Below are 144,179 nucleotides of genomic sequence, written 5' to 3' on the forward strand. Positions count from 1 at the left end.
TACTTGCCCGAGATTCGATCGTCAGTATCCGCATACCTATTTCAATCTCGTTTACCGGCAAGTCTCTTTACTCGTTCCGTAATACAAGATCCCGCAACTTACACTAAGTTACATTGCTTGCAAGGCTTGTGTGTGATGTTGTATTACCGAGTGGGCCCCGAGATACCTCTCCATCACATGGAGTGACAAATCCCAGTCTTGATCCATACTAACTCAACGAACACCTTCGGAGATACCTGTAGAGCATCTTTATAGTCACCCATTTATGTTGCGACGTCTGATACACACAAAGTATTCCTCCGGTGTTAGTAAGTTATATGATCTCATGGTCATCTGGACAAATACTTGACACACAGAAAAAGTAGCAACAAAATGACACGATCAACATGCTACGTCTATTAGTTTGGGTCTAGTCCATCACGTGCTTCTACTAATGACATGATCCAGTTATCAAGCAACAACACCTTGTTCATAATCAGAAGACACTGACTATCTTTGATCAACTGGCTAGCCAACTAGAGGCTTGCTAGGGACAGTGTTTTGTCTATGTATCCACACATGTAAATGAGTCTTCATTCAATACAATTATAGCATGGATAATAAACGATTATCTTGATACAGGAATTATAATAATAACTATATTTATTATTGCCTCTAGGGCATAATTCCAACAGTCTCCCACTAGAGTCAATAATCTAGCCCTCACATCATCATGCGAATTACATTGTAATAAATCTAACACCCATACAGTTCTGGTGTTGATCATGCTTTGGCCGTGGAAGAGGTTTAGTCAGCGGGTCTGCTACATTCAGATCCGTGTGCACTTTGCATATATTTACGTCCTCTCCTTCGACGTAGTCGTGGATGAGGTTGAAGCGTCGTTTGATGTGTCTGGACTTCTTGTGAAACCGTGGTTCCTTTGCTAAGGCAATGGCACCCGTGTTGTCACAGAACAAGGTTATTGGATTCAGTGCGCTTGGCACCACTCCAAGATCCGTCATGAACTGCTTCATCCAGACACCCTCCTTAGCCACCTCCGAGGCAGCCATGTACTCCGCTTCACATGTAGAATCTGCTACGACGCTTTGCTTGGAACAGCACCAGCTTACCGCACCCCCATTAAGAATAAATACGTATCCGGTTTGCGACTTAGAGTCGTCCGGATCTGTGTCAAAGCTTGCATCGACGTAACCTTTTACGGCAAGCTCTTCGTCACCTCCATACACGAGAAACATCTCCTTAGTCCTTTTCAGGTACTTCAGGATATTCTTGACCGCTCTCCAGTGATCCACTCCTGGATTACTCTGGAACCTACCTGCCATACTTATGGCCAGGCTAACGTCCGGTCTAGTGCACAACATTGCATACATGATAGAACCTATGGCTGAAGCATAGGGGACGGAGCGCATATGCTCTCTATCTTCATCAGTTGCTGGGCACTGAGTCTTACTCAATCTCGTACCTTGTAAAACTGGCAAGAACCCCTTCTTGGACTGTTCCATTTTGAACCTCTTCAAAACTTTATCAAGGTATGTGCTTTGTGAATGTCCTATCAGGCGTTTTGATCTATCCCTATAGATCTTAATGCCTAGAATGTAAGCAGCTTCTCCTAGGTCCTTCATAGAGAAACTTTTATTCAAGTAATCCTTTATGCTCTCCAAAAACTCTACGTTGTTTCCAATCAGCAATATGTCATCCACATATAATATTAGAAACGCCACAGAGCTCCCACTCACTTTCTTGTAAATACAAGATTCTCCAACCACTTGTATAAACCCAAATGCTTTGATCACCTCATCAAAGCGTTTGTTCCAACTCCGAGATGCTTGCACCAGTCCATAAATGGATCGCTGGAGCTTGCACACCTTGTTAGCATTCTTAGGACCGACAAAACCTTCGGGTTGCATCATATACAATTCTTCCTTAAGGAAACCGTTAAGGAACGCCGTTTTGACATCCATCTGCCAGATTTCATAATCGAAAAATGCAGCTATTGCTAACATGATTCTGACGGACTTAATCATCGCTACGGGTGAGAATGTCTCATTGTAGTCAACTCCTTGAACTTGTGAAAAACCCTTTGCCACAAGTCGAGCTTTATAAACGGTCACATTGCCGTCAGCGTCCGTCTTCCTCTTAAAGATCCATTTGTTCTGAATAGCCTTGCGGCCCTCAGGCAGTACCTCCAAAGTCCACACTTTGTTCTCATACATGGATCCTATCTCGGACTTCATAGCTTCTAGCCATTTGTTGGAATCTGGGCCCACCATTGCTTCTTCATAATTTGCAGGTTCATTGTTGTCCAACAACATGATTGATAAGACGGGATTACCGTACCACTCTAGAGCAGCACGTGGTCTCGTCGACCTGCGTGGTTCGACAGAAACTTGAACCGGAGTTTCATGATCATCATCATTAACTTCCTCCTCAACCGGCGTCGCAATGACAGAGGTTTCCCCTTGCCCTACGCCACCATCCAGAGGGATGAGAGGTTCGACAACCTCGTCAAGTTCTATCTTCCTCCCACTCAATTCTCTCGAGAGAAACTCCTTCTCGAGAAAAGCTCCGTTTTTAGCAACAAACACTTTGCCCTCGGATTTGAGATAGAAGGTGTACCCAACTGTCTCTTTTGGGTAACCTATGAAGATGCACCTTTCCGCTTTGGGTTCCAGCTTTTCAGGCTGAAGCTTTTTGACATAAGCATCACATCCCCAAACTTTAAGAAACGACAACTTTGGCCTTTTGCCATACCACAGTTCGTATGGTGTCGTCTCAACGGATTTTGATGGTGCCCTATTTAAAGTGAATGCAGCTGTTTCTAATGCATAATCCCAAAACGATAACGGCAAATCGGTAAGAGACATCATAGATCGCACCATCTCTAATAAAGTACGATTACGATGTTCGGATACACCATTACGCTGTGGTGTTCCAGGCGGTGTCAACTGTGAAACAATTCCACATTGTCTTAAGTGAGCACCAAACTCGAAACTCAGATATTCACCCCCACGATCAGACCGTAGGAACTTGATCTTCTTGTTACGATGATTTTTAACTTCACTCTGAAATTGCTTGAACTTTTCAAATGTTTCAGACTTGTGCTTCATTAAGTAGACCTAACCATATCTACTCAAATCGTCAGTGAAGGTGAGAAAATAACGATATCCGCCGCGTGCCTCTACGCTCATCGGACCACACACATCGGTATGTATGATTTCCAACAAGTCACTTGCATGCTCCATTGTTCCGGAGAACAGAGTTTTAGTCATCTTACCCATGAGGCATGGTTCACACGTGTCAAGTGAATCAAAGTCAAGTGACTCCAAAAGTCCATGGGCATGGAGTTTCTTCATGCGCTTTACACCAATATGACCTAAGCGGCAGTGCCACATAAATATGGCGCTATCATTGTTAACTCTAACTCTTTTGGTCTCAATGTTATGTATGTGTGTATCGCTATCAAGATTCAATATGAACAATCCTCTCACATTGGGTGCATGACCATAAAAGATGTTACTCATAGAAATAGAACAACCATTATTCTCTGACTTAAAAGAGTAACCGTCTCGCAATAAACAAGATCCAGATATAATGTTCATGCTCAACGCATGCACTAAATAACAATGATTCAAGTTCATAACTAATCCTGATGGTAACCGAAGTGAAACTGTGCCGACGGCGATTGCATCAACCTTGGAACCATTTCCTACGCGCATCATCACTTCATCTTTCGCAGGCCTTCGTCTATTCCGCAGTTCCTGTTTCGAGTTGCAAATATGAGCAACAGAACCGATATCGAATACCCAGGCACTACTACGAGAGCCGGTTAAGTACACATCAATAACATGTATATCAAATATACCTGATTTTTCTTTGGCCGCCTTCTTATCTGCCAGATACTTGGGGCAATTGCGCTTCCAATGACCCATACCCTTGCAATAGTAACACTCTGTTTCAGGCTTAGGTCCAGCTTTCGATTTCTTCGTCAGATTGGCAACAGGCTTGCCGCTCTTCATTGAATTACCCTTCTTGCCTTTGCCGTTTCTCTTGAAACTAGTGGTCTTATTCACCATCAACACTTGATGCTCTTTATGGAGTTCAGACTCTGCGACTTTCAGCATCGCAAACAACTCGCCGGGTGACTTGTTCATCCCTTGCATGTTATAGTTCAACACAAAGCCTTTATAGCTTCGCGGCAGTGATTGAAGGATTCTGTTAGTGATAGCCTCTTGCGGGAGTTCACTCCCCAGCTCAGCTAGACGGTTTGAGTACCCAGACATTTTGAGCACATGTTCACTGACAGACGAGTTCTCCTCCATCTTGCAAGCATAGAATTTATCGGAGGTATCATACCTCTCGATCTGGGCGTTCTTCTGAAAGATAAACTTCAACTCCTGGAACATATCATATGCTCCATGACGCTCATAGCGATGTTGAAGTCCCGGTTCTAAGCCATACAAGACTGCACATTGAACTACCGAGTAGTCCTCCTTACGTGCTAACCAAGCGTTCTTAACATCCTTACCAGCCGTAGCGGGTGGTTCATCTCCTAGCGCAGAATTAAGGACATAATCCTTCTTCCCAGCTTGTAAGATTAGCTTAAGATTACGAGCCCAGTCTACAAAGTTGCTTCCATCCTCTTTCAACCTAGCTTTCTCTAGGAACGTATTAAAATTCAGGGTGACTGTCGCGTGAGCCATGATCTACAACACAAATATATTCAAAGTGGACTTAGACTATGTTCAAGATAATTAGAGTTTAACTTAATCAAATTATTCGCTAAACTCCCACTCAAAAAGTACATCTCTCTAGTCATTTGAGTGGTTCATGATCCACTTACACTAGCTCAAGTCCGATCATCACGTGAGTTGAGTATAGTTTCAGTGGTAAGCATCCCTATGCTAATCATATCATCTATATGATTCATGATCGACCTTTCGGTCTCATGTGTTCCGAGGCCATGTCTGCACATGCTAGGCTCGTCAAGCTTAACCCGAGTGTTCCGAGTGCGCAACTGTTTTGCACCCGTTGTATGTGAACGTTGAGTCTATCACACCCGATCATCACGTGGTGTCTCGAAACGACGAACTGTAGCAATGATGCACAGTCGGGGAGAACACAATTTCGTCTTGAAATTTTAGTGAGAGATCACCTCATAATGCTACCGTCGTTCTAAGAAAATAAGGTGCATGAAAGGATTAACATCACATGCAATTCATAAGTGACATGATATGGCCATCATCACGTGCTTCTTGATCTCCATCACCAAAGCACCGGCACGATCTTCTTGTCACCGGCGCCACACTATGATCTCCATCAACGTGTCGCCATCGGGGTTGTCGTGCTACTCATGCTATTACTACTAAAGCTACATCCTAGCAAAATAGTAAACGCATCTGCAAGCACAGACATTAGTATAAAGACAACCCTATGGCTCCTGCCGGTTGCCGTACCATCGACGTGCAAGTCGATATTATCTATTACAACATGATCATCTCATACATCCAATATATCACATCACATCGTTGGCCATATCACATCACAAGCATACCCTGCAAAAACAAGTTAGACGTCCTCTAATTTTGTTGTTGCATGTTTTACGTGGTGACCAAGGGTATCTAGTAGGATCGCATCTTACTTACGCAAACACCACAATGGAGATATATGAGTTGCTATTTAACCTCATCCAAGGACCTCCTCGGTCAAATCCGATTCAACTAAAGTTGGAGAAACCGACACTTGCCAGTCATCTTTGAGCAACGGGGTTACTCGTAGCGATGAAACCAGTCTCTCGTAAGCGTACGAGTAATGTCGGTCCAAGACGCTTCAATCCAACAATACCGCGGAATCAAGAAAAGACTAAGGAGGGCAGCAAAACGCACATCACCGCCCACAAAAACTTTTGTCTTCTACTCGAGAAGACATCTACGCGTGAACCTAGCTCTGATACCACCGTTGGGGAACGTCGCATGGGAAACAAAAAATTTCTTACGCGCACGAAGACCTATCATGGTGATGTCCATCTACGAGAGGGGATGAGTGATCTACGTACCCTTGTAGACCGTACAGCAGAAGCGTTAGTTAACGCGGTTGATGTAGTGGAACGTCCTCACGTCCCTCGATCCGCCCCGCGAACTATCCCGCGAACAGTCCCACTATCTAGTGCCCAACGGACGGCACCTCCGCGTTCAGCACACCTACAGCTCGACGATGATTTCGGCCTTCTTGATCCAGCAAGAGAGACGGAGAGGTAGAACAGTTCTCTGGCAGCGTGACGGAGCTCCGAAGGTTGGTGATGATCTTGTCTCAGCAGGGCTCCGCCCGAGCTCCGCAGAAACGCGATCTAGAGGAAAAACCGTGGAGGTATGTGGTCGGGCTGCCGTTGAAAAGTCGTCTCGAATCAGCCCTAAAACCTCCATATATATAGGTGGGAGAGGGGGGACCTTGCCCTGGGGCTCAAGGAGCCCCAAGGGGGTCGACCGAGCCAAAGGGGGGAAGGACTCCCCCCCAAACCGAGTCCTACTTGGTTTGGTGGGTGGAGTCCTTCTTTCCTTTCCCACCTCCTCCTTTTTTTTCTTTTCTCTTTGAGTTTTCTTCCAATGCGCATAGGGCCCTTTTGGGTTGTCCCACCAGCCCACTAAGGGCTGATGCACCACCCTCAAGGCCTATGGGCTTCCCCAGGGTGGGTTGCCCCCCCACCCGGTGAACTCCCGGAACCCATTCGTCATTCCTGGTACATTCCCGGTAACTCCGAAAACCTACCGGTAATCAAATGAGGTCATCCTATATATCAATCTTCGTTTCCGGACCATTCCGGAAACCCTCGTGACGTCCGTGATCTCATCCGGGACTCCGAACAACATTCGGTATCCAACCATATAACTCAAATACTCATAAAACAACGTTGAACCTTAAGTGTGCAGACCCTGCGGGTTTGAGAACTATGTAGACATGACCCGAGAGACTCCTCGGTCAATATCCAATAGCGGTACCTGGATGCCCATATTGGATCCTACATATTCTACGAAGATCTTATCGTTTGAACCTCAGTGCCAAGGATTCATATAATCTCGTATGTCATTCCCTTTGTCCTTCGGTATGTTACTTGCCCGAGATTCGATCGTTAGTATCCGCATACCTATTTCATTCTCGTTTACCAGCAAGTCTCTTTACTCGTTCCGTAATACAAGATCCCGCAACTTACACTAAGTTACATTGCTTGCAAGGCTTGTGTGTGATGTTGTATTACCGAGTGGGCCCCGAGATACCTCTCCGTCACACGGAGTGACAAATCCTAGTCTTGATCCATACTAACTCAACGAACACCTTCGGAGATACCTGTAGAGCATCTTTATCGTCACCCAGTTACGTTGCGACGTCTGATACACACAAAGTATTCCTCCGGTGTTAGTAAGTTATATGATCTCATGGTCATAGGAACAAATACTTGACACACAGAAAACAGTAGCAACAAAATGACACGATCAACGTGCTACGTCTATTAGTTTGGGTCTAGTCCATCACGTGATTCTACTAATGATGTGATCCAGTTATCAAGCAACAACACCTTGTTCATAATCAGAAGACACTGACTATCTTTGATCAACTGTCTAGCCAACTAGAGGCTTGCTAGGCACAGTGTTTTGTCTATGTATCCACACATGTAAATGAGTCTTCATTCAATACAATTATAGCATGGATAATAACGATTATCTTGATACAGGAATTATAATAATAACTATATTTATTATTGCCTCTAGGGCATAATTCCAACAATGATATGACCATCATCTTGTGCTTCTTGATCTCCATCACCAAAGCACCGGCATGGTCTTCTTGTCACCAGCGCCACACCTTGATCTCCATCATCGTGCCGCCATCGAGGTTGTCGTGCTATCTATGCTATTACTACTAAAGCGACGACCAAGCAATATAGTAAACGCATCTGCAAACACAAACGTTACTTTAATGACAACCCTATGGCTCCTACCGGTTGCCGTAGCACCGACGTGCAAGTCGATATTAACTATTACAACATGATCATCTCATACATCCAATATATCACATCATGTCATTGGCCATATCATATCACAAGCATACCCTGCAAAAACAAGTTAGACGTCCTCTAATTTGTTGTTGCATGTTTTCCATGGCTGCTATGGGTATCTAGTATGATCGCATCTTACTTACGCAAAAACCACAAGGAGATGTGCAAATTTCTATTTAACCTCTCTCCAAGGACCGCATCGGTCAAATCCCATTCAACTAAGTTGAAGAATCAGGCACCCGCCAGTCATCTTTATGCAACGAGTTGCATGTTAGTCCATGAAACCAGTCTCTCGTAAGCGTACAAGTAATGTCGGTCCAGGGCACTTCAATCCAACAATACCGCCAAGTCGAGAAAAGATTAAGGAGGCCTGCAAATCAAACATCAACGCCCACAAAACCTTTTATGTTCTACTCGAGATAACATCTATGCCTGCACCTAGCTCTGATACCACTATTGGGGAACGTTGCATGGGAAACAAAAAATTTCCTACGCACCCGAAGACCTATCATGGTGACGGTCATCTACGAGAGGGAGATTTGATCCACATACCCTTGTAGATCGCTCAGCGGGAAGCGTTAAGAAACGCGGTTGATGTAGTGGTACAGCTTCCTGATTCAAATCATCATCGTCCCATGATCCATCCCACGATCCGTTCCGATCTAGCGCCGAACGGACGGCACCTCCGCGTTAAGCACACGTACAGCTCGATGACGATATCGGCCTTCTTGATCTAGCAAGAGAGACGGAGAAGTAGATGAGTTCTCCAACAGCATGAACGCGCACCGGTGTTGGTGATGATCTATTCCTGCAGGGCTCCGCCCGAGCTCCGCAGAAATCTAATCTAGAGGAAGAACTCCGAGGTGTAGGTTTGAGTTGCATGTGGCAAAAGTTGTGTCTCAAAACAGCCCTAAACCTCTAGTATATATAGGAGGAGCCAAGGGGTGGGGAAAAACCCTAGGGCGCCGGCCAAGGAGGCCTCCTTGGGTCGGCCGACTTGGGGAAGGGAGGAGTCCTTCTCCAATCCCACTTGGATTAGGACTCCTTCCTTATTTTCCCACCTCTTTTGGATTTTCCACTTTTTCCTCATGGGATTTCCTTGGATGACTTTGTCAGACCATTATACCTTATTGTACATCCAATAAACCCACGTGGATCCCTTGGGGCCTGGTGGGCCCACCCAGTGGGCCCTCGCAAACCATTCGTCACTCCCGGTACACTGCCGGCAATGCCCGAAAACCTTCCGGAATCCAAACACCAACTTCCTATATATCAATATTCGTTTCTGGACCATTCCAGAAACCCTCGTGAAGTCCGTGATCTCATCCAGGACTCCGAATAACCTTCGGTCAACAACACATATAACTCAACTATACTAAAACATCATCGAACATTAAGTGTGCAGACCGTGCGGGTTCGAGAACTATGCAGACATGACCCAAGACACTTCTCGATCAATATCCAATAGAGGGACCTGGATGCCCATATTAGATCCTACATATTCTACGAAGATCTTATCGGTTGAACCTCTTTGCCAAGGATTCATATAATCCCGTATAACATTCCCTTTGTCCTTCGGTATGTTACTTGCCCGAGATTTGATCATCGGTATCCCTATACCTATTTCAATCTCATTACTGGCAAGTCTCTTTACTCGTTCTGTAATACAAGACCCTATGACTCACACTTGAGTCACATTGCTTGCAAGGCTTGTGTGTGATGTTGTATTACCGAGTGGGCCCCGAGATACCTTTCCGTCACACGGAGTGACAAATCCCAGTCTTGATCCATGCTAACTCAACGGACACCTTTGAAGATACCTGTAGAGATCCTTTATAGTCACCCAGTTATGTTTCGACGTTGGATACACACAAGGTATTCCTCCGGTGTCAGTAAGTTACATGATCTCATGGTCATAGGAATGAATTCTTGAGACGCAGAAAACAATAGCAACAAAATGACACGATCACATGCTACGTTTATAATTTGGGTCTTGTCCATCACATGATTCTCCTAATGATGTGATCCCGTTATCAAGTGACAACACTTGTCTATGGTCAGGAAGCCTTGACCATCTTTGATCAACGAGCTAGTCAACTAGAGGCTTACTAGGGACAGTGTTTTGCCTATGTATCAACACATGTATTTGTGTTTCCAGTCAATACAATTATAGCATGGATAATAAACGATTATCATGAACAAAGAAATATAATAATAACTAATTATTATTGCCTCTAGGGCATATTTCCAATAGTTACATCTTGTAGTTGATGTTTTATAGTTTATTTTGCGGAATATCATATGTTTAGATTCATTATGATATCTAATACCTCTCATCATGAACATGTTTATCACTTGTGAGTCGTCACTTTTGTTCTTGAGGCCACGGGAGAAATCGTGTTGCAAGTAGTCATGTGAAGTTGATATTCGTTTGATGATATGAATGTTGCGATTCCCTTAGTTTTGTTATGTGAATGTCGACTACACAACACTTCACCATATTTTAGACTAAGGGAATGCATTGTGGAGTAGTAAATAGAGGGTGGGTTGCGAGAGTGACAGAAACTTAATCCCCAGTCTATGCACTACTTCGTAAAGGGCTAATTTGGATCCATATGTTTAATGCTATGGTTAGAATTTATTCTTAATAAATTTCTCATAGTTGCTGATTCTTGCGGAGGATTGATGATAAGTGGGAGGTTTATTCAAGTAATAACAGCATCCAAGCACTGGTCCACCCACATATCCAATTATCAAAATACCAAACGTGAATTAACCCAACATGACGAAAGTGACTAGATGAAATTCTCGTGTGCCCTCAAGAATGCTTTGCATATTATAGGAAATTGTTCTGGCCCGTCCTTTTCTACTTGTGATTGTTAGAATTATCTTGCTATCAAACAACTTGTTACCGCTATTTCATTGCTTGTAGAAATTACCTTGCTGAAAACCGCTCGTCATTTTCTTCCGCTCCTTGCTGAAAGGACTAGGATTGACCCCCTATACTTGTGGGTCCTCAAGACTCTTTTCTGGTGCCGTTTCTTATATGGGAAGCGCCTTTGGTAAGCGGAATTTGGTAAGGGAAAATTTATATTACGTGCTAAAATTTACTCTTACTTGTCACTATGGAAAGTAATCCTTTGAGGGGTTCGTTCAGGGTATCTTCACTTGACCGAGAACACCAAGAGTTGTCCCTCAACCTGCTGGACCTACTGAAAATGTTTACTATGAAATTCCTTTGGGTATGATACAGAAACTGCTAGCTAATCCACGATATGGAACAAAACATACCGATATGCACCTAATCTATGTGGATGAAGATTGTGGATTATTTAAGCTTGCAGGTTTATCCGGAGATGAAGTCAAGAAGAAGGTTTTCCCTTTATCATTGTTGGGAAACCATTGACATGGTATAGGCTATGTGATGATACATGATCTTGGAATTGGAATCGATTGCAATTGGAGTTTTACCAAAAACATTATCCTATGCATCTTGTTCATCGTGATCGGAATTTTATTTATAATTTTAGGCCTCGGGAAGGAGAAAGTATCACTCTAACTTTAGGGAGGCTGAAATCAATGTTGTATTCATGCCCCAATCATGAGCTCTCGAGATAAATTATTGTTCGAAATTCTTATGCTCGGCTTCTCGTAAAGATCAAACCATATTCGATACTTCTTGCTATGGTTCTTTTATGAAGAAGACTATTGAATTCAGGTGGGATCTTTTAGAAAGAATTAAATGCAACTTTGAAGATTGGGAGCTCTACAAAGGTAAAGAGTCAGGTATAAAACCTAAGTTTGATTGTGTTAAATCTTTAATTAATACATATGCTTTCAATGATTTTAGCACTAAGTTTGGACTTGACTCTGATATCGTAGCCTCATTTTGTGAAACCTTTGTTGCTCATGTTGATCTCCCTAAAAAGAAATGGTTTAAATTTCACCCACTGCTACTGCAACAAAAGGCCTTCCAACGGCACCAGAAATAGGAGTGTTGCTTGATACTCCTCAGCAACGGCACCATGAATCCTTTAGCTGCGGCTACGCCTTAAGGGACTTCCTAGGAAAGTATGCAAAGGATTTCCCCCGTGGCCTTGGAGCCTTGCGTTGGTGTTCCCTCGAAGCAGAAAGGGTGATGTAACGTAGCTGTGGTAAGTACTTCCCTCAGTTTGAGAACCAAGGTATTAATCCAGTGGAGGAGTATCTCAAGATCCTGCACAAACACAAAAACTTGCTCCCAACGCTATGAAGGGGTTGTCAATACCTATAGATTGTTTGCCAAGTGAGAACTGAAAGCAACAAAATAACAAAGAAAAGTAAAAGCGGAGGTGTAAACGATGGATGTGAATAGACCCGGGGGCCGTAGTGTTAACTAGTGGCTTCTCTCATGAAAGGAAGTAGACGGTGGGTGAACAAATTACTGTCAAGCAATTGATAGAATCACGGAAAGTCGTGAGGATATCTATGCAATGATTGTTTCTATAGGCATCACGTCCGAAACAAGTAGACCGATACTTTCTGCATCTACTACTATTACTCCACACGTCGACCGCTATCCAGCTTGCATCTAGTTTATTAAATCCATAAGAACAGAGTAACGCCTTAAGCAAGATGACATGATGTAGAGGGATAATCTCAAACCAATGATTAAAACCCCATATTTTTACCCTTTATGGCAACTACTTGATGTGTGCCTTGATGCCCCTACAGTCACTAGGAAAGGTCACCACATGGTAGAACCCAAAACCAAGCACTTCTCCCATTGCAAGAATCATAGATCTAGTTGGCCAAACAAAACCAAAGACTCGGAGAGACTTACAAGGATATCAAATCATGCATATAAGAAATCAGCAAAGACGCAAATATATATCATAGATAATCTGATCACAAATCCACAATTCATCGGATCTAGACAAACACACCGCCAAAGAAGATTACATCGGATAGATCTCCATGAAAATCATGGAGAACTTTGTATTGAAGATCCAAGAGAGAGAAGAAGCCATCTAGCTACTAACTATGGACCCGTAGGTCTGAAGTGAACTACTCACGAGTCATTGGAGGGGCGATGATGATGAAGAAGAAGCCCTCCAACTCCAAAGTCCCCTCCGGCAGGGTGCCGGGAAGGGTCTCCAGATGAGATCTCGCGGAAACGGAAGCTTGCGGTGGCGGAAAAGTATTTTCGAGGCTCCCCTGATTTTTTGCGGAATATGTGGGAATTTATAGGCCAAAGACCTAGGTCAGGGGGCGGCCAGGGAGGCCACAAGCCTGCCCACCGCCGCCTCCCCCTGGTGGCAGAGTGGTGGCTTGTGGGCTCCCTGGAGCCCACCTGGCTTGGCCCAAAAGCCCCATGGTCTTCTTCCGTTCGGGAAAAAAATCATTTTGGGGTTTTTCTTCCATTTGGACTCTGTTCCAAAATCAGATCTGAAAATAGTCAAAAACACGGAAAAACAGTAACTGGCACTTGGCACTGAATTAATAAGTTAGTCCCAAAAAATATATAAAAGGTACATAAAACAACCAAAGAAGACAAGATAACAGCGTGAAACCAACAAAAATTATAGATACGTTTGAGACGTATCAAGCATCCCCACGCTTAACTCCTGCTCGTCCTCGAGTAGGGAAGTGATAAGAATGAATTTTTGATGCTTTCATGCTACCTAGCATAGGTCCCCATTGTAATTCCTCTTATGTGACGTGAATGTTCAGATCCATTAGATTCAAAACAATAGTTTGCTATTGGCGTGGAAACAATAATAATTCAAGCAAACTAGCAAGGTAATCATGAACTTTCAAAATAACAAGGCCAAAAGAAAGTTATCCCTACAAAAGCATATAGTCTGGCTATGCTCTATCATCATTGCACAACGAATTTAAATCATGCACAACCCGGGTATTGGCCAAGTAATTGTTTCACACCTTTACTTTCTCAAACATTTTCAACTCTCACGCAATACATGAGCGAGAGCCATGGTTATAGCACTATAGATGGTGTGGAATGTAGTGGAGGTTGCAAGACAAAAAAGAGGAGAAGATAGTCACATTAACTAGGCATATCAATGAGCTGTGGAGATGCTCATCAATAGATATCAATGTGAATGAGTAGGGATTGCCATACAAATGATGCACTAGAGCTACGAGTATGCGAAAGCTCTTAAAGAAAACTAGTGGGTGTGCATCCAACTTGCTTGCTCACGAAGACCTAAGGCAATTTTGAGGAAGCCTATCATAGGAATATACAAGCCAAGTTATATAATGAAAATTTCCCACTAGCTATATGGTGGTGACAAAACGAGAGACTCTCAATCATGAAGATCATGGTGCTTAATATGCACAAGTGTGGAAAAAGTGGTAGCATTGTCCCTTCTCTCTTTTTCTCTTATTTTTTTTATTTTTATTTGGTGGGCTCTTTGGACTCTTTTTTTGGTGGGCTTCTTTGGCCTCTTTTATTTCCTCACATGGGATAATTCTCCATTAATGATGATCATCACACTTTCAACTCAAAACTTAGACTAATGATGACTCTATATGGAATGCCTTTGGTAGTGTACCGTGGCAATTATCTAGCATGGCATAGACATCAATGGAAACATCATGCTAGCTATCTTACGATCGTGCAAAGGCAAAGTAGACATGGTGGCACATGTCATGGTGGTAGTTGCATGGCAATATATCTCGGAATGACTTTGAAAAAGACATAATAGGTAGGTATGGTGGTTGTTTTGAGGGAGGCTAATGGTGGGTTTTGTGCACCGGCGAAAGTTGCACGACACTAAGAAGATAGTGATGGTGGAAGGTGAAAGTGCATCTAAACCATGGACTCAACATTAGTCATGAAGAACTCATATACTTGTTGCAAAAGTTTTATTAGTAATCTAAACAAAGCATTCAATGCATATCCCTAGGGGAAGGGTTGGTAGGTACAAACCATCGCGCGATCCCGACCGCCACGCAAAGGATGACAATCATTATACTAATCATGCTCAGATTTCATCACATAGCGGTTCACCATACGTGCATGCTACAGGAATCACTAACTTCAACACAAGTATTTCTAGATCCACAACACCTTACTAGCATGACTTCAATATTACCATAACCACAACTCAAAACTAATTGAGATGAATCAAACTTCTCTAACTATTCAATGCACATGAAGGTGGAAGTTTTCGTATCCCTTTGGATAACTACCCCTTTTGAGACTACTTTCAAAGAATAGATCAACTACCAAGCCATGCACCGCTGCGCTCTAAAAGATATAAGTGAAGCACATGTGAGCTGAATTGTCTACCAAAAGATATAAGTGAAGCTCGACAAAATCACGGTGTGTGCATGTCTCTCTCTCTAGGTGTGCAGAAAGGATGATTGTGAGACAACAAAAGATAAATAAAAGACTCCTACGATAAGCGACACTCCAAGCAAAAACACATAACCTGTGGTGAATAAAAATATAGCCCCAAGTAACGTTACCGATGGATTGAAGACGAGAGAGGGGATACCTTCCCGGGGCATCCCCAAGCTTAGGCTTTTACGGCATCCTTGAATCTCTTGGGGTGCCTTGGGAATCCCCAAGCTTGAGCTCTTGCCACTCTTTATCTCTTTGTCCATAAGAACTTCACCCAAAACTTGAAAACTTCACAACACGAAACTTAAACAGAAACTCGTGATAACATTAGTACAAGAAAGCAAACCACCACTTCCTTAGGTACTGTAGAAAACTTAAATTCTGCTTGTGCTGATGTTGGGTTACTTTACTTTCAATCTTCCATGGCTAATACCCCCCGATACTATCCATAGTTTCATCAAAATAAGCAACCAACACAACAAAAACAGAATCTGTTAACAGCAGACCAGTCTGTAGCAATCTGTATATTTCGTATACCTCTGGTACTTCAAAAATTCTGAAAAATTACGACAGTCTGAAGAATTTTTATAGAAATCAGCAGCAAAAAGAATCAACTCAAAAGCTCTTACAGAAAAAATGAAAATTCTTTTCGTGAGCAGAAAGTTTCTGTCTTTTCCAGCATGACCAAACGATCATCCCCAAGACTAATCATAACAGTTTTGCTTGGCACAAACGCAAAAAGAAACACAAAAAACACAATCATAATAGAATTATGAAAGTGTGGAAAACACAAAATAGAAAGAAAAAGGATAGATTCGTTGGGTAGCCTCCCAACAAGCGTTTTTGTTTAACGCCCTTAGCTAGGCGAAAGTGATGGAATCACGTATAGTCATCTTTGGTGCTCAAACCATAAGTAGCCCTCATCATAGATTCATAAGGCAATCTTATTTTCTTTCTAGGAAAGTGCTCCATGCCCTTCTTTAAAGGAAATTGAAATCTAATATTCCCTTCCTTCATATCGATGATAGCACCAATAGTCCTTAGGAAAGGTCTACCAAGAATAATGGGACATGAAGGATTGCAATCTATGTCAAGTACAATGAAATCCACGGGTACATAGTTCTTATTTGCACCAATAAGAACATCATCGATCCTCCCCATGGGTTTCTTGACAGTAGAATCCGCAATATGAAAATTAAGAGAACACTCTTCAATCTGATGAAAACCAAGAGTAACACGTAAAGGCTTTGGAATCGCGGAAACACTAGCACCCGAATCACACAAAGCATTGCACTCATAGTTTTTTATCTTGATTTTGATAGTCGGTTCCCACTCATTATGAAGTTTTATAGGTATAGAGACTTCTAGTTCAAGCTTCTCTTCAAGATATTTCATCATAGCATCTACGATATGCGCGGTAAAGGCTTTGCTTTGGCTATAAGCATGTGGAGAGTTTGCAATGGATTGCATCAAAGAAATGCCTTCAAACAAGGAGAAATTATCATGATTGAATTCCTTGAAATCCAAAGTGGGAGTTTCATTACTACCCAAAATTTGGACTTCTTCTACTCCACTCTCCACACCTTTATCATCAAGATAGGTGGACTCCGAATCATTGGGGCGTTTTTCAACCAAAGTGGATTCATATCCACCCCCCCCCCCATAAGTAGGTTTGACACGCGAAAACAAAGATTCAAGAGGAGACACACCAAGCACTTTAAGATCTTCGTGATTTGCATCACTAGAACGCACCCTTTTAAACCATTCATGTCTAGCGCGAATTTGGGCGGTTCTTTCTTTGCTCTCATTCATGGAGATACACATAGCTTTCAAAGTTTCATCCAAGTTGATCTTGGGAGGAGCGCATCTAACTTTCAAAGCATCAATATCACAAGACATCATATCAACGCTTTTAGCCAAATCGTCTATTTTGAGTAGTTTTTCCTGTATGGACGCAAAGAAAATCTTTTGAGAGTTGATGAACTCTTTAATATTACTCTCTAAATCAGAGGGTAATTTTTTGTGATTTCCATAAGTGTTGCCGTAGGAATTGCATAATTGTTAGAGGAGTTACTAAGAAAAGGCCTAGGAACATAGTTTCCTCTAAAAGCATTGTTGTTGCCAAAATTGTTCCTACCAACAAAATTCACGTCCAAACTAGCGTTGCTACTCTCAATCAAAGAAGATAGTGGCATGTCATTAGGATCAACGATATTATTCCTACTAGCAACCAAATTCATCAACTCGTCCATCTGAGCACTAAGCGAGTTAATCTCTTCTATAGCGTGCGCCTTTTTGCTAGCAGGCGACCTTTCAGTGTGCCAGTGAGAGTAGTTGGTCATGATATTGTCTAGGAGTTTTGTAGCGTCTCCTAACGTGATTTCCATGAACGTTCCACCTGAGGCGGAGTCCAAGATATTGTGAGAAGCGAAATTCAAGACAGCGTAAAAGATTTGTATAATCATCCACAAACTCAAGCCATGAGCGGGACAATTTCTAATCATAAGCTTCATCCTCTCCCAATATTGTGCAACGTGTTCATGATCAAGTTGCTTGAAATTCATGATATCGTTATGTAAGGAGATGATCTTAGCCGGCAGAAAATACTTGGATATGTAAGCATCTTTGCATCTATCCCAAGAATCGATACTATTTTTAGGCAAAGAAGAAAACCAAGTTTTTGCGCGATCTCACAATGAGAAAGGAAAAAGTTTCAACTTAATCACGTCATTATCCACATCTCTTTTCTTTTGCATATCACAAAGCTCAATGAAGGTATTGAGATGGGATGCGGCATCTTCACTAGGAAGGCTAGAGAATTGCTCTTTCATAACAAGATTCAGCAAAGCTGCGTTGATTTCATACGATTCCGCACTAGTGGCGGGAGCAACCGCAGTACTAATAAAATCATTATTATTAGTGCTCGAGAAGTTGCTAAGTTTGGTGTTTTCAGACATGATGTCTTCAACAAACAAGCAAGCACACAAGCAAGCAAGAAACCGTCAAAGGAAAACGGCAAGGGCAAAAGAAAACGGCGAAGGAGAAAGGCGAATGAAAACGGCAAATGTGAAGTGGGGGAGAGGAAAACGAGAGGCAACTGGCAACAAAAGTAAATGCAAGAGAAGAGTTTGTGAGACCTACTTGGATAGATCTTGATTTCTCCTCCCCGGCAACGGCACCAGAAATACTTCTGCTAGTGCAACAAAAGACCTTCCAACGGCACCAGAAATAGGAGTGTTGCTTGATACTCCTCAGCAACAGCACCAGGAATCCTTAAGCTGCGGCTACGCCTTAAGGGACTTCCTAGGAAAGTATGCAAAGGATTTCCCCCATGGCCTTGGAGCCTTGCGTTGGTGTTCCCTCGAAGCGGAAAAGGTGATGTTGCGTAGCGGTGGTAAGTACTTCCCTCAGTTTGAGAACCAAGGTATCAATCCAGTGGAGGAGTATCTCAAGATCCCGCACAAACACAAAAACTTGCTCCCAACGCTATGAAGGGGTTGTCAATCCCTTATAGATTGTTTGCCAAGTGAGAACTGAAAGCAACAAAGTAACAAAGCAAAGTAAAAGCGGAGGTGTAAACGATGGATGTGAATAGACCGGGGGCCGTAGTGTTTACTAGTGGCTTCTCTCATGAAAGCAAGTAGACGGTGGGTGAACAAATTACTGTCGAGCAATTGATAGAATCGCGCAAAGTCGGGACGATATCTATGCAATGATTGTTTCTATAGGCATCACGTCCGAAACTAGTAGACTGATACTTTCTGCATCTACTACTATTACTGCACACGTCGACCACTATCCAGCATGCATCTAGTGTATTAAGTCCATAAGAACATAGTAACGCCTTAAGCAAGATGACATGATGTAGAGGGATAATCTCAAACCAATTATAAAAACCCCATCTTTTTACCCTTGATGGCAACTACTTGATGTGTGCCTTGCTGCCCCTACTGTCACTAGGAAAGGTCACCACATGGTAGAACCCAAAACCAAGCACTTCTCCCATTGCAAGAATCATAGATCTAGTTGGCCAAACAAAACCCAAGACTCAGAGAGACTTACAAGGATATCAAATCATGCATATAAGAAATCAGCAAAGACTCAAATATATATCATAGATAATCTGATCACAAATCCACAATTCATCGGATCTTGACAAACACACCGCCAAAGAAGATTACATCGGATAGATCTCCATGAAGATCATGGAGAACTTTGTATTGAGGATCCAAGAGAGAGAAGAAGCCATATAGCTACTAACTACCGACCCGTAGGTCTGAAGTGAACTACTCACGAGTCATTGGAGGGGCGATGATAATGATGAAGAAGCCCTCCAACTCCAAAGTCCCCTCCGGCAGGGTGCCGGGAAGGGTCTCCAAATGAGATCTCGCGGAAACGAAAGCTTGCGGCGGCGGAAAAGTATTTTCGATGCTCCCCTAATTTTTTGCGAAATATTTGGGAATTTATAGGCCAAAGACCTAGGTCTGGGGGCGGCCAGGGAGGCCACAAGCCTACCCACCGCTTCCTCCGCACTTGGTGGCGGAGTGGGAGCTTGTGGGCTCCGTGGAGCCCACCTGGCTTGGCCCAAAAGCCCCCTGGTCTTCTTCTGTTCGGGAAAAAATCATTTCGGGGTTTTTCTTCCATTTGGACTCCGTTCCAAAATCAGATCTGAAAAGAGTCAAAAACACGGAAAAAACAGGAACTGGCACTGAATTAATAAGTTAGTCCCAAAAAAGATATAAAAGGTACATAAAACAACCAAAGAAGACAAGATAACAGAGTGAAACCATCAAAAATTATAGATACGTTTGAGACGTATCACCCACCTATTAAATAAAAAATTTGAAGAACCAATTAAAGTTGAGGCTGGAACTATCATTTACAATGTTGAACCAGTCGTGCCTATTACTTATACTAAGAAACCACCTTTCCCTGTTAGGATAAACTAAAGCTTCAATTGTGGTTAATAAAAGTTATGTTAAAACCACCAAACCCTCTGAGTAAATCAAGGTAGAACCTAGTACTGCTATGGTTAAAGACCTCTTGGTAGACAATATTGATGGGCTTGATCCCTAATATCCACTATGTTCGGAGATTGATGTTGCTATGACTTTGCCATGCTTAATGCTTGTCACTAGGACCCGAGTGCCATGATTTTAGATGTGAACCGTTTATGTTTTCACCATTATATTTATGTTCTTGATCCGATCTTGAAAGCTATATGCACGCATACGTGTTAGTATCTGCATACCCCAAAGTGACAATAATTTGGATTCTTTTTGGTGGTTACATTAGTATGAGGATTTCATGTATTCACTATGTCTTAATGCTTTGTTCCGGTTCTCTATTAAAAGGAGGCCTTAATATCCCATAGCTTCCTTATGGTCCCCGCTACCATGGGAGGGTAGGACAAAAGATGTCATGCAAGTTCTTTTCCACAAGCATGTATGACTATTTATGAAATACATGCCTACAATATATCGATGAACGGTAGTTCTGTGTCTCCCTAGTTTATGACTGATACATGATGAATATTATCTGAAAGTATCACCGATCCAATGCCTACAAGTTTTCCACATATTTTGCTAAGTTGCTACTGTTCCTACTGGTATTACAACTGCTACAAAACTATTATCACCGTTACTGTATTATTGCTACTGTTGCCGCTGCTATCAAATCTATCATATTACTGTGCTACTAATCACTGTGCTGCAGATACTAAATCTCCAGGTGTGGTTGAATTGACAACTCGACTGCTAATGCCTGCAAATATTCTTTGGCTCCCCTTGTGTTGGATCTATAAATTTGGGTTGAATACTCCACCCTCAAAAACTATTGTGATTCCATATACTTGTGGGTTATCGTACACGAATTGAACAACTTTTTCTATCTCCGTCACACCCAAGTGCTAGTTTTTGTAAGAGCGATATTTACGATTTGCTATAATCTTATGCCCCTCCATGCGTTCTCTGCTACACGTTGGGGCCAACCAGCAATCATGTTTGGGGATCCATATGCATGCGGTTGTGCCACACGTGTCGCCCCATGCAGTTACGTGCTCCACAACTTAATCATACGCTGTAAAAACTGTCATCCGGACGTGTTGGTTTTCCAGGATGTCCGACCCCCATTTATACCCACAACCATTAAACATAGCCTCTTCACGCTTTCGATCACGTCCCACAACACAATAATCACACCCTCTGTGATGCATACATAGAGGAAACCCACAAGAGGAAGATGGACCTCACAATGGTGTACATCGACCACCCGACCATGGGGAGAACTCCATAAACACTATGAAGTGGTTGCTTGCTGTGGATGACAAGTACAAAGTGGTCGGCTTCGACCTCGCGTACATCAACGATCGTGCCAGACATGATCATAAGGTTTTCGTCGCCCACATGTGTGTGCCACAAAGACGTGTGGGCGTTTCAGTATGTTTGCCAACAGCCCCGACTACAGGTTTCTTACGGTGTACACCATCAACGATCCAAAGGTGCTCAAGACTTCTAGCTTGACATGCCAGAAGCTTGTTGACATCCACGACCACTACAAGTGTTGGGGTAGCAAGAAGGACAAGGAATCCCATGTTGACCTCATCGTGGCCATTGTCAACCCCTACTATAGAGACACGAAGGCTGAGGGCGAGAAGGATAAGCCTGTCTGGCACAGGGCCTGGGTGAAGAGACTCGATGAATATCACATCCAGACTGCAGCCAAGGAAGCTTACACATGATACGAGATGTTCATGGGGATCGTTGACATGAGGAAGTGACTCCTACCTCAGGACGACGAAGGATCGAGCCGCAAGAAGAGCGGTGGCGGCAAGCGTCACAAGAAGTAGATGATCTGATGATCATTTCACATAGTTTATTATGCATGTAACAGTTTATTGAGGTGTGTGCCGATGTTATGTATGTAGTCACTTTTGTATTTGTATGCTTAATTGGGTTACGCAATCATGTTGCTATGTGTGTAATTATTTATTGAGGTGTGCCAATGTTATGTGTGTAGTCACCTATGTATTCGTATGTTTAATTTGGTTATGCAATCATGTTCATCGTTTGTGTTATTTTGACTCATCGCACACAATTCATCTGAGTTATTTGTATGTTGTATATCACACACATCTTCATCCGTGCAATTTCTTATGTCAAAATTGGTCATCGCAAACAATTCATTCGGTAATGTCTTTGCCGTCTATCAAACACATCTTGATCTGGTGATCATTTGTGTTATTTTATGTCATCACAAACAGTTCATAAGGATGACATGTATGACGTGATCACACACAAAATCATCTAGACAATCGTTGGTGTTTTGCTTGATCAATTGAAATAGTTTATCTTAGTGAACTGTATGTCGTACATCACACACATTTGTATTAACTTAACCGTTTGCATTATTTTGGTCCATCACAAACAGTTTCATGGGTCAACTGTTTGCCTTAGACCACACAAGAAACTCTTTTCTGAATCATATTTTATGGATCCGCCATCACACGCAGTTTGTGTCATCGACGACAGAGCTTTTTCCATACTGTTTGCGATTCATGTACCGCACATAGTTTGTTTGAGGGGTCTCTAATTGATGTGTCGTCTTTGGACCATACTGTTGTAGTGATATTCCGCCACATAATAGTGTGTGTACAGGATCACCCATTCGGGATGTGTGGACCACTCCCGCTCCCAATCTGACGAGCATTCTGGAGCCATCGAAGTACATAACGATAAGTGCATCTAGTGCCCCCTTAGAGGTTTTGGAGTATTGAATACAAATGCTTAAGGGACTAATGTATTTGTGAATTTACATAGGTATTATAATCCGTGAATAATTTGGTTTAACCGACGAAAGACGACCCCTAAAATGTATTTCTTCAAGTGAATACTTTGGTGCTCTTCTTGAAGAAATTGACGTGAAAACTTTGGTGTGAGCTTTAAACATATATTTACCGTATATGATGCTAGTTTCCAAAGGTTTTAGATGTTGCATGTGAAACTTGGTGTTCTTGTCTAATGTAGTAGCTAGCTATATGTCTATATGATGTAACTTAGTGTTGAAGTTATGTGATGTTGTACTCTGATAAAATTTGGTTATGAATCATGGTTGTTGTAATACGAATATGAAATATATAGTGTGTTTAATATGAAATGTCAATTTGATTACTTTATGTATTAACAATAATAGGATAATTATTTTGCTTATTGGGATTTTCAATTACATACGGGTTCTCAGACACCACCATGGGTGATGACCTCAAATAACCCACATGGTTTCTAGAAAGTAGTCGTGTTGGATCAATGAACAATCGCACACGACTTATGCCCGACAAATTCTAGCATTAGGCCACCTTGCACAGATGTTTCCACATAAAAAGCGTGTGTGATGGACAAGTATGCTATATAGTTTCTTCTAGGCACCTTGCATGATGCTAAGAATATCCCACATGTTTTGTCTCGTATAATTGTTTGTGATGGCTCACCCAATTGTAGAAGTGCTCTTTTTTCTCAGCATGGGTGACCGGAGGACCTATCGCCGATGGTTTATTGGTCATGTGTGATGGACCCCCCTATTGCACACATAGGCAACACGACGGTTCAAGATACCATCATGGAAGGAGCGTAAAAACTATTTGTATAGGACGTATCTGTAGTAGTGTATGCACACAATAGAAGTAAATGAAGAATATTAATTGAAGAATCACCAATTCCTGCAACTATATTATACATCACATCCACATGAATTTCTCAGGGGCAATCCTCCAATCTAGTGTCGAAGAAGACAACACCTCCAAGGTATCCACACATGCTAATACAGAGGTTATGTAATACTTTGAATCCCATGAATAAGTTCTTCATATTCGCCGCATTATTGTGTCTCTGTATAGGATCGCCCATTCGGGATGTATGGACCACTCCGGCGAGCATTTTGGAGTCGTTGAGGTACGCAATAGTAAGTGCATCTAGTGCCCCCTTAGTGGTTTTGGAGTATTGAAGACAAATGGATTAAGGGACTAATGTGTTTGTGAGTGTAAACATGTATTATAGACCCTAAAGAATTTGGTTTAACCGACGAAAGACGACCCCAAAAATGTATTCCTTCAACTGAATACTTTGGTGCTCTTCTCGAACAAATCGACGTGGAGAATTTAGTGTGACCTTTGAAGAAATTTAAGTGAGGACTTTGAAGCTTGAAGACTTTGTTTTCATAGTTTCTTTTCCTCTTATTGAGTCATAGGAAACATCATACTATTAAAGGGGGTCGAGGTAATACATAGGCATATTTCCAAGTGATGCTCTTCTGAAAACCTACACCTACCTATTTCATGAAGTGAAGACTTTGGAAATCTCTTAAAGTGTAGTCAAGTTCTTGAGTGGCACAGAAAACGTATTTATGGTCGCTCAGGAAATTAGTGTGACTGAGGAGTTAGGATTTCACCCGTGCAAACTTCTACCATGAGGAAATTGATATCCCCGAGGAATTTGTGAGTTCAAATTTTCGACCGTTGATGTGGTGTGTGCTAGCTGTCGGGTGGATCCTTATCCTCACAATGGTGATATCTATAGGGGCATTTATGTCATATCATGTCGGTTTGCCCCTGGCTATAAATAGCCACCATCACAACCGTTAGTTGGTTGGCTTCTTCGAGAGAGAGATTAACAAGTGTCATCTAGCTCAAATCTTCCTCTCAAGATTTTGAGAGAATCCTAAGTGAGGAAAAGCCTATACACCCATAGCCCCAAAGTCATTGAGCATCACTGAAGCAATTGTCCTGTGTGGAACCGACACATGTTACCTTTGAAGACTTTGTATCTTCTAGACGGTTATGCGTCATGGTCTAGAGCATCCAAGAGTAACCGTGGATTGTCGGGTAACCAAGTCAGTGGAGGTTTGTAAGTATACCTTCAAGACTTACCACGAGTGATTGGGCGGAGTTTGTGTGACTTTAGCTCAAGGAGAATACAGTGAGGGCTGTCTGTCCTCTAGATTGAATTCCACGCTGCTGCAACCAAATGTACAACTGTCATAGCAGTTAGAACTGGTACTACAAATCATTAGTCTTTATCAAGCAATTTAGTTATATTTCTTCAACCCTTACATTTTCTCATTTACATGTTGATGAAATTGATCCATGTTGTTTGAAGACTTTGACTAAAGACTTTCTCAATTTCCTCGGTCCAAATTCTTCAGCCACTTTACCTTCCGCCTGCTTATCTTGATTACATGCCACTTGTACCTCATGTACCGGATGGTTATTGATGATGTTGTTCAATGGTACTTCTCAGGCTAGGGTTATCGATCGTTCTTCAAAATAATGCCGAGGTTTTTGAGAAGCCATGAAGATGGCATATGCAATCTTCTAGTAGTGTGGATGCCTCATCTTATATGGTGTAAGCACCGCGGAGATGTAGTAAACCAGCCTTTGTACCTTTAGCTTGTGGACCACCATGTAACGCTCTGTGATGAGGACTACAATGACCTCCTGATTTGTTGTCGGGATTAATTGTAACATTGGCTCGCCAAGATGGGGTGCGTATAAAATCGGATTGGTGGCCAGGAGTGTCTTAATTTCCTGTAGTGCCTCGCTAGCTTCTGTGGTCCATTTGAAGATCCCACTCCATCTAAGAAGCCCTGATAGTGGTAGTGCCTTTTACCTAAGCCATGATATAAATCATCTCACGGAGGCTACACATCCTACTAGCCTCTGGATGTGTTTGACTTCAATCGGTGCTTCCAACCATGTCAGCATCTTGATTATATCGGTGTTAGCTGATATGTCTATTTTGTATCATGTTTTCCTATAGTCACTTATAACGTTTTTGTGTTAGATTCCATTTTATTATGCAATTCCAATGCCTTTACTTTGTTATTTTGCAAGATACATCACAAGAGGGAGATTGCCGACGGGTGGAATTCTAAGCCTGAAAAAGCTATATGAGAGATAGCTATTCTCTTGAGCCCCAAAAAAATTCCTTGATTTCATACCTAGGAGTATTATTATTCAAAACATTATTCCTAAGTATCCTAGGAAGTCTACATGCTTGATCGAGAAATCGAAGGAGAATGAAAACACGTGAAACTATGCACTATACCTAGCTAGGGACATCAAACAATAGTGCTTGTTGAGAGGCACCCCAATAAATATCTTATTTAAAAAATTTAGTTTGTGTTCTTGTGTTATGAAAACAATATTACTACTATAATGATTGTGGTTTCACATTTTAATTAGTGTTTGTGACAAGTAAAACCTTTGGGATGATTTGCATGATAGTTGAATTGATACGATGCAGCAGAAACTTTTACACCCAGTATTTCAATTTATGTTTTATACTGAAACATGTTAAATTGATATACAAATTTCCCACATTTTCAGGATTTGTCAGAATTTTCGGAGTTACGAAAGTATGGTTTTAGTACAGATCATTACATATTGTTCTGTTTTAGACATATTCTGTTTTTTTGCATAGTGTGCTTGTTTTAATGATTATGTGGATTGTATCAGGTTATAACTCATGGAGGAGTTAGAATACATTATGTATCATGTAAGAACAATTATGATTCTATTTACAATAGTATTTAAGGTGTTCGATCTCTTTAGTACACTAACAGATCTCACAAGGTTTCTATTGATTTTTTGTGCTAAAGTTTTTAAGTTTTGGGTGAGACCATGATGGATGAAGGAATGAGGAGCAGAAACACTCTAAGATTGGGGGTGACAAGTCACCCCAAGGTAATATTCAAGAAATAATCAAGTGTCTAAGCTTGGGGATGCTGCAGATGGCATCCGCTATTTCGTCTACAATTTATCGGTATGTTACTTGGAGCTATATTTTTATTCATCACATGATATGAGTTTTGCTTGGAGTGTCGTATATTATAGGTTTATTTCATTTGATTGCTAGTCTTCGACAATCATTGTTTGCTAAAAGCATCTTTTGAGAGAGACACATATCCATCATAATTTATTAGAATTCTCATTATGCTTCGCTTATATCTTTTGAGTTAAGGGAATTATGCTCATGTGCTTCACTTATATCTTTAGAGCACAGGGCAAATTATATTTTGTACAAATCATTTGCACACTCATGCTTAATTTAACTCATTTTGAGAGTCTCTGAATAGAAAATGGTAATTTCATAAGTTATATCTTCAGATGGAAAATGATAGGTATACAAGAAGGATATAGTAAAAACTTCCGTGTAGATCACTAAATGGGAAACGTGTAATCAACCGTATTGAGGTTATAGTATGGCATCCTACTAGTTTGTGGAAACTAATTAGTAAGTATAATGGTATTATGGTTTGTAATCCACTATTCATTAAAGTGTCATCATGGCATGACAAGGAAATTGGAGTGTGTTGTATCCTTGGGTGAAAACCTTGTGTGTTGTCTAGCCGAGGGCGCGTGGTGGTTAACTCCTCCCGGCCTCCTCCATAGGGGCATGTCTAAGTGATTTGGTTCGAGACATCTAAGAGAACACACAATAAGTATCTGAGTTCCTTGTGACTAATGTGAGTTTGTGAACCGTAAGCACTTGCCATCCTTTATGTAGTTTGCTAACCTCTTCGGTACAATGCATTGCCTATTCTCACCTCGAGGTTTGATGCATACTTTGTCGGTGCATCCAAATCCTGTTATATGATACGCTCTATCACACATAAGCCTCATCCTATCTTTCTCAAAACAACACCATACCTACCTATCATGGCATTCTCATTGCCATTCCAAGATATATGGACATGCAACTTCCATCGTTACTGTTCATATGACTTAAGCAATCATTGTCATTTTGCTTTGCATGATCATAGAGCTCACATGATATTTGTTGATAAGCCACCATTAATCATTACAAACATGTTACGCTAGTAGCATTGCACATCTTGGTACACTGCGAGAGGTATTCATATGTAGTCATGGAGTTTCTCAGTTTTATCGACTTGTTAGTAAATAGAAATGTGATGATCATCATTATTATAGCATTGCCCGTGTGAGATAAAGGATAATGGAGAATAATGAGTCCTCCAAAATTTGGAGAAGAAGTCCATGTTGTTGCTCGAGAAATAAAATAAAAAGGGGAAAAGGAAAACGAAAGAGAAAAAGAGAGAAGAGGCCTGCTACTATCCTTTTACCACATTCCTTATTCAATGTAGCACCATGTTCTTCATATATAGAGTCTATATGATTTTTCACTTTCATATACTAGTGGGAATCAATAGGACTTAGCTTTCATATTTCATTTACGGTTTCCTCAATTGCCGAAGTTCTTCAAGATGCAGTTAGGTTAGATGCACCTCCACTAAGTTCCAGTAGAGAGCTTTCATATACTTATAGCTCTAGCACATCAAAAGTTGCATGGCAATCCCTACTCATCGCACCGATATAAACTGAAAGGCATCTCCATAACATAATGATCCGCCTAATTTGTGTGAGACTATCCAAACTTTTGTCTTATCTTATTCATCCCTATCATCATTCTATTCCACCCAAAGTGTTGAAAGGCAATGGCTCACGCTCACGTATTGAATGAAACTGAAGAAGCTGAAGCGCATGAAAAATTACTAGTCAAGTGCTTGGTTAGGCACCGAGGTGATCATGATTTCTACTTAACGTTAGGAAGACATAGTTATGCCATTTCTTACATGATTAAATGAATTTGAGGATAACATTCTTTAGTGTTGTTATTTTGAATGGCAATGATCATTTGCTCATATTATTCTTTATTATCTTTTCAATATTTACTAGGTCATCATTTCTCAACAATTATACTATATATGATTACATGATAAACATACTAGGTAGCATTCAACATCAAAAAATATGTTTTATTATCATTTACCTACTCGAGGACGAGCAGGAATTAAGCTTGGGGATGATGATACGTCTCCAACGTTTTTGTTTTTTGTTTCATGCTATTATATTATCAATCTTGTAAGTTTTATATGTCATTTTATATCATTTTTTGAACTAACCTATTGATCTAGTGCCAAATATTAGTTCCTATTTTTGCCAATTTTCTTGTTTCGCAGGAAACCACTACCAAACAAAGTCCAAACACAACGAAATTTTAGGGTGATTTTTTCTGGACCAGAAGGGACCCTAGAAGCTTCGCGAGGAGACCATATGATGTACGAGAGGGTCACAAGCTCACCCTATGAGCCCCGTGGGGCACCACCAAAGATTGTGGGGCACTCATAACTCTGATTGACCTAATTCCACTTCTATACATTCCCATCAATCTCAAAAACATTAAAAGTCTCCCCGACACATATTTTCTGCCGCCACAAGTCTCTATTCTCCCGCGATACCACATGGAGGCCTCCGTTGGTACTTTGCCAGAGGGGGAACCGATCACGAAGGAGATCTTCATGAATATTCCTGCCTCCATGATGATGTGTGAGTAGTTCACCACAGACCTACGAGTGCATAGCAATTAGCTAGATGTGTCTCCCTCTCTCACACTCTCTCTCTCCCTCTCTCTCTCTCTCTCTGATCTTCAATGCATTGTTCCCTGAACTGTATAATGTATGATTCTTATAGCTATGTATACTTTCCAATATCTGAGATTTGTTTGGACAAGTAGATGAGTAGATCATCACAGGGAGTGGTGCATAGTAGTAGGTTCAATCTTGCGGTTTCCTCACCCAGTGACAAAAGGGGTAGCGAGACATGTATTTGTATTGTTTCTACTAAGGATAAAACGGCAGAGTGGTACTTATGATGTGCGTTAATGTAACACCCACAAATTTTCAATTTGCATTTTTCAGATTCTTTTTATTTTTAAAGTGAATTTCCAAAATATTTTTGACAAAAACTCCAAATCAATTTTGGATATGGTCTTCAAATACTTCTGTTAAGGTTTCTTGCCTACAAAAATTTCTCCTTCGCATTTTCATTATTTTATGTGGGAATACCTTGGAGGAAGTATTTATCAAATGCCACAACTTGAGAACTATTTGACCTTTAGCTTGCCTTGTTTTTCAAAACTTTCTCCTCTAAAGTTTATGCCTGACCTAGGAAGGCAATTCAACTTTCTAAATTTTGCCAACCAGGAAAAATAATTTTTTCCTAGAATATTTATTAGAACTATTTCTACCTTTTACTTTGGGGTCTCAAGATTTACAAAGGAAGTGCCAGATTTCCTTTGAGTTTGACCTCAAATAAATTTCCCCTAGTACACTTTAGTACCTACATCTAATTTGTGCAAAAACCATCTCGTCCCTAGTTCAAAATTTTCAAACTGTTTTCAAAAGAAAATTGGACCAGAAACCTCTTTCTAGCTCGCTACCTCTCTTGTCTTGCTTCAAAAATTCTAGTATAAATCAGGGAGCCTCCAGTAGCATCAGTAGATAAGCCCTCCAATTTTAAGCCCCAGAGAAATTGTTTTGACCCTCTGGATTGAATCAAGCACGTGGTGTACACTGTTGCTAATCAATTTTCAGAGTTTCGGACTTTAGTGTTTCAGAGATTCTGACAATCAGAGTTCAAAGTGTCAATCTCAACAGTTTGGAGATGAGCATCTTGCCACTGTGCTTATCCCTTATCCCCAGCACCGCCCAAAGGTTTGCCCCTAGTGAGTGTCGGTGGTGTACCACGGTTATTTTATGAAAAATAATTGGTGTTTTTCCCTTGACTGATTTTTTTTAATTTCCTCTTAAACTCGGATTTCAAATTTGGTTTTTAGAACATTAACCCACCTTTGAGAAATGAGCCGTCCGTGGACATGCTCCATGCCAAGGCTACAAGGAGAGAATCAGTCTGCTCAGACAGGTAATGATTTCACTCAAGGATAGTCAAGCCAACAAGAAAGCGACACAATGTTTTCGCAAGTTTGTCGCCTCTATGAGCAGAGCCAACAACAGCATCAAGAAATGATGAGCCAACTAATGAATATAGGAAATCAAAATGGAACACACCAACAACACTCCAGATTGGCTGAGTTACAAAAGACTCGTCCACCGACTTTGTCACACACTGATATGCCAATGGAAGTTAATGATTGGCTACGTGATATTGAGAGAAATCTTATTATTTCTCAATGTTCCGACCATGAGAGGGTGCTCTACACACCTCACTATCTAGCTGGAGCCACAGCCTCGTGGTGGGAAAATATCCTCCGCGTGTATCCAAACAAGAACAACATCACGTGGGCTGAGTTCAAAGAAAGATTTCATGGGGCGCACATTCCCAATAGCGTCATGAAGATTAAGAAAAGGGAGTTCGAGGACCTCAAGCAATGGGGTTCCACTGTAATGGAGTATGTGGACCAATTTAATCAGCTATCTCGTTATGTAAGTGAAGACAATAAGGCAGAAGAGAAGAAAATGAAGAAGTTCATTGGACTCGCTCCGGCATTGAAGTTCCAACTGGTCGTTCCCACTTCCTAGATTTCAAAACACTTGTGGACAAGGCCAATATGCTCAAGGCCGAACATCGTAGCCTGGACGACATTCACAAGCGCCGTCATAACAACTCGGCACAAACTCGCAACACCAGGCACAAGACTAAGGACACCAAGAGTTCAACAACCCGTACTCCAACCTCAACCAACAACACCAACACCCATGTTTATGCAAGGAACAAGGACTTTACTCCCCGCCCCGGCATTAACTGTTTCGTCTATAGAGAAGCTGGACACTATGCCCAACAGTGTCCAAAGGCTAGAAATGGTGCGCCAAAGCCAAACAACTCCAACAACAACTCAGCACCAAGACGGAGCAACTTCAATCCCAACAAAAATCACAGGAAGGGTCACGTGAATCATGTGGCCAAGGAAGATGCTATTAACGCGTCGGAGATAGTAGTCGGTAAGTTCGCTGTCAACAATTACTGCCACGTTTTTTTAAATTCTCGAGCTTCCCATTCATTCATTTCGGAAAAGTTTGCCTTCAAACACAACTTTTCAATCCTCCGCTTTGAAAATTCGATGACCATCAAGTCCCGAGAGTACAATAGGTTACACAAAAGTATTGCAAGAATATTACCATTGATATTAAGGGTTTGATATTTTCGGCAAATATCATTGTGACGGGGAGCAATAATCTTGATGTTATTTTGGGAATGGATTGGTTGAATGCCAACAAAGGATTTATTGATTATTCCAACCGGACTGTCACACTCACACATCATCAGGGAAGGAGAGTAAAGTCGCAGCTTTGGAAAGGACCAAACTAACTCAAGCCTGACTGAATAAAATGCAAATCTCTCAGCTAAAGGATGTCCCGGTAGTGTGTGAATTTCCAGACGTATTTCCCGAAGAGCTACCAGGTATGCCACCACACCGAGAGATAGAATCCGTTATTGGACTTGCACCCGGTACAACCCCAATATACAAGAAACCATACCGCATGGCACCTACCGAATTGGTCAAATTGGAGAAACAAAGAAAGGAACTATTAGACAAGGGGTACATCAGACCCAGTTCCTCTCCATTGGGATCACCAATATTATTTGCAAAATATATAGACGGAACACTAAGAATATGCGTTGATTATCGAGCCCTCAACATGGCACCGTCAAGAACAAGTACCCTCTACCCCGAATAAATGACTTATTCGACCAACTAGCACAAGGAAAGGTGTTTTCAAAGATTGATTTGTAGTCAGGGTATCATCAGGTAAAGATACGCACAAAAGATATTCCCAAGACCTCGTTCACATCACGATACGGACTGTATGAGTTTACTGTGATGCCTTTTGGACTAACAAATGCCCCAACATATTTCGTGCATCTAATGAACAAGGTGTTCATGAAGTACATTGATAAGTTTGTCGAAGCTTTCGTCGACGACATACTCGTCTACTCCAAGAAACCCAAAGAGCACACACAACACCTAAGGATTGTATTAGGTGAGCTGCGTAAGCATCAATTGTACGCCAAATTCAGCAGTTGTGAATTTTGGCTAAAAGAAGTCGGATTTTGGGGCACGTAATGACCCAAGAAGGCATAGGAGTGGATCCCTAGAAAGTCAAGGCCGTAAATTGATGGCCGCAACCGGCCAACGTGACAGATGTGCGGAGTTTCCTTGGAATGACAGGATATTACCAGAGATTCATTGAAGGTTTCTCCAACATTGCTAAGTCCATGACCCAGCTACTCAAAAAGAATAAGAAGTTTGAATGGACTGAAGCATGCGAGAATAGCTTCCAAGAGTTGAAGAAGAGACTCACCACTTCACCAGTGTTAATCGTCCCTGATCTACACAAGAATTTTGAAGTATACAGTGATGCCTCAAGGAAAGGTCTGGGATGCGTACTTATGCAAGAAGGAAAAGTCATGGCTTACGCATCAAGGCAATTACAGCGACATGAAGAAAATTATCCCACTCATGATTTGGAATTTGTCATCGTGATACATGCTCTAAAAGACTGGAGACATTCCCTACATGGAAATCATTGTCAGATATACACAGATAACAAGAGTCTCAAGTATATATTCACTCAGCCAGATCTCAACCTGCGACAATGCCGTTGGTTAGAATTTATTAAGGATTATGATGTGGGTATTCATTACCATCCTGGCAAGGCCAACATGGTAGCCGATGCTCTCAGTAAGAACCCCACTCCAACCAATGGCACTATGCAAAGTTTAAGGCCAGAGTTCATTCAGGAGTTCACTCGGCTAAATCTTCTACTCTTCCAGAAGGCACTGTGGCACAACTGGAAGTACAACCCACTCTAGATGAGCAGATCAGGAAGGCTCAAAACGAGCATTCAAGTATTGAAGGCATAAAAAGAAAGGTGATCCTCGGCAAGGCCCCCGAGTTTATTATTGACGAACATGGAATATTATGGTATGACGACCGACTATGTGTACCAGACTAACATGACCTCAAAGTTCAAATTTTAAAATAAGCTCACAATGTGTTGTATTCAATCCATCGAGGAGGAACAAAAATGTACAAGGATCTACACACAAAATATTGGTGGCACGGAATGAAGAAGGATAACGCTTCTTTCATTGCAAGCTGTGGTTCTTGCCAGCGGATCAAAGTGGAGCACCAGAACCCAACATGGCTATTACAACCTATGAAGGTACCTAAATGGAAATGGGATGAGGTCGACATGGACTTCATTATCGGACTACCCCGATCCCGACATACACACGACGCTATTCGGGTTATCACAGATCGACTCACCAAAGTAGCTCACTTTATTCCAGTAAAGACCACTTACTCCACTCAGAAGCTAGCCAGATTGTACCTTGCCCGTATTGTCTTATTACATGGGATCCCTAAAACAATAGTATCCGACCGAGCCACTTAGTTTACATCAAGGTTTTGTGATTATTTACAATAAGCCTTGGGAACACATTTAGTGTTCAGTACAGCATATCACCATCAAACTGGAGGATAGACCGAGCGTGTGAATCAGATTCTCGAGGACATGCTCAGGGCATGTGTACTAACATATGGGAACAGTTGGGAGGATAGTTTGTCTTACGTCGAGTTTTCTTACAACAAGAGCTACCAGACAAGTCTGCAAATTTCACCTTTTGAGGTTTTGTACGAACGAAGGTGCCGTGCACCACTAAACTGGTCACAGACTGGATATAATTGTATGTTTGTCCCACAGATGCTTCAAGAGGTTGAGGACAAGGTAAAACTAATCACACATATACTCAAGACAGCCCAAAGCCGCTAGAAGAGATATTACGATCAAAAACACTGTGACGTTGGCTTTGAGCCAAACGATTATGTGTATGACAAAGTATCACCAATGAGGGGATTACAAAGCTTCAAGGTCAAAGGCAAGCTTGCACCCTGCTTTATAGGACCATTCCGGATAATTGCTCGAAGAGGACAAGTTGCCTATCAGCTCGACCTACCTGCAGAATTATCAGATGTACACGACGTGTTCCATATTTCTCAACTAAGGAAGTGTGTAAGGAATCCAGATCAATAGGTACCCCATGAAAACATAGAAGTACAACCAGACCTCGTAAGAATACTAGAGGAAGCAGAAAGGAGGACACGTGAGAAGGCCATCAAACTATTCAGGGTACACTGGAGTAACCATTCACAGGATAAGGCCATTTGGGAGAGAGAAGACTTTGTGTAGAAGGAACAACTGCAACTAGGATTGGCTGAATTCTCGGGGACGAGATGTTGGAAATATGTCCTAGAGGAAATAATAAAGTGGTTATTATTATATTTCCTTGTTCATGATAATTGTCTATTATTCATGTTATAATTGTATTAACCGGAAACCGTGATACATGTGTGAATACATAGACCACAACATGTCCCTAGTGAGTCTCTAGTTGGCTAGCTCGTTGATCAATAGATGGTCATGGTTTCCTGATCATGGACATTGGATGTCATTGATAACGGGATCACATCATTAGGAGAATGATGTGATGGACAAGACCCAATCCAAAGCATAGCACAAGATCGTGTAGTTTGTCTGCTAGAGCTTTTATAATGTCAAGTGTCATTTCCTTAGACCATGAGATTATGCAACTTCCGGATATCATAGGAGTGCTTTCGGTGTATCAAACGTCACAACGTAACTGGGTGATTATAAAGGTGCACTACAGGTATCTCCGAAAGTGTGTGTTGGGTTGGTACGAATCGAGACTGGGATTTGTCGCTTCGTGTGACGGAGAGGTATCTCTGGGCCCACTCTGTAGTGCATCATTGTAATGAGATCAATGTGAATAAGGAGTTAGGGACGGGATGATGTGTTACGGAACGAGTAAAGAGACTTGCTGGTAACAAGATTGAACAAGGTATAGGGATACCGACGATCGAATCTCGGGCAAGTGTCATACCGGTAGACAAAGGGAATTGCATACGGGATCGATGGAATCCCCGACATCATGGTTCATCCGATGAGAACATCATGGAACATGTGGGAGCCAACATGGGTATCCAGATCCCGATGTTGGTTATTGACCGGAGAGGTGTCTCTGTCATGTCTGCATGGTTCCCGAACCCGTAGGGTCTACACACTTATGGTTCGATGACGCTAGAGTTGTAATGGGAATAGTGCATGGTTACCAAAGGTTCGTCGGAGTCCTGGATGAGATCCGGACGTCACTAGGAGCTCCGGAATGGTCCGGAGGTAAGGATTTTATATAGGAAGTCGAGTTTTGGTCATCGAAAAGGTTCTGTGGTATATCGATATTGTACCGGGACCATCGAAAGAGTATCGGAGGCCCACCGGGAGGGGCCACCAGCCCTGGAGGGCCACAAGGTCCGAAATAAGGTGGGAGCCAGCCACCAAGCTGGGTTGGCTCGTCTGAACCAGGGACCAAGGGCGCCTTGGGCTAGGAACCCTAGGACGATGGTGGCCCACCTCCCAACTTGGGAGGCAAGCCACCTCCACCCTGGCCGCCGCACCACCTAGGGAAACCCTAAGGTGGTCGGTCCTCCTCCTCCTCTTCCTCCTATATATACCCAAGGGTTTGGGGCTGCAAACACACAAGTTTTCTTCCTCCCTCGGTGCAACCCTGCTCTTCCTCCTCCTCCTCCGTAGCGCTTGGCGAAGCCCTGCCGGAGTACCACGCAGCTCTACCGTCGCCATATCGTCGTACTGCCAGAGATCGCCCTCAACTTCTCATCTCTCCTTGATGGATCAAGGTGAAGGAGACGTCACCAGGCTGGACGTGTGTTGAACCCGGAGGCGCCGATGTTCGGCACTTAGATCGAAATCTTCTGCGATCTAAATTGCTACGAGTACGACTCCATCAACCACGTTCATAGTAACGCTTCCGCTTAGCGATCTTCAAAGTTGCTAGTATCTCCCAGATGGATCTTGGTGAGGCGTAGGAAATATCTTGAATTACTACTACTATCCCCAACAATGGCATCCGAGCCAGGTTCTATGCGTAGATTCTATGCACGAGTAGAACACAAAAGTTGTGGGCGATGATTTTGTCAATTGCTTGCCATTACTAGTCCAATCTTTTTTTGGCGGTATTATGGGATGAAGCGGCCCGGACTGACTTTACACGTACACTTACATGAGACTGGTTCCACCGCCTGACATGCAATTGTTGCATAAGGTGTCTGTCTCTCCCACTTTAGTCGAATTGGATTCGATGAAAAGGGTCCTTTTGAAGGGTAAATAGCATTGGCATATCAATGTTGTGGCTGTCACGTAGGTAAGAAGCGTTCTTGCTAGAAACCCAAATCAGCCACATAAACTTGCAACAATAATTAGAGGACGTCTAACTTGTTTTTGCAGGGTATGACATGTGATGTGATATGGCCAAAAGGATGTGATGTTATATATGTGAAATATGAGATTAATCATGTTTTGTAATAGGATTCACGACTTTCATGTGGATGAGTATGACAACCGGCAGGAGCCATAGGAGTTGTCTTAATTTATTGTATGAGATGCAATGACGTGTGATTACTTTACTTTATTACTAACCGTTAGCTATAGTAGTAGAAGTAATAGTTGGCCGGACGACTTCGCGAACACACAATGATGGAGTTCATGATGATGGAGATCATGGTGTCATGCCGGTGACAATGATGATCATGCCGTGCCCCGAAGATGGAGATCAAAGGAGCAAGATGATATTGCCCATATCATGTCACTATATGATTTGCATGTGATGTCTATCATGGTTTTCATCTTATTGCTTAGAACGACGGTCGCAAAGATAAGATGATCCCTCATTAAATATCGAGATAAGTATTCCCCTAAGTGTGCATCGTTGCGAAGGATCGTTGTTTTGAAGCACCACGTTCGCATACAACGGGTGTAACCCAGATTTACACACGCAAAACACTTAGGTTGAGTCGACGAGGTCAGCATGTACAGACATGGCCTCGGAATTTGAGAGACCGAAAGGTCGAACATGAGTCGTATGGATGATACGATTGTTGGAAATATGCCCTAGAGGCAATAATAAGTTAGTTATTATTATATTTCCTTGTTCATAATAATCATTTATTATCCATGCTAGAGTTGTATTGAATGGAAACTCAAATACATGTTTGGATACATAGACAACACACTGTCCCTAGTGAGCCTCTAGTTGACTAGTTCGTTGATCAAAGATGGTCAAGGTATCCTGACCATAGGAAAGTGTTGTCACTTGATAACGGGATCACATCATTAGGAGAATCATGTGATGGACAAGACCCAAAATATATACGTAGCATGTTGATCGTGTCATTTTATTGCTACTGTTTTCTGCGTGTCAAGTATTTGTTCCTATGACCATGAGATCATATAACTCAGTGGCACGGGAGGAATACCTTATGTGCGTCAAACGTCAGAATGTAACTCTGAAGGTGTACGTTGAGTTAGTATGGATCAAGACTGGGATTTGTCACTCCGTGTGTCGGAGAGGTATCTCGGGGGCCACTCGGTAATACAACATCACACACAAGCCTTGCAAGCAAAGTGACTTAGTGTAAGTCACGGGATCTTGTATTACGGAACGAGAAAAGAGACTTGCCGGTAACGAGATTGAAATAGGTATGCGGATACCGACGATCGAATCTCGGGCAAGTAACATACCGAAGGACAAAGGGAATGACATACGGGATTGCCTGAATCCTTGACACTGAGGTTCAACCGATAAGTTATTCAGAGAATATGTAGGATCCAATATGGGTATCCAGGTCCCCCTATTGGATATTAATCGAGGAGTACCTCGGGGCATGTCTGCATAGTTCTCGAACCCGCAGGGTCTAGACACTTAAGGTTCGGCGATGTTTTAGTATAGTTGAGTTATATGTGTGGTTACTGCTACTGCAACAAAAGACCTTCCAACGGCGCCAGAAACAAGTGTGCTGACGGGAAACTATTCTTGTCTTGATTCTCCTCAGCAACAGCACCATCAATCCTTCTGCTACGGCTACGCCTTTAGGGACTTCCTAGGCAAATATGCAAAGGATTCCCCCGTGGCCTTGGAGCCTAGCGTTGGTGTTCCCTCAAAACGGAAAGGGTGATGTAGCACAGCGGTGGTAAGTATTTCCCTCAGTTTTGAGAACCAAGGTATCGATCCAGTGAAGGAGTATCACAAGTGCCTGCACAAACACAAAGAGCTTGCTCCTAACGCTATGAAGGGGTTGTCAATCCCTTATAGATTGTTTGCCAAGTGAGAACTAAAAGAAACAAAGTAACAAAGCCAAGTAAAAGTGAAAGTGGAAACGATAGGTGTGAATAGACCTGGGGGCCGTAGTGTTCACTAGTGGCTTCTCTCATGAAAGCAAGTAGACGGTGGGTGAACGAATTATTGTCGAGCAATTGATAGAACCGCGCAAAGTCGTGACGATATCTATGGCAATGATTATATCTATAGGCATCAGGTCCAAAACAAGTAGACCGATACTTTGTGCATCTACTACTATTAATCCACACGTCGACCGCTATCCAGCATGCATCTAGTGTATTAAGTCCAAAAGAACAGAGTAACGCCTTAAGCAAGATGACATGATGTAGATGGACAATCTCATATCTACGACAAAACCCATCTTGTTACCCTTGGTGGCAACTACACGATGTGTACTGTCACTGGGAAAGGTCACCACACGGTAAGAACCCAAAACCAAGCACTTCTCCCAATGCAAGAATCATAGATCTAGTTGGCCAAACAAAACCCAAGACTCAGAGAGACTTACAAGGATATCAAATCATGCATATGAGAAATCAGCAAAGACTCAAATATATATCATAGATAATCTAATCACAAATCCACTATTCATCGGATATCGACAAACACACCGCCAAAGAGGATTACATCGGATAGATCTCCATGAAGATCATGGAGAACTTTGTATTGAAGATCCAAGAGAGAGAAGAAGCCATCTAGCTACTAACTACAGACCCGTAGGTCTGAAGTGAACTACTCACGAGTCAATGGAGGGGCGATGATGGCTATGAAGAAGCCCTCCAACTCCAAAGTCCCCTCCGGGAGGGCAGCGGGAAGGGTATCCAGATGAGATCTCGCGGAAACGGAAGTTTGCAGTGGCGGAAAAGTGTCTTCGTGGACACCCTGATTTTTTTTGGATTTTTAGGGAATTTGTAGGCCAAAGACCTAGGGCAGGGGGGCACCAGGGAGGCCACAAGCTTGGTTGCCGCGGCCTTCCCCCTGGCAGCGGCAACAGGGCTTGTGGGCTCCCTGTGGGCCCACTTGCTTGGCCCTCAAGCCTCCCGATCTTCTTCCGTTCTAGAAAAATTCATTTTGGGGATTTTATTCCGTTTGGACTCTGTTCGAAAATCTGATCTGAAAAGAGTCAAAACACAGAAAAAACAGGAACTGGCACTTGGCACTGAGTTAATAAGTTAGTCCCAAAAAAGATATAAAAGGTAAACAAAACATCCAAAGTTGACAAGATAACAGCGTGAAACCATCAAAAATTATAGATACGTTTGATACGTATAAGTTACCGAATGTTGTTAGGAGTCCCGGACGAGATCACGGACGTCACTAGGGTTTTCAGAATGGTCCGAAGACGAAGATTGATATATAGGATGACCTCATTTGAATGCCGGAAGGTTTTCGGGCATTACCGGGAATGTACTCGGAGTGACGAATGGGTTCCGGATGTTCACCGGGAGGAGGCCAACCCTCCCGGCGAAGCCCATAGGCCCTAGGGGTCGCGCACCAGCCCTTGGTGGGCTGATGAGACAGCCCAATGAGGCCTATGCGCAAGGGATAAGAAAATCAAAGAGAAAAGAAAAAAAAGGTGGGAAGGAAGGGAAGGACTCCACCTTCCAATCCTAGTTGGACTAGGATTGGAGGTGGACTCCTCCACATCCTTGACCGGCGCACCCTTGGGGTCTTGGACCCCAAGGCAAGCATCCCCTCCCCTCCTCCTATATATAGTGGAGTTTTAGGGCTGATTTGAGACAACTTTTGCCACGGTAGCCCGACCACAAACACCATGGTTTTTCCTCTAGATCGTATTTCTGCGGAGCTCGGGCGGAGCCCTGCAGGAGTAGATTGTTCACCACCACCGGAGCGCCGTCATGCTGCCGGAGAACTCATCTACTTCTCTGTCTTTCTTGCTGGATCAAGAAGGCCGAGATCATCGTCGAGTTGTACGTGTGCTGAATGCGGAGGTGCCGTCCGTTCAGCACTAGATCGGAGCGGATCGTGGGACGGATCACGGGACGGTTCGCGGGGCGGATCAAGGACATGAGGACGTTCCACTACATCAACTGAGTTTCTTAACGCTTCCTGTTGTGCAATCTACAAGGGTATGTAGAACCAAATCTCCCCTGCGACGTTCCCCAACAGTGGTGTCATAGCTAGGGTCATGCGTAGATGTTATCTTGAGTAGAACACAAAAGGTTTTGTGGACGGTGATGTTCGATTTTCTGCCCTCCTTAGTTTTTTCTCAATTCGGCGGTATTGTTGGATTGAAGCGGCCCGGACCGTCATTATTCGTATGCTTACGAAAGACTGGTTTCATCGCTTGACATGCAACCTCGTTGCATAAAGATGACTGGCGGGTGTCGGTTTCTTCAACTTTAGTTGAATTGGTTTTGACCGAGGCGGTCCTTGGAGAGGTTTAATAGAAATTTCCACATTTCCGTTGTGGTTTTTGCAAAAGTAAGATGCGATCTACTAGATACCCATAGCAGCCACGTAAAACATGCAACAACAATTTGAGGACGTCTAACTTGTTTTTGCAGGGTATGCTTGTGATATGATATGGCCAATGATGTGATGTCATATATTGGATGTATGATATGATCATGTTGTAATAGTTAATATCGACTTGCACGTCGATCGTACGGCAACCGGCAGGAGCCATAGGGTTGTCTTTAAAATAACGTTTGTGTTTGCAGATGCGTTTACTATATTGCTAGGACGTAGCTTTAGTAGTAATAGCATTAGTAGCACGACAACCCTGATGGCAACACGTTGATGGAGATCATGATGATGGAGATCATGGTGTGGCGCTGGTGACAAGAAGATCATGCCGGTGCTTTGGTGATGGAGATCAAGAAGCACATGATGATGGCCATATCATGTCACTTTTGAATTGCATGCGATGTTAATCCTTTTATGCACCTTATTTTGCTTAGAACGACGGTAGCATTATGAGGTGATCTCTCACTAAAATTTCAAGAAGAAATTGTGTTCTCCTTGACTGTGCAACGTTTCGACAGTTCGTCGTTTCGAGACACCACGTGATGATTGAGTGTGATAGACTCAACGTTCACATACAACAGGTGCAAAACAGTTGCACACGCGGAACACTCGGGTTAAACTTGACGAGCCTAGCATGTGCAGACATGGCCTCGGAACACAAGAGACCGAAAGGTCGAGCATGAATCATATAGTTGATATGATTAGCATAGAGATGCTTACCACTGAAGCGATTCTCGACTCACGTGATGATCAGACTTGAGATAGTGGATTTGGATCATTTACCACTCAAATGACTAGAGAGATGTACTTTTTGAGTGGAAGTGCTTAAGTAATATGATTAATTGAACTAATTATCATGAACATAGTCTAAGGGTCTTTGCGAATTACGATGTAGCTTGCGCTATAGCTCTACTATTTTTATATGATCCTAGAGAAAATTTAGTTGAAAGTTGATAGTAGCAACTTTGCGGACTGAGTCCGGAAAACTGAGCATTGTCTTCATTGCTACGCAGAAGGCTCATGTCCTTAATGCACTACTCAGTTTGCTGCACCTCGAGCGTCGTCTGTGGATGTTGAGAACATCTGACATACACGTTTTTGATCACTACGTGATAGTTCAGTGCATAATACTTAGTAGCTTAGAAGCAAGGCTCCGAAGACGTTTTGAAATGTCGCGGAACATATGAGATGTTCTAAGAGATGAAATTGAGATTTCATGCTCGTGCCCTTTTTGAGAGGTATGAGACCTCCGACAAGATTCTTTGTCTACAAAGTAAAAGAGAAAAGCTCAAATCGTTGAGCATGTTCTTAGATTGTTTGAGTACAACAATCGCTTGAATCAAGTGGGAGTTAATCTTGCAGATGAGATAGTGATGGTTCTCCAAAGTCACTGCCACTAAGCTGCTAGAGCTTCGTGATGAACTATAACATATCAAGGATAGATATGATGATCCTTGAGCGATTCGCAATGTTTGACACTGCGAAAGTAGAAATCAAGAAGGAGCATAAATTGTTGATGGTTATTAAAACCACTAGTTTCAAGAAGGGCAAGGGTTAGAAGGGAAACTTCATGAAACGGCAAACCATTTGGTGCTCTAATGAAGAAACCCAAGATTGAACCCAAACCCGAGACTAAGTGCTTCTGTTTTGAGGGGAACAGTCACTGAGGCGGAACTACCCTAGATACTTGGTAGATAAGAAGGCTGGCAAAGTCGACAGAATATATTTTGATATACATGATATTGATGTGTGCTTTACTGGTACTCCTAGTAGCACGAGGGTATTGGATACCGGTTCGGTTGCTAAGTGATTAGTAACTCGAAATAAAAGCTATGGTATAAACGGAGACTAGCTAAAGGTGAGGTGACGATATGTGTTGGAAGTGTTTCCAAGGTTGATGTGATCAAACATCGCACGCTCTCTCTATCATCGGGATTGGTAATAAAACCTAAATAATTTTTATTTTGTGTTCGCGTTGAGCATGAACATGATTCGTTCGTGTTTATTGCAATACGATTATTCATTTAAAGAGAATAATATTTATTCTATTTGCTTGAATAATTACCCTCAATGGTTCATTGAATCTCGATCGTAGTGTTACACATGTTCATAATATTGGTGCCAAAAGGTACAAAGTAATAATGATAGTACCACTTTAGTAGTGGCAGTGCCACTTGAGTCATGTTCGTGTAAACGCATGACGAAACTCCATGCGGATGGATCGTTTAGATTCACTTGATTTCGAATCACTTGAGACATGCAAATTATTCCACATGAAACAAGAGAGTAACTTGTTGGGAGTAATGCATTTTTTATGTGTAAAGTCCAATAAGTGCTGAGGCACGCGGTGTATATCGTTATGTTCTTACTTCACTGACGATTTGAGTAGATACACGAGTGTTTGCTTGATGAATCACAAGTCTGAAATATTCAAAAGTTCAAAGCTATTTCAGAGTGAAGATCGTCATGACAAGAGGATAAACAGTCCATGATATGATCATAGAAATGAATATCTGAGTTACGAGTTTTTGGTACGCAGTTAAGACAATGTGAAAAATGTTTCGCAGTTCATGCCACCTGGAACACCATGGTGTGATCATGTGTCTAAACGTCATAGCCGCTCCCTATTGGATATAGCGCATACTATGATATCTCTTATCGAATTACCACTATAATTTATGGGTTATGCATTAGAGACAACCGCGTTCACTTTAAATAGGGCACCGCGTATTTCCGTTGAGCTGACACAGTAAAGACTATGGTTTGGAGAAACTTAAGTTGTCGTTTCTTGAAAGTTTGGGGCTGCGATGCTTATGTGAAAAAGTTACAGTCTGATAAGCTCAAACCCAAAGCGGATAAATGCATCTTCATAGGATATCCAAAACAGTTGGATACATCTCCTATCTCAGATCCGGAAGCAAAGTGTTTGTTTCTAGAAACGTGTCCTTTCTCGAGGAAAGGTTTCTCTCGAAAGAAATGAGTGGGAGGGTGGTAGAACTTGATGAGGTTAGTGAACCCTCACTTGAACCAGTGTGTAGCAAGGCGCAGGAAGATGTTCCTGTGGCGCCTACACCAATTGAAGTGGATACTGATGATGGTGATCATTGAGCTTCAGATCAAGTTACTACAAACCTCGTAGGTTGACATGGTCGCGTACTGCTACAGAGTGGTACGGTAACCCTGTCTTGGAGGTCATGTTGTTGAACAACAATGAACCTACGAGCTATGAAGAAGCGATGGTGGGCCCGGATTTCGACAAATGGCTAGAGGCCATGAAATTCGAGAGAGGATCCATGTATGAAAAAAAAAGTGTAGACTTTGGAATAACTACTTCATGGTTGTAGGACTATTGAGTAAAGATGGATCTTTAAAAGGAAGACAGACGATGATGGTGATAAGTCACTATTAAGAAAAGCTCGTCTTCTCGCAAAGATGTTTTCGACAAGATCAAAGAGTTGACTATGATGTGATTTCTCAGTCGTAGCTATGCTAAAAGTCTGTTGGAATTATGTTAGTAGTTGCTGCATTATTTGTGAAATATTACACATAGGAAGTCAAAACATTGTTTCCTCTACGGTTTCCTTTAGGAAAGATTGTATGTGATACAATCAGAAGGTTTTGTCGATCCTAAGGATACTAACAAGTATGCAAGCTCCAGCGATCCTTTTATGGACTGGTGCAAGCATCTCGGAGTTGGAATATACGCTTTGATGAAATGATCAAAGCTTTTGGGTTTGTACAAGGTTTATGAGAAACTTGTATTTCCAAAGAAGTTAGTGAGAGCACTATAGTATTTCTGATAAAGTATATGTGGTTAACATATTGTTGATCGGAAGTAATGTAGAATTTGTGTAAAGCAGAAAGGTTGTTTGAAAGGGGTTTTTCAAAGGAAAACCTGGATGGAGCTACTTGAACATTGAGCATCAAGATCTATGGAGATAGATCAAAACGCTTAATAGAAGTTTCAACAAAATGCATGCCTTGACAAGTTTTTGAAGGAGTTCAAAATAGATCAGCAAACAAGGAGTTCTTGGCTGTGTTGTAAGGTGTGAATTTGAGTGAGACTCAAAATCCCGACCAGGACAGAAGAAAGAGAAAAGACGAAGGTCGTCCCCTATGCGTTAGCCGTAGACTTTACAGTATGCCATACTGTGTACCGCACCTGATGTGTGCCTTGCCCTAAGCCTGTTAAGAGGTACAGAGAGTGATCCAGGATTGAATCACTGAACAACGGTCAAAGTTATCCCTAGTAACTAATGGACTAAGGAATTTTCTTGATTATGGAGGTGGTTAAAGAGTTCGTCGTAAAGTGTTACGTCGATGCAAGCTTTGACACTAATCCGAATGACTATGAGTAGTAAAACGGATTCGTATAGTAGAGTAGATATTTGGATTATTTCCGAATAGCACGTAGTAGCAGCATCTATTAGATGACATAAAGATTTGTAAAGTACACACGGATCTGAAAGTTTCAGAACCGTTGAATAAAACCTCTCTCACGAGCAAGACGAGCTCAGACCCCAGAACTATATGGGTGTTGGATTCGTTGAAATCACATGGTGATGTGAAATAGATTATTGACTCTAGTGCAAGTGGGAGACTGTTGGAAATATGCCCTAGAGGCAATAATAAATTAGTTATTATTATATTTCCTTGTTCATAATAATCGTTTATTATCCATGCTAGAATTGTATTTATTGGAAACTCAAATACATGTGTGGATACATAGACAACACACTGTCCCTAGTGAGCCTCTAGTTGACTAGTTCGTTGATCAAAGATGGTCAAGGTTTCCTGACCATAGGCAAGTCTTGTCACTTGATAATGGGATCACATCATTAGGAGAATGACGTGATGGACAAGACCCAAGTATTTGTTCCTATGACCATGAGATCATATAACTCACTGGCACCGGAGGAATACCTTGTGTGTATCAAACGTCACAACGTAACTGGGAGACTATAAAGGTGTTCTACAGGTATCTCCGAAGGTGTACGTTGAGTTAGTATGGATCAAGAATGGGATTTGTCACTCCGTGTGAGGGAGAGGTATCTCGCGGCCGACTCGGTAATTCAACATCACACACAAGCCTTGCAAGCAATGTGACTTAGTGTAAGTCACGGGATCTTGTATGGGTATCCAGGTCCAGCTATTGGATATTGACCTCGGGGCATGTCTGCATAGTTCTCGAACCCGCAGGGTCTGCACACTTAAGGTTCAGCGATGTTTTAGTATAGTTGAGTTATATGTGTGGTTACTGAATGTTGTTTGGAGTCCCGAATGAGTTCACAGACGTCACGAGGGCTTACGGAATGGTCCAGAGACGAAGATTGATATATAGGATGACCTCATTTGATTGCCGGAAGGTTTTCGGGCATTACCGGGAATGTACCTGGAGTGGCGAATGGGTTCCGGATGTTCACCGGGAGGGGGCCAACCCTCCCGGGGAAGCCCATAGGCCCTAGTGGTGGCGCACCAGCCCTTGGTGGGCTGGTGGAACAGCCCAATAAGGCCTATGCGCAAGCGATAAGAAAATCAAAGAGAATAGAAAAAAAAAGAGGTGGGAAGCAAGGGAAAGACTCCACCTTCCAATCCTAGTTGGACTAGGATTGGAGCTGGACTCCTCCACCTCCTTGACCGGCGCACCCTTGGAGTCTTGGACCCCAAGGCAAGCCTCCCCTTCCCTCCTCCTATATATTGTGGAGTTTTAGGGCTGATTTGAGACAACTTTTGCCACGGCAGCTCGACCACAAACACCACGGTTTTTCCTCTAGATCGTATTTCTGCGGAGCTCGGGCGGAGCCCTGCAGGAGTAGGTTCTTCACCACCACCGGAGCGCCGTCACGTTGCCGGAGAACTCATCTACTTCTCCGTCTTGCTTTCTGGATCAAGAAGGTCGAGATCATCATCGAGCTGTACGTGTGCTGAACGCGGAGGTGCCCTCCGTTCGGCACTAGATCAGAGCGGTTCATGGCACGGATCACGGGATCGTTCGTGGGACGGATCACGGGATCGTTCGTGGGACGGTTCGCGGGGTGGATCGAGGGATGTGAGGACGTTTCACTACATCAATCGCGTTTCTAAACTCTTCCTGTTGTGCGATCTACAAGGGTATGTAGATCCAAATCTCCTCTCGTAGATGGACATCACCATGATAGGTCTTCGTGCGCGTAGGAAATTTTTTGTTTCCCCTGCGACGTTCCCCAACAATGATCAACATGGAGATGCTCACCATTGATGACTAGTCCATCTCACATGATGATCGGACACGGGCTAGTCGACGTGGATCACGTATCACTTGGATGACTTGAGGGATGTCTATCCGAGTGGGAGTTCATTAATGGTGAGTGTCATTTCCATTCATGACAAAAGTGTTGTAAAGTGTCCATCCGAGTTTTAGCTCTTATGATACCACCATGAATAATAAAATATAAAAAATCGAATAATTCTAAAAAATATGAGTGGCAAAGAATGACAAACGTTTTAAGTGCTTGTGAAGTTTTATCAGGGAATAACATTCGTGGAAGTCGTGGCAAAAACACAATCAGCACTCCAAAATAGATTGTTATTTGCCATGACTTCCACGAATGTCATTCCACTTAAAACATTTTTCATTCTTTGCCACCAAATATTTTTACGAATTTTTTGATTTTTTATATATTTTACTATTCATGGTGGTATCATAAGAGTTAAAACTCAGATGGGCACTTTCCAACACCTTTGTCATGAATGCAAATGACACTGACATATATGTGGTGTTTTCTGAACATTTTGGTATCTTATTTGCATTTTTCTGATTTAGTATGAATTAGTTATGAAGTTTTCAAACTAACGGTCAAACGGTCAAAGGGCAAAAGCATAAGAGGAGCAAAGTGACTTGGACATAACCGGTGACTTTTGGAAATTAGGGGTAAAACAGCCGAGTGGGACACAACTAGGGGCATAAATCTAATTATCCCTAAATAATTTGATTAGATGAACTTAATTATCATGAACTTAGTCTAAAATGTCTTTACAAATATTGTAGATCCAATGGCCAACGCCAATGTCAACCTCAAGTTCAACGCGTTCCTAGAGAAAACCAAGCTGAAAGACGATGGTAGCAACTATGCGGACTGCACTCATAATTTAAAGCTCGTCCTCTTGGCTTTCAAGAAGGCATATGTCCTTGATGCACCGCTAGGTGACCCTTCCATTCCTGCGGCATCCCAGGACGTTCAAAATGCTTGGCAGTCGCGAAGTGATAACTACTCTCTGGTTCAGTGCGGCATGATTTACAGTTTAGAATCGGGGCTTGATAACCCACAAGTGTAGGGTATCTATCGTAGCCTTTTCGATAAGTAAGAGTGTCGAACCCAACGAGGAGCATAAGGTACTGACAAGCGATCTTGAGCAAGGAATAACTGCAAGCACTGAAAGGTAACTTTTTATGGGTTTGCTGGTATAAGCAACAAGGAAATAAATGCAGGGAAAGTAAATGGTGTCGAGGTGAAGCAAGTGGCCCAATCCATTTGAACACAAAGGATAAGACAGGGTACTAAACTTGTAAAGACTAAGGCGTTCCTGAGGACACACGGGAAAGATAGTCAAGTGCTTTCGTCATATTCCGTCCAGTACTATGTTTTGTATTGATAAGTGTTATGTGGGTGGATCTTTGTTAGTGCACCGTATAGGCTAAGACAAGTACACTCTTATGGTTAAACCCCTTGCAAGCATCCGCAAATACAAGAGAGAAATTAAGTTAAAGCCTAACCATAGCAATAAACTTTAGGATCCAACACTCCCTCGTGCAAAAGCATGAGAACTAGGGTTCAGGTTTCTGTCACTCCGGCAACCCACCATGAGCATTCTTTATACACAATGCATTCCCCTAGGTCCTTAAAAAGGCGAAGTGTTATGTAGTCGACCTTCACATAACACCACTAGAAGAATACACCATAACTTAAATATCAATCAACACATATTACTTCAACATCATATGACTACTAGCAACTAGACTTCTCCCATGTCCTTAAGAACTAAAGGAACTACTCACAAGACATAAAAGAGATCATGATCAGAGGGGATGAAAATATGATGAAAAATCTGGTCATAACAATAATTCTCCAAGAAAACTCAATAGCATTCACCACAAAAGAGTAATCAGCACCGTTAGAGTAAAGGGGATGAATAGTGCAAGGTACAACCCCGATTGCAATGGCAAAGTGAGATGGGGTGAAGATGGAGATGGTGCTGGTGTTGAGGGTGATGGTGATGATGATCTCGATGATGCCCGTGATGATGGTGATGACAATGAGGACAATATCCCCTTCTGGGAGGAGTTCTCCCCGGCAGAATCTGCCCGCCGGAAAGTTCTTTTTTCCTTGTAGGTTTCCGCCGCGGAGTGGTGGCGGAACTGCGAAAATTCTTCTGTCTCCGTAATTTTTAGGTCATGAGGGTCATATAGGCCAAAGGAGGGCACCGAAGGCAGGACCCACCACCCAGGCGGCCACCTGGCGCGGCCTAGGGGTGACCCGCGCCACCAGGTCGTCTGCGTGCCTGGTGGCCCCCCTGCGGCCCTTCTTTGGCCTGTCTTAATGATTTGTTCGAAAACTCCTTCCCCGTCAATTTCAGCTCAGTTGGAGATATTCTCATATGGCAACTCTTCATGCTATTTTCTCCGCTGAATCCTGCTCTGCTGTTTCGGCACCAGAAAGTTGTAAACTGTGTAAAATAAGCCAAAACACTATAAGAACAGCATCATATTGTGAAATATATAAATGAATAGAGACAAATTATGATACAAATAGTGATGCATTTTGGACGTATCAACTCCCCCAAGCTTAGACCTCGCTTGTTCCCAAGCGAATACTGAGCTCGGTAAACCTATCCACAAGTTTAAAGAGTGAAGTGTCGATAAAAAAGAATACGGACAAGAAGCATCATAATTTCTCTACTAAACTCAACCATTCTCAACAGCAATCTCAACTCGCGAGGCCCATATGAAAGAGTAATATCAATTACAATCAATAGTAGGGCTAACGAAACTCATGAAACCATGGCAAACATGTCCTTGGTCAAAGAACAACTAATAACTTTTAACTTTTGCTCTTCCTCTTATATTTTGATGTGATCAATTGAAGCTTTTTGAAAGAATATGTTATTAGTCAAGAAGTGAAAATGCTAACACAAAGGAAGATGTTTGCTTTAGCTAGGCTTAACAAACAACTTACTGCTACGGCGACAAAAATCTTGTGTCGTCTCTTGAGCTTGAGTTGGTTTTTCCCTTGAAGAGGAAAGGGCGATGCATCACAGGAGCAGTAAGTATTTCCCTCAGTTTGAGAACCAAGGTATCAATCCGGTAGGAGAATCTCGTCAAGTCCAGAGTACCTGCACAAACACAAAAGATCTTGCACCCAACGCTATAAAGGGGTCGTGAATCCCTTCAAGATTGATTGCAAAGTGAGATCTGAAGGCGGAAAGTGCAACGAAGAAAAAGTGTAAGGCTGAAAATATGATGTGAAGCAGACCCGGGGTCCATAGTGTTCACTAGAGGCTTCTCTCAAAATAGAAAATATTACGGTGGGTGAACAAATTACTGTTGAGCAATTGATAGAACCGCGCAAAGTCATGATGATATCTAAGGCAATGATCATACATATAGGCATCACGTCCGAGACAAGTAGACCGATACTTTCTGCATCTACTACTATTACTCCACACATCGACCGCTATCCAGCATGCATTTAGTGTATTGATTTCATGACGAACAGAGTAATGCCTTAAGCAAGATGACATGATGTAGAGGGATAAACTCAAACCAATGATGAAAAACCCATCTTTTTACCCTTGATGGCAACAACACGATGTGTGCCTCGCTACCCCTTTTGTCACCGGGTTAGGTCACCGCATGGTATGAACCCAAAACCAAGCACTTCTCCCATTGCAAGAATCATAGATCAAGCTGGCCAAACAAAACCCACAACTCGAAGAGAATTACGAGGATATGAAATCATGCATAAGAGAGATCAGAAGAAACTCAAATAAGATTCATAGATAATCTGATCATAAATCCTCAATTCATCAGATCTCGACAAACACACCGCAAAATAAGATTGCATCGGATAGATCTCCATGAAGATCATGGAGAACTTCGTATTGAAGATCCAAGAGAGAGAAGAAGCCATCTAGCTACTAGCTATGGACCCGTAGGTCTATGGTGAATTACTCACGCATCATCGGAGAGGTCATGGTGTTGATAAAGAAGCGCTCCGTATCCGAATCCCCCTCCGGCAGGGCACCAGAACGTGCCCCAGATAGGATCTTGCGGAGAGAGAAACTTGTGGCGGCGGAAAAGTACTTTCGATGATCTCCTCATTTTTTATGGAATTATTGGGAATATATAGGCAAAAGACCTAGGGCATAGGTGGCCCATGGAGCCCACAAGCCTGGGAGTCGTGGGCCCCCCTCCCTGGCCGCGGCTAGGGGGCTTGTGGGGTCCCTGGTGGCCCCCTGACTTGGTTCTCAAGCTTCTCGATCTTCTTCTGTTTTGGAAAAAATCTTTTTGGAAGTTTTGTCCCGTTTGGACTCCGTTTAAAATCCTCCTCTGAAAGGGGTCAAACACATGGAAAAAACAGGAACTGGGACTTGGCACTAAGTTAATAAGTTAGTCCCAAAAATATATAAAAGGCATACAAAACATCCAAAGTTTGACAAGATAATAGCATGAAACCATCAAAAATTATAGATACGTTAGAGACGTATCACTTACTCATCTTAATGATAATGTTAAGAAAGTTGTGATATGGAAATTCTCAATGAAACAATATAAATGCATGCATCTTTGTCAACATAAGGTGTCTGCTCTTTTATAGGATAGAAAAAAGTAGGTAAAACTCTTCGCAGAGGGAAGTAGGTAAAACTCATATGCTAGAGATTTTAGAGATTTTGAAATCAACAAGATTGTAAAACAAGCTTTTGGGAGGTGCATAATTCATCAACGAATGCTAGCAGATAGCCCAATACTTCTCATGTTGGACAGGTTTTGAGGAACGGCTCCCAAAGTGGGTACATCACATCCCTTAGTCTCCTTTGTTTATAACTACCAAAGTTTTCTGATTTCTCATAAACAAAGCGTGAAGGAGGTTTTTTTTGGTGCTATTATATTTTACGAGCTGGGCGCACTCATGCTAGTTCCCCCTTGTATTAGGGGTTCGCATATTAGACATGCAAACCCAAGATAAAGCTTGTCTAGTATGGGAAGATCATGAATTATCTACTACTTCCTCATGAGCTAAAACAGAGGCAGAAAACAAGGAATAACATTTTGAAGGTTTAAAGATAGCACATGAGTAATATACTTTAGGAGTGGTGGTGAAATACCACATATAGGGAAGGTATGGTGGACTCTTGGGAAGGTTGAGGTTTCAAGGTATGGGTGCACAGGAAGTATTCCCGCTTAGTACAAGGGTTGGCTAGCAAAGGCTTTTGAAAGTAGACAAATGATGTTGACTTGGATGCAAAACAATATAAGTTTACCATAAAGAATTGGCATGAAACATCAAGTTGTCTTCCTTGTCAGCATAACACTTCAAGTATAAGAACATAAAGGTTTTGGCTATGTCGCTACTAGAAAAACTCATGCTTGTTGTTATGACCAATGTTATGCTTGCCAAGATTAAATAAAGTTTTCAAAGCCATACCATATATATAATATCAATACTCCCATAAGAATCAGCATATAAGGTCGATTGCATGAAGAGAATACGAGGTGCGGCGAAGAAACTAGTAGACTTCTCATTAATATTCCATCATAGACAACTGACACTCACGAATACAAGACTCTCCACGAAGGAGTGATAGACCTCAATGCAAACACCTATTTCATAAGATAACTTCCCTAGACATGATACAACACTAGAGTTAACCATAAAAGATAAAGGATAAAGATAAAAATACCGGGCACTCCTCCAAGATTGGAACAAGCTTAGGGAATGCCATTACCCATGAAGATTTCACTCTTCATGCTACTTGTTGTTCTTCAAGTCCACTATTATGCACCGAAGCGTTTGGTTTTCAGCTTCCAGTATGGCCACCTGTACTTTAAGCACACAGAAGTCTTCACACAATTGGTCAGTGATTCTTTGAGCTTCAGATATAGCAGATGACACATGTGGAGCTTCCATTGGATGGACAGTTCCTGAAAGGTTCAGAGAAAGATCATGTTGGGGGTTAATAAACCCATGAGGATGGGGTTTTTGGAGCTGGATCCTCGTGATGAAGGATCTCCTTCTTGCTGGATGATGACCATCTTGACTTCCTCTCTCACGGAGCGCTCCATCTCTGCTTGTCTTGCGGCAATTTCTTCATTAGTAGCCCATCCAGTGACCTTCCCTTGGTTGATATCTTGCTGGACACGGCGGAGACGACGACCCGTGTAGTCTTCTCCGCTTGAGTCGCAAGAAGACATCTCGAACAATAGCTTCTTAGCCTGGTAGAAAAATATCAAAAGAGAAAACGCACGAAACTACAAGATACAAAACCGGGACGATCCGGGAAAATATATAGCAAAAATTTCTGCACCGAAAGGAAGGAAACAAGACAAAGTGGGGTTGGAGACAGACTCCGGGTGGCCCTGGAGGCCTCCTGGCGCGGCCAGGAGGTAGCCCGCGCCACCAGGGCGCCTAGATCCCCTGGAGCTCCTCTCCGACTCCACTTCGGCTCGGAATATTTCTAATTTTGTAAAAACACATAATACAGACCTTTTATTGATGTTCGTGAAGTTTCCTTACTGTATTTCATACCTATTCTTGTTCTGCTTCTACTGGTGTCTGGCGCAGTATTGCAATATGTTCTTCATGAGTAGCTACCTGTATCACATCCACATCTACATTGATGGGGTCTCCTGTCATGTTGTGACAGCCCCATGCCGACGTTCCAGAAGATTCCCCTTCTATTCCATTTTCGTCGTGTGTCTATTTTCTTTTGTCGCATCATCATCGCATCATTCGCATCATCTACATTCCATCGGCATCTCCGTTGCCGCCAGTTTTCAAACTTGCATCCGTTGTTAGTTGTCGATTCTCGTCATTGTCCGTTCTGAGCCCAACCGCACTCGCACGCGCCCGAGGCATCGGTTAAATCCTTATTTTTAAAAGTGTGTTGAAAACTTTCTCTGATTGGGTTGAGATTTGACTCACGGTCTTAGTATAATACAAGTAGGCCACCTGTCGAGTTTCGTCGCAATCGGAGTCCGTCTGGTACCCGAACGGTCGACCGTAGCGGCACCGTATTCGGTCTATCGTCGGACGTCTTTCGGTGTTTTAAAAATCGTTGCCGCGCCGCCCGTTTTCCCTCTCGTCTCCGGATATCTACACTACACGGCCATTTAGTCCATCTCGCGTTCGGAATTATTTGAATCCGACCGCGCGGTTGAAACCGGGGCGGAATTTCGCTAAACTAGCCCCCCTTTGCCTATAAATAGGACCTCCCATGCCATTTTTAGACACCCTACCCCTTTGCCTCGAAAACCGTGCAGCCCTTGAAACCCTAACCGAGCCATATCTCTCCTAAGAGGCGCCCCGAGCTCCGTGCTCCCTGCCTCCTCCTCTAGCACCTCGCCGAGAACCGCGCCGCCCCAAGCTTCCCCGTCGGCCCCGCCTCCGGCCGCCGCCGCCGGCCAGCCCCACCGGTACCCCGCAACATTCCTAGCCCTCGCCGGAGCCTGCAGCGCCAGCCACCTCCGCCGCCAGGCCCTTCGGCCACCACGTTGTGGCCTCCCCAGCAAGTGAGCCGATCGCCGCCCGCGCCAGTTCTCGGCTCCCGTCGGCCCTGCGGCCCTGCCTCGCCTCGGTTCCCCGCCGGTGCCTCGCCCTACCTCGCGTGATGGCTGTCTTACGCCGCTGCTGCCGTCCTGCGGGCTCGGGAGCAGACGACGAGGCCAGGAGCGCTCCTCGCCAGCGCGTGGCCTAGCGCTCGCCTCCGCGAGTGGGCTCCCCAGCGCCGAGCTGGGCCGGCCTCCCTTTGAGGCCCAGCAGCCAGCTCCAACCGCCGAGCCAGGCCGGCCCAAGGTAAGCCCCCGCCCGAGCCGTTTTTCCTTGCCCGTAGCGAGATTTCGATGTAATGCGCTCCCTGTTCGGCCCGTTAGATTGTTTAGGTTTTCTCGGAATTAATTAAATTCCAGAAAATAGACGATATTAAATCGCCCATAGTTTATTAACCGTAAGTCGGATCGCGACGTGTAGCATATGTATTTTGGGTAGATTTTCGGTAGAATACGATTTTACAACTTGCATAATTGTTTGACATAGGTTGACGTGCCAAATGCATAGTTTTACATGTTGTCCCACTAGGATTCGTCCCGTATTTATTATCTCGTGCGAGTCCGGATTGCCCGAACTCCGTAGTAGAAATGTTCATGTTTTAGGAACCCCTTTGCCGTGTATTTTAGGGTAGCCGTTGGTATTTTTGCATGTAGGATTCTGTAGCTAGTTTATATTTTCGCGTTTAGGACATATTCCCGCATATACGTGTGGGGTTGATTTTACTTTGCAAGCCCTCATGTTATATATGTTCTCGGGGTAGAAAAATCCATAGGATTTAACCGTGTATTTAGTTTTAGCTTTAGAGCAAGTTAGTTCATGTGATATCTTCCGTGTAGCCCTCTTGTTTATTTTGTGGGATTTATTCCGTGCGTGCTATGTAGGAGTTGGCAACTAGAGATATGCTCTTGGATGTTTAGTCTAGCCCCTCGTAATCTTGGTTGCAATAGAAATCCAAGTGTAGGTGTGGTTTTCTTGTTCTTTACTTGCTAGGAAATAGTGTTGTTTTAGAGATGCTGAAATATTTCTAAGTCTGAGATTTCTTATATTTTGTTGCTGTCTTTGCATGAGTTTATCTGGTGATTTGTAGCTCTTTTGAGGTTGGTGCAATGGCGTTAGTTGTAGACTTTGGGATTCTCTAGCATGTTGTGAATTTTCATGCCATTTGGAGTCCTGTAGCTTATGGTTTTGCTGCTGTCAATATGCCTTCAGATCGAAAACTGCAGTTTGATAAACTGTTATTTTCACCAAGTCTGAAACTGTGTGTGAGAAGCCATTTTGTGACTTCTTTTCCTAGGGATCCATGCTTCCATGCTAGTTGTTGTTAGTTATATGTTGTAGTGCTTATTTCCCTCTACCGTGTCATGCCTTGGTTGAGCATATTGGTTTTGTGTAGCTCGTAGTTGTGGGGTGTAGAAAATGCTATGTGGCTGATTTTGGCAGATTGTAGTGATTTCTTGTTTTGCTCGTAGTTGTTGAACCGTTGCTCCGTTTTGATCGTGTCCTACATGAAACTTGCATAGAATCTCGTGTAGATTCATTTTATCTTGCTGGTTGTGTGTTTTGAAATGCTTGTGACTGTCATTGCACACATATTGCATTCATGCCATCATATCTTGCGGTCTCCGTATCTTTTGATCCGTAGCTCCGTTGGAGATGTTCCCTATGTGTAAATTGTTGTAACGATACGTAGAATCACGTGAACCTATTTGTTTTGCTGTTTAACAACTATTTAAAAGCGTTAGTTCAGATCTGGACAGAATTGTAAATTAACATGTGAGGTCGTTTCGGAGATGCTATTTGTCATTTCCGACCTCATTTAAAATGCCTAGATAGGTAGATTAATTACGCTTCACTTGTTGCCATGTTTAACCACATTTAGTATTGCCATATATCGAATCGGGATAGAACTAAATAACTCGTGTGTGGAGTTTCGTCAACATGCAGCTCGTTGCATATTGAACTTCACTTAATGTGTAGTGTTTGAGTGTTGTGAATTGCCATGCCATGTCGTGCATATATTGAGCTGCTCATGCATCATTTGTGTTGTGCATCGTGTGGTGAATATCGTGTGTTGATTCTTGTCTCCGGTTTCCTTCGTCTCGATAGAGTTCCGCAACCGTGCCGGAAAGTGAGGACCCATTCGACTACATCGGTTCGTCTGCTTCACGGAGTCATTCTTCTTCCAAGAAGGATCTCAGGCAAGATGACCATTTCCCCAGATACCATTCCTATCATTGCCATGCAAGTACTACCATTTCTGTCGCTATGCCTCATTGCCTACCACATGTTAAATATCAGCCTCTCAACAATGCCATGAAAACCTTCAACCTGTTCACAACCTAGCAAACCACTGATTGGCTATGTTACTGCTTGCTTAACCATGTGTTAGCGTTGCTAGTTGCAGGTACAGTTGCTTCCATATGATTACATGGGTTCCTTGTTATATCACCTTATTATATGATATTAATTTAATACACATATATACTTGGTAAGAGGTGGAAGGCTCGGCCTTTCTAGCCTGGTGTTTTGTTCCACCTTTGCCCCCTTAGGTTCGGCTACCGGTGTTATGTTCCATATTTGAGCGCTCCTAACACGATCGGGGTTGTTATGGGGACCCTCTTGATAATTCGTTTTAGATTACAGCTGGTCTGGCAAGGCCCAACTTTGGTACTACATTTGCCTAATAACCTAATAAAATTGCATAGGGACTTTCCGGACCCCAAGGATAATTAATCAACCCCCGGGCCAATGCTCCTCACGAGTGTTGGTCCAAAATAGGCAGACTGCAAGGCCACCACGGGGCAACTCGAGGTTTGGTACCTGTAGGTTTTCCCATCCGTCGTGTCCTGAGAACGAGATACGCGGCTCCTATCGGGATCATCGACACGTCGGGCGGCCTTGCTGGATTAGTTTTACCTTTGACGAGATATATTGTGCATAGGGATTCCGGTGATGCTTTGAGTAATCTCATAGTTGAGGTTTTCCACTAAGGAGTCCGACGAGATCGTGAGTTTCGTGATCGAGGATTTCTATGCGGCTTGTGGTAATTTGTGATGGATTAGTTGGAGCACCCCTGCAGGGTTAAATCTTTCGGAAAGCCGTGCCCGCGGTTATGTGGCAACGTGGAAACTTTGTTTAACACTGGTTCGAGATAACTTGAAGTTAACTTAATTAAAACATGCCAATCGTGTGCGTAACCGTGACTGTATCTTTCGTGGGTTCCTTCTCCGATCGAGGACACGGTGGGGTTATGTCTGACGTAAGTAGGGTTTAGGATCATTCATTTGGTCATCAGTAGTTCACGTCTGTTATGCGTAGATCATCCCCCCTCTTTATTCTTGTACTCGTAAGTTAGCCACCTCATAATATGCTTAGTCTCTTGCTGCAACCTCACCACTTAACCTTACCTCACCCATTAAGCTTTGCTAGTCTTGATACCTTTGGAAATGAGATTGCTGAGTCCCCTATGGCTCACAGATTACTACAACACTAGTTGCAGGTACAGGTGAAGGTTACTTGACGCGAGTGCATTGATTGTTCATTTGGAGTTGCTTCTTCTTCTTCTTCTTCTTCGATCTAGGATGGGTTCCAGGCCCGCAGCCTGGGATAGCAAGGATGGACGTCGTTCTGAATTTCTCGTTTGTTTTCGTCCGTAGTCGGACCCTGTTCTTATTCATGATGATTATGTATTGTAACGATGTGACTTTGATGTAGCTTGTGGCGAGTGTAAGCCAATTCTATATATATATATATGTGTGTGTATATATATATACATATATATATATATATATATATATATCATATTTTCGGTACATTTACTTGTAACGATATCCATTCTTGCGAAATGACGAGATGCGCTTCTATCCCTGACGAGGCCCTCGTGCCAAATTGAGGATAGGGTCGCATCTTGGGCGTTGACACATGTAATGCTTGAGTCTTTTCCCATTCACAACATGTGGTTTGGTGGCTTCAAAATTGTTAATCTTGATGGTACGGTCCTTCCCACTTGGAATGTAATTTATCTGGAGAAAACATGAAACAAGATCTATACATCAAAACTTTATCACCAACATTAAATTCACGTTTCAAAATTCTCTTGTCATGCCACTTCTTGACCTTTTCTTTGAACATAATTGCACTCTCGTAAGCTTCACTTCTCCACTCATCTAGAGAAGTCAAGTTCATGAGACGCTTTTCACGAGCAAGCTTTGGGTCAGCATTAAGCTCTCTAACAGCCCAGAAAGCTTTGTGCTCTAAATCTAAAGGTAGATGGCATGCCTTGCCATAGACCATATTATACGGAGACATTCCCAAGGGATTTTTGTAAGCAGTTCTATACGCCCACGAGGAATCTCCTAACTTTTTGGACCAGTCCCTTCTAGAACTGTTCAGTGTCTTCCGCAAGATCAACTTGATCTCTCTATTTGTGAGCTCAACTTGCCCACTTGTTTGACGGTGGTAAGGTGAAGCAATTCTATGATTAACATCATATTTGACTAAAGCTTTTCTAAAAGCACCAGGTGTAAAATATGATCTTCCGTCGGTCATGAGGTACCTAGGTACACCAAACCTAGGGAAGATTACATCCTTGAGAATTTTCAAAGATGTCTTGTGATCAGCACTTTCAATGGGGATTGCTTCAACCCACTTGGTCACATAATCAACAACCACTAAGATGTGAGTGTACTTGTGTGAAGGAGGAAAAGGACCCACAAAATCAAAACCCCAGCAATCAAAAGGCTCAATGACTAGAGAATAATTCATAGGCATCTCATTTCTCCTACTAATATTACCAACTCTCTGACACTTATCACAAGATAAAACATAATTTCTAGCGTCTTTAAAGAGAGTAGGCCAATAAAAACCTGATTGGAGAACCTTGTGTGTGGTCCTCTCACCGGCATGATGTCCTCCATAAGGACTGCTATGACATTATCTCAAGATATCCTTCTGCTCATGCTTCGATACGCATCTCCTTACGATCCCATCCGCACCTTCTCTAAAAAGATGTGGGTCATTCCAAAAGTAATACCTCAAGTCATGGAAGAATTTCTTCCTCTGCTGGAATGTTAAACCTGGAGGCAAAAACTTTGCAACAATAAAGTTAGCATAATCTGCATACCATGGATCAGAATTAGATCGTACCCTCAAAATAGCTAACTGTTCATCAGGAAAACTATCGTTGACCGGAATAGGATCATGTGGTATGTCCTCCGTCCTGGAAAGGTTGTCTGCTACAGGGTTGTATGCTCCCTTCCTATCAACAATCTGTAAATCAAATTCTTGAAGAAGAAGGACCCATCTGATAAGCCTTGGTTTGGCATCCTTATTTTCCATAAAGTACTTAATAGCAACATGATCCGTATAAATGATGACTTTGGAATCAACAATGTAAGGTCTAAACTTATCACAAGCAAACACTAGCGCTAAAAACTCTTTCTTAGTAGTGGTGTAATTCTTTTGAGCACTGTCAACGGTTTTGCTAGCATAATGTATAACATTCAATTTCTTATCAACCTTTTGTCCTAAAACAGCTCGAACAACAAAATCACTAGCATCGCACATGATTTCAAAAGGCCAATTCCAATCAGGTGGTTGGACTATAGGGGCGGTTATCAAAGCTTTCTTAAGAACTTCGAAGGCTTCCTTACAATCTTCATCAAACACAAAAGGAATATCCTTCTGGAGAATATTAGTGAGGGGTTTGGAAGACTTAGAGAAGTCTTTAATAAAGCTTCTATAGAAACCAGCATGACCGAGGAAACTACGAATACATTTGATGTCCTTTGGATAAGGCATCCTCTCGATTGCTTCGACCTTTGCAGTGTCCACCTCGATTCCCTTTTCAGAAATCTTGTGGCCAAGAACAATTCCCTCATTGACCATGAAGTGTCACTTCTCCCAGTTGAGTACCAAGTTCGTCTCCTCACATCTCTGCAAAACTTTATTAAGGTTGTGGAAAAAATGGTCAAAAGAGGTTCCATAGACGGAGAAATCGTCCATGAAGACCTCCACAATTTCCTCACAAAAACCATGAAAGATAGCATACATACACCTTTGAAAAGTAATGGGAGCATTGCATAAACCAAAAGGCACACGTCTATAAGCATAAGTACCAAAGGGGCAAGTAAAAGTGGTCTTCTCTTGATCGACAGTGTTAACATGAATTTGAGAGAAGCCAGAAAACCCATCAAGATAACAAAAGTGAGTGTTTTTGGATAACCTTTCAAGCATTTGGTCGATTAACGGAGGTGGGTAGTGGTCCTTCCTGGTTGCTTTCTTCAGCTTCCTGTAATCAATACACATTCTATATCCAATAATAATTCTTTGAGGTATTAGTTCAATTTTATCATTAGGAACTAGATTTGTATGACCTTTCTTGGGAACACAATGTACCGGACTTACCCACTTACTATGAGCTATAGGGTAGATAATACATGCGGCTACAGGCTTGAGGATTTTGGTTCTCACAACATCCTTCATCTTCGGGTTCAACCGTCGTTGATGATCAACAACCGGTTTAGCATGAGGCTCAAGATTGGTAGTATGTTGACAAATAGATGGGCTAATCCCCTTAATATCATCAAGGGTGTAGCCAATAGCGTCTTAGTGTTTACGAAGGACTTCCAATAATCGCTCTTCTTCATATCCTCAAAGGTTAGAATTGATAATAACAGGATATACTTTATTTTCATCTAAGTAAGCATACTTGAGCGTATTAGGAAGAGGTTTAAGATCAAACACCGGGTCTTCCTTTGGTTTTGGCAGAATTCCCAAAGGCTCAACCGGAAGGTTGTGCTTCAGGATGGCAGGTTGTCTCAAAAATATATCGTCTAGCTCATTCCTTTCCTGCATATGCATATCATTCTCGTGGTCCTCCATAAATTGCTGCAAAGGATCGTTAGGAGGAATAGCAATAGAAGATATCTCTTCAATGATTTTATCATTACTAGGCAAATCAGTACCACGAGTTTGCTTCGAGAATTTAGAAAAGTTAAACTCATAGGGCTCACCATTAAATTCAACAAATACTTTTCCTTTCCTGCAATCTATAATAGCTCCACAAGTTTTGAGAAAAGGCCTACCAAAGATAATAGGGCAAAAACTATCTTGCACTGAGTCGAGTACTAGAAAGTCGGTAGGATATTTTACCTTTCCACATAGGACTTCAACATCTCGCACAATTCCAATAGGAGAGATAGTTTCTTTGTTTGCAAGATGAATAGTAACATCAACGTCTTCAATTTCACATGGTAGAATCTCATTCATGATCTCTTGATAAAGTGAAAAAGGAATAGCACTACCACTGGATCCCAACTCACATAGCCAAGCTGAGTCCAAACGGAATAAAACCTCCGAAAAGATTTTTTTCCGGAACAGAAGATACGCACGGAGCTTGAGAACCAAGGCAAAGGCTCCCGGGGAGGCCACAAGCCCCCTAGCCGCGGCCTGGGGGCGCGCCTAGCAGGCTTGTGGGCCCTCTGTGGCTCCTTTGCCCTACCTCTTCTACCTATAAATTCCATAAAAATCTGAAACCACGGGAGAGAACCACAAAAATACTTTTCCGCCGCCGCAAGCTTCTGTCTCCGCAACATCCCATCTGGGGCACGTTCTGGTGCCCTGCCGGAGGGGGATTTAGACACGGAGGGCTTCTTCATCAACACCATTGCCTCTCTGATGATGCGTGAGTAGTTCACCACAGACCTTCGACTCCATAGCTAGTAGCTAGATGGCTTCTTCTCCCTCTTGGATCTTCAATACAAAGTTCTCCATGATCTTCATCGAGATCTATCCGATGTAATCCTCTTTTGTGGTGTGTTTGTCGAGATCCGATGAATTGTGGATTTATGATTAGATTATCTATTAATCCTATTTGAGTTTCTTCTAATCTCTTATATGCATGATTTCATATCCTTGTAATTCTCTTCGAGTAGTGGGTTTCGTTTGGCCAACTTGATCTATAATTCTTGCTATGGGAGAAGTGCTTGGTTTTGGGTTCATACTGTGAGGTGTCCCCACCCAGTGACAGAAGGGGTAGCGAGGCACGCATCGTGTTGTTTCCAAGGGTAAAAAGATGGGGTTTATATCTATTGCATGAATTCAACTCTCTACATCATGTCATCTTGCTTAAGGCGTTACTTTGTTTGTTATGTACTCAATACACTAGATGCATGCTGCATAGCAGTCGATGTGTGGAGGAATAGTAGTAGATGTAGAAAGTATCGGTCTACTTGTCTCGGACGTGATGCATATATGTATGATCATTGCCTTAGATATCGTCATGACTTTGCGCGGTTCTGTCAATTGCTCGACAGTAATTCGTTCACCCACCGTAATATTTTCTATCATGAGAGAAGCCTCTAGTGAACACTATGGCCCCCGGGTCTACTTCACATCATATTTTCATCTCTACACTTTTACTTTGTTGCAGTTTCCGCCTTCATATCTCACCTTGCAATCAATTGTGAAGGGATTGACAACCCCTTTGTAGCGTTGGGTGCAAGTTTGCTGTTTTTGCGCAGGTACTTCGGAGATTTGCCTACTGGATTGATACCTTGGTTCTCAAACTGAGGGAAATACTTACTTCTACTGTGCTGCATCACCCTTTCCTCTTCAAGGGAAAAACCAACGCAAGCTCAAGAGGTAGCAAGACGAAATTCTGGCGTCGTTGCCGGGGAGCATCAAGTCAAGAATTCTCTTCCTCCAATGTGTCAATTTCTGGCACCGGGGACTATTCGAAGTGAAGCTTATCCAAGCAACTGTCGCAAACTCATCTCTTGCATTTACTTTTTTGGCCTCCCATTTTTCTCTCCCCCACTTCTGAAAAACAAAAATTTACAAAAATATTTGCCTCTTTCGTTCACCCTTTTCTTTCGCTTGCTTTCTGTTCGGTTGTGTGCTTGTCTGCTTGCTGAAGTCACCATGACTGAAAACACTAAACTTTGTGACTTCTCGAATACTAATAATAATGATTTTATTAGTACTCCGATTACTCCCGCCACTGGTGCGGAATCATATGAAATCAATGCTGCTTTGTTGAATCTTGTTATGAAAGAGCAATTTTCTGGCCTTCCTAGTGAAGATGTCGCATCCCATCTTAATACCTTCATTGTGTTATGTGATATGAAAAATAAGAAAGATGTGGATAATGATTTGATTAAATTGAAGCTATTTACGTTCTCATTGCGAGATTGAGCAAAAACTTGGTTTTCATCTTTTCCCAAAAATAGTATTGATTCTTCGAACAAGTGCAAAGATGCTTATATATCCAAGTATTTTCCACCGGCTAAGATTATCTCTCTCCGTAATGATATCATGAATTTTAAGAAACTAGATCATGAACATGTTGCACAATCTTGGGAGAGAATAAAATTGATGATTCGAAATTGTCCCGCTCATGGCTTGAGTCTTTGGATGATTATACAAATCTTCTATGCTAGTTTGAATTTTGCTTCTAGAAATATCTTGGATTCTGCTTCCGGTGGAACTTTCATGGAAATCACATTAGGAGAAGCCACAAAACTCCTAGACAATATCATGACAAACTTTTCTCAATGGCACACTGAAAGGTCACCTACTAGTAAGTGCATGCTATAGAAGAAATTAACTCTTTGAGTGCTAAGATGGATGAGTTAATGAAATTTTTTGCTAGTAAAGGTGATCCTTTACATCCAAATGATATGCCCTTGTCTTCCTTGATTGAGAGTAGCAATGAAAGCTTGGATGTTAATTTTGTTGGTAGGAATAATTTTGGCCATAACAATGCTTTTAGAGGTAACTATATTTCTAGCCCTTTTCCTAGTAATCCCTCTAATAACTTTGGCAATTCCTACAAAAATGCTCATGGAAATTACAATAAATTACCCTCTAATTTAGAGAGTAATATTAAAGAGTTTATCAACTCGCAAAATATTTTCAATGCGCCCATAGAAGAAAAACTGCTCAAAATTGATGACTTGGCTAGGACCGTTGATAGAATGTCTCTTGATATTGATGCTTTGAAATTGAGATGTGCTCCTACCAAGATCAATATGGATGAAAGTTTGAAAGCTATGCGGGTTTCCATGAATGAGAGTAAAGAAAGAACCACCCAAATTCGTGCTAGACATGAATGGCTTAAAAAGGCATGTTCTCGTGATGAGAATCACGAAGATCTTAAAGTGCTTGGTGTGACTCCCATTGAATCCTTGTTTTCAAATGCCAAACCTAATGATGATGGGGCTGGATATGAATCCACTTTGGTTGAGAAACGCCCCAATGACTCGGAGTCTATCTATCTTGATGCTAAAAGCACTGAAAGTGGAGTAGAGGATATAAAAACTTTGAGTAGTAATGAAATTACTACTTTGGATTTCAAGGAATTCAATTATGATAGTTTATCTTTGATTGAATGTATTTCCTTGATGCAATCCATGCTAAACTCTCCACACACTTATAGCCCAAACAAGGCCTTTACCGATCATATCGCCGATGCTATGATGAAATCTCTTGAAGAGAAACTTGGGTTGGAAGTTTATATCCCTAGAAAACTTCATGATGAGTGGGAACCTACTATCAAAATCAAGATCAAAAACTATGAATGCAATGCTTTGTGTGATTTGGGTGCTAGTGTTTCCGCTATTCCAAAGTCTTTATGTGATGTTCTAGGCTTCAATGAGATTGATGAGTGCTCTCTTAATTTGCATCTTGCGGATTCTACTGTTAAGAAACCTATGGGAAGGATCAATGATGTCATTATTATTGCAAATAGGAACTATGTACCCATGGATTTCATTGTGCCTGATATTGATTGCAATCCTACATGTCCCATCAGTCTTGGTAGACCTTTCCTAAGGACTATTGGTGTTGTCATCGATATGAAGGAAGGGAATATTAGATTTCAATTTCCATTAAAGAGGGGCATGGAACATTTTCCTAGAAAGAGAATAAGATTGCCTTATGAATCCATGATGAGGGCTACTTATGGTTTGAGCACCAAAGACGACGATACGTGATTCTATCGCCTTATGCCTAGCTAAGGGCGTTAAAAAATAGCGCTTGTTGGGAGGCTATCCAATGAATTTATCTTTGCTTTTTGCTTTCTGTTTTGTTGTGTAAACACCATCATAATTCTGTTATGATTGTGTTTTTTGTGTTTCTTTTTGTGTTTGAGCCAAGTAAAACCTTTATGACTAGTTTTGGTGATGGTTGTTTGATCTTGCTAAAAAAGACAGAAACTTTGCGCTCACGAAATTATTTTTCATTACTATCCAGAAAGAGCTTTTGAGTTGATTCTTTTTGCTGCTGGTTGATATGTCAATTTCCCAAATTTTCATAATTGTTCAGAATTTGTGCGATGCCATAAGTATACGAAGTATACAGATTGCTACAGACTGGTCTGTTTTTGACATATTCTATTTTTGTTGTGTTGATTGATTATTTTGATGAAACTATGGATAGTATCGGGGGGTACTAGCCATGGAAAAGTGATAATACAGTAATATAACACCAATATAAATAGAAATAAAGTTTTCTACAGTACCTAAAGAGGTGGTGGTTTGTTTTCTTATGCTAATGATATCAGGAGTTTCTGTTTAAGTTTCGTGTTGTGAAGTTTTCAAGTTTTGGGTGACGTTCTCATGGACAATGGGATAAAGAGTGGAAAGAGATCAAGCTTGGGGATGCTAAAGGGATCCCAAGCCAAAGTCAAGGACACAAAAAAGCCTAAGCTTGGGGATGCCTCGAGAAGGCATCCCGTCTTTCGTCTTCAATCCATCGGTAACGTTACTTGGAGCTATATTTTTATTCACCACATGATATGTGTTTTGCTTGGAGCGTCGTGTATTATAGGAGTGTTTTATTTTTGTTGTGTCACAGTCATCCTTGCTGCACACCTTTTTGAGAGAGACATGCACTCATCGTGAATTTGCTAGAATACTCATTGAGCTTCACTTATATCTTTTGAGTTAGGGAATTTAGCTTGTGTGTGCTTCACTTATATCTTTTGAGCTAGATAATGTTGCTCTAGTGCTTCACTTAGATATTTTTAGAGCACGGCGGTGTCATATTTTGTAGAAATAAGAACTCTCAATCTTCACTTATATCTTTTTGAGAGTGCTCTCTCTGAGTAACTTGGTAGTTGGCTTATGCTATGAAAGTAGTCCTAAAGATGATAGACATCCAAAGAGGATATAGTAAAAACTTCCATATTCATGTGCATTGATTAGTAAAGAGAAGTTTGATTCCTCTCAATTAGTATTGAGATTTGGATATGGTAATATTAGAGTTATGGTAGTAGGGTGTTGTGAATCTAGAAATACTTGTGTTGAAGTTGGTGATTCCCGTAACATGCATGTATGGTGAACCGCTATGTTAGGAAGTCGGAGCATAATTGATTAATTGATTGTCATCCTTTCTGTGGCGGTCGGGATCGCACGATGGTTAACACCTACCAACCCTTCCGCTAGGAGTATGCGTTTAGCACTTTGTTTCGATTACTAATAAAACTTTCGCAATAAGTATATGAGTTCTTCATGACTAATGTGAGTCCATGGTATAGATGCACTTTCACCTTCCACCGTTGCTAGCCTCTCTAGTGCGGCGTAACTCTCGCCGGTGCACAAAACCACCATATACCTTCCTCAAAACAGCCACCATACCTACCTATCATGGCCTTTTCATAGCCATTCCGAGATATATTGCCATGTAACTCCCACCATTCCGTCTCATGACATGTGCCATCACTTTCATATTTCCATTGCATGATCTAAGATAGCTAGCGAGATGTTTCAACGTCATATGCTAAGCTAGATCGTTGCACATCCCGGTACACTGTCGGAGGCATTTCCTATAGAGTCATCATTGCTCTAAGTGTTGAGTTGTGAGTAAATAAAAGTGTGATGATCATCATTATTAGAACATTGTCCCATGTGAGGAAAAATGAAAAGAGGCCAAAGATTCCCACCAAAAAAATGAAAAAAAGAGGCCAAAGAGCCCAAACAAAAAAATGAGAGAAAAAGAGAGAAGGGACAATGCTACTATCTTTTTCCACACTTTTGCTTCATAATAGCACCATGTTCTTCATGATTGAGAGTCTCTTGTTTTGTCACCTCCTTATACTAGTGGGAATCTTCATTATATAACTTGGCTTGTATATTCCAATGATGGGCTTCCTCAAAATTTCCCTAGGTCTTCGTGAGCAAGCAAGTTAGGTGCACACCCACTAGTTCTCCTTTTGAGCTTTCACACACTTATAGCTCTAAGTGCATCCGTTGCTTGGTAATCCCTACTCATTCACATTGATATCAATTGATGAGCATCTCCATAGCCCGTTGATACGCCTACTCGATGTGACCATCTCCAACGTATCTATAATTTTTTATGGTTCCATGATATTATCTTGTCAAACTTTGGATGTTTTGTATGCATTTTATATCTTTTTGGGACTAACTTATTAACTCAGTGTCGAGTGTCAGTTCATGTTTTTTCCGTGTTTCGACCTTTTTCACAGGAGAATATTGATACGTCTCAAACGTATCTATAATTTTTGATGGTTTCACGCTGTTATCTTGTCTTCTTTGGTTGTTTTATGTACCTTTTATATCTTTTTTGGGACTAACTTATTAATTCAGTGCCAAGTGCCAGTTCCTGTTTTTTCCGTGTTTTTGACTCTTTTCAGATCTGATTTTGGAACTGAGTCCAAACAGAAGAAAAACCCCGAAATGATTTTTTCCCGAACAGAAGAAGACCAGGGGCTTTTGGGCCAAGCCAGGTGGGCTCCAGGGAGCCCACAAGCCCCCACTCCGCCACGAGGGGGAAGGCGGCGGTGGGCAGGCTTGTGGCCTCCCTGGCCGCCCCCTAACCTAGGTCTTTGGCCTATAAAATCCCAAATATTCCGCAAAAATCAGGGGAGCCTCGAAAATACTTTTCCGCCGCTACAAGCCTCCGTTTCCGCGAGATCTCATCTGGAGACCCTTCCCGGCGCCCTGCCGGAGGGGACTTTGGAGTTGGAGGGCTTCTTCATCATCATCATCGCCCCTCCAATGACTCATGAGTAGTTCACTTCAGACCTACGGGTCCGTAGTTAGTAGATAGATGGCTTCTTCTCTCTCTTGGATCTTCAATACAAAGTTCTCCATGATCTTCATGGAGATCTATGTGATGTAATCTTCTTTGGTGGTGTGTTTGTCGAGATCCGATGAATTGTGGATTTGTAATCAGATTATCTATGATATATATTTGAGTCTTTGCTGATTTCTTATATGCATGATTTGATATCCTTGTAAGTCTCTCCGAGTCTTGGGTTTTGTTTGGCCAACTAGATCTATGATTCTTGCAATGGGAGAAGTGCTTGGTTTTGGGTTCTACCATGTGGCGACCTTTCCCAGTGACAGTAGGGGCAGCAAGGTACACATCAAGTAGTTGCCATCAAGGGTAAAAAGATGGGGGTTTTATTATTGGTTTGACATTATCCCTCTACATCATGTCATCTCGCTTAAGGTGTTACTCTGTTCTTATGGACTTAATACACTAGATGCATGCTGGATAGCGGTCGACGTGTGGAGTAATAGTAGTAGATGCAGAAAGTATCGGTCTACTTGTTTCGGACGTGATGCCTATAGATATAATCATTGCATAGATATCGTCACAACTTTGCACGGTTCTATCAATTGCTCGACAGTAATTTGTTCACCCACCGTCTACTTGCTTTCATGAGAGAAGCCACTAGTAAACACTAAGGCCCCGGGGTCTATTCACATCCATCGTTTACACCTCCACTTTTACTTTTCTTTATTACTCTGTTGACTTCAGTTCTCACTTGGCAAACAATCTATAAGGGATTGACAACCTCTTCATAGCGTTGGGTGCAAGCTTTTGTGTTTGTGCAGGATCTTGAGATACTCCTCCGCCGGATTGATACCTTGGTTCCCAAACTGAGGGAAATACTTACCGTCGCTGTGCTACATCACCCTTTCCGCTTCGAGGGAACACCAACGCAAGGCTCCAAGGCCACGGGGGAAATCCTTTGCATACTTGCCTAGGAAGTCCCTTAAGGCGTAGCCGTAGCTGAAGGATTCCTGGTGCCGTCGACACAACTATTTCTGGCGTCGTTGCAAGGGATACACAGCAAACATCAAATATCAAAAAGAGTCCAAATGGAATAAAACCTCCGAAAAGATTTTTTTCTGGAACAGAAGATACGCAGGGAGCTTAAGAACCAAGGCAAAGGCTCCCGGGGGAGGCCACAAGCCCCCTAGTCGCGGCCTGGGGGAGCGCCTAGCAGGCTTGTGGGCCCCCGTGGCTCCTTTGCCCTACCTCTTTTGCCTATAAATTCCTTAAAAAATCTGAAACCACGGGAGAGCGCCACGAAAATACTTTTCCGCCGCAGCAAGCTTCTGTCTCTGCAAGATCCCATCTCGGGAATGTTCTGGTGCCCTGCCGGAGGGGGATTCGGACACGGAGGGCTTCTTCATCAACACCATTGCCTCTCCGATGATGTGTGAGTAGTTCACCATAGACCTTCGGGTCCATAGCTAGTAGCTAGATGGCTCCTTCTCTCCCTTGGATCTTCAATACAAAGTTCTCCATGATCTTCATGGAGATCTATCCGATGTAATCCTCTTTTGCGGTGTGTTTGTCGAGATTCGATGAATTGTGGATTTATGATCATATTATCTATGAATCCTATTTGAGTTTCTTCTGATCTCTTATATGCATGATTTCATATCCTTGTAATTCTCTTCGAGTTATGGGTTTCGTTTGGCCAACTTGATCTATAATTCTTGCAATGGGAGAAGTGCTTGGTTTTGGGTTAATACCGTGCGGTGTCCTCACCCAGTGATAGAAGGGGTAGCGAGGCACACATCGTGTTGTTTCCATCAAGGGTAAAAAGATGGGGTTTATATCTATTGCATGAGTTTAGCCCTCTACATCATGTCATCTTGCTTAAGGCGTTACTCTGTTTGTTATGAACTCAATACACTAGATGCATGCTGGATAGCGGTCGATGTGTGGAGTAATAGTAGTAGATGTAGAAAGTATCGGTCTACTTGTCTCGGAAGTGATGCCTATATGTATGATCATTGCCTTAGATATCGTCATGACTTTGCGCGGTTCTATCAATTTCTCGACAGTAATTCGTTCACCCACCGTAATATTTGCTATCATGAGAGAAGCCTCTATTGAACACTATGGCCCCCGGGTCTACTTCACATCATATTTTCAGCTCTACACTTTTACTGTGTTGCACTTTCCTCCTTTAGATCTCACCTTGCAATCAGTTGTGAAGGGATTGACAACCCCTTTGTAGCGTTGGGTGCAAGTTTGCTTTTTTGCGTAGGTACTTCGGAGACTTTCCTTTATACTCCTACTAGATTGATACCTTGGTTCTCAAACTGAGGGAAATACTTACTTCTACTGTGCTGCATCACCCTTTCCTCTTCAAGGGAAAAACCCATGCAAGCTCAAGTGGTAGCATGGCCCAATCCTTTTGAACACAAAGGATAAGCCGGGGGACTAAACTTATAATGACTAAGGCATTCCTGAGGACACATGGGAAAGATAGTCAAGTGCTTTCGTCATATTTCGTCTAGTACTATGTGTTGTATTGATAAGTGTTATGTGGGTGGACCTTTGTTAGTGCACTGTCTAGGCTAAGACAAGTACACCATTATGGTTAAACCCCTTGCAAGCATCCGCAAATACAAGAGAGAAATTAAGGCAAAGCCTAACCATAGCAATAAACTTTAGGATCCAACACTCCCTCGTGCAAAAGCACGCGAACTGGGGTTCAGGTTTCTGTCACTCCAGCAACCGACCACAAGCATTCTTTATACACGATGCATTACCCTAGGTCCTTAAAAAGGCAAAGTTTTATGTAGTCGACTTTCACATAACACCACTAGAAGAATAACACCATAACTTAAATATCAATCAACACATATTACTTCAACATCATATGACTACTAGCAACTAGACTTCTCCCATGTCCTCAAGAACTAAAGGAACTACTCACAAGACATAAAAGAGATCATGATCAGAGGGGATGAAAATATGATGAACAATCTGGTCATAATAATAATTCTCCAACAAAACTCAATAACATTCACCACAAAAGAGTAATCAACACCGGTAGAGTATAGGGGATGAATAGTGCAAGGTACAACCCCAATTGCAATGGTAAAGTGAGATGGGGTGAAGATAGAGATGGTGTTGGTGTTGAGGGTGATGATGATCTCGATAATGCCCGTGATGATGGTGATGACGATGAGGACAATATCCCCTTCTAGGACGAGTTCTCCACGGCGGAATCTGCCTGTCGGAAAGGTCTTTTCTTATTTGTAGGTTTGCACCGCGGAATGGCGGCGGAACTGTTAAAACTCTTCTGTCTCCGTAATTTTTAGGGCATGAGGGTTATATAGGCCAAAGGAGGGCACCAGAGGCGGAACCCACCACCCAGGCGGCCACCTGGCGCGGCCTAGGGGTGACCCGCGCCACCAGGTCGCCTGCGTACCTGGTGGCCCCCCTTCGGCCCTTCTTCGGCATGTCTTGGTGATTTGTTTGGAAACTCCTTCCCCGTAAGTTTCAGCTTAGTTGGAGATGTTCTGATATGGCAACTCTTCATGCTATTTTCTCTGTTGAATCCTGCATCTGCTGTTTCGGCATCGGGAAGTTGTAAACTCTGTAAAATAAGCCAAAACACTATAAGAACAACATCATATTGTGAAATATATCAATGAATAGAGACAAATTATAATACAAAATAGTGATGCATTTTGGACGTATCAGGGCTTCAAAGGCGTTTTGAGCAACATGGAGCATATGAGATGTTCCAAGAGCTGAAACTGGCTTTCCAAGTTCATGCCCGGGTTGAGAGATATGACGTCTCCGACAAGTTCTTCAGTTGTAAGACGGAGGAGAATGGGTCTGTCAGCGAGCACATACTCAGAATGTCTAGGTTGCACAGTCGCTTGTCTCAGCTGGGAGTTGAACTTCTGGATGATGCGGTTATTGACAGAATCCTCCAGTCGCTTCCACCTAGCTATAAGATATTTGTGATGAATTACAACATGCAAGGGATGGGGAAGACCATTCCCGAGTTGTATTCAGTGCTGAAATCAGCGGAGGTGGAAATAAAGAAAGAACATCAAGTGTTGATGGTGAATATGAACACCAGTTTCAAGAAAGGCAAGGGTAAAAAGAACTTCAAGAAGAACGGCAAAGCAGTTGCCACGCCCGGTAAACGAGTTGCCGGGAAGAAGCCAAAGAAATGACCCAAGCCTGAGACTGAGTGCTATTATTGCAAGGGAACTGGTCACTAGAAGTGGAACTGCCCTAAGTACTTAGAGGATAAGAAGGCCGGCAAAGTCAAAGGTATATATGATATACATGTTATTGATGTGTACCTTACCAGCACTCGTAGTAGCTCCTGGGTATTTGATACCGGTGATGTTTCTCACATTTGCAACTCAGAACAGGAACTGATGAATAAGCGGAGGTTGGCAAAGGACGAGGTGACGATGCGCGTGAGGATTGGTTCCAAGGTCGATGTGATCGCCATCGGCATGCTACCTCTACATCTACCTTCGAGATTAGTTTTAAACCTTAATAATTGTTATTTAGTACCAACTTTGAGAAAGAACAATGTATCTGGATCTCGTTTAGTGCGAGATGGCTACTCGTTTAAATCTGAGAATAATGGTTGTTCTATTTATATGAGTGATATGTTTTATGTTCATGCCCCGCTGGTCAATGGTTTATTCTTAATGAATCTCGAACCTGATGTTACACATATTCATAGTGTGAGTACCAAAAGATGCAAGGTTGATAACGATAGTCCCACATATTTGTGGCACTACCGCCTTGGTCATAACGGTGTCAAGTGCATGAAGAAACTCCATACATATGGACTTTTGGAGTCTCTTGATTTTGAATCAATTGACACATGCAAACCGTGCCTCATGGGTAAGATGACCAAGACTCCGTTCTCCGGAACAATGGAGCCAACAACCAACTTACTGGAAATAATACATACCGATGTATGCGATCCAATGAGCGTTGAGGCTCGCGGTGGCTATCGTTGTGTTCTCACCCTCACTAATGACTTAAGGAGATATGGGTATGTCTACTTAATGAAACACGGGTATGAAACCTTTGAAAGGTTCAAGGAATTTCAGAGTGAGGTGGAGAATCAACGTGACAATAAAATAAAGTTCTTACGATCTGATTGTGGAGGAGAATATTTGAGTCACGAGTTTGGCATGCACTTAAGAAAATGTGGAATTGTTTCACAACTCATGCCGCCTGGCACACCTCAGCGTAACAGTGTGTCTGAACACTGTAATCACACTTGATTGGATATGGTGCGATCTATGATGTCTCTTACTGATCTACCACTATCATTTTGGGGATATGCATTGGAAACTGTCGCATTCACTTTAAATAGGGCACCGTCTAAATCCATTGAGACGACACCGTATGAATTATGGTTTGGAAAGAAACCTAAGCTGTCGTTTCTCAAAGTTTGGGGCTGCGATGCTTATGTGAAGAAACTTCAACTTGAGAAACTCGAACCCAAAGAGGAAAAATGTGTCTTCGTAGGATACCCTAAGGAAACTATTGGGTATACCTTCTATCTTAGACCCAAAGGCAAAATCTTTGTTGCCAAGAACAGATCCTTTCTAGATAAAGAGTTTCTCTTGAAAGAAGTAAGTGGGAGGAAAGTAGAACTTGATGAGGTAATTGTACCTCCTCTGGAACCGTAGAGTAGCGCAGCGCAGGAAAATGTTTCTCTGGTGCCTGCACCGACTAGAGCGGAAGTTAATGATGATGACCATGAATCTTCGGATCAATTTGCTACTAAATCTCGAAGGTCCACATGGACACGTTCCGCGGCAGAGTGGAATAGCAACCCCGTCATGGAAATCATGTTGTTGGACAACATTGAACTTTCGAACTATGAAGAAGCGATGGCGGGCCCGGATTCCAACAAATGGCTTGAAGCCATGAAGTATGAGATAAGATCCATGTATGAGAACAAAGTATGGACTTTGGTGGACTTGCCCGATGATCGGCGAGCCATAGAAAATAAATGGATCTTTAAGAAGAAGACCGATGCGGATGGTAATGTGACCATCTATAAGGCTCGACTTGTCGCTAAGGTTTATCGACAAGTTCAAGAAATTGACTACGATGAGACTTTCTCACTCATAGCGATGCTGAAGTCCGTCCGAATCATGTTAGCAGTTGCCGCATTTTATGATTATGAGATCTGGAAAATGGACGTCAAAACGGCATTCCTGTACGGCTTTCTTATGGAAGAATTGTATATGATACAGCCGGAAGGTTTTGTCGATCCTAATAATGCTCACAAGGTATGCAAGCTCTAGCGCTCCATCTATGGGCTGGTGCAAGCATCTCGGAGTTGGAACATTTGCTTTGATGAGGTGATCAAAGCGTTTGGGTTTGTACAGACTTATGGAGAAGCATTTATTTACAAGAAAGTGAGTGGGACCTGTGTAGCATTTCTCATATTACATGTGGATGACATATTATTGATGGGAAATGATATAGAACTTTTGGAAAGCATAAAGGCCTATTTGAATAAGTGTTTTTCAATGAAGGACCTTGGAGAAGTTGCTTACATATTAGGCATCAAGATCTATAGAGATAGATCGAGATGCCTCATTGGTCTTTCACATAGCACATACGTTGACTAGATATTGAAAAAGTTCAATATGGATAAGGCCAAGAAGGGGGGTTCTTGCCTGTATTACAAGGTGTGAGGTTGAGAACAGCTCAACGCCCGACCACGACAGAAGATAGAGAAAAGATGAGTATTGTCCCCTATGCTTCAGCCATAGGATCTATTATGTATGCCATGTTGTGTATCAGACCTGATGTGAACCTTGCCATAAGTTTGGTAGGGAGGTACCAAAGTGATCCAGGAGTGGATCACTGAATATTGGTCAAGAATATCCTTAAATACCTGAAAAGGACTAAAGATATGTTTCTCGTTTATGGAGGTGCCGAAGAGCTCGTCGTAAAGGGTTACGTCGATGCTAGCTTCGACATAGATCCGGATGACTCCAAGTCACAAACCGGATATGTGTATATTTTGAATGGTGGGGCAGTCAGCTGGTGCAGTTGCAAACAAAGCATCGTGGCGGCATCTACATGTGAAGCGGAGTACATATTTGCTTCAGAAGAAGCACAAGAAGGAGTCTGGATGAATGATTTCATCACCGAGCAAGGAGTGATTCCCAGTGCGTCGGGCCCAGTGACTCTCTTCTATGACAACATTGGAGCTATTGCCATTGCCAAGGAGCCCACGTTTCACAAGAAGACCAAGCACATCAAGCGCCGCTTCAAGTCCATACGTGGATACATCCAGGATGGAGATAAAGATATTTCTAAAGTACATATGGATCTTAATGTCGTAGACCCGTTGACTAAACCTCTTCCACGGGCAAAAGCATGATCAGCACCAGAACTCTATGGGTGTTTGATTCATCACAATGTAACTAGATTATTGACTCTAGTGCAAGTGGGAGACTGTTGGAAATATGCCCTAGAGGCAATAATAAAGTGGTTATTATTATATTTCCTTGTTCATGATAATTGTCTATTATTCATGCTATAATTGTATTAACCGGAAACCGTGATACATGTGTGAATACATTGACCACAACATGTCCCTAGTGAGCCTCTAGTTGTCTAGCTCGTTGATCAATAAATGGTCATTGTTTCCTGATCATGGACATTGGATGTCATTGATAACGGGATCACATCATTAGGAGAATGATGTGATGGACAAGACCCAATCCTAAGGATAGCACAAGATCGTGTAGTTTTTCTGCTAGAGCTTTTATAATGTCAAGTATCATTTCCTTAGACCATGAGATTATGCAACTCCCGGATATCGTAGGAGTGATTTGGGTGTATCAAACGTCACATCGTGACTGGGTGATTATAAAGGTGCACTACAGGTATCTCCGAAAGTGTGTGTTGGGTTGGTACGAATCGAGACTGGTATTTGTCGCTCCGTGTGACGAAGAGGTATCTCTGGGCCAACTCTGTAGTGCATCATTGTAATGAGATCAATGTGACTAAGGAGTTAGCCATGGGATGATGTGTTACGGAACGAGTAAAGAGACTTGCCGGTAACAAGATTGAACAAGGTATAGGGATACAAACGATCGAATCTCTGGCAAGTGTGATACCGGTAGACAAAGGGAATTTCATACGGGGTCGATTGAATCCCCGACATCGTGGTTCATACGATGAGATCATCATGGAACATGTGGGAGCCAACATGTGTATCCAAATCCCGCTGTTGGTTATTGACCGGAGAGGTGTCTCTGTCATGTCTGCATGGTTCCTGAACCCACAGGATCTACACACTTATGGTTCGATGACGCTAGAGTTGTAATGGAATAGTGCATGGTTACCGAAGGTTGGTCGGAGTCCCGGATGAGATCCCGGACATCACGAGGAGCTCCGGAATGGTCCGTAGGTCAATATTTATATATAGGAAGTCGAGTTTCGGTCACAGGAAAGGTTCTGTGGTATATCGATATTGTACGGGACGACCAGAAGAGTATCGGAGGCCCACCGGGAGGGGCCACCTGCCCCGAAGGGCCACAAGGGCCGAAATAAGGTGGGAGCCAGCTACCTAGGTGGGCTGGCTCGGTCGAACCAGGGCCCAAGGGCGCCTAGGGCTGGGAACCCTAGGGCGATGGTGGCCCACCTCCCAACTTGGGAGGCAAGCCACCTCCACCCTGGTCATCGCCCCTCCTTGGCCACCGCACCTCCGAGGGGAAACTTGTTGGGGAACGTCGCATGGGAAACAAAAAATTTCCTACGCGCACGAAGACCTGTCGTGGTGATGTCCATCTACGACAGGGGATTTCCGATCTACGTACCCTTGTAGATCGCACAGCAGAAGCGTTAAGAAAAGCGGTTGATGTAGTGGAACGTCCTCACGTCCCTCGATCCGCCCCGCGAACCGTCCCACGAACCGTCCCGCGATCCGTCCCACGATCCGCTCCGATCTAGTGCCGAACGGACGGCACCTCCGCGTTCAGCACACATACAGGTCGACGATGATCTCGGCCTTCTTGATCCAGCAAGAGAGACAGAGAGGTAGATGAGTTCTCCGGCAGCGTGACGGCACTCCGGAGGTTGGTGGTGATCTAATCTCAGCAGGGCTCCGCCCGAGCTCCGCAGAAACGCGATCTAGAGGAAAAACCGTGGAGGTATGTGGTCGGGCTGCCGTGGCAAAAGTTGTCTCAAATCAGCCCTAAAACCCCACTATATATAGGAGGGAGGGAGGGGAGGAGGCAGCCTCGAAACCTAAAGGTTTGGCCGAAATTGGAGGTGGAGGAGTCGTACTCCAATCCTACTTGGAGTAGGATTCCACCTTCCTACTTGGAAACTCTTTCCACCTTGTGTTTTTTCCTTCTCAAACCTTATGGGCCTTAGTGGGAACTTATTTCAGCCCACTAGGGGCTGGTTTATCTCTTCCCATAGCCCATTAGACCCCTTGGGGCGTGACACCCCTCCTGATGGTCCCCGGCACCCCTCCCGGCACTCCGAGTACACTACCGATGAGCCCGAAACTTTTCCCGTAATGCACGAAAACCTTCCGGTAACCAAATGAGGTCATCCTATATATCAATCTTCGTTTCCAGACCATTCCGGAAACCGTCGTGACGTCTGTGATCTCATCCGGGACTCCGAACAACATTCGGTAACCAACCATATAACTAAAATACGCATAAAACAACGTCGAACCTTAAGTGTGCAGACCCTGCGGGTTTGAGAACTATGTAGACATGACCCGAGAGACTCCTCGGTCAATATCCAATAGCGGCACCTAGATGCCCATATTGGATCCTACATATTCTACGAAGATCTTATCGTTTGAACCTCAGTGCCAAGGATTCATATAATCCCGTATGTCATTCCCTTTGTCCTTCGGTATGTTACTTGCCTGAGATTTGATCGTCAGTATCCGCATACCTATTTCAATCTCGTTTACCGGCAAGTCTCTTTACTCGTTCCGTAATACAAGATCCCGCAACTTACACTAAGTCACATTGCTTGCAAGGCTTGTGTGTGATGTTGTATTACCGAGTGGGCCCCGAGATACCTCTCCGTCATACGAAGTGACAAATCCCAGTCTTGATCCATACTAACTCAAGGAACACCTTCGGAGATACCTGTAGAGCATCTTTATAGTCACCCAGTTATGTTGCGACGTTTGATACACACAAAGGATTCCTCCGGTGTCAGTGAGTTATATGATCTCATGGTCATAGGAACAAATACTTGACACGTAGAAAACAGTAGCAACAAAATGACACGATCAACATGCCACGTCTATTAGTTTGGGTCTATTCCATCACATGATTCTCCTAATGATTTGATACCGTTATCAAGTGACAACACTTGCGTATGGTCAGGAAACCTTGACCATCTTTGATCAACGAGCTAGTCAACTAGAGGCCTACTAGGGACAGTGTTTTGTCTATGTATCCACACATGCACTGTGTTTCCAATCAATACAATTATAGCATGGATAATAAACGATTATCATGAACAAAGAAATGTAATAACAACTAATTTATTATTGCCTCTAGGGCATATTTCCAATAGTCTCCCACTTGCACTAGAGTCAATAATCTAGTTCACATCACCATGTGATTCCAACGAATCCAACACCCATATAGTTATGGGGTCTGATCACATCTTGCTCATGAGAGAGGTTTTAGTCAATGGTTCTGAAACTTTCAGATCCGTGTGTTCTTTTCAAATATTTATGTCATCTTGTAGATGCTGCTACTATGTGCTATTCGGAAATACTCCAAATATCTACTCTACAATACGAATCCGTTTCACTACTCATAGTTATTCGGATTAGTGTCAAAGCTTGCATCGACGTAACCCTTTACAACGAACTTTTTAACCACCTCCATAATCGAGAAAAATTCCTTAGTCCATCAGTTACTAAGGATAAATTTTGACCGCTGCTAGTGATTCAATCATGGATCACTCTCTGTACCTCTCAACAGACTTTGAGTCAAGGCACACATCAGGTGCGGTACCCAGCATGGCATACTTCAGATTCTACGACCAAGGCATAGAAGACGACCTTCGTCTATTTTCTTTATTCTGCCGGGGTCGGCTGTTGAGTCTTACTCAAATTCACACCTCACAACGCAACCAAGAACTCCTTCTTTGCTGATCTATTTTGAACTCCTTCAAAAACTTGTCAAGGCATGCATCTTGTTGAAACTTCTATCAAGCGCTTTCGATCTATCTCCATAGATCTTTGATGCTCAACGTTCAAGTAGCGCAATCCAGGTATTCCTTTGAAAACTCCTTTCAAACAACCTTGTATGCTTTACAGAAATTCTACATTACTTCTGATCCACAATATGTCAACCACATATACTTATCAGAAATTCTATAGTGCTCCCACTCACTTCTTTGGAAATACAAGTTTCTCATAAACCTTGTACAAACCCAAAATCTTTGATCATCTCATCAAAGTGTATATTCCAACTCCGAGATGCTTGCACCAGTCCATTGAAGGATCGCTGGTGCTTGCATACTTGCTAGTATCTTTAGGATCGACAAAACCTCCTGGTTGTATCACATACAATGTTTGCTCCAGGAAACCGTCGACGAAACAATGTTTTGACATCCTATGTGCAATATTTCATAAATAATGCATCAACTACTAACATAATTCTAACAGACTTTTAGCATCGATACGAGTGAGAAAGTCTCATCATAGTCAGCTGTTTGATCTTGTCGGAAACATCTTTGCGACAAGTCGAGCTTTTCTTAATAGTGACTTATCACCATCATCGTCTGTCTTCCTTTTAAAGATCCATCTATACTCAATAGTCCTATGACCATCAAGTAGTTCTTCCAAAGTCTAAACTTTGTTTTCATACATGGATCCTCTCTCGGATTTCATGGCTTCCAGCCATTTGTCGGAATCCGGGCCCACCATTGCTTTCTCCATAACTCGTAGGTTCACTGTTGCTCAACAACATGACCTCCAAGATAGGGTTACCGTACCACTCTGCAGTAGTACGCGACCTTGTCAACCTACGAGGCTTGTAGTAACTTGATCCGATGCTCGATGATCACCATCATCAGCTTTCACTTCAATTGGTCTAGGCGCCACAGGAACAACTTCTTGCGCCCTGCTACACACTGGTTGAAGTGATGGTTCAATAACCTCATCAAGTTCTACCACCCTCCCACTCAATTCTTTCGAGAGAAACCTTTCCTCGAGAAAGGATCCGTTTCTAGAAACAAACACTTTGCTTTAGAATTTGAGATAGGAGATGTACCCAACTGTTTTGGATATCCTATGAAGATGCATTTATCCGCTTTGGGTTCGAGCTTATCAGACTAAAACTTTTTCACATAAGTGTCGAAGCCCCAAACTTTCAAGAAACGACAGTTTAGATTTCTGTAAACCTCAGTCTATAATGTGTCATCTCAACGGAAATACGTGATGCCCTATTTAAAGTGAATGCGGTTGTCTCTAATGCATAACCATAAAAGATAGTGGTAATTCGATAAGAGACATCATAGCATGCACCATACCAAATAGTGCGTGGCTATGACGTTCAGACACATCATCACACTATGATGTTCCAGGTGGCATGAACTGCGAAACAATTTCCACATTGTCTTCACTGCGTACCAAAGCTCGTAACTTAGATATTCATTTCTACGATCATCTTGTAGACAGTTTATCCTTTTGTTACGACGAACTTCACTCCGAAACAGAATTGAACTTTTCAATATTTCAGACTTGTGATTCATTAAGTAAATACTCTTGTATCTACTCAAATCATCATTGAAGTAAGAACATAATGATATCCACTACGTGCCTCAGCACCCATTGGACTGCATACATCAAAATGTATCACTTCCAACAAGTTACTATCTTGTTTCATCTCAATGAAAACAAGGCCTTGCTCATGTGGTATGATTTGCATGTCACTAGTGATTCAAAATCAAGTGAGTATAAAGATCCATCAGCATGGAGCCTCTTCATGCAATTTATACCAACATGACTCAAGCGGCAGTGCCACAAGTAAGTGGTACTATCATCATTATCTCGTATGTTTTGGCACCATTATCATGAACATGTGTGACACTACGATCGAGATTCAATAAACCATTGAAGGTGATTATTCAAGAAAATAGAGTAACCATTATTCTATTTAAATGAATAATCGTATTGCAATAAACCCGATCCAATCATGTTCATGCTTAACGCAAGCACCAAATAACAATTATTTAGGTTTAACACCAATCTCGATGGTAGAGGGAGCGTGCGACGTTTGATCATATCAACCTTGGAAACACTTCCAACACGTATCGTCACCACGCCTTTAGCTAGTCTCCGTTTATGCCGTAGCTTTCATTTCGTGTTACTAATCACTTAGCAACCGAACCGGTATCCAATACCCTCGTTCTACTAGGAGTACTAGTAGATTACACATCAACATCATGTATATCAAATATACTTCTTTCAACTTTTGCCAACCTTCTTATCTACCAACTATCTAGACTTGCTCCGCCTCAGTGACCGTTCCCCTCATAACAGAAGCACTTAGTCCCGGGCTTGGGTTTAATCTGGGGTCTCTTCATTAATGCAGCAACTGCTCTGCCGTTTCACGAAGTATCCCTTCTAGCCCTTGCCTTTCTCGAAACTTAGTGGTTTTACTAACCATCAACTATTGATGCTCCTTCTTGATTTCTACTCTCGCAGTGTCAAACATCGTGAATCGCTCAAGGATCATTCTATCTATCTTTGATATGTTATAGTTCATCACGAAGCTCTCACAGCTTGGTGGCAGTGACTTTGGAGAACCATCACTATTTTATCTGGAAGATCAACTCCCACTTAATTCAAGCGATTGTCGTACTCAGATAATCTGAGCACAGGCTCAACGATTGAGCTTTTCTCCTTTACTTCGTGGACAAAGAATCTTGTCGGAGGTCTCATACCTCTTAACAAGGGCACAAGCATGAAATCACAATTTCATCTCTTTATAACATCTCTCATGTTCCGTGACGTTTCAAAATGTCTTCGGCGCCTTGCTTCTAAGCCATTAAGTATTTTGTACTGAACTATCGTGTAGTCATCAGAAACGTGTATGTCGGATGTTCACAACATCTATACACGACGCTCGAGGTGCAGCACACCGAGTGGTGCATTAAGGACATAAGCTTTCTGCGCAGCAACGAGGACAATCCTCGGTTTTACAGACTCAGTCTGCAAAGTTTGCTACGATCAACTTTCAACTAAATTTTCTCTAGGAACATATAAAAAACAATAGAGCTATAGTGCAAGCTACATCGTAATTCGCAAAGACCATTAGACTATGTTCATGAAAATTAGTTCAATTAATCATATTACTTAAGAACTCCCACTCAAAAAGTACATCTCTCTAGTCATTTGAGTGGTACATGATCCAAATCCACTATCTCAAGTCCGATCATCACGTGAGTCGAGAATAGTTTCAGTGGTAAGCATCTCTATGCTAATCATATCAACTATACGATTCATGCTCGACCTTTCGGTCTCATGTGTTCCGAGGCCATGTTTGCACATGCTAGGCTCGTCAAGCTTAACCCGAGTGTTCCGCGTGTGCAACTGTTTTGCACCCGTTGTATGTGAACGTTGAGTCTATCACACACGATCATCACGTGGTGTCTCGAAACGAAGAACTGTCGCAACGGTGCATAGTCGGGGAGAACACAATTTTGTCTTGAAATTTTAGTGAGAGATCACCTCATAATGCTACCATCGTTCTAAGCAAGATAAGGTGCATAAAGGATTAACATCACATGCAATTCATAAGTGACATGATATGGCCATCATCATGTGCTTCTTGATCTCCATCACCAAAGCACCGGCACGATCTTCTTCTCACCGGCGTCACACCATGATCTCCATCATCATGATCTCCATCAACGTGTCGCCATCGGGGCTGTCGTGCTACTCATCCTATTACTACTAAAGCTACGTCCTAGCAATATAGTAAACGAATCTGCAAGCACAAACGTTAGTTTAAAGACAACCTTATGGCTCCTGCCGGTTGCCGTACCATCGACGTGCAAGTCGATATTAACTATTACAACATGATCATCTCATACATCCAATATATCACATCACATCGTTGGCCATATCACATCACAAGCATACCCTGCAAAAACAAGTTAGACGTCCTCTAATTGTTGTTGCATGTTTTACGTGGTGACCATGGGTATCTAGTAGGATCGCATCTTACTTACACAAACACCACAGCGGAGATATATGAATTGCTATTTAACCTCATCCAAGGACCTCCTCGGTCAAACCCGATTCAACTAAAGTTGGAGAAACCGACACTCGCCGGTCACCTTTGAGCAACGAAGTTACTCGTAGCGATGAAACCAGTCTCTCGTAAGCGTACGAGTAATGTCGGTCCGAGCCGCTTCGATCCAACAATACCGCGGAATCAAGAAAATTCTAAGGAGGGCAGCAAAACGCACATCACCGCCCACAAAAAAATTTGTGTTCTACTCGAGATTACATCTACGCATGAACCTGGCTCATGATGCCACTGTTGGGGAACGTCGCATGGGAAACAAAAAATTTCCTACGCGCACGAAGACCTATCATGGTGATGTCCATCTATGAGAGGGGATTTCCGATCTACGTACCCTTGTAGATCGCACAGTAGAAGCGTTAAGAAACGCGGTTGATGTACTGGAACGTCCTCACGTCCCTCGATCCGCCCCGCGAACCGTCCCATGAACCGTCCCGCGATCCGTCCCACGATCCGCTCCGATCTAGTGCCGAACGGACGACACCTCCGCATCCAGCACACGTACAGCTCGACGATGATCTTGGCCTTCTTGATCCAGCAAGAGAGACAGAGAGGTAGATGAGTTCTCCGGCAGCGTGACGGCGCTCTGGAGGTTGGTGGTGATCTAATCTCAGCAGGGCTCCGCCCGAGCTCCGCAGAAACGCGATCTAGAGGAAAAACCGTGGAGGTATGTGGTCGGGCTGCCGTGGCAAAAGTTGTATCAAATCAGCCCTAAAACCCCACTATATATAGGAGGGAGGGAGGGGAGGAGGCAGCCTCAAAACCTAAAGGTTTGGCCGAAATTGGAGGTGGAGGAGTCGTACGCCAATCCTACTTGGAGTAGGATTCCACCTTCCTACTTGGAAACTCTTTCCACCTTCTGTTTTTTCCTTCTCAAACCTTATGGGCCTTAGTGGGAACTTATTTCAGCCCACTAGGGGCTGGTTTATTTCTTCCCATAGCCCATGAGACCCCTTGGGGCGTGACACCCCTCCTGATGGTCCCCGGCACCCCTCCCGGCACTCCCAGTACACTACCGATGAGCCCGAAACTTTTCCAGTAATGCACGAAAATCTTCCGGTAACCAAATGAGGTCATCCTATATATCAATCTTCGTTTCCGGACCATTCTGGAAACCCTCGTGACGTCCGTGATCTCATCCGGGACTCCGAACAACATTCGGTAACCAACCATATAACTCAAATATGCATAAAACAACGTCGAACCTTAAGTGTGCAGACCTTGCGGGTTCGAGAACTATGTAGACATGACCCGAGAGACTCCTCGGTCAATATCCAATAGCGGCACCTGGATGCTCATATTGGATCCTACATATTCTACGAAGATCTTATCGTTTGAACCTCAGTGCCAAGGATTCATATAATCCCGTATGTCATTCCCTTTGTCCTTCGGTATGTTACTTGCCTGAGATTCGATCGTCAGTATCCGCATACCTATTTCAATCTCGTTTACCGGCAAGTCTCTTTACTCGTTCCGTAATACAAGATCCCGCAACTTACACTAAGTCACATTGCTTGCAAGGCTTGTGTGTGATGTTGTATTACCGAGTGGGCCCCGAGATACCTCTCCGTCATACGGAGTGACAAATCCCAGTCTTGATGCGTACTAACTCAAGGAACACCTTCGGAGATACCTGTAGAGCATCTTTATAGTCACCCAGTTACGTTGCGACGTTTGATACACACAAAGCATTCCTCCGGTGTCAGTGAGTTATATGATCTCATGGTCATAGGAACAAATACTTCACACGCAGAAAACAGTAGCAACAAAATGACACGATCAACATGCTACGTCTATTAGTTTGGGTCTAGTCCATCACATGATTCTCCTAATGATGTGATCCCGTTATCAAGTGACAACACTTGCCTATGGTCAGGAAACCTTGACCATCTTTGATCAACGAGCTAGTCAACTAGAGGACTACTAGGGATAGTGTTTTGTCTATGTATCCACACATGCACTGTGTTTCCAATCAATACAATTATAGCATGGATAATAAACGATTATCATGAACAAAGAAATATAATAATAACTAATTTATTATTGCCTCTAGGGCATATTTCCAACAAAACCCTAGGGTGGTCGGCCCTCCTCCTCCTCTCCCTCCTATATATACCCAAGGGTTTGGGGTTGCAAACACACAAGTTTTCTTCCTCCCTCGGCGCTGGCCTTCTCTTCATCCTCCGTAGCGCTTGGCGAAGCCCTGCCGGAGTACCACGCAGCTCCACCGTCACCACGTCGTCGTGTTGCTGGAGCTCTCCCTCAATTTATCCTCTCTCCTTGCTGGATCAAGGTGAAGGAGACGTCACCGGGATGCACGTGTGTTGAACGTGGAGGCGCCATTGTTTGGCGCTTAGATCGAAATCTTCCGTGATCTGAATCGCTATGAGTACGACTCCATCAACCGCGTTCATAGTAACGCTTCCGCTTAGCAATCTTCAAAGGTATGAAGATGATCTAACCCTTGCTCGTTGCTAGTATCTCCTAGATGGATCTTGGTGAAGTGTAGGAAATTTTTTGAATTACTACTACGATCCCCAACATGGGATTTTTCTTAAGGGGGTAGATGTTGTAACACCCACAAATTTTCAATTTGTATTTTTCTGATTTTTATTATTTTTAAGTGAATTTCCAAATCTTTTTGACAAAACCTCCAAATCAACTTTGGATCTCGTCTTCAAATTTTGTGTGAAGGTTTCTTGCCTACCAACTTTCTCCTTGGCATTTTCCTTATTTTATGTGAGAATACCTTGGAGAAAGTATTTTTCAAATGCCCTAACTTGAGAACTATTTCACTTTTGGCTTGCCTTGCTTTTCAAAAATTTCTCCCCTAAAGTTTCTCCCTGACCTAGGAAGGCAATTCAACTTTTCTAAATTTTTCCAACCAGGAAAAATATTTTTTTCTTCCTAAAATATTTATTAAAAGTATTTCTACCTTTTATTTTTGGGTCTCAAGATTTACAAAGGAAGTGCCAGATTTCCTTTGAGTTTGACCTCAAATAAATTTCCCCTAGTACACCTTAGTACCTACATTCAATTTGTGCAAAAACCTTGTGGTCCCTAGTTCAAAATTTCAAACTGTTTTCAAAGCAAATTGGACCAGACACCTCTTTCTTACTAGTTACCTCTCCTGCCTTGCTTCAACTTTTTTGGAAAAATTCACGGAGCCTCTAGTAACCTTAGTAGATAAGCCCTCCAATTTTCAGCCCGAGAGATATTGTTTTGAGCCCTTTGGCATTGAGTCGCACCTCATGTGCACTGTTTCTAGTCAATTTGATGAGTTTTAGACTTCACTATTTCAGAGATTCACACATTCGGAGTTTGGAGTGTCAGTCTCAACAGTTTCGACAGGGTCATCTTGCCACTGTGATTATCCCTTATCCCCATCACCGCTTGATGGTTTGGCCCCTAGTGAGTGTCGGTGGTGAGCTGTCACGCCGACTGCAACCCCCTCCGCGACGGTAGAGCTGATCGCTGCGCACTCAGAGACCCTCATCGAGGGCGAGCGCCGTCCAGCATCGCCCCTTCCCTCTGTAGCCTACGTGTGGCTGTCCCCCACCCCAGCTCATGCTGGAGAGCCATCGGTGTGGCCTGAGCAGCACAGGGTGCCCTCCCTGCAGACGTTGTGGCTGCCGGCCACAATTCCATTGATGCCACACCCCCTGCTTAATCCTCCCGAGTCAGTGCAAAAAATGGATACCATGTGAGTGCAGTAGACCACCCCGACACCCTAAGCCCCTGCTAACCCCGCCGTTCGTCGTAATCGACACCGGAGCTAACTCCGTCATGGCAACCGCCACAGAGCCCCTCTAAATAGGAGGCCCCGAGCAGCCTTGCACCTCAGCACCTCTCCCCCTCCTCTCAGAGCCGCGCTTAAACTAGAAGAAAGCACCAGGGAGGTCTTCTTCCCCGACTCCAGCCGCCTCGATTGCCTCGGGTCTCAGTGAAATTCCCTCCGGTGAGTGGAGCTGAGCGCCTTAAGATTTGCATGTAGCCTTGTGTTGACTTCACCCCATAGTTGCCATGTTTCCGGTACGGTGGGAACAGGGAACGAGGGACGAGAGTCGGTGGCTGAAAAAAATAGGGTACAACGGGGGTATACATCTCTCGACTGATTTTTTTACAGCGGGAACGCGATCCAATCCATTTGGGTACGATGTACCCGGTACGGTATCATGGGTCGAGGAACGCGAATCTGAAAGTTGAATATCTGAACTCTAAAGACTGAACTCTGCGCCTTGTGTCCTTGCCTCTGCAACTTCTGAATTTCGACTGCTGTTGGCCGGCGTCTCTGGCAGTCCAGCCACTGGAGTCTGGTGGTGCTCATTGGGCTCATGGCAAGTATTTAAAGGAATAAATCAGTGAAAAACGAACAGTCCCTGACTGTCAGCATTCCTTGCTTTTGATGGACTAAAGGAAGAACGAGGAGTTCTTGAGAAAAGAAACAACGGCTTGAGTAAATTGTTCCTGTCGTTTTGGCTGTTGACCGTGGAACCTGAATCGAGGAGAAGGCTGCGGGGACGCTGAATCTTCATCGAATCGTACTGAATCCAACCTCGTTCCCGAATCCGATTCCGGGCCGATGAATCGGGATCGAGGGACGGCCTACCGCTCCCCGTTTCCGGCTACTAGTTCACCCCCCCTAAGTCGCGCCTCAACTTGGTGGTAGGAGCTCTACCCGGTGAGATCGTGTGACTCCCGACGACCAGCTCCACCTGCCACCGATGCCGAAGGACACGGTGAATGCACCGGTGCCCTTGGTTGCCCCTGCCATGCCTTGGATCATCATCGACGACCACCACACGTGTGTATCGCCGGTGGGATTCCAAACCTGACAGATGTGACCCCATTGTCAGGATCCTTTTCTTTTTGAATCATTTTCCTAAAGGAGCATTACTGTGGAATACGCCTTCCCCTTCTGGGCCGCGTGTTTTTCGAAAAAACCGTTTTCGGCTTTTTAGTCTTCCCCGTGGGGAGTTTCTGTTTTATCATAGATTAGACCCTGGTGCTATTTCCTTCATATCTTTTAAACCACAAAAGATTTTCCAATGATTCTTTTTTCAAAGATTCTCTTGTTGTATAGTTTATTTTCATATTTATTTAAAAATATTTGGAGACATTAATTTGAGCCCTAGCACTTATGATAGAATATGGCATGTATGACGTAGAGTACTACGAGGGAAACATCGCCGTCAACTTCACCGATCTTGATCCCTACTACGTGGAACCAGGCAAGCATGTTTGAACTTTTGATGTGATTTTTGCTAATTAAAAAATTATTTATCATCTTCTGCATTAACTAACACATTGCATATTACTTATATGTAACTCAATATGTGACTATGATGAATGATGTGGTTGTGAGAGGACGTGGATCGCCTAGTCACGTGGGACGTGATAGTTTGTGGCTTGGTCATGCCGGATGAATGATCGTGGTGAGGTAAAATTAAATAACTGCAGTATCAACCTAGATCAAGTCTTCTTAGTGTGTCACGTTTTATTTCGTGCCCCCAAAGTTTTTCTGAAAGGGAATGCGATGTAGTCGGTCGTGAACCTATTTTAAATTACACACCAAGTAGAGGGGTCGGGATGAAGGTATCCATGGCCCTGGACTAAATCTAGTCATCCGGTCAGGGGGCATCGGCATTTCCGGTCTGGGACCGAGAGGGAGGACACTCCCTTATAGCGCGTGGTATAAATTTGAACCCATGCTAGTCGAGGTTGGAGCCTCTCCGTCTTATGGTTTTTCCCTAGCAGCGTAGCCCGGGTGAGACCGGTCTTCGCGGGAGTGAAAAATGGGTGAGTACTTGTTCTGAGTGTTTGCTTCTAAAATACCATACACGGGATTAGTCCTAGTGACTATTAGAACCCGTGGGCTATGGGTAAAAAGTACATCCTCTGCAGAGTCAAAACTATTTGAGTAGTCGTGTCCACAATCAAGGGCGGCTTGTTGACAAGTCAAGTTTCGGTCTTAGTGTCACTCCATGGAGCATAAGTTTTGGTTTATAAATAATGGTTATGAACATCTGATGCTGATGTAGGAAATTAACTTGATGGAAACCTGGTTGACTAGAATATCCTGAAGGTCGGTTGTACCACCCGGATAATCCTTTGTTATTTATTTATGCCCTTTCTGTGGCGTCACTAAGATGCCCGACTGTGGCTTGTTATTTATTTATGCACTTTCTGCTGTGACTCCAAGATGCCCGACTATGGATTGTTATTGATTTATGCCCTTTCTGTGGTGTCGCTAAGATGCCCAACTGTGGCTTGTTATGTATCTATGCCCTTTCCGTGGCATCGCTAAGATGCCCGACTGCGGCATGTTATATTATTATGCCATGTATGCGGTGTTGCTTAGACGCCCGACGATGGTTATTTATTTTACCTGCTAACCTTAGGAGGCATCGCATCAGACACCCGATCGGTGCATTTTATTTTCGGCTTGGATATTTCGGGAGGATTACCGCCCGACTTACCTACACTTAACTGGTATTAATACCTTTATCATGATAACTATGACATTCAACCATGCATATTAAAATTGCTGCATACATCTTGTCTTTTGTGCAAACTGTTTGCGAGTACTTTTCAAAGTACTCACTGGCTTGTTGATGTGGCTAGATGTGGATGATGGAGACCTCATGGATGAAGATTTCGATAGCGAGTCCAACACCTAGAGGAGTCCGAGTCAGTCTTGCTATCTTGGAGTCCCTTGCTGTATTATTTGACCGCTTCCACCACCGTGAATAAATCGTCAATCCTCACTCTGACGCTTCGCGCATAGTAGTACTTGTTTCATGTCACTTCACTCTGATGTGACATGCCTACTTTATTAGAGCAGTAGAGTTACCCCATGACCACTGTAACATATCCGTCCTTGTGAGACTATGGACGTGTTGTAATAAATTTTAGAGAGACCTCCACTCTACTCTGTTTATTATTAAGAACTACTGGTTTCTATATCAAGATTGGTCTATTAGTGGAAAATATTTTTCTACACTGGTGAGTTTCATGGCTGATTTCCAATAAATTTATTTATTCGGAAACCGGTCCTCACAGTTGGTTTTTTCCTAGAGTGGAGGGGATGATGCAACACAATATAGATAAATATTTCCCTCACTGAGAACCAAGGTTACCAAACTAGTAGGAGAACCATGCAATTTCCTGTCTTCAGAGCCTACACACAAAAGAGCGCACACTTTCACCCAACGCAGGCAAGAGGGTTGTCAATCCCCTTGAACGCCTTACATGCAAGCAATAAGTAGTGTAGTTGGATAGTTGGATAAATATAAATGGAAAATAAATGAAAAGTAAATAATAACAACAAGGTATTTTGTATTTTTGTATTTATATTTGTGAATAGACCTGAGGGCCATAGTTTTCGCTAGATGGTTCTCTCTCATAAAAGGTATACGGTGGGTAAACAAATTAATGTTGGGAAAATGATAGAAAAGTGCATAGTTATGCAATCTTTATTCATGAAAATGATCATTACATATAGGCATCACGTCCGTAAGCAAGTACACCGAACCCTGTCTGCATCTACTACTATTACTCCACCCATCGACCGTTATCCAACATGCATCTAGAGTATTAACTAAAACAGAGTTATGCTTGGAGAACAATGACATGATGTAGACAAAGCACATCCAATTAATATGAATCAGCCCCGTCGTTTTATCCTTAGTGATAGAACTACAAATACGTGTCTTGTACCCTACTTTGTCACAAGGATATAGAGCACCGCAAGATTGAACCCACTACAACGCACCTCTCCCACTGAAGATAAATCAATCTAGTTGGCCAAACTACATCGATAGATCAAAGAGAATTACGAAGCTATCATAATCATGCATATAAATAAAAGACCAATAAGGAACTAAATATAATCTCATGGATAATCTGAACATAAACCCACAATTCATCGAATCCCAACAAACACACCGCACAAGAAGATTACATCAAATAGGTCATCACGAAGATGTGATGAACGTTGTATTAAAAATCAAAGAGAGAGAGAGAGAGATAGCCATCTAGGTACTAACTACAGACCTGTAGGTCTATGGTGAACTGCTCACACATCACCATGTGAGTATCAAGGATGATATGGAGGCCCTCTGTGATCGACCCCCCCCCGCTTCGGCAGGGCACTGAAACAGGGCTCCAGATATCCACACGGTGGAAAAGAAGCTTGCGGCGGCGGGAAAAGTTTTTTTGGTGGCTCCTTATAGTTTTTGGGATTAGTGAGAATTTATAGGGCGGAGAGGAACGCTAGAGGACAAGGTAGATGGTCCCAACCCATCAAGGCGCGGCCACCCCCCTGGGCGCGCCCTGTTGGCTTGGCACCACCCCATGGGGCCTCCGATCTCCACCCGAAGCTTCCGGGACCTTATTTTGACTAGAAAAAATTGTCAAAAAGTTTAGGGGTATTTGGATTTCTTTTGGTACACTATTCTTGAAAAGCCAAAAACATGCAGAAAACAACACCTCACACTTGGCACTAGGTTAATAGGTTAGTGGTTAAAAATAATATAAAATAGCAAGTAAATGCCTAAAAACATCCTATAATGATAATATAATAGCATGGAACAATAAAAAATTACAGATATGTTGGAGACGTATCACGGGGTTTAATCATATTTCTTGATTCTATTCTGGTTACATTATGTCATCTTACTTAAAGTGTTACTCTGTTTGTCATGAACTTAATACCGTAGTTGCATGATGGATATCGGTCGAGTGGTGGAGTAATAGTAGTAGATGCAGGCAGGAGTCGGTCAACTTGCAACGGACGTAATGCCTATAGACTTGATCATGCCATGAATAACATCATAACTATGTGCTTTTCTATCAATTGCCCAACAATAGTTTGTCTAATCATCGTATGATATGTTCCTGAGAGATTCCTCTCGTCAAAACTATGCCCTCACGTCTACAATATATTTACTAAAACTCTAAATACCTTCCAGCAATTTATTTAATTTTATTTTACTTCGAAATTTATCTATCTACTACTATCAGATTTAATCCTTATAATTAACAAGTACAAGAGGATTGACAACCCTCTTGCTCGCATTGGGTGCAATTATTTGATCATGTATGTGTAGGTACTCTCCTATTTCTTCGACAAACCTTGGTTGTTAACCGAGGTAAATACTTACTGCCAATTTAATACTTCATCCCTTCCTGTTTTGGTAAAAGCCCAACGAATCTACTAACTAGCATGGATCATGACACTTATGTTATTACCCCTCTATGTTGTGGCGGGTGTAAGCCAACTTAACGCTTGTATTCCCCTCTCTTGAATTGATGTTGTATTTGTTGTGATGCACACCTTGTTACTGATACGTCTCCGTTGTATCTATAATTTTTGATTGTTCCATGCCAATATTATACAGATTTCACAAATTTTTGGCAAAATTTTATATGATTTATTGGACTAACATATTGATCCAGTGCCAAGTGCCAGTTCATGTTTGTTGCATGTGTTTTTGTTTTGCAGAATATCCATGTCAAACAAAGTCCAAATGCGATAAAAATTTACGGAGAATTATTTTGGAATATATGTGATTTTTGGGAGGCGGAATCAACGCAAACGGAGGCCCGCAACCTCCACTAGACACCATGGCACGCCTGGGCCCCTCATGTCAGGTGGTGTCTAGTGGGGACCCCTTAAGTAGGCTGGGGCTCTTCTTCGGACACCAGAAAGTTAATTTATGGATAAAAATGCCCTCAAAATTTTAGCCCGTTCGGAGTTATGGATCTCCGGGAATTTAATAAATGGTGAAGGGCGAGGAAACAGGAACGTGAAACAGAAGAGAAAATAGAGGGAGATCCAATCTCAGAGGGGATCATGCCCCTCTGTCGCCATGGAGGCCATGGACCAGAGGGGGAACTCTCCTTCCATCTATAGGTAGGCCAAGGAAGAAGAATAAGGATGGGGCTCTCTCCCCCTCTTTCCTGGTGGAGCCAGAGTGTCGACGGGGCAAGGAGCGTGACGGCAATCTACATCAACAATCTTGCCACTGTCAACGCCAACTCCCCCCTCTTTGCAGCGGTGTAACACCTATTTTCCCGTTGTAACTCTCTACTTAAACATGGTTCTCAACACTACATACCATTTCCCAATGATATGTGGTTATCCTATGATGTTTGAGTAGATCCGTTTTGACCTATGGGTTAATTGTGATATGATGTTATTGATATGCGTTGCTTGTTGATGTGATGCTGTCCTAAGGTGCCTTTCGTGATGCGCACACGTGAATGATACATGCTGGAGGGTTTGCAATATGTTCATGATTCGCTTATAGTGGGTGGCGAGAGTGACAGAAACTTACACCCGAGTAAGGGAGTTGTGCGCGTATGGGAGTAAAGAGGACTTTATGTTTAATGCTATGGTTGGGTTTACCTTAATGATTTCGAGTAGTTGTGGATGCTTGCTAGAGGTCCAATCATAAGTGCATATGATCCAAGTATGGAAAGTGTGTTAGCGTATGCCTCTCCCTCATTGCACATAATAAGTATCTAACATGTTATATTCAATTGCCTATGGACAATCTATCTCTTGCGTTACACAAAAGCTTTTAACTAAACAACCCCTAACTTTCATTTACTTGCTCTTTATTTTTCCGCAAAATAGTTTCATACTTGTTCTAGGTAAAGTAAGCGTTTGCATGCGTAGAGTTGTATCGGTGGTCGATAGAACTTGAGAGAATATTAATTTTACCTTTAGCTGCTCGTTGGGTTCGACACTCTTACTTATCGAAAAATGCTACAAATGATCCCTTACACTTGTGCATTATCAGTTACCGACATGTCACACTTGCGTGTATGATATTAGTCACATGTTGGGTGTCTCCAATATGCGCTTCTATCCTTAGAGAGGCTTGCAAAGGCTTTGTTCGGGCTAGGACCACATGTATGGTGTTACAAGTGGGATATTTTGTCATGCCCGCCACTGCTTGCTTTCATCGCGCCAGGAAATTCGAAAGTGTTTATGAGTGGAGGGTCACTATTTGTGCTCGCTACTTCTATCGTAATTCTAGTGGTGGGTTTTATTTTCATTCGCCACTGCTACATTTCCAAAATAGAAGTGGCGTATTTGTGTCCATGCCGCCACTCATTTAAGGCCCCCTATAAGCCTTTTTCGTAGTAGTGTCACGGTGCCCTTGAGGATAATCAATCTCGAATAGGTCCCATCTCGCATCCTGCATATTCTTGGCTGGGGTGCGGTAGGTCCATAGACCAAATTCAATGTGGTTCTTCATAGCTTCTCCCATCTACCTGCTCTTCATGGCCACGATGGCATTGGTTGTAGTCGGTATGGTCTTTCCAATAGCGTTGATTTTCTCCTCGGCGTTCGCAACCTCGGTTGCTCTGCGCACCAGACATTGCTTTTCCTTGGACATTTTGCCTATGGCTGAAAAGAGCTTCAGTCAGGATGCATTGTGTATCGGATTGCCTAACTATTTGTCAAGAGCCTCGATCTCTCCATCACTAAGTCCTACCCGGGCAGTTTCCTGGCTTTCCATGAAGCTAAAATCTAGCGTGTCGAGCATGTAACACTCCTAGACCTAGGTCTCCTACCATGGGCATAAAGGTGTCATGGCTGGTAGTTCGACGTTCGTAGACTCACCCATCTCGTTGTTCTAGTATTCAAGCTATTTGGTTCGACCTTTGAGGGTGTGAATGAGGTCTTCAATGTTGGCGATCAAGAGGGTGGTGGGTGGGTCAATTTTTTGACCTACTCCTCCTGGGTTTGGTATGGCGCCAATCCTTAGAGAATCAACTCCACATGTGAATCTGCGACTTACTTCAGATTGTTGAATCTGATGATCTAACCTGGAGTGTGGTTCTCGACTTAGCTGATCTAGGCGCTTGAGCCAGCGACAAGCGTGACAACGCCGAAGACTAACATGTGACTCGACGCGTAGATTACGTCTGCCAGCATCCATCGAAGATCCCATCACACCTCTGCATTCACCTCGCGGCCTTGCATGGGCCACCACTATTAGAGATGATTTCGGCAGATGTGTCGTAGAGTATCATGGCGTGGCGATTAGGTCAGGGGGAAACATGAGACGATTTTACTCATGTCTAGGCCCTCCGATATAGGTAATATCCTACTCATGTTTTGTTTATATTTTTATCGAAGTGTACAAAGTACATGTATAAACTGAAGGATGGTATGATGATCTAACGACTAGGTCGGCCCCAACTTATATAAGATATTGGAGCCCCTGGGATTACACAACCTAACTAGTTGATTATGTCGGTGAAGGGGAGTCCCCGACGGCTCTGTCTTCCTTGCCTTGAATGACAAGGCTTCTAGAGTCTTCTCATACAAGGCCCATGGGCTAAACTGATGGTCGAGGGCGAACCCGATCTAGGGGGCTTTGGGCCTGCCTACTTGGGACAATAATCAATAGGATGTGGCACAATTTGTTAACGTTTTGTGGCTTTCTGCGGTACTCGATGCAACAGTAATGATTTTTGGCAATTTAGTAGAAAAACACAGACAAATGGAAAAGAAAGCATGAAACTAGATTAATGCGCGGGTTAGAGCAACTCTAATGCGTGATCCCAAATTGGTTGGCTTTGTCCATTTGGGCCCAAACGGACAGACGAGTCGGCCCAACGCGCGGCTTCATGCAAAAAATATGTGTGTTTCTAGTCCGGTTTGCCCCATTGTGGGCGCAAACTTGGTTTCGCTTTGCGCTCGGACGGATTGAGAACGAAAGGGAATGCAGCCTCTTGGCGTCCGCCTCGGGCATGTGTGTCGGCCATCCAACAATCACGCACCTAACCCAGTAAGCGGACACGGATGGGAGGACCAGCATGGTATCCAACCACACGCCCTGCCCACGTCCTTTTCTATGGCTAAGCCATGGACTTCCACCTCCCCATCCATTTCCACTTCCCTACCATCTTTATTGATCCCTCCACCGTAGACACCAAACCCTAGCTTAGCGTCACTGCCACCTCTCTCCCCACCGGCCATGGGGTTCTCGAAGTGGCACCCCAACAAGAAGACCAAGCACGAGCATGAGGCGGGGTCATGATCTGCCTAGTCTGGAAGTGCGACAAACCACTCCACCTCGCCGGTATCCTTCTCCATATCCCCTACGACGACCGCGCCAAACTTTCGACCCTACGTCAAGGTCGCCATCTACCGTCGGTACTGGGAGACCGGCACCCCGATGCCATGGTCAGATGCCCACCTCCTCAATGGGTGTGATCGGATCGTTGATCGGGTGCCCATTCCTCCTGTCCCGGTGAGCGGTCGTGCTCACCTCCAGGAGATTGCCAATCGTCGCGCTCGGATTCCATGACAGCACCTTGCCGATCGCAGATACGACGTTGACTCGCCCATATGGGACACATGGTTCCACGACGAGCACGACATGAGTTGGCAAACCTTTTTTGTCGGTCGTGGTCGTAGCCCGCCCCGTGTGCCTCGTGTGTGCACACCAAGCCCGCCCAGAGCGCGCAGCCGCATGCGGGTGCGCGGCCAAACGCTAACGCCCTCTCCCTCTTCATCGTCGTTGCCCCCGCAGCCTCCTGCCATGATGGCCGAGGAGGAGGAGCGGCTCGTGCAGGCCGTCATGGAGGACTCCGAGCGAGAGTACAAGTGCCACGAGGAGGAGGAATGGGAGGGCCTGCAGAAGATGCCCAAGATGTCAGCCGCCGAAGACGTCTATGTGCCGGAGTTGGACGTGAAGCAGGAGGTGAAGATGGAGGTGAAGGAGGCCACGGAGGAGCATGCATGGGCGTCGTCGTCACCGCCACCACCACTACTTTTGTTGCCGTCGTCGCCGCTACAGCCTGCACATCACGCGCTCGACCCATTCTGGAGGCCACCGCCCCATCACATCAACCTGACAAGCGACGACGAGGATGGTGGCACGTGAAGACGGCGACGACGACAATTTGGTCAGTTACGAAGGCTTTTGTGGCATGCGGGGTGGCCACATTATCTTCTTTTTTACGTTTTTAAATTATATCTTAAATATTGTGGGTGGGTCGCGACTATGATGGACTTTTAAATTACCTTATTTATGTTTTAACCTATTGTGAAATGTTTTTTTTATATTTTCAATGCCTTTTTGATGTGTTTTTTTAAGTCAAATACAGACAAGCTGGGGATGTGATTGGGTGCCCCGACCCACGGATGATCTGAACCGGATATTAACATTCATTTTACCTTCCTAAACGAATCGAATCCGGATCAAATGGACGTGCTTTTGGCATCACGCGTTGAAATTGTTCTTAATAAAAAAAAGCATGTCCTGCGTGTCTCGGAATCTTTCATGCCTTAGACACTAGGTGAAAGGGTGCATGGATTGAAGGAAGCATGGTATGGTGCTAATCATGCGCGGCTGCCCTCGCAGAATCCACAACCTTTTGCGTTGCCACAAGACATGCAAAAGTGATCAACAGTGCGCCTAGTGTCTAGTGCTACCCCTACGGTCCTACGGTTTAGTAGTATAGTAGTTTCTGTTTCTGCAAATTCCGTGGTTTGCCCATCGAACATGGAAATAAAATCAGAAATAAAAATACGTAACATTTAAAAATGGAACATGGAATGTTTAGGCCCTGCTCTGCGACGTGATTCCAGTTGTTTCTGGATGGAAGTGCCAATCTCCCCAAAATCTCTCGGTTTGTCCCCAGTTGCACCGCACGTCGGTGATCTCAATCATCTCCACCAGACCTTTCGGTCTCGAACATGCAAGAACTTGTCGACAGACATTGAAACCTATGGATTCTTGCGGGTGTGCGTTTAGGACTTACGAGTGGCCACATTTCCTGCTGTGATTGTGGACCACGCGGAGGGAAAAGGCCAAAAACGCAGTAGCCAACGGTTGATATTTATAGTGTAATAATAAGAAACACGCCTATTACCATTTCGTCCCCTCCCATTTTCTGTCCAAAGATCTTCTCCCGTTATCTTTGGCTTGGCTGTCCGTGAGTTTGGACATTGGAGGAGAGGGACAGACAGAATGAAAATCAAGAGCCTATCAAGCAACTAACGGAAATGAAAAAATAGTTGTCCGCTTGTTCGCACACGAACACGTCATCGTGTACCCTCGATGCCGGGGTGATGCACCGCAGCTTACGTCAAAGATACCCGTCCAAAAACGCGGCACGCACGCAATCCGGAGGGTGCTTTTGTAAGCCCGAAACCCCACACGTTCGGAAAGGACCCCGTGTGGGCGCACAGCGGCTATGGGCTGCCCTAGGTCGATCTGACCACCCCTAGGGCCTTATGGATCGCTGCCCTTAAAAAAATGATCGAAGAACGAGAAAGAAAGTACAAGGGTAGGAGATAAAATTAGATGAACACGAAAACTAGTAGATAGATTGGTTCGATTGTGTTCTTTCAATCAGCCATCATCTTTAATATAAATAAGAGGCAACTCAATTTCCAGTACAAGCAAAGGATTCATATAGGCTTTTGTCACAAGAAAATTATAACAAACTACGTCGTCGAGTCCTAATTATGGTCTAACTCGGATTCGACACGAATCTGGCACAAACTCGTGTCTTGCTCCTTGTGTCTATCATAGAATCGCATACAACCTTCGATTGAGACGATTTATATATCAAAATCGATCCGATCGACGAGACAAAACTTTTTTGTGTTTTATGTTTTTCCATTAGAGGCCGTCTTGAAGGCCGAACAGCCCGCGCGACCAAGCAGACAGTTGTCTGATCTCTCGCGCCACATTTCGCCCCGTGATAGGGTCGTACTTCGATGGCTCTAACTTTTGCATACGATTTTGGATTGGGATAATTTTTATATCAAAACCGATCGTTTTGACGAGACAAAGACAATCTGTATCGAACATTTTTTCAGATGAGGTCATCTTGATGGCTTAATCGTCCGAACAGTACTGAAACCTCAACACTTTGAGCACAGTTTCAGCCTTCGAGATGAGACCGGACAATGACGGGCCAAACTTCAAAAATGTTCATGTCAACACTACGACCTTTTTTATGTAGATGGCTTCTTTATTTGAATCCATCTTAATAATGTTTTCTTCCATGTCAGAATCTGGTGTCAACACATGCCCCCCCTGTTTTTCGGCAAAGCTTGTATGCCGAAAAATAATCTGCAATGTATTTGTTCTAAGGTCGATGTCAACACTCCATCGGCCGTTTATTCTTATCAGGGCGATAGTCATGTATTGGTCATGTTTGTACTGAGGGTGATAATCATATATCGGCCATTGCTTATTTAGGTTTCTTGCCACACACTAGGGTGGTATTTTTTCAGATATTTGCCATTGAGAGATTGAGGTAACATTGTCCCTTGAATGGATTCCATGAAATATGAGTTTCCGCGAACTACTCTCGTAATTTTATAAGGACCTTTCCATGTTGGAGACCACTTCCTGAATTTCCTATCTCTTGAACCAATCGGTAGGATCACTTTCCACACGAGATCGACAATTTGGAAATTCTTCAACTTGACCTTTTTATTATAAGCTCTTGCCACTCTCAACTAGTCTCTCCCTATGGCCTTTAAAGCAACCAAACGTTTATCGGCAACTTCATCAATATTGTCCATCATCAAGTTATAAAAGTCTACTGCCAATAAGTCATTATGTTTGGCTATTCTCAAAGCACTCGAATTCACTTCCACTGGCAAAACGGCCTCTTGACCATATACTAGCTCATAAGGGGTTACCTTTCTAGCACCGTGCTTCGAGATTCTATGAGCCCATAAAGCTTTGGACAACAAGTCATTCCATTTCCTTGGATTATCCTCAATCTTCTTCTTGATGAGCTTGATTAATATGTTATTGCTAGACTCATCCTGTCCATTAGCTTGGGCATAATACAGAAAGGAATTGAGGAACTTTATCTTATAAGATTCGGCAAATTCTCTAACTTGATGTGACATGAAAGATGAACCTTGATCTGTAGTTAATGTTTGAGGAATGTCGAATCTATGAATAATGTGCTCAGTTATGAACTGAATTACCTCCGCATGTGTCATGTTCTTGAGAGGTACTGATTCAGACCATTTAGTGAAATAATTGGTTGCCACCAATACGAATCGATGCTCCTTTAAGGAAGACGAATGAATTTCTCCAATGAAGTCTAAACCCCACCCTCTAAAAGGCCACGGTTTGATAATAGGATGTAAAATGGCAGCAGGAGCCAATTGAATATCACCAAACTTTTGACAGGCTTCACATCCTTTATAATACCAGAAGCAATCATTAATCGTCGTCGGCCAATAAAACCCAGCACGTGGCAAGAACCACTTCATCTTGGGAGTCGACTGATGAGTTCCACAAATACCTCCATGTACCTCTCCCATGGCAACTCTAGCTTCGTCTTCGTCCAAGCACTTTAAAAGAAGATCATCACCTGTTCGGCAATAAAGGTCATCTTCCCTTATCTTATATTTGAAAAACGTGCGACGAATAGCCATGTCCATCCTTTTACTCTGATCACGTAAGTAATAAATAATGGGCTTCCTCCAGTCTAGATTTATGCATGCACTAGATTTTTCCTTAGTGGCTGAAGTGGTGTGTTCTGGTTCGGACTCTCCCATACTCAGAAAGCTAAACATCAGCTTTTTATAAATATGAAACATGCCATGATCAACATGATAGCCGGATGCTCGTTGTGCCAAATCATTCACTCTCCGATTGTCATGTCTAGATATATGAGCAATGCTAAAACAATCGAAAACAGAAATTATATCTAAACATTTATCAACATAAACATTAAGCGATTGATCAAAACATTGAAAAACTGTAGATATTTTTTGTACCACTAATAACGAATCACCAAAAGCCTCAATATGTGTAGCACCTATAGCCATCAACATCTCTAGGCCTAATAACAATGCTTCACTCGGATTGATTATTTGTGCAAAAATATTCTAAGCGACACGAAGCTTCAAAAACAGCACCATGACGAGATATATAAAGAATACTGATGGGGTCATAGTCCCAGGGTAGGGTCATAGGCCTGCCCTATAGGTCCTACCCAAGGACTACCCTTCATAAGGGACAAGGCCCTTAGTCAGTTCCGACTGAATTAAGGACTTCCCATCATCGAGTCGGTAACGATTGCTCCATCATCCAATCGGAGATGAGCATTCGGAATGTATCAAACTTACCGACTGGATTCCACTCTGTATATCGTAACCCCCCTGGAGGGCAACGGTCATACGTTTTCATGTACCTTTATTAGCATTTAAGGCATACATTACCTGTAACGTAGGCATTTATTCGCCACTACACCACCCCTGTGCACCGAACCGTTGTGAAGGGCAGCGCGCTCTATATAAGCCACCCTTTCCCACTGGTGCAGTGGTTAGCATTTCACTGTAATCCATATTCCACTCGACATCAAGCTCCCAAGAGCACTGAGACATAGGGCTTTTACCTCCTCCGTAGAGGGGCCTGAACTCATACAACCTCGCCGTAGCTAAGGCTCTGCCCATCCTTTCGTACCCTACACATCTACTGTCAGACTTATACCCACGACATTTGGCGCCCACCGTGGGGCAGGCGTCTAAGCGACTTCCGGCGAGTTTGCAACTACATCTTTTCGTCATGTCATCCGCCAAACCGGTCGGAATGAGCACGAGGTCGGCGAGACATCCGGTGCTAGCCGTCAGCCCCGCCGTTCTGCTAGTCGACGCACTCGTTAGAGCGACGTGGAGGTGTTCCGCACACCCGTCCTCAACTTGGCTGCCGCTGCCAAGATAGCCGATTCCCTCCAGCCGACTGATTCAGAGGCTGGCCGAGGCATCGAGCAGATCTGTGCCCTGTTGCACACGGTGCAACAGCAGAATTCGGCGGTCTCCCAGTCGCACAACAGGATCCACAACGGTTCTGTTCACGCAAACACGCATCGGTCAGTTTTCAGCCCCGATTCTCATCAGCGACACAGAGGAGGCAGCCGTTCCATGAACCCCGAAGATCGTCACCGTTCGCGCACCCCTCCGCGGGGTGGGCCCTACGGGCGCCGACATCATGATGATCGGCGTTCGGTCGGTGACACTTATGATCCAAGGCCCGACGCAAGAGGGTACATCGCCCAGAGGAAAGTCGACAGGAGCCGAGCCCACCGTGATGGTCATGATAGAGACCGTCTGAGTGGAAGCAGGACCATCGTCTCTGGTCCCGAGTGTTTCAGTCGGGCCATCCGTTCGGCTGACATCCCTCCCAACTTCCGTTTGGCGACGGGGATCAGCAAGTTTACAGGAGAATCGAAGCCAGAAATGTGGTTGGACGACTACCGAGTGGCAGTTCAGATCGGTGGCGGAGATGACGAGGTCGCCATGAAACATCTCCCCCTGATGCTCGACGGCTCGGCACGGGCGTGGCTGAACTAGTTAGCCCCTTCAAGCATCTACAGCTGGGCAGATCTGGCCCGAGTCTTCATCAGGACCTTCGAAGGGACGTGCAAACGCCCTGCTGGTCTCGTGGAACTCCAGCACTGTGTTCAGAAGCAGAATGAGCCCCTGCGTGACTTTATCCAGTGTTGGACAACCCTCTACCACACGGTGGAGAACGTCACAGAGCACCAAGCAGTCTGCGCTTTCAAGGCAGGCGTGTGGTACAGGGATCTGTACCTGAAGTTCGGTCGGACAGGCGACATCTCCATGAACAAGATGATGGAGATAGTAGCACGTTATGCCAATGGCGAAGAAGAGGATCGCATTCGTAGCGGCAAGCATAAAGCAGTCGCCGATGGAGATGGGAACATCACTCGGAAGCAGAAGCAGAAAGCACCGTCCACTCCGCAGGCAGAGGCCGCAGCTGTTGAGGCATAGTTTATGCCTAAGTAATTTTGGTGATTGATGATAGTATCGTACAGGACTAATCGTGTGTGTCAAGGTTTCAGGTAACACTTGTCAACGGCACAAGACAACTCGTCTCCTCTCTTCAGGAACGGAAACACGGCGCTCTGTACGATTCTCTTTATTTGAGTCATAGGAAAGCCGTACTATTAAGAGGGATCCATAGTGGAAAGGTTTGGGTGGAATCTATCTTTACACACGCACACTTCACAATTCTCCCCTTCCTTGTTTGGAGCAGCCCTCGCCTAATTCGTCTTGAGCATCTCTGCAAAATGGCCCCCAGCGGTAGTATCGCTGGACTACCAGCGGTAGTACCGCTGCACCCAGCGGTAGTACCGCTCTCTGGCGGTAGTACCGCCACTTGACAGCGGTAGTACTGCTAGCCAGCGGTAGTACCGCCCCCTGGTCAGCGGTAGTACCGCCCCCTGGTCAGCGGTAGTACCGCTCCAGGTGCCTTGTTCCACCTACCTAGCGGTAGTTCGTGGACGGACCCTTTTGTGAAGACTTTCCCGGCGGTAGTAGTGCTTATGCACTACCAAGGGGCCAGCGGTAGTACCGCTGGAAGCCCCAGCGGTAGTACCGCTGCATCCAGCGGTAGTACCGCCAGGCAACGGTAGTACCGCTCCTTCCCAGCGGTAGTACCGCTGGATCTCGGGCAGAGAGTGGGAAAACGGTCTGAATTTCCCCCCACTATATAAAGGGTTCTTCTAGCTGAGGAACCCTATCTCTTACCTCTCGAAGCTCCATTGTTGCTCCACGAGCTTAAAAGTGCCCGATCTCTCTCCCTAGCCAATCAAACTTGTTGATTCTTTAGGGATTGGTTGAGAAGGCCTAGATCCACACTTCCACCAAGAGAAAAGTTGATTCCCCCACCTATCCCTTGCGGATCTTGTTACTCTTGGGTGTTTGAGCATCCTAGACGGTTGAGGTCACCTCGAAGCCATATTCCATTGTGGTGAAGCTTCGTGGTCTTGTTGGGAGCCTCCAAGCTTTGTGTGGAGTTGCCCCAACCTTGTTTGTAAAGGTTCGGTCGCCGCCTTCAAGGGCACCTATAGTGGAATCACGGTACCTTGCATCGTGCGAGGGCGTGAGGAGAATACGGTGGCCTTAGTGGATTTTTGGGGAGCATTGTGCCTCCACACCGCTCCAACGGAGACGTACTTCCTGTCAAAGGGAAGGAACTTCGGTAACACATCCTCGTCTCCATTGGTTCCACTTGTGGTTATCTCTACCCTTTACTTTGTATTTGCTTTTACTTGTGACTATATCTTACTTGTCTTAATAGGTCTTGTTGGTAGCGTCTATAGGGGTCACCTCTTTGTCATATTATTTGTGAACCCGTATAGTGTTTACCTTAACTTGTTAAGATTAATCAAAAAGTGGTCGTTGTCTATTCACCCCCCCTCTAGCCAACCATATCGATCCTTTCAATTGGTATCAGAGCCACGTCTCTTTATTAAGGGTTTAACCACCCGAAGAGTATGGAAGGCGGAGAGGAAGTTAACCGTGGGAAACCCGAGGACATGGACTTGACTTCGGTCACAAGGGACGACTTGAATACGGCTATGGCCGCCCTCAAGACGTCCTTGACGAGCGAAGTCAAAACCATGCTTAAGGAATTAATTGATGGTCTTAAAAGTTCACCCGAACCGGCTTTAGTGGTTAAACCCACCATTTCCGATTCGGAGGCCAACTCCTCTAAGGAAGCGGCTAAAGGTATGCAACCTGCTTCACCTCACGAAAAAGATGGAACGGGAACACATGCTTCGGTTCCACCTCCCATGACATATGGAGGACCCGTTCTCGCACCTCGTCTTAATCCTGTTGGTCCTCCTCCTAAACTTGTAAAAGGTGACTTTGCTAACTGGGTATTTTCTATTAAGTCTCATTTGAATCACAGCTCAACAAACTTGTGGAGAATTATCGAGCAAGGACATTACCCCCATGACCCAAGCAACCTCACTCCAAGAGAAGATGCAGACAATCAATATAATCACTCTGCGCTGTTTATTCTCTAGTCTGCTGTGCCACCTGAAGATCTTCCCCACTTACGTCCCTTCACATTGGCCAAGGATTGTTGGGAGCATATTATGGTGTTGTACAAGGGAAGCTCAAGTATTCAACGATCCAACTATGAAGTGATACTTGATCAGGCCGATGAGTTTGTGATGAAGGAAGAAGAGGACCCTCGTGATCTCTATCAGAGGGTGACGACTATTGCTGTGGCACTAAAGGACCATCGGAGTAAGTATGTGGATGACACTTGGGTCAAGTGCAAGTTTCTCAAAGCCATCATGCCTTTCAATAAAGCCATGTCATCTGTCATTCGTCAGCGGCCAGACTTCCACTCCTTGTCTTCCAGTGAAGTGTTGGATGAGTTCATTGCAATGTCATGTTGGAATTATGCCCTAGAGGCAATAATAAATGTATAGTTATTATTATAATTCCTGTATCAAGATAATAGTTTATTATCCATGCTATAATTGTATTGATTGAAGACTCATTTACATGTGTGGATACATAGACAAAACACCGTCCCTAGCATGCCTCTAGTTGGCTAGCCAGTTGATCGATGATAGTCAGTGTCTTCTGATTATGAACAAGGTGTTGTTGCTTGATAACTGGATCACGTCATTGGGAGAATCACGTGATGGACTAGACCCAAACTAATAGACGTAGCATGTTGATTGTGTCATTTTGTTGCTACTGTTTTCTGCGTGTCAAGTATTTATTCCTATGACCATGAGATCATATAATTCACTGACACCGGAGGAATGCTTTGTGTGTATCAAACGTCGCAACGTAACTGGGTGACTATAAAGATGCTCTACAGGTATCTCCGAAGGTGTTAGTTGAGTTAGTATGGATCAAGACTGGGATTTGTCACTCCGTGTGACGGAGAGGTATCTCGGGGCCCACTCGGTAATACAACATCACACATAAGCCTTGCAAGCAATGTAACTTAGTGTAAGTTGCGGGATCTTGTATTACGGAACGAGTAAAGAGACTTGCCGGTAAACGAGATTGAAATAGGTATGCGCATACTGACGATCGAATCTCAGGCAAGTAACATACCGAAGGACAAAGGGAATGACATACGGGATTATACGAATCCTTGGCACTGAGGTTCAAACGATAAGATCTTCATAGAATATGTAGGATCCAATATGGGCATCCAGGTCCCGCTATTGGATATTGACCGAGGAGTCTCTCGGGTCATGTCTACATAGTTCTCGAACCCGCAGGGTCTGCACACTTAAGGTTCGACGTTGTTTTATGCGTATTTGAGTTATATGGTTGGTTACCGAATGTTGTTCGGAGTCCCGGATGAGATCACGGACGTCACGAGGGTTTCCGGAATGGTCCGGAAACGAAGATTGATATATAGGATGACCTCATTTGATTACCGGAAGGTTTTCGGAGTTGCCGGGAATGTACCGGGAATGACGAATGGGTTCCGGGAGTTCACCGGAGGGGGGCAACCCACTCCGGGGAAGCCCATAGGTATTTGTGGGGGTCACACCAGCCCTTAGTGGGCTGGTGGGACAGCCCACCAAATCCTATGCGCCAAGGAAGAAAAAATCAAAGAAAGAAAAAAAAGAGGAAGAAGTGGGAAGGGGGAAGGACTCCCTCCCACCAAACCAAGTAGGACTCGGTTTGGGGGGCGAGAGTCCTCCCCCCTGGCTCGGCCGACCCCTTGGGGTTCCCTTGGACCCCAAGGCAAGGTCCCCCTCCCTCCTCCTATATATATGGGGCTTTTAGGGCAGATTTGAGACGACTTTCTCACGGCTGCCCGACCACATACCTCCATAGTTTTTCCTCTAGATCGTGTTTCCGCGGAGCTCGGGCGGAGCCCTGCTGAGACAAGATCATCACCAACCTCCGGAGCACCGTCACGCTGCCGGAGAACTCTTCTACCTCTCCGTCTCTCTTGCTGGATCAAGAAGGCCGAGATCATCGTCGAGCTGTACGTGTGCTGAACGCGGAGGTGCCGTCCGTTCGGTACTAGATCGTGGGACTGATCGCGGGATTGTTCGCGGGGCGGATCGAGGGATGTGAGGACGTTCCACTACATCAACCGCGATCTCTAATCGCTTCTTCTATACGATCTACAAGGGTACGTAGATCACTCATCCCCTCTCGTAGATGGACATCACCATGATAGGTCTTCGTGCGCGTAGGAAATTTTTTGTTTCCCATGCGACGTTCCCCAACAGTGGCATCATGAGCTAGGTTCATGCGTAGATGTCTTCTCGAGTAGAACACAAAAGGTTTTGTGGGCGGTGATGTGCGTTTTGCTGCCCTCCTTAGTCTTTTCTTGATTCCGCGGTATTGTTGGATTGAAGCGGCTTGGACCGACATTACTCGTACGCTTACGAGAGACTGGTTTCATCGTTACGAGTAACCCCCTTTGCTCAAAGATGACTGGCAAGTGACGGTTTCTCCAACTTTAGTTGAATCGGATTTGACCGAGGAGGTCCTTGGATGAGGTTAAATAGCAACTCATATATCTCCGTTGTGGTGTTTGCGTAAGTAAGATGCGATCCTACTAGATACCCTTGGTCACCACGTAAAACATGCAACAACAAAATTAGAGGACGTCTAACTTGTTTTTGCAGGGTATGATTATGATGTGATATGGCCAATGATGTGATGTGATATATTGGATGTATGAGATGATCATGTTGTAATAGAAATATCGACTTGCACGTCGATGGTACGGCAACCGGCAGGAGCCATAGGGTTGTCTTTAATACTAACATATGTGCTTGCAGATGCGTTTACTATTTTGCTAGGATGTAGCTTTAGTAGTGATAGCATAAGTAGCACGACAACCCCGATGGCGACACGTTGATGGAGATCATGATGATGGAGATCATGGTGTGGCGCCGGTGACAAGAAGATCGTGCCGATGCTTTGGTGATGGAGATCAAGAAGCACGTGATGATGGCCATATCATGTCACTTATGAATTGCATGTGATGTTAATCCTTTTATGCACCTTATTTTGCTTAGAACGACGGTAGCATTATGAGGTGATCTCTCACTAAAATTTCAAGACGAAATTCTGTTCTCCCCGACTGTGCACCGTTGCTACAGTTCGTCGTTTCGAGACACCACGTGATGATCGGGTGTGATAGACTCAACGTTCACATACAACGGGTGCAAAACAGTTGCGCACGCGGAACACTCGGGTTAAGCTTGACGAGCCTAGCATGTGCAGACATGGCCTCGGAACACATGAGACCGAAAGGTCGATCATGAATCATATAGATGATATGATTAGCATAGGGATGCTTACCACTAAAACTACTCCCGACTCACGTGATGATCGGACTTGGGATAGTGTAGGTGGATCATGAACCACTCAAATGACTAGAGAGATGTACTTTTTGAGTGGGAGTTTAGCATGTAATTTGATTAAGTTGAACTCTAATTATCTTGAACATAGTCTAAGTCCATTTTGAATATATTTGTTGTAGATCATGGCTCACGCAAGTGTCATCCTCAATTTTAATACGTTCCTAGAGAAAGCTAAGTTGAAAGATGATGGAAGCAACTTTGTAGACTGGGCTCGTAATCTTAAGCTAATCTTACAAGCTGGAAAGAAGGATTATGTCCTTAATGCTGCGCTAGGAGATGAACCACCCGCTACGGCTGATCAGGATGTTAAGAACACTTGGTTAGCGCGTAAGGAGGACTACTCAATAGTTCAATGTGCAGTCTTGTATGGCTTAGAACCGGGACTTCAACGTCGCTTTGAGCGTCATGGAGCATTTGAGATGTTCCAGGAGTTGAAGTTCATCTTTCAGAAGAACGCCCGGATCGAGAGGTATGAGACCTCCGATAAATTCTATGCTTGCAAGATGGAGGAAAACTCGTCTGTCAGTGAACATGTGCTCAAAATGTCTGGGTACTCAAACCGTCTAGCTGAACTGGGGATTGAACTCCCGCAAGAAGCTATCACTGACAGAATCCTCCAATCACTGCCGCCAAGCTATAAAAGCTTTGTGTTGAACTACAACATGCAAGGGATGAACAAGTCTCCCGGCGAGTTGTTTGCGATGCTGAAAGTCGCAGAGTCTGAACTCCGTAAAGAACATCAAGTGTTGATGGTGAGCAAGACCACTAGTTTCAAGAGAAACGGCAAAGGCAAGAAGGGCAATTCGAAGAAGAGCGGCAAGCCCGTTGCCAATCCGCCGAAGAAACCCAAGGCTGGACCTAAGCCTGAAACAGAGTGCTTCTATTGCAAGGGTATGGGTCACTGGAAGAGCAATTGCCCCAAGTATCTGGCAGATAAGAAGGCGGGCAAAGAAAAGTCAGGTATATTTGATATACATGTTATTGATGTGTACTTAACCAGCTCTCGTAGTAGTGCCTGGTTATTCGATACCGGTTCTGTTGCTCACATTTGCAACTCGAAGCAGGAACTGCGGAATAGACGGAGGCTGGCGAAATACGAAGTGACGATGCGCGTAGGAAACGGTTCCAAGGTTGATGCAATCGCCGTCGGCACCGTGTCACTTCAACTACCATCGGGATTAGTGATGAACTTAAATCATTGTTATTTAGTGCCTGCGTTGAGCATGAACATTATATCTGGATCTTGTTTATTGCGAGACGGTTACTCTTTTAAGTCTGAGAATAATGGTTGTTCTATTTCTATGAGTAACATCTTTTATGGTCATGCACCGAATGTGAGAGGATTGTTCATATTGAATCTCGATAGCGATACGCATATACATAACATTGAGACCAAAAAAGTTAGAGTAAACAATGATAGCGCCATATTTTTGTGGCACTGCCGCTTGGGTCATATTTGTGTAAAGCGCATGAAGAAACTCCATGCTGATGGACTTTTGGAGTCACTTGACTTTGATTCACTTGACACGTGCGAACCATGCCTCATGGGCAAGATGACTAAAACTCCGTTCTCCGGAACAATGGAGCGTACAAGTGACTTGTTGGAAATCATACATACCGATGTGTGTGGTCCGATGAGCGTGGAGGCACGCGGCGGATATCGTTATTTTCTCACCTTCACTGACGATTTAAGTAGATATGGTTATGTCTACTTGATGAAGCACAAGTCTGAAACATTTGAAAAGTTCAAGCAATTTCAGAGTGAAGTGGAAAATCATCGTAACAAGAAGATCAAGTTCCTACGGTCTGATCGTGGGGGTGAGTATCTGAGTTTCAAGTTTGGTACTCACTTAAGACAATGTGGAATTGTTTCGCAGTTAACACCGCCTGGAACACCACAGCGTAATGGTGTGTCCGAACGTCATAATCGTACTTTGTTAGAAATGGTGCGATCTATGATGTCTCTTACTGATTTGCCGTTATCATTTTGGGGTTATGCATTAGAAACAACTGCATTCACTTTAAATAGGGCACCATCGAAATCCGTTGAGACGACACCATACGAACTGTGGTACGGCAAGAGGCCAAAGTTGTCGTTTCTTAAAGTTTGGGGATGTGATGCTTATGTCAAAAAGCTTCAGCCTGAAAAGCTGGAACCCAAAGCAGAAAAGTGTGTCTTCATAGGTTACCCAAAAGAGACAGTTGGGTACACCTTCTATCTCAAAACCGAGGGCAAAGTGTTTGTTGCTAAGAACGGAACTTTTCTCGAGAAGGAGTTTCTCTCGAGAGAATTGAGTGGGAGGAAGATAGAACTTGACGAGGTTGTCGAACCTCTCATCCCTCTGGATGGTGGCGCAGGGCAAGGGGAAACCCCTGTGATTGCGACGCCGGTTGAGGAGGAAGTTAATGATGATGATCATGAAAATCCAGTTCAAGTTTCTGTTGAACCACGCAGGTCGACGAGATCACGCGCTGCTCCAGAGTGGTACGGTAATCCCGTCTTAACAATCATGTTGTTGGACAACAATGAACCTGCAAATTATGAAGAAGCAATGGTGGGCCCAGATTCCAACAAATGGCTAGAAGCCATGAAATCCGAGATAGGATCCATGTATGAGAACAAGGTATGGACTTTGGAGATACTACCTGAGGGCCGCAAGGCTATTCAGAACAAATGGATCTTTAAGAAGAAGACGGACGCTGACGGTAATGTGACCGTTTATAAAGCTCGACTTGTGGCAAAGGGTTTTTCACAAGTTCCAGGAATTGACTACGATGAGACTTTCTCTCCCGTAGCGATGCTTAAGTCCGTCAGAATCAGTTATCTCCGAAGGTGTTAGTTGAGTTAGTATGGATCAAGACTGGGATTTGTCACTCCGTGTGACGGAGAGGTATCTCGGGGCCCACTCGGTAATACAACATCACACATAAGCCTTGCAAGCAATGTAACTTAGTGTAAGTTGTGGGATCTTGTATTACGGAACGAGTAAAGAGACTTGCCGGTAAACGAGATTGAAATAGGTATGCGGATACTGACGATCGAATCTCGGGCAAGTAACATACCGAAGGACAAAGGGAATGACATACGGGATTATACGAATCCTTGGCACTGAGGTTCAAACGATAAGATCTTCGTAGAATATGTAAGATCCAATATGGGCATCCAGGTCCCGCTATTGGATATTGACCGAGGAGTCTCTCGGGTCATGTCTACATAGTTCTCGAACCCGCAGGGTCTGCACACTTAAGGTTCGACGTTGTTTTATGCGTATTTGAGTTATATGGTTGGTTACCGAATGTTGTTCGGAGTCCCGGATGAGATCACGGACGTCACGAGGGTTTCCGGAATGGTCCGGAAACGAAGATTGATATATAGGATGACCTCATTTGATTACCGGAAGGTTTTCGGAGTTGCCGGGAATGTACCGGGAATGACGAATGGGTTCCGGGAGTTCACCGGAGGGGGGCAACCCACTCCGGGGAAGCCCATAGGTATTTGTGGGGGTCACACCAGCCCTTAGTGGGCTGGTGGGACAGCCCACCAAATCCTATGCGCCAAGGAAGAAAAAATCAAAGAAAGAAAAAAAAGAGGAAGAAGTGGGAAGGGGGAAGGACTCCCTCCCACCAAACCAAGTAGGACTCGGTTTGGGGGGGGGAGAGTCCTCCCCCCTGGCTCGGCCGACCCCTTGGGGTTCCCTTGTACCCCAAGGCAAGGTCCCCCTCCCTCCTCCTATATATATGGGGCTTTTAGGGCAGATTTGAGACGACTTTCTCACGGCTGCCCGACCACATACCTCCATAGTTTTTCCTCTAGATCGTGTTTCCGCGGAGCTCGGGCGGAGCCCTGCTGAGACAAGATCATCACCAACCTCCGGAGCACCGTCACGCTGCCGGAGAACTCTTCTACCTCTCCGTCTCTCTTGCTGGATCAAGAAGGCCGAGATCATCGTCGAGCTGTACGTGTGCTGAACGCGGAGGTGCCGTCCGTTCGGTACTAGATCGTGGGACTGATCGCGGGATTGTTCGCGGGGCGGATCGAGGGACGTGAGGACGTTCCACTACATCAACCGCGATCTCTAATCGCTTCTGCTGTACGATCTACAAGGGTACGTAGATCACTCATCCCCTCTCGTAGATGGACATCACCATGATAGGTCTTCGTGCGCGTAGGAAAATTTTTGTTTCCCATGCAACGTTCCCCAACATGTCAATCATGAACGAAACAGCCGACAATGCACTTTCTCGTGTCCGATCAAAAACCACTTCACCCAAACTTGCGTTGAAAGCAAGAGCAATGCTTGAAGAAGAAGAATAAGATGAGGAAGAGGAGAGCTGCCCGGAAGACACAAAGTATGCCTATCATGAGCACATGGCTCTTGCATCAAGGCAATTCTGGGGAAATAAAAGGAACTCAAGACCAACCTTCAACAAGAACAACTCAAGTGGATTCAAACCCAAACAACGAGTAAGGACATGTTATAACTGTGGCAACGTGAGTCACTTCATGGCAGAATGCCCCTATGAGAAGAGATAAGACAACGGAGGCAAGCTCATTCGCAAAGACAAAACCAAATCATTTCCAATCAAGAACAACTTTGTGAAGAAACCTCACCCAAAAGGAATGGTGGCCCTGGAGGAGTATCCTTCTGATGATGATGATGATGATGATACAGTGGCAACGACAACTGTTGCTATAGCCACTACCCCTTCCCAGAAAGTGTCTCTCTTCAACGCCCCCAACGAGAACCACATCACCAAGTGCCTCATGGCAAAAGGTACCAATCAGGTAACTCCTATCATTAAGACCAACATTGCTTCTGCTCCTTCATTGTTAAATTGTGTAGAAGATAGTGATGTTGGAGAACTTAATGAGCATGATCTTGATAAGTTTCTATGCACTATTAAGGGAGAAACCAAGAAGCATTTTGTTGCCCTCTTGGAACAACTGGGTGAGGCCACTGACCTCATTGAGTCTCATGAGGAGACCATCTCCGAGCTTCATGGACATAGCCGTGACTATGCCGATGAAATTGCCGAATTATCTAGTACTCTAGAAGAAGAGCGCACTCTTTGTTTGGCTCTTGAGGAGTCATATAACGATGACTGCACTAAAATGCAAAAGAACTAGATCATGATGTTGTTCTTACTCACATGCTTAAATCTGAAAAGTATGCTCTTGAGGTTGGCCGTGACAGACTCAAAGAAGAGTTTGACATACTTGACAAGGCCCACAAAGCCTTGAAAGGTGCTCATTTCACTCTGAAAGAGTCTCATGATCAACTCCAAGCAAAGCTTACCAAGGAGATCTCTACTTGTCCTCCCTTTGTGTTAATAGATAATACTTGTGCAACTAACCCCTGTTGTGAGCATGTTCATCTTGTGGAGGAAAATGCCAAGTTAAAGGAGAAACTTTAGAAGGGCCTTGTGTCATGCAGACAACGTGAGAAGAGTCTGAACGATCTCTTGAGCACTCAAAAGGGTGTTGTAGGAAAGGAAGGACTTGGACTTACCTCCAAGTCAAAAGGTAAAAGGAAGAACAAGAACAAACGATCTCTCACCCTCATGGACATCTTTGTCAAGGAGGGTGAGGGGACTCAGAAGGTGAACAGGAACAAGGTGGACTATGGGAACCTCAAGAAGGGCAAAACCGCTCCTACTAACACAGCCGGCAAACTCAATTCCTCTTATGTGTTACGTTGTGCTAGTGATGGGCATGTTTATGCTAGATTTATTGGTTCCTACGATGAAGATATTGAATGGGCTATCTGGGTTCCTAAGACCCTTGTCTCTAACATGAAAGGACCCATTAAAAAATGGGTACCTAAAACCAAGCCTTGATCTATTGCAGGAGTTTGCTTCCGGTGGGGTGTCATGGTTGCTCGATAGTGGAGCAACAAATCATATGACCGGAAGCAAGGACTTAGTGGTGGATGTGCATCCTTCTCCATCTATGCCCACCCATGTCCAATTCACCGATGCATCCTCGTCAAAGGTATTGGGATTTGGTAAGGTGGTCGTCTCTCAAGATTTGTCTATTGAGAAGGTCATGCTTGTTGAGTCTCTTGCCTACAATTTACTTTCCGTTCGTCAACTTGCAATCATGGGTTTTTCCACATTCTTTAATATTGACACTGTGGTCCTCCTAAGGAGCAAGACTCTTAAAGTAGCCTATGTTGGACATGTCGAAAATGGTCTCTATGTGGTAAACTTTTCAAAGCGACCCACTAAGACTGCGACATGTTTAATGGCTAAAGTTGACGTGGGCTGGCTTTGGCATCACTGTTTAGCTCATGTCAATATGAGATCTTTGCAAAGTCTTCTGACAGGGGACCATGTTCGTGGACTAACAAATGTGAGCTTTGCTAAAGATCGTGTTTGCAGTGCTTGCATTGAAGGAAAGATTCATGAAACTGCTCATCGTCCAATAACTCTTATCTACACTAAGAGGCCATTGGAACTTCTTCACATGGATCTGTTTGGTCCTCCAACATTTGATAGTCTTGGAGGCAGAAAGTATTGCTTAGTCATTGTTGACGATTACTCAAGATATACCTGGGTATATTTCTTCAAAAGGAAGAGTGAAGCTCAACAAACGGTCATCAACTTTGCCAATGAAGCGCAATGTCAACATGAAGCAAAGATCTTGATGATTAGGAGTGACAACGGCACCGAGTTCAAGAACTACACCCTAGATGAGTTTCTAGGTGATGAGGGAATAAAGCACCAATATTCTGCACCATATACCCCTCAGCAAAACGGCGTGGCAGAAAGGAAGAACCGTACCTTGATAGACGCTGCAAGAACAATGATGGCAGAATTCAAATCTCCATACAACTTCTGGGCAGAGGCCATCAACACAGCATGTCATGCGTCCAATCGGCTCTACATCCGCAAAGGCTTGAACAAGACTCCGTATGAGATTCTAACTGGAAACAAACCCAATCTCAAGTACTTCCGGGTATTCTTTTGTAAGTGTTTCATTCTTAAAAAGGGAGCTCGGTTAGCTAAATTTGATTCTAGAGCACATGAGGGTATCTTTGTTGGTTATGCTACAAACTCTCATGCTTACCGTGTCCTCAACAAGTCCACCGGACTAATTGAGGAGACGTGTAATGTGGAGTTTGACGAAAATAATGGCTCCCAAGTGGAACAAAGTGGTCTTTGTGATATAGGTGATGAAATTCCTCCCGAAGCCATAAGAAGAATGGGGATTGGTCAAATACTCCCCATTGAGGAACCCCTTGTGGCCGAAGCAGAAGGACAATGCTCTAATCAAGTGGAGCCATCACCCCCACAAGCCCCACACGCTTCCGATGAACAAAGAGAAGACCCTCAACAAGTTGATCAAGCTCTCGGTCAAGATCAATTGCCTAACAATGGTGATATGCCCACTCAAGCACTACCCCAAGACCTTGAACCAGCACGAGATCAAGATCAAGAGCAACCACTAATACAAGACCAAACCAGTGAACTTGCTCAAGTCGAAGGACAAGATGATCAGGAGACTGTCTCACAATTCCCGTCTGGAGATCCAACAACCGGCTCAAGACGCAAGGGCATACAAGCGAAACAAGGCGACGCACCTCCGTTATCTAATGAAGAACTCTTGGAGCGTCGAGCAGCCAAGAATGCGAACAAGCTGAGAGTCAAATCACACCTTATGAAGAATGTTCTTGGCAGTTTAAAAAGGGGAGTATCTACTCGTCAACAGCTTTGGAATTATTGTGAGCATCACGCGTTTGTCTCGTATTGTGAACCTCAACAGGTAGAGGAAGCGCTCGATGATGAGGATTGGCTTATGGCCATGCACGAAGAACTTAACAACTTCGAGCGCAACCAAGTATGGGATTTAGTGCCTCGACCAACGAAGGAACATAATGTCATTGGGACCAAATGGATATTTAAGAACAAGCAAGATGCGAATGGAATTGTGATTCGAAACAAGGCAAGATTGGTGGCTCAAGGCTACTCCCAAGTTGAGGGTATTGACTACGGTGAAACCTTTGCTCCTGTTGCTCGTCTAGAATCTATCCGCATGTTACTTGCATTTGCTTCTCATCATAACTTCAAATTACAGCAAATGGATGTGAAAAGTGCATTTCTTAATGGTCCTTTGAATGAGTTAGTATATGTCAAACAACCCCCGGGATTCGAACATCCCAAGCTCCCCAATCATGTGTACAAACTCAATAAGGCACTCTATGGCCTTAAACAAGCCCCACGCGCGTGGTATGAGTACCTTACTGAGTTGTTACAAGATCGTGGGTTTGAAATTGGGAAGATTGATCCCACTCTTTTTACTAAGAGGGTTAAAGGGGATTTGTTCATATGCCAACTATATGTTGATGATATTATCTTTGGCTCTCCTAACATTTCATTCAATGAAGAATTTGATGCACTAATGACTGAGAAGTTTGAGATGTCCATGATGGGAGAGTTGAAGTTTTTCCTCGGGTTCGAGATTAACCAAGGTCTAGAAGGGACATTCATCAAACAAGCCAAATACACTCAAGACATGCTCAAGCGGTTCGAGCTCGAAGATGTCAAACCGGTCAAGTTTCCCATGCCAACCAGATGCAAGCTAGACAGTGATCCCAATGGTAAAGGTGTGGATCAAAAGGTATACCGCTCCATGATTGGATCCCTCCTTTACCTCTGTGCATCTAGACCGGATATTATGTTGAGTGTAGGGATATGTGCACGGTTTCAATCCGCACCAAAAGAAAGTCATTACATGGCTGTCAAACGAATCTTTCGATATTTGGCTCATACCCCAAACTTTGGCCTCTGGTATCCCAAAGGAGCGAACTTCAATCTAGTTGGCTATTCTGACTCAGATTGGGCTAGAGATTGTGTGGAGAGGAAGTCAACGTCTGGAGGATGCCAATTCCTTGGTCGCTCTTTGGTAAGTTGGTCTTCAAAGAAGCAGAACTGCGTCTCCTTATCATCCACCGAGGCTGAGTATGTGGCGGCTGCAAGTTGTTGTGCTCAATTGCTATGGATGAGGCAAACTTTAAAGGATTATGGTGTCACTTGTGACAAAGTGCCTCTTCTATGTGACAATCAAAGCGCCATCAAGATTTCCCTCAACCTAGTGCAACATAGCAAAACCAAACATATTGATATTCGTCATCACTTCATCCGTGAACATATCAAGCTAGGTGATATTGAGGTTCACTTCATCCACACTGAAGAGCAACTTGCAGATATTTTCACCAAGCCACTAGATGAAGCAAGGTTCCGGGAGTTAAGGCATGAGCTAAATATCATTGATTCAAGTAATGTGGAGTGAAACTAGGCATATTGCACCTCACTTCACATTTCATCTTGGTCTAGATGTAGGCATGGACATAGGGGGAGTGTTGTTCTCTCAATGAACTCTCCCTCCCCCCATTATGCGTAAATCAATCTAGTCTTTCACTTTAGCCATTGTCAAATGGTACTTGTGCTTCAAAGACGAGCATTGGTCATGAACCCAAGGATAATTCTTCGCGGTGTCATACCATTGTCTCAAACATAGGTGGCCACGGCCACCGCCCCTCCATCCTCTCTTGCGTACAAAGGAGAAGATATACAATGACAAGTCAGTACATTTTCTTGGAAGTCATCCCTTTTTACTCACTTGTCATGTGCCCAAGTTTCCCGTTTTCCTAGCCGTGTTGAAACATGTACAACGGTACTACCGCCAGGGTAGCGGTACTACCGCCAGGACCCCAGGGGTACTACCGCCAGGGGGAGCGGTACTACCGCCAGGACCCCAACGGTACTACCGCCAGGGGGAGCGGTACTACCGCCAGGACCCCAGCGGTACTACCGCTGCACCCCAGCGGTACTACCGCCAGCCCAACAGTACTACCGCTGCACCCCAACGGCACTACCGCCAGCCCAGTGGTACTACCGCTGCACCCCAGCGGTACTACCGCTGTCCGTACCCCTTGGGCTATATAAAGGGAGGGGGAGCCCGATTTTCCCATCTGTTTCTTCTTCCTCGCGGCTCCTCCATCCCCTAGACCGAAAAACCCCCGATTGGATCTCACTTCGTGGAGCTCCTTCTCCCCGTTGGTGTGGAAGGGCTGCTTCACTTCTTCTTTCTCCTCCAAAGCCATGAATCCCGGTAACAAAAGCTCCTCCCTTCTTCTATTTGGTTGTTCTTCGTGTTCTAGGGTTAGGAGCATTGGGGATTGGATTCATCTTGTTGATCCTATGGCTAGTTATTGGATGGCATGAAGGAAATATTTGAGGGGAGTATAGGTCCAATGGTTTGTTGTTATGATTGCTGCCATGGTTTAGGATTTCATCGTCTTAGATCGAATACTTGAACTTTTGGATTAGATCTAAAACGTGCTCTCTCTTGCCTAGGCATGTTTGTACCTCGTGTTACTATGTGTTTCTCATGTCAGTAGGGCTGGGGTGTACATCTTAGTGTTCATATTCAGTCCATGACATCGAAAACGAGTTCTACATGTGCAGATCTGAAAGTCAAACCCCCCAGCGGTACTACCGCCAGGGGTAGCGGTACTACCGCTAGAACCCCAGCGGTACTACCGCCAGGGTTAGCGGTACTACCGCTATGACCCCCAGCGGTACTACCGCCAGGCCCCAGCGGTACTACCGCCAGGGGTGGCGGCACTACCGCTAGAGCATTCACGTGTATTTTCTGCTTGTTTTTGCTTCGCAATCCGTGTTTAATTGTTTCACGTTTTCAAGTTTCATTGCCTTGACTCTTCTTGTCGCCTTTTTCTTGCTTTGTGGTCTGTGTCACAGGTGGCTCTGCTCGCCGTTCGAACCCCCCACGGGAAACGCAATCCAAACAGTTTCGCAACCCAGAGGCGCCCGAGGGGTCTGCCACGTCTGGCCTGCCTCCCAAGAAGAAGTCCTTCAAGAAGGTCGCTCATAAGAGGGTGAATGTCCGTACAATGTCCCCCAAGGACTTTCTGCAATTTCGCACCAAGAACCACTATCTCCAGGAGAGGGAGGAGATTGATGGTGTTGACCATGTCTGGGTAAAGGACCATTGCAGGATCTATCGAGATGTTATTGCCAACTTCAAGAAGAACTTTGTCTCTGTCCAGTGGATTGATCTGGCACATCTTCAGCGGAACATGGAGTACTTTGGTGATGCCCTCGCTTTGATTGACAAGCTGGGCATCAAAAACATCATATCCTTCAAGACGGATTTTGATCCCACGGCAGTTTCTCAGTTTTATGTCACAGTCCATTTCTCCCATGATGAACAGCGCTCCATGATATGGATGACTGGGTCAAAGAAGATGACCGGTTCTTGGGCAGAGTTCATGCAGTTCCTTCACATTGACTTTCAGGGTGCTGACACTCCTCTTGGGCTGCGTCCTCACGCTCCAGCCCCCACTGATAGGGCCCTCGCAAAGGACAGACTGCAGTCACTGTATCTGAGGAAGGGGGTGCTTCCCAAGCACCTGGACATCATGCATCGCATCTTTCGCAACACCCTCTTCCCTCGGAGTGGTAACTTCGATGAGGTCCGTGGCTACTTGGCTGAGATGTTGTTACTATGTGAGGAAGCTATGTCTCAGGAGTCTGCTCCACTGGATATTGCAGATGTGATGTTCACAGAGCTCTAGAACTGCATCATCAACCGTAAGGTTCCTATCTACGGACCTTACCTGTTCGCATACATCAACCATAAGTGGCAACCGGCGTTTCCGGATGAGGTGCTCTACGCACAGTCTGATTACATTGTGCATGACCCAATCAAGCTGCGCGTCAAGGACAAGTGGGCCAACACATCTTCATCTTCTCAACACATGGACACTGATACAGAGACCGCTGCTGGCAGAGGACCTGCCTCTCAGCCCCGCTCGTCTGCCATGCCATCATGGGCTATCAAACTGCAGGACAAGATGAAGACACTTTTCTGTATGCAGGCCAAGGGACAGTACCAGACACATGTGGCTCAGAAGCAGAGCCGCCAGAGGCATAAGCGTGTTCTCAGGACCTTGGATGTGGACATCTCCACCGGCTCCGAGGATGACATCACTCCGGAGGCCACTTGGATGCAGGCTTAGGGGTACCAGTGGTTTGGCGATGAGGCAGCAGAGGAGGAGCAGACCGATCAGGAGGGGACAGACGAGTCTGGTGATCCTGAAGATGAGGAGTAGTTACCTGTGGCATTAGGTGTGCCCCTTTTTGGTGTCTTGTGCCAAAGGGGGAGAGAGTCTAGGATTTTCTTTCACTTCGAACTTTGCATTGCTTTGCTTTATCTCGTATGGTTTGCTTTGAACTTGGTTTGATTCGTTTGCTATCTTGTGTGAGACATGATCTTTCTTATGTGAGATTAGATTTATTTCCATCATATGCTGTGAGTCATATGTCATATATCTCTATCTTTTTATTCTCATATTATTATCTGTGCAAATCCGGTATTGTCATCAATCCACCAAAAAGGGGGAGATTGTTGAGGCATAGTTTATGCCTAAGTAATTTTGGTGATTGATGACAGTATCGTACAGGACTAATCGTGTGTGTCAAGGTTTCAGGTAACACTCGTCAACGGCACAAGACAACTCGTCTCCTCTCTTCAGGAACGGAAACACGACGCTCTCTACGATTCTCTTTATTTGAGTCATAGGAAAGTCGTACTATTAAGAGGGGATCCGTAGTGGAAAGGTTTGGGTGGAATCTATCTTTACACACGCACACTTCACAATTCTCCCCTTCCTTGTTTGGAGCGGCCCTCCCCTAATTCGTCTTGAGCATCTCTGCAAAATGGTCCCCAGCGGTAGTACCGCTGGACTGCCAGCGGTAGTACCGCTCTCTGGCGGTAGTACTGCCACTTGACAGCGGTAGTACCGCTAGCCAGCGGTAGTACCGCCCCCTGGTCAGCGGTAGTACCGCTCCAGGTGCCTTGTTCCACCTACCTAGTGGTAGTTCGTGGACGGACCCTTTTGCGAAGACTTTCCCGGCGGTAGTAGTGCTTATGCACTACCAAGGGGCCAGCGGTAGTACCGCTGGTGCCAGCGGTAGTACCGCTGGAAGCCCCAGCGGTAGTACCGCTGCATCCAGTGGTAGTACCGCTCCTTCCCAGCGGTAGTACCGCTGGATCTCGGGCAGAGAGTGGGAAAACGGTCTGAATTTTCCCCCCACTATATAAAGGGTTCTTCTAGCTGAGGAACCCTATCTCTTACCTCTCGAAGCTCCATTGTTGCTCCACAAGCTTAAAAGTGCCCGATCTCTCTCCCTAGCCAATCAAACTTGTTGATTCTTTAGAGATTGGTTGAGAAGGCCTAGATCCACACTTCCACCAAGAGAAAAGTTGATTCCCCCACCTATCCCTTGTTGATCTTGTTACTCTTGGGTGTTTGAGCATCCTAGACGGTTGAGGTCACCTCGAAGCCATATTCCATTGTGGTGAAGCTTCGTGGTCTTGTTGGGAGCCTCCAAGCTTTGTGTGGAGTTGCCCCAACCTTGTTTGTAAAGGTTCGGTCGCCGCCTTCGAGGGCACCTATAGTGGAATCACGGTACCTTGCATCGTGCGAGGGCGTGAGGAGAATACGGTGGCCTTAGTGGCTTTTTGGGAGCATTGTGCCTCCACACCGCTCCACCGGAGACGTACTTCCTGTCAAAGGGAAGGAACTTCGGTAACACATCCTCGTCTCCATTGGTTCCACTTGTGGTTATCTCTACCCTTTACTTTGTATTTGCTTTTACTTGTGACTATATCTTACTTGTCTTAATAGGTCTTGTTGGTAGCGTCTATAGGGGTCACCTCTTTGTCATATTATTTGTGAACCCGTATAGTGTTTACCTTAACTTGTTAATATTAATCAAAAAGTGGTCGTTGTCTATTCACCCCCCCTCTAGCCAACCATATCGATCCTTTCAGCAGCCGTTACCAATGCCAAGTTCAAGGGCAAGGGGAAGGCTCAGTTCACCCCCAAGAAAGAAGCAATTCGGAAACCACATCCTGGATCAACCGTGTCCAATCCACACGAAGATGGATGAAGAAGGCAACGCCATATTTCCGAAGCACACCACTCGGCAATGTCACCTCCTGATCCAAGGGTTCGGTGATGGGCAACCGAGTGAAAAGGACAATGAACAGGATGAGGAGGACAAGGAGGATCCGTTCCCCCAAGTCCATGCAACACTGATGATTTTTGCTGACGTGGAAAGCAAGAGTCGATTGAAGCTGGTGAACAGGGAGGTGAACATGGCCACCCCAACCAACCCCACGTTCCTCAAATGGTCTCAGACTGCGATCACCTTGGATCAGTCGGATCATCCAGCAAACGTACCCACCCCAGGGAGGCAGGCTCTGGTCGTAGACCCGGTGGTGGAAGGAGTCCGACTACGCAAAGTCCTCATGGACGGCGGCAGCGGCTTGAACATCATGTACGCCGACACTCTCAAGGGGATGGCATTCCGATGTCCAAACTTAGCGAGAGCAGCATGCAGTTCCACGGAGTCGTCCCTAGACGAAAGGCCAAGTCACTCGGTCAGATCTCGTTGGACGTCGTTTTCGGATCCGACAAGAACTTCCGCAAGGAAAAGCTGACATTCGAGGTAGTGGACTTCCAGAGTGCATACCACGTGATTCTGGGCCGTCCGGTGTATGTGCGTTTCATGCCCCGTCCATGTTACGTGTACCTGAAGCTGAAGATTCCACGTCCCAAAGGTGTGATCACTGTCACAGGCAACCGGCAACGGGCCGAAGAGTGTCTGCAGCAGGGTTCGAGGATCGCCGATCAGCAGATGGTTGTCCTCGAGCTCGATGAATACAAGAAGACAGCCGACCCCGCTGACTTGATGCATTCGAAGAAGCCAGCTTCGGAGTCCGCATTCCAGTCGGCGGGAGAAGCGAAGAAGGTCAGCATCCACCCGACGGACGACACCGCTGCCCCGACGAATATCTCCACCACCCTCGATCCAAAATAGGAAGCCGAGCTCATCCAATTCCTCCGTGAGAACAGGGGCATTTTCGCATGGAAGCCCGCTGACATGCCAGGTGTACCCAGGGAGTTGGCTGAGCACCGACTGCATGTGGATCCTTCTGCTCGGCCTGTCCGAGAATGCCTGCGTCGGTCCGCCGCGCATAAGAGGAAGGCAATCGGAGAAGAGGTGGCTAAGCTTTTGGCAGCCAACTTCATTCGCGAGGTACACCACTCCGAGTGGCTCGCCAATGTTGTCATGGTGCCCAAGAAGGACAAGTCTCTCCGAATGTGCATCGACTTCAAGCATCTCAATAAGGTCTGCCCGAAAGACCATTTCCCGCTCCCCCGCATTGATCAAATTGTCGATTCGACTGCGGGTTGCGAGCGCTTGTCATTCCTTGATGCCTACTCGGGCTATCATCAGATCCGTCTGTATGGCCCCGATGAATTAAAAACAGCCTTCATCACCCCATTCGGGTGCTTCTACTACATCACTATGCCGTTCGGTTTGAAGAATGCAGGAGCAACTTTTATGCGCATGATCCAAAAATGCCTCCTTGACCAGATCGGTCGAAATGTGGAAGCGTATATGGATGATATTGTAGTCAAGTCACGCAAAGGTTCCGACCTGCTGACTGACTTGGCAGAAGCATTCGCCAACCTTCGTAGGTACGATATCAAGCTCAACCCTGCCAAGTGTTCATTCGGTGTTCCCAACGGAAAGTTACTCGGTTTCTTCGTTTCCGAACGAGGGATCGATGTCAACCCCGAAAAGATCGGGACCATCATCCGAATGGAGCGGCCGGTCAGGATACACGATGCTCAAAGGCTCACAGGTTGCCTAGCGGCTTTGAGCAGGTTTATCAGTCGACTCGGCGAGAAGGCACTACCTCTGTACCGACTCATGAAGAAATCAGATACAATCGAGTGAACAGACGAAGCCCAAATCGCATTCGACGACCTCAAAGTCCTACTTTCCACCCAGCCGGTTCTTACTGCCCCGCTCAGTAAAGAACCCCTTCTTCTGTACATCGCGGCTACAAATCAAGTCGTCAGCACTGTTCTCACAGTCGAATGCGAAGAAGAAGGCAAAGCATACAAGGTTCAGCGACCAGTGTATTATGTCTCCGAACTCCTGACTCCTTCCAAGCAGAGGTATCCCCACTATCAAAAACTTATTTACGGGATTTACATGACTGCGAAGAAGGTGGCTCATTATTTCCAAGACCACTCGGTGTCTGTCGTTTCTGATGCTCCGTTGTCGGAAATCCTCCACAATCGGGACGCATCAGGCCGAGTGGCGAAGTGGGCAATGGAGATGTTATACTGCGACATCAAGTTCGAGGACAAGAAAGCTATAAAGTCTCAAGCTCTGGTTGACTTCATAGCAGAATGGGTAGAACAACAGCAACCGACTCACATCTACTCGGCTCATTGGACAATGTTCTTTGATGGGTCCAAGATGTTGAATGGCTCTGGCGCTGGCGTTGTGATCATATCGCCAAAGGGTGACAAGCTCAAGTATGTGTTGCAGATACATTTCGATTCCTCCAACAACGACCCAGAGTATGAAGCTCTCCTTTATGGATTGCGCATGTCTATCGCACTCGGCGTCCGTCGCCTGATGGTCTATGGCGATTCAGATTTGGTGGTTAATCAAGTGATGAAGGAGTGGGACGTAAGGAACCCCACCATGACTACCTACTGCAACGCGGTGAGGAAGCTCGAGAAAAAGATTGAAGGTCTGGAACTCCACCATGTTCCGCGACTGAAAAACCAAGCAGCTGATGAATTGGCAAAACTTGGATCCACTCGAAGACCAGTCCCGAGTGATGTCTGCCTCGAGCACCTACACCTTCCCTCAGTTAAAGAAGATCCCTTCACAAAGGAACCAGTAGAACCAAAGATCTCGACAGATTCGACTGAAGTCGAGGTCCCCGCTGTGGTTGATCTGATCATGGAAACTCTTGCTACCATCCCTGATTGGACTGTGCCGTTCATTGTGTACATCCTAAGGCGAGAATTACCAGAAGATGAGGTCCAAGCCAGACAAATCGTCCGCAGGTCAAAGTCGTTCACCGTCATTGATGGCCAGTTGTACAAAGAAAGTGTTTCAGGCATCCTTCAACGATGCATCTCCCCTGAGGAGGGGCAGTTAATCCTGGAAGAAATTCACTCGGGAACCTGTGGTCATCATGCCTCCTCAAGAGCAATCGCCGCCAAAGCATTCAGAGCTGGTTTCTTCTGGTTGCAGGCGAATGAAATGGCAAAGGAAATGGTCGACCGATGCGAAGGCTGTCAATTCTACTTGAACAAGTCTCACAAGCCAACATCTGCGCTGAAGACAATCCCTCTTGTCTGGCCGTTTGTAGTATGGGGATTGGATACAGTCGGTCCATTCAGGACATGCCAAGGGGGATTCACACATCTGTTGGTGGCAGTCGACAAGTTCACAAAGTGGATTGAAGCCAAGCCCATCAAGAAGCTCGACGCCCTTACGGCCATCAAATTTGTCAGGGACATCATCTCCATATTCGGAGTACCGCACAACATAATCACTGACAATGGCACAAACTTTGACTCAGACAGATTCAAAGGTTTCTGTGCAGGCCAAGGTATCCGAGTGGATTTTGCATCTGTGGCGCATCCTCAAACAAACGGGCAAGCAGAGCGGGCGAATGGACTTATTCTTCAAGGGTTGAAGCCTCGACTCCTGCGAGAAGTGGGACATGATGCCGGCGCATGGGTCACCGAGCTGCCTTCGGTGCTGTGGGGTCTCCGCACAACCCCAAATAGATCTACAGGGCGATCACCGTTCTTCCTTGTTTATGGAGCAGAGGCAGTCCTTCCGAGTGACTTGCTTCACAATGCTCCACGAGTCGAACTCTTCTCCGAAGCCGAAGCAGAGCAAGCCAGGCAAGACAGAGTGGATCTTCTAGAAGAAGAGCGCGAGATGGCGCTGACTCGCTCAACTATTTATCAACAAGATCTGCGGCGTTTTCACGCGCGACACGTCAGGAGTCGTACATTCCAAGCAGGCGACCTGGTGCTCCGAGTGGATCAGCAGAGACCTCACAAGTTGGCTCCCGTTTGTGAAGGACCCTTCATCATCTCCAAGGTGCTGAACAACGGTGCATATCGACTCTACAACCTCGACAGGGAAACGGACGAGCCACGAGCATGGAATGGAGATCTCCTGAAGCGCTTCTACACATGACCATCGACTGAAGCAATGTAAAGAACAAGTATCGTTGAAGTAATACAAAACAGTTTGAGTTTTTGCAGATTCAAAATTCTTCCGCGTTGGCAGACTCCGTCTCATAAAAAAAAACTTAGCTGCGATCCAGAATCGCCTAAGTACAAACTTTCTCCGAGTGTGCACTAAACGTCGCACTCGGGAACTTAGCTGCGATCCAGAATCGCCTAAGTACAAACTTTCTCCGAGTGTGCACTAAATGTCGCACTCGGGGACTTACCTGCGATCCAGAATCGCCTAAGTACAAACTTTCTCCGAGTGTGCACTAAACATCGCACTCGGGGACTTAGCTGCGATCCAGAATCGCCTAAGTACAAACTTTCTCCGAGTGTGCACTAAACGTCGCACTCGGGGACTTAGCTGCGATCCAAAATCGCCTAAGTAGAAACTCTCTCCGAGTGTGCACTAAACGTCACACTCGGGGACTTAGCTGCGATCCAGAATCGCCTATGTACAAACTCTATCCGAGTATGCACTAGACGTCACACTCGGGGACTTAGCTGCGATCCAGAATCGCCTAAGTACAACCTCTATCCAAATGTGCACTACAAGTCGCACTCAGGGACTTAGCTGCGACCCAGAATCGCCTAAGTAAAAGCTTCCTTCGAGTGTATCCTCGAGATCCACTCGGAGGCTTAGCAGACCCTCATCGAGGCTCATGTGGATGTCAAGACAACTGACAACTACATGAGTATCAACTCGCTCCGACTGCGCACGAGATGCCGCACTCGGAGACTTAGTTGTGATCCAGAATCGCCTAAGTAAAAAGCTTCCTTCGAGTGTATCCTCGAGATCCACTCGAAGGCTTAACAAACCCTCATTGAGGCTCATGTGGATGTCAAGACAACTGACAACTACATGAGTATCAACTCGCTTCGAGTGCGCACGAGATGCCGCACTCGGGGACTTAGCTGTGATCCAGAATCGCCTAAGTAAAAAAGCTTCCTTCGAGTGTATCCTCGAGATCCACTCAGAGGCTTAGCAGACCCTCATCGAGGCTCATGTGGATGCCAAGACAACTGACAACTACATGAGTATCAACTCGCTCGGAGTGCGCACGAGATGCCGCACTCGGGGACTTAGCTGCAATCCAGAATCGCCTAAGTAAAAAACTCCCTTCGAGTGTATCCCGGAGACCCACTCGGAGGCTTACCAGACCCTCAATGAGGCTCATGCCGATATCAAGGCAACTGACAACTACATGCTCCGCATGTTTTCCACTGGCTTCGCCAAGAAACGCCAAACAAAAACCACGACCTCAAATCGTGTCAGAAAATAAACTTGGCGAAAGAAGAGCAAAATATTCGATTCGAATTCTAAGTTGGTTCAACAATAATCGGCTCGGTGTAGATCAAGCTTATCCACACCGAACCACGAATGTGACGGGCAACAGTAGTGGCCAAAGTTTGATACAAATACCACTCGGCATACCGAGGTTAAGTTTTTCAAGCATCGTCAGGACTGGCATTGGTACTGGCAGGCTCCACGAAAGTGTCCAGGTCGATCCTGTCTGCGATGCGAGTGGCGCTCTCAAGGAAGGTCTCTATGAAATCTTCGAATTGAAGCTTCTTGGTGTTGGCGACTTGCAACGCCTTCAACTTCTCTTCGTGAGCCTCCTTGCAGTGCACTCGGACCAGCGACAGCGCCACGTCCGCACTACAGCGAGCAGCAGACTTCTTCCACGCCTGTACTCGGTTCGGGACGTCCTCCAGCCGAGTCATCAACCCTTCCATCTCCCGCCGGGACTCATCTTCGGGCCACAGCTCCTTGTCGATTCGGCCGACGACCTCTCTCAGGCGACTGATGAAAGGTCCCACTTTGCCAAGGCGAATGTGCGCTCGGAGCATGTCTCGATTGGCGTCGTCGCCGAGTGGAACGTTCGGAATAACCGACCGCTCAACATCAGCTGCTTCAGCCTCAGCGTCCATACAAAAATCTGCAAAGACAAGACGAGCAGAAAATAAGCGCAGAACGAAATACAAAGTCAAGAAGCAGTCGGAAAAACAAAACTTACCACCGAGAAGCGCAATCATCTTCCTTGCCCAGTCACTGACGTACTTCTCCTGTGATATGCGCCGACTGTTCATGACCTTCATCTGCCCCATCAGCTCAGTTCTTTGTTTGCCCATTCTCTCAATTTCGGCCACCAATGCCTTGTTTGCCTCACGGGACTCCTCCAAGGACTTCTCTCGTGCAGCAAGAGCACCCTTCACGCCAGCTAAGTCATGCACAGCTGCCACTAGTTCCGCAGCAAGCTGAATGTTTTCAACCTTCAGAGCGTTGTACGCTGATCCCATCTCGCAAGTCTTCTGCAATTCAGCGCGAAGAGAAGATCAGACAAATTCAACAAGGAAAACAATAAAACCTCAAAGTTCTTCAGACCACTGCCGACGCAAGCAGTCGACAGCGGTCTCGGGGACTACACCCAATGGGTTCACTAAGAGTGACCCCAGTGGCATGAAGCTCAAACAGGTCCGCCCTATTGAGCTACATAACAAAAACAAGCCTATGAGGCAACTACCACCCGACCTGAGTAAAATTACTCTCGGAGACTACTTCCGATAGGTCCACTCGGAGTGCCCCCACTGGCACCGTTCGGACAGATTAGTTTTCACCAGATCAAGTCAAAGACAATGTATATAAAGACAACTGCCAGTGCAAGCACTCGACAGAAGTCTCGGGGACTACACCCACTGGGTTCACTTAGAGTGAACCCACTGCAAAATAATCCTACTATATCCGATTATATCGCTTAAACACCCAGTGGGTTACAAGAGGAAAGCAAATACTTACTAGCGCACTTACTCGCATATCGTCCCGGAGTTCCAAGCTTCGCTTGTACAAAGATGCGATGGAGTCGTACGCGCTCTTGGCATCACCCTCCATCAACTCCACCTGCACCATGGCCTCCTTGGCAGCTCCCACTTGATCTTCCGGGAGGCGTTGGGCGTCGTACTGGACGGTCGACGGACCTGGCGCGACAAGGGACTCCTTGGGCATCCCAAGTCCTGCTCCAGTCGGTTCAGCCGCAATGAGCGCCGTTTCAGTAGACGGCAACGTGTCGGTTGGCGGCACGTCCATGGCGGGAGCGGGAGCAGATGGAGCAACCTCAAGGATAGGCACCGAAGCTTGCTCGGACCTCTTCTGGTCGTCCTCCTCCAGATGAATCACCTCTGAAGGAAGCCCGACTGAACGACGTGAGACCACAGAAAAAAGGGCAAGATCAAAGACAGAATTCGCGAAACAATAGTGTAAACTCTCGGAGTCTTCATGACGTACCTTGCTGGGAGGTGGCAACGTTGTCCGTATCCATGGGATCGTCTTCCTGGCGTGGCGGAGAAGTGGCGGAGGTAGCAGCTCTGTCGAGTAAAATCCACTCGACCAATAAGCATGAGTCCAATCAAATACTGAAAGAAGATAGGAGAGGAAGACACTTACGCTGAGGCATCGGAACGGCGATTCTCATCCGAGGCAAAGCCTTCCGAGGTTTGGATCCACTCGGTTTAGCCACCTTGGGAGGTTGGCCCGCAGGCTCAGCAGCAGCGTCCCTGGTCCTCTTTGTGCTCCGAGCACTCGGAGCCATGAGAGTAGCTGGCAAGGCACTCGGAACCACGGGAGGAGCTGGCGGAGCATTCGGGGCCGCTGGAGGAGCCGACGGAGTCACGGGTTCGTGACGGCACTTAGTTCGAGGCTCTGGTGGTGGGGGTGGCGAGCTCTGCTCCTCATCTTCCCCCTCCTCCTCTTCGGACTCCTCCTCCATCTCCCCACTGTCGGAGACGTACTCGGCGCTCTCCACGCTGCCCTCCTGGCTGCCTTCCTCTTCCTCGGCCGGATTCTCGTTCGAGACGGGAGAAAACCAGTTAGTCCACGCCTGCACGAGATATAGTCGACAACGTCAGACGTCAGACAGTGATGCAAGAAAAAGCGATAAATCTAAGAGAATTGTAAGCACTCGACAAGATATACACACCTCATTCGGAGGAGGGTTGTCAGCGTGAAAGGGCTTCACTCGCCGGGCTCCTCTGGGGTTATCACAGGCGCCTGTGATGCTGCGGACCCACACCGTCACAACCTCCCCAGTCACGCACTCGGGGTGAGTCCGAGTGGAGTCCGCAGGCCCCGTGTAGTGCCACATGGCATGGTGTCGAGCTTGCAAAGGCTGGATGCGCCGACCCAGAAAAATCTCCAGCAGATCTGTGCCAGTGACTCCCTTGCGGACGACATCTATCAGCGCTTCGACCAGTGGCTGAATCTGGATCTTCTCCATCTTCGTGAGCGCAAGCTGCCTGGGCGGAGCCGGTCGGTCTAGGCTAAAAGGTGGCAGTCCAGTCGCGGCATTCGGGCAGGCAACGTCCTGGCAATAGAACCAAGTCGACTGCCAGTTCCTAACGGACTCGGACAACTGCAGAGCTGGAGGATATGAGTTTTGTCGTCCGACTGACTAAGTCTTTTGACGGTTTGGGATCTAGCGTAGAAGATATACTTGAAGAGCCCCCAGTGGGGAGGACAACCGATAAAACACTCGCAAAGCACGACGAAGGCAGAAAGATGAGCTATTGTGTTGGGAGGAAAATGGTGGAGCTGAGCCCCAAAGTGGTTCATGATACCTCTGAAGAAGGGATGAGGAGGCAGAGAGAAGCCTCGGTACACGTGACTGAGCAGCAAGACGCGCTCCCCCTCCTGGGGCGCCGGCTCAGTCTCGCCCTCCGCCGGCAGCCTCCACGACTTGTTCTCGATCATACCTTGCTCCACCAGCTCCAGCATGTCCTTCTTCGTCACCGTGGAGGGGAGGAAATCCCCCTGGATCCAACCCGCCGGCAGTGCCCGCTGTTGTCGCTGAGCAGGAGCCGCCTTCTTCTTCTTCTTCTGCGCCTCGAGCTTGCTCGTCTGCCCCTTCGTCATGGTGGAGGCTGCAGATCTGCGGGGGAGGAGAAGAAGGAAGGAGCTTGGGGTGCGCAGGGAGCCACGGGAGAAGCGGGGCGAGTGCGAGTTATCAGGCGAGCGCAACGAGAAACCCTCACTGGGGAGGTTTAAATAAGGTTCCGACTGGGTCACTAGCAGGTGGCCCCAAAATCTTATCCCCCGACCGCTTGCTGCGATATTAGTGGAGGAGATGAAGGCGCGGTAATCGAGGCGGCAGAAACTACTCGATAACGATCTCGTCATCCCCGCTGAGCGCGCGGCAACCGAAATTTGAGGATCCCAGAAAATCCGCCACTGTCAGTTGACCGGTCACGTCCGAAGATTCCGCGGCAGCACTCGGTCTCTGACGGTTCGTTTCACAAACAAATCCACTCGGATCACTGGTCAAGAGAATAAAATGGATCGAGGGAAACAACGCCAAAGTCGCATCCATACCAGTCGGATCCGTACCCCAAGCATCGCCTCGTCGTTCCAACCCCGATCCATTCGGGGACTAATGATGGGGTCATAGTCCCAGGGTAGGGTCATAGGCCTACCCTATAGGTCCTACCCAAGGACTACCCTTCATAAGGGACAAGGCCCTTAGTCAGTTCCAGCTGAATTAAGGACTTTCCATCATCCAGTCGGTAACGATTGCTCCATCATCCAGTCGGAGATGAGCATTCGGAACGTATCAAACTTACTGACTGGATTCCACTCTGTATATCGTAACCCCCCTGGAGGGCAACGGTCATACGTTTTCATGTACCATTATTAGCATTTAAGGCATACGTTACCTGTAACGTAGGCATTTATTCGCCACTACACCACCCCTGTGCACCGAACCGTTGTGAAGGGCAGCGCACTCTATATAAGCCACCCTTTCCCACTGGTGCAGTGGTTAGCATTTCACTGTAATCCATATTCCACTCGACATCAAGCTCCCAAGAGCACTGAGATGTAGGGCTTTTACCTCCACCGTAGAGGGGCCTGAACTCATACAACCTCGCCGTAGCTAAGGCTCTGCCCATCCTTTCATACCCTACACATCTACTGTCAGACTTATACCCACGACAAATACCAATACCTTGGTCATTGCTACAAACTGAACCATCAAAATATAATCTCCACGGTACTACCAAGACAATGTTTATATCAATATTGTGCTTGTCATTAATCCGATGCTCAACAATGAAATTTGCAACTATTTGACCTTTCATGGGTTTCATAGATTCATTGGCCAAATCATATTCAATCAAAGCATAAATCCATTTGCCAATTCTACCACTAAGAAACGGTCTATACAACATGTACTTAATGACATCGGTTTGACAAGCTACTATGCAAGCACTCAGCACTAGGTAATGTCTTAGTTTTTGCAAGCATAATATAAATAAAGGCATATTTCTTCAATAAATGTATACCTTGTCTTGGCGTCCAATAAACGTCGGCTCAAATATGTAATATCATGCTCTTTTCCATCGGTCTCTTGAGTTAAAACAGCACCAATAACACCTTCCTCTAATGCAATGTAATGCTTAAATGGCTCCCTATGCTTGGGTGCTTTCATCACCGGAGGAGTGCACAAATAATTCTTGATCATATCAAATGCTTCTTGCTGCTTTGGCCCCCAAGTAAAATTGGCATCATTCTTTAACCGAAGGATGTGAGTGAATGCATCAACTTTCCCTAATAAGTTGGCTATGAATTTTTGCATATCATTCTTGCATGTTGGAGCCTCCACTTTTTGTATAGCTTCTATCTTCTTGGGATCAATCTCTACACCATTTTCATGAATAATGAAACCAAAAAACTTTCTAGCTTACACGCTGAATGCACATTTCAAAGGATTTATCTTCAATCCATATTTTTTCAATCTTTCAAAGGCTAAACGCAAATCGGCTAGATGAAATTCAGAAGTATCTGATTTGACAACAATATCATCAATATAAACCTCAAGTATAACACCAAGTAAATCATGAGAAATCAAATTCATAGCCCTTTGATACGTGGCGCCAGCATTTTTTAATCCAAAGGTCATCACCATCCACTCAAATAAACCAAGGAAACCGGGGCACCAAAAAGTTGTTTTGGACATGTCCTCTTCGTCCATAAAGATCTGGTTATACCCCGCATTACCATCAAGAAAACTAATGATTTTATGTCGAGAAGCATCATTGATAAGCATATCTGCTATGGGCATGGGATACTCATCTTTGGGTGTAGCTCTATTCAAGTCTCTGAAATCAATGCACAACCTCAACTTGTGTAACATCCTCATTTTTTTCTAGAGTTTTTTTTACAAGGGATGTTGCAATATAATCTTAAATATTTTTTGGGGTTTCATGAATTAATTCCAAGTTGTTAGAATTAATTTAGAATATGCAAGATGAATTAAATCCATAAAATTCTGAGTTGAATTACTTCCTCGTAGTTTTTATTATTTATTTAAGTTCTTCTTATTTATTTCTCGCATGGATTTCTTGGATTATTTTTGAAGACTTTATGAGTTGTCTTTTGTTTTTATTTTATTGTAGAAAAATCTTAATAAAAAATCAATATTATATTAAATTGATTTTCCATTTCTTATCTTTCTTTTCATTTTCTCTTTGTATTGGTCCTTGAACCAATGAATACGTTCATTTATTCATTTGTAGGCACTGTAGCATCTCCTCCTCCCTCTAATTTTTTTCATCTATTCTCTAATCAGCCACCAAACTGAACCTGGTCCAAGGTCCAGCCAGCATGAGCAGCAGCAAATGGCCCAGGGAGACAGTCAATGAAGAGGTTGTCTTCTTCCTCTAGCACGATACATGCACATAGAAGAAAACTCCCATGACCGCCACCCTTTCCAGCAAATTTCTCATCAATTCGTTCGTTGTTTCCATTTGCCATCCACAGGAGAGTTATAGGCCATCCCACGACACATCCATTCAGTCTAATAACTCCTCGTTTGATGGTCTTAATCGAGCACAAGTAATTGATAAACTTAAGGCTGGACATTAGCATTCTACCATTGATCTCCTTTCTCCGGCTACCATTCTCCAGACTGTTCACGTCACGTTGTGCGCCAGGAGCTCCTCTATCAAAGCCCTCTCATTTCATCCTCCAATTCATTTCGTAGCTCTTCCAATCCAGCCCGCAAGATCGTATCATCTGCACTGTTCTTTTCTTGTCGTCGCCTCAGGTTAGACCTCAAGTCAAATTCTTTCCACTACCGGACTCCTCTCATATCAGGCTACCTCCTAGACACCTTTTCCTGTTGGATTATCATCATTGGTCACGCGTGCAATAGCGCCATGTTGCTGCCACCATTCGGGACTGACACCACTGTCATTCGTTGAACACTCGTCGAATCCATCCGAGTGTCACAGTGCTCTCTTATCACCAAGAGCATCACACACCATCTCTTCATCACCGGAGATCGTCGACAACGACGCACAACGGCACTCGCTGCATCAACGTTTTCACCTCGGACTATCATTGGTGACCCAAATCCAAACGTACGCCATAGAGCGAATATTCAATGATGCTAGGAGCGAGCTTTTGGTTTTCATTTTCGTTTGCTTAATTACATTATGTGTTCACTTAGCAAGTACATATATGTCATTGTGTGTATTGTAAATCATATGACTTTTTAAATTATTCATGTCCATAGCATGCGTGGAAATATGTTTGAATTATTGTTATGATTCTAGGATTATTTTAGAATGTCGCTGAATTAGTTTCGCCTCTATAAAAGATGATGCATGATAATTGGTTTAGTATTTTGTTGTCTGTATTTAGACGTATTATATGCATGCGTACTTTTGATAATATTTCCATGCATGGAAACGTTGTATGGTTTAATCTAGCCTTAGCTTAATTTTTATAGGGTCGTATAATTGTTGTTTAAGTGTTACTGAGTATAAGATATGTTGTGATGCATATCATATGAACGATGACTCTTTATATTTTTGTTACATGAAGTGATCATGCCATGACTAGGTTATTATCAATTTGTTGATACATGCGCATTTAGATTTATTTTATTTAGATGCCACATGAATTTAGCATGTAATGTGTTGTGATTATTTTAACATTATGTGTTGTATGATGTTCTAGCGTATAGTTTACTTATGTTTTTAGTTAGTTTGGTTGACTTTTGCGATGTTTCTTGTTAAATGAGTTAGGTTATGTTTTAACCATTATAAATATTTAGATGTTCGTCTAAATATTTATTTGTGGTTCAATAGGGTATTTTCATGCTATGTTGAGCCATGTCATTCCAATGCATAGGATACTTTATTACTTCGTGTGTACATGCTATGATGTGGCCTTTTATTTATTTTTAGCGTGAGACTTATATATATTGTGCAGTATAAAAACTTAGTTAACAATGCGAATCAGAATGTTAGTGGGACGTCAAAGTTTGACTTAGTGACGGTAGACCTAAACCCAACCAACCATTCAAATCCATCTGCTCATCTTCAATCGTGCTACCTCCTTTGAAATCTCCATTTCCATCCAGATCTTGCTACCCATTCTTCATTTATTGTTTTTCGTTCTGGGTGTCATTGGATTTTATTGCTTGTGTATTTATTATTGCTTCACCCTTACTACGAGTAGGAGGTGACGGTACGGGAGAGGAGCACTACGAGGAAGAAGGAAACGAGGAACTCGACAACTAAGGCATGCCTCCTTCTTTGATCATTTTTATCCTATGTTTTATAAATTGCATTGAGTTTTATGGTTGCAACATGCATGTTTTTAATCTCGTAGCTAGCATGTCGATTGACACATTACCTTGACCCGCTTGTCACCTATCCATTTGACACCTGAGTAGAAGTATATAGTAATCCGGTAGAGTAGAAATGCTTAGACATGCTTATTACGCCATAGGTGCTTGTTGTGACATTTGAAACTTATAGCTGAGTTAGCTAGTTGACCTTGTTGACCTTCTCTATCCTCTTCTACTCTGGGTGAAACTTACTATCTGAATACTGGCGCGAGCGACATCTGAATCAAGGATTGAAGGAGCGATTGGCTGCCCAAGGTGAAGGGAGAAATCCATCGTCCGTGTCGCATGAGGCCTAATAAGTCTTGGATTTGAAGATTGTGTAAACAGTACAACCACATGCTATATGGGCACTGGCTTGGTTGATTAGTTAGTTCACCCTTATTGTCGTCATCTTCGTACCGCAGATGGGATAGCTGCCTTGCGAGGAGTATCCTCGGCACAAAAGGTGGCTCGGACTGTGAACTGCGGTTACTTCCGTGATGAAACCTAGTGGGCTTGGCACAGTAAGTGTGGTCTAATGAAAGACCTCATCACAATCTCCCTGCTAGTATACCAAATGGTGTACTATACCAGCGGCCACTGGTGGCATCAAGACGGGATTGTGTCGTGTGGGTGAAGTGTATAACCTCTGCAGAGTGTAAAACTATTCGAATAGCCGTGTCCACGGTCATGGACGACACATGAATCTTTCTTGACATACAGGAACTGTCTTGCTTATTCCCTCTTTGCCCCAATTCTTGGAACCTATGATGAGTGTCAGTTGATCGACGATCCTCACTTTGATGATAGTTATTCTAAATATAATCATGTTTTCATCAGAAAGTGCTTTTATCCAAAAGCTATTGTTTACAAATAAAATTAGCTTTTATGCAAATGAGCCATGTAGCCTTCCTTTGAAGCCACATGTAGCTATTAGGTCCTTCTCCGAGGGAGGCATGTTGAGTACATAATGTATTAATGGCAATAATTCTGTTGAACAACATAGATCTATGAAGGCGAGGGTGCCGACTACGACTATTATGATGATCCTGAGGAGTGAGGTCACGTGGGCTACATCGACTGCCTGTGGCTGAGATGGAGTCGCCACGCATTTTCTTTCTGCTGTGTTTGTGAATGTAATAAATGTCATGAGACATTTCGCTGTGTATGCCTTGTGGCAAGATTTATTAAACTCATATTGTATTGTTTTAACATTGTGCAATGATACCATTTTGCGGTGTTGTCAACAAATAATCCTGGGGTTGACGATTAGACACAGGAGGGTCTGGAAGTAAATTTTGGGTTCTCATAACTTGCCACAACCTTTCTTCTCCATGGGTACAATGTTAGAAATCCAGTCGGCATACCTATAGGGTCTGATAAAATTAGCTTTAAGAAAATGATCGATCTCTTCTTTGATCCGGTCGTATGTTTCTAGATGAAACTTTCTGGTCGATTGCTTGTAAGGTCTCAAACCGGCCTTTATAGGTGACCGATGCTCTACTAGCTCTCGGCTTCAACCTGGCATCTCATGATATTCCCATGCAAAACAGAAAACATACTCTTTCGACAACTCGATCAACTTTGCTTTATTGGCCTAGGAATTGAACTATCTGCTATATCTATCTCTTCTAATGGATTGACCGATGTAAAACCTTGTCCAAGTTTATCCATATCATCTAACTCTACTATCGATTCATACATATCGTTCGCATTGGACTAATATTCTGTAAGTCGCTTTTTTCACCACTCAGAATTAGGATGCATTTAAACGCATTATACTTTGGATTCCATTGCCACCAACCGACTTTAAAGAGACGGGTATAAAACCATTCTTTGTAGCGCTGAGAAATCAAACTCTGTTTGGTCGTGCCCCATCAAGCAAGTAGCATTGGGATGTTGCCAACCCACCGATGCATCGTCCAAAGCAACACATGTGAAATTATGTGCATGAATGACTTCCACTTTTTCATCAACCCAGTAAATTAAAAAGTGGTGCGTAGTTGATGGCAAGCACTGGTTTGCATGAACCCAATCGCGGCCTCAAATCACATTGTAGTTACCTTGCACCTCAGCGACAAATAATGCAGTAGCCAAAGTCTTGCTTCCGATTGTATGCTCCACATACATCACACCTTTGGCTTCAGTTTTCTCTTTGGCTTCAAACCAATTAAGCACTACATTGGTCTTTATCAAATCTTCGTCGGGCAAGCCCAACTTCTTGAAGACCGGATGGGGCATAAGATTCACCACAGCACCACCATCAACAAGCATCCAAGCAAGTGGTAACCCGTTAATATGACCTCTAAGGTACAATGGTTTCAAGTGCATCACCGGTCTTTTGGCTTCTTGAAGATCATATTTTTAGGACCAAAATCCATTTGAGCTACTTCTCCTTCTTCATCTATAGCGCGAAACTCAACGGGTAAATAATACACCATATTGATATCCATACCTTCACGAACTGGTGTAGACTCATTGTCCAAAATATAATCTTCCTCCTCGGGTGTGTCCACGGAATCTGAAATCTGTTCGAGTGAATATGAAGTAATAGGTAACACGGAGGCGATGTAATAACTATATCACCCTCTTCCCGTGGTGCAGCTGTGATAGATGCAGAAGCTCCTACATCTTGTATTTTTTAGGCTTCCAATTTATGGGCACCATGGGTTGAGTGTCATTGAACAATTTATCTCTTTGTTTCTCAGCCTCCTATTCTGTCATCTCATGATTCCTCAACCTTTATAATTTCCCATTTTGTGTCTTTGTTAATCCTACAGGCCACCACTTTGACTGAGTAAATTAAATGGTCTCGTGGCTTTACTTGGCTAGTGCTTGCTTCATGATCATCAGCCGAGTGCTTTGGCGTGATAGCAAGTATGAGCTTAGTCGGGTTTTTATGCATAGTTGGCTACTGTATAGTGAATGTTTTGGTGCCTAGGACGAGTGAGTTGGCATTGATATTTTCCTTGCCTTTTCTTGACTCGACTGCTGCAGTACTAGGTGACTTAGCACGCCACACTTGATTGTTGGACCTCTTTTTATTACCTTGCGTCGGTTAGGGATGGCAATGGGTCGGGTTTGGAGCGGGTGGACCTGGTCCAAATCCAACCCATGACCGATATTCCTACCCTCTGCCCATCCACCATAGTATCCATGGGCATAAATTTTGACCATGCCCAAACCCATTAGATATCCACATATCCATGGATCTCCATGGGCATAGAAAAGTCAACATGAAGCCTTCCCAAAGATCAAATTAACTGTTCATCATTCGTTAATTAAGATTAGGTTTAATAATTATGTTAGTGGAGTTGTGGGGGATTAGGGAACATGGGTCAAACTTTGATCTTCTCTGACTGCGAGTGACTTGGGGTTGGACATTTGCTTAGTTTAGTGTCACTACCATAGGGGCCCAAGTTCCACATGGGTATCCACTGGATATCCATGGAGCAAAAATTAAAACCGTGCCCAACCCGGCTATTCGTGGGTATCCATATCCATGGATCCATGGGAAGAAATGTGCTCCATACCCTTGCCCAGTCGGGTCGGGTATCCACGGGTATCCAAATCCATGGATAAAATTGCCATCCCTAGCGTCGGTCGATTGACACCATTGTTCAAATGGCCTCGGATGGGGTAAGAAAGCCTCTCACGAATGGTCCTTCTCGGTTCTGCCCACCCTGGATGGAATGCATAAGGAGCTATTGAGGGCTTCCCCCATCCTCCATTGAAGTTTCCCACGTGGCACGACGCATGAGGGGGTGGTGTCATCCATCATCTTGGTGCCCACGATCCATATGGTCTTATGTGATGCTGAAATTCTTTCCTTGCAGGTGATCTTGAACGTTTCAAATTCGATGACTGGTTAGAGCTAGAACTGGCCGCTTGATTGGCATATTTGGACAACAACATATCAAAAGTTGGCATGATTTTCTTGCACTTCACTTTAACTTCATTTGTCTTCCACTTGCCAATCTCTGGACTCTTGGGCTTAATAAATTTGACATGAGTATTCTCTTGCACTTGCGGTGGCCCCCTGAGTGTAGGATTACTAACGGCGATCTTAATTATCTCCTTACCACCGGGCTGTTTGTTAAGAACAACTTGTCTCCTAAGACCTTGTTACCCTCCTTACTTTTTTTAGCTCACCTATGAAAACATTGGTCTTATTAGCAAATTTGGCTACCTCCGGTCAAATGAGCAATTTCTTCCCCTCCATATCCATGGTGTTCATAGGAAAAGGTTGTTTATCAACTTGCATATCAGAAAAGTTCAATCGTCCATCATTAATGTTTGATTGTATCTGTCGTCGAAAAACATTGCAATCGTTAGTAGCATGAGAAAAAGAATCATTGTACTTGCAATAAGCATGCTGTTTCAGCTCTTCAAATGGAGGTAAAGTATGAGATATTCTGATATTCTTAGCTTGCAGCCAAGCATCAAATATTTTATTACACTTAGCAATGTTAAAGCTGAACTTCATCTCTTCATCACGATTCTTATGAATCGGTTTCAGATCATTGCAAGTATATGGTTTGGACTTGGAGGGCCAAACAAATTTAGTAGCATAAATATCACCCTCATTGCGCGAGTGATCACTATCATATTCAACCATATTCATCTTTCGACGATCAGTTTTATATCTATGCACTTCTTTAAGATCTTTACTTCGACTTTCCTGAGCCAAAGCCCTTTGCAAGACTTGGTTGATACTTCAAAACTCATGGCCTTCTGGCTTTTCTCTTATGTGACTTTTTTCAAACCATTAAGCACAAGACCTGCCAAGCCTCTCTCCATTGTAACCAAACTATTTTTGTATCTCTAAATCTCTTGATGTAATCGGAGACCGATTCATCGTGCTTCTTCTTAACCGATGTAAGATGTGATAACTTACGTTCATTGTCGTTGCTACAAAAGTGATCATGAAATGTTGTTCTAGCTGCAACCACACACGAATAGAACCATGTGGTAAAGAATAAAACCATGAAAATGCATACCAGTTAAGGACAGGAAATAAACACACTTTCAATTCATTTAGTAAACCTTCTTCACCTAACTGAGCAAATATTGACTAACATGCTGCCATGTGGTTTTTGTGCCCTCTCCATTAAATTTAACAAAATCTGAAATTTTATATCCTGGAGGGCACTCGATTGCATCAAAGTACTCGGGATACGGTTTTTGATAAATCCGATTCCTAGGTAATTCAACACCCAAATTTTCGCGAAGCATCTTAGCCATCTCCTCTCTAATATTAGCTAGAACATCGTACGTAGTAGACGATGAAGTTTGATGTTATGGCATAGGAGGAGTAGGAGTACTAGCCGCAGGTAGGAAATGTAGCATATATATTGAACCATAGTTCGGCAGTTGTCTGGCAGTGTTTGCACCTACACGTAAGGCTTGGTTCAGCGTTGCGAGCAAACTTGGCATGCTCATGATGGGATTAATGGGTGTACTCACAATCTGATTTGTTTGAGCAGGATAATAATTCACCGGCATGGTAGGTGACGATGCAATAGGTAAAGACATAGGGTTTTCTACACGAGTCGACACACAAAAATTATGAGTAGATGATTGAGGCATATTTTTCTGAGAATTAGCACTTTCTAAAAAAGATTGATAGACCAGATTGTTACCATCAGCAATACGACTTTCAATCTCAGTACATTTCTTAGGAGAAAAGGTAGTACTCGCATGGGGTTTAACCTGCTCGGCTTGAAGAGGGGGGAACTTGATTTCTCCAATCAGAGTGATATTACCTTAGCGATCCTTCTTGAATTTTGCAAGGAACTCGTGCAGCTCCCTCTCTTCGCGTGACTTCTTCTACTCCTAATAAGCTTGGGCTTAATGATGTTATCAACTTCTTCGTCAGATGGGCTGGGAAGATAAGACATGATGGTTGATCTTTAGTCCCCAGTGGAGTCGCCAAAAAGAGTGTTCACACATGAACACTTCACCGTGTACCCTCAATGCCGGGGTAATACACCGTAT

This window comes from Hordeum vulgare, chromosome 7H (genome assembly GCF_904849725.1).
Source record: "Hordeum vulgare subsp. vulgare chromosome 7H, MorexV3_pseudomolecules_assembly, whole genome shotgun sequence".
Classification (NCBI taxonomy): domain Eukaryota; kingdom Viridiplantae; phylum Streptophyta; class Magnoliopsida; order Poales; family Poaceae; genus Hordeum; species Hordeum vulgare.